This window comes from Balaenoptera ricei, chromosome 9 (assembly GCF_028023285.1).
Source record: "Balaenoptera ricei isolate mBalRic1 chromosome 9, mBalRic1.hap2, whole genome shotgun sequence".
In the NCBI taxonomy this organism is placed as follows: Eukaryota; Metazoa; Chordata; class Mammalia; order Artiodactyla; family Balaenopteridae; genus Balaenoptera; species Balaenoptera ricei.
The window spans coordinates 42463701-42607879 of NC_082647.1; the positions used below are offsets into that span (position 1 = coordinate 42463701).

The 144179-nt window shown below is 38.3% G+C and overlaps 1 protein-coding gene across 3 annotated transcripts; it reads right to left on the reverse strand.

Annotated features, from left to right (window-relative positions):
• Positions 1-36832: 36832 nt before the first annotated feature.
• SEPTIN7 (septin 7) lies at positions 36833-116480 on the reverse strand. 3 transcript variants are annotated; one of them, XM_059933617.1, is made up of 14 exons: positions 116434-116480; positions 115013-115115; positions 94787-94893; positions 82818-82918; positions 81543-81677; positions 72519-72636; positions 69345-69437; positions 68346-68442; positions 66864-66915; positions 62370-62495; positions 52225-52245; positions 49553-49688; positions 38900-39039; positions 36833-37891 (listed from the first exon to the last, which is right to left on the reverse strand). In XM_059933617.1, the coding sequence occupies exons 2-14, from the start codon at positions 115020-115022 to the stop codon at positions 37852-37854; spliced, it is 1176 nt and encodes a 391-aa protein (XP_059789600.1). In that variant the 5' UTR covers positions 115023-115115; positions 116434-116480; the 3' UTR covers positions 36833-37851. The 3 variants fall into 3 exon arrangements, with proteins under 3 accessions (XP_059789600.1, XP_059789598.1, XP_059789599.1); XM_059933615.1 differs by lacking the exon at positions 116434-116480 and adding an exon at positions 115878-115969; XM_059933616.1 differs by lacking the exons at positions 52225-52245; positions 116434-116480 and adding an exon at positions 115878-115968.
• Positions 116481-144179: the final 27699 nt, after the last annotated feature.

Below are 144179 nucleotides of genomic sequence, written 5' to 3' on the forward strand. Positions count from 1 at the left end.
AAACTTCAACTTGAACAAGAAACAAGAGAACCACCAAACTCTGCATCCCGTTCTAAAAACTCAACCAACATTTTGTTTGCAAATCATTTGTTGATCATCTACTACGTGCCTCAAATACCCAGGCCTTGAGACTGGAAGCTGGCGCCTGAGGACATGGAAATGAAAGGACACAGACTCTGACCTGAAGGAACGCCAGTCCCTGGGGCAGATGCTCGCATCAAGCAGCCAGCAAGTCCCACACCAGAGGCACGCCTGGGGAATCTGGGAAAAGAGGAAGTAATGATTACTCTTTCAGGAAAAGACTGCACAGAAGGAGTTGACTCAACCTAAGTCTTAAAAGATGAAGCTGGAGAGAAGGTTCCCAGCATAACAAAAGCCCACGGATGTGTGTTTTGCACCCTCACTGGAGGAGCAGTCAGTGCTCCAAGGTGGCTCTGCTGAAGGTTTTGACTTTTATCCACCCAAGCACCCCCACTGTGCCTTTTTAAGGACTCTTGCTTCCATTGGCTTTCTAAGGCAAACCCTGCTTATCTCCTTTCCGATTTGTAGAGACTCTTTATTGGACTCTTAGCCTCCAATCTCACCTACAGCTTAACAGCTACAGGCATACCTCAGAGATATTGTGGGTTCGGTTCCAGACCACTGAAATAAGAATACCGCAATAAAGCAAGTCACATGAATTTTTTCTTTCCTAGTGCATACAAAAGTTATGTTTACACTATACTGTAGTCAATTAAGTGTGAAATAGCACTGTGTCTTTACAAAAATACATACCTTAATTTAAAATACTTTATTGCTAAAAAAAAATACTTTATTGCTAAAAAGTGCCATCATCTGAGCTTTCAGTGAGTCATATAATCTTTTTGCCACACTAACAAAGATCACTGATCACAGAACACAATAATGAAAAAGTTTGAAATATTGTGAGAATTACGAAAATGTGACACAGACATGAAATGAACAAATGCTGTTGGAAAAATGGCTCTGATAGTCTTGCTCAATGCAGGGTTGCCACAAACTTTTAATTTGTAAAACCACAGTATCTGCGAAGCATGATACAGTGAAACAAATAAAACAAGGTGTGCCTCTACTATAAAATTCAGTGTTTTCAAACAACAATCATTTTATTACATCTTAAGATTGTGTTTGCATCTGAACAGGGTTCAGCTGGGTGAGTCTTCCGCTCCATGTGGGGTCCACTGAAGTCACCCGGGGGTTCATAGCTGGCAGATAGGCTGGTGTGGAGGGTCCAAGACAACTTCATCCACAGATATGGCATTGTGGTAGAGCTGGCTGGAAGCTGGAGGGCCTAGATGTAGGCTTTCTAGCATGGCAATCCCAAGAGTAGTCTGTCTTCCTACATGGCTCAGGGCTCCCAGAGAGAGTCCCAAGATTGAGGAGATAGAAGCTACCAGTATCCAAGCCCAGGTGTTACTCCCACCAAATCAGTCACAGAGCCTGCTCAGTGTCAAGAAAGATCTTATCTCTCTGGGAAAGGAATGTCCAGGAATGTATGGATATCTTTAGTCTGCCCCAGCCTTACACCCATTTCCAGATTAAGCTCCCCGATTTAACAGTCCTCGGTTACCCCAAAAACAGTTACAGTGGTTTCCCTTTGCCTACAGGATAAATTCCAAATTGCTTATTTTGGATCCATGGGCCTTCAACATTTGACACAAAACATCTTTCCAATGTTGGGAGATGCTTCTCCAAGGGTCTCTGGCACTCCTGCACATCTTGCCAAGGCCTTGGTCTCTCTTTAACTGGTCCCAGGCTGTTTCTCCTGGTTGCGTTTGCAGCAAGCACCCTTGTGGGATGAGATATTGTCTCTCTCTCTCAAAGAGCAGACTGCTGTAAGGTGGTGGGCTCTCAAGGCCCAGGATCCCTTTCCTGTGTGTCGCCCACCTGCATGGCCCCTGTGGGCCTTGGGGCTCAGAACTGATGTGACTGTGCCGACACTCTGGATCTTGCTATTGCTACAAGTAATAGAGTCCTTGGTCCCCAACTCAGGAGTTGTATGTCTTCTGTCAGCATCCACGCACTGGGGCAGGCGAACTCATCTGCTTGCAAGCAGGGAAAATCTCAACCCCTTCCCGGCCCTTGGCATCCAGCACGTCAGCACCACTTCCAGCTACCGCAGCCTACTTATCGCGCCCACAAACATGCAGAAAATTCCTACCTCAGACTCCTACTGCCACCCAGAATATCCATGGGTCTCTCCTCTGTCTCATTTCTTTCCACTGGCAAAGCCAAGTTGCACCTCATTACTTTTCACTCACGTCAGGTGTCTTCACAGCACTCCCTGCTCCCAGCCTCTGGCTGGTGGTTCCGGCAGCAAAGTCTACGAAGCTCTTTGTGATAAACCCTTTCAGCTGTTAGGGCCTCGTCTCTGAGCGCTCTCACCGCAACAAAACCCAACCTCTCTCTTTCCAGAGCACTTTCATGCTGTTCCTCTTGCCTGGAATTATCCTTCACTGTCTGTCTGACTCATTCTTCAAGGTCCAGTTCCAGAGACACTTCCCCCAGGAAGCATCCCCTGTGGTCTAGCTAGCTCATTTGGGGGTCCCTCCCCCTCCCCTGCCTGCTCCCCCTGCACAGGACACAGAGCAGCATTAACTAGTACCATAAGCGTTGGTACTGAGTCTGCTCTTCCAGTATCGTGAGCTCCTTGGAGGCAAGAACCGAATCTCGCTCACCCCGATATCAGTGCTTAGCTGGGGTGATGCTCAGAAATATTTCTTTTAAAAAGAATGAATGATGCCCACTCCCTACATAAACACTTTGCTTACCAACTCTGGCCAAAATAATCTCATTCCTCCAGATTCCCAGAGGACTGGTTTTCTTTATGACAGTATATATGGGGATGTCCCAGTGTTTCTCACGTGTACCCCTTGAAGGTCAAGATAATATCTCCTTGTTCAGATCAATCTTAGATCACTTTGGAGTTTTTCTAGCTTTCCATTTTGTAGATACATTATTTTAAACCCCCTAAAAACCTAACCCAAGGATAGCAAGAAGAGCTATGGAGTATGTTACATTTTATTTGGATCAATGGACAGATTTCCAACCAGCTCTGAGCACATGCTAATTTGCATTTTTATTTCTAATATAATAACCAAATCAATCTCCTAGGAGAAGAGAAGGGTACTTTTTCTCACCTCTGTCTATTCACCACCTCTGAGCAGGGGTGAATTTATTCAAGATTCAACAAATATTTATTGAGCGTCTAATAACATTCCCACCCCCCAGGCACCTGGCCAGTGTCCCAGGCAGTGCATTGGCAGGGAATGGAACTCTGCCTTTATTTATAGGTTGGAGATGGAGTAGAGTCGCCACTGCAGCATTGACATGCAAGCTTCCTAGCTGTTAATCAGAAAGATCTGAGAATCCAAAAAGATCGTGAACAAACATATGGAGTGATGGTCTTTGACAGCTATCCTTCAGATGTGGTTTGTCCTACTCTTTCTCCACTCTTCACAGCACATTTCTCCCAGAAGCAGTCTGGGACGTTCGGCAGCTCAGTTCAGAGAAGGGCTATCCACAGGCAGCACTGGAGGGTGGGGAGAGTGTAAACGGTCACTGGGCAGAGCTGCTCCCAAGCAACAAGGCAGAGGAAGAGTCCTGTGAGGAGAGGGCGGGGCTTTCTTGTCAAGTCACCTTGCATCTCTTTCCAGTTCTAGTTTAGTTTCTCGAGAAAGATAGATGTCTCTGCTATTGTGTCACACCCAGTGTATAAGATGGAAAATAGCAATATACTGAAGTTAGAATCCAGTCAATTTCACCGTGATCACTGTGAGGTTCTGTGGCCTGAGACCTAAGATCTGGATGTAGCTGGTAAAATCTGGAGAAAGTGGTGTTTCAGTTAAGAGCAGTAGTGTGGTTCAGGGTTAAAAATGTGGTCTTTCAAGTCGGAGAAGGACTCTAGTTCTACTTCTGCCACCTACCAACAGGGTGATCATGGGTGTGCAAGTTATAGTTCCTCTTTGAGCTAATTTTCCTCATCTGTAATCAGAAACGGTAAAACTACCTCTCAGAGTCATTATGCTTTCACCATGTGATGAACTCTACCCTCCTGAAATTCCTACTCTTCTTGACATAGCCCTCAAACACTAATGTGACTTTCCCTGATACACCCCCCAACCCCAAGAGGAGGTGTGCAGGCCTCTGATCTGCCTTGCTTTCGGGCTCCTTTATCAAACAAAGCAAGTACCTGATTCCTTTCATCGCTGTATGATGGAGGTACTGTGACCGAACCGTGATCGTTTTGCCTGATGTGCAGCAAGCCGAGATACTGAGACGCTGGCTGAGGTTTGCAGCAAAGAGAGAGTTTACGCTCAAGCCATGGGGTATTTATGAGACAAGGAATAAAACAGCAGGGCGGTCTGAGGCGTGGAGAGCGTGAGGAGAATAGGGAAAGGTGATTGAAAAAAGGTGCGGTAATTGTCACTCTGTACAGGTGTAACTAAGCTACAGGTTTCAGCACGTTCAAAATGGAGGCGCTTAGCACGATCTGAGGGTGGAGTTTTGGGCCCTCTGACGCCAAAAAGTCACTGAGCTGACACTCACGCATGCCCAGTTGGAGGGTTGGTGGTCTTAACCGGTGTTAACCAGCTCAGCTCGAACTAGACACAGCTGACTCCACATTCCTGGAAAACAGCCGAGGCAAATATCTTATTAGGCTATGTGCCACTTGGAGGACATGCAAGTCTTTTGTAGCAACAATTAAAACAACCTTGATTAGTGAAGGCAGGTTACAGGTGAAATGGATTTAACTAATGATTACCCAGGGTTTCAGTATGTTCTCTCTCTCCTCCCACCCCTAACCAGCTAAAGATAATTTTGTCTTTTCCTACTCAGATTTTCCCTCTTCCCTACTCCATAAAGAGTTTAGCCCCTGCTCACCACAACTAGAGAAAGCCCACTAGCAACAACGAAGACCCAAAGCAGCCAAAAATAAAATAAATTAAATTAAAAAAAAAAAAAAGAGGTTAGTCTTTACTAACCAAGTTATAAAATGTTTGTGTCAACCCTGGAAACAGGGGTAGAGAGAAACAGGCCCTGAACTGCAGGAGGAAACTAGGCATCAGAAAGAGCTCAAAGGGAATTTGACAAGTGAGGTGCTCTGGAGTATCTATTATCTGCTAGGAAATAGACAAAAGAGAATTTGGAAGGGTTTGAGGAGTTATGAATTTGTTCCCCATTAATATTCCTTAATTCCAGAGGTGGTCAGGGAGAGGCCTGGACCGGGTTCTGTGTGAGAGTCAGCTTCCCCCCGCTCTCCTGTCCCAGAGCTCCTGCCTTCTCAGCGAGGGTCCTGCACTCACCACATTTACGTGGCAAAAGAGGGAGAATTATTTTGGATATCAAAACAAATGGTGATCCCAGAAGGTTGCTGAATTTGGGGATAACTGGGACCCACAACTGTCTCCAGCAGTTTGTGCCCTGATATTCTCTCTTTCCTTAATATCTTCCCCTTTCCTCATTTCCATTTTTTATATCTTATGTCTTTATTTTCAAGGAAATGATATATTTCTTCTCAGCACAAACTTGGTCTCTGCTTTTTATTTTTCTCTTTCTTTTTCTGTTGTCTCTCAAGATGAACAAAGTAGCTGCCACCCCGTCCATCATTTCCCCAGAGGGAAGTGTCCTGGCCTGGACACTAATGCCAACCATGAAACAAACACCAAGGGAGCACCTACTTGGGGCATCCCTAGGCCAGGCACTGGGCATGAAGTAGTTGAAGATACACTTCAAGAGGCTGTCTAATAAATCATAGTTTTAACCTCCTCTTCGATCCAAAAGTTTTAGGTGAGGGGTGTGTGTGTGTGTGTGTGTGTATTTCATAGGACAACATAAGGAAGTGAAAAGACACCTCTGTGGTCTTCTTCAAAGTCCATAACCCAAATCTAATCATGAGAAAAACATCAGACAAACTCAAATTGAGGGATATCCTACAAAATACCTGACCAATACTCTTCGGAAGTACCAAGGTCATGAAAAGCAAGGAAAGACTGGTAAAATCCTAAAAAAAAAAAAAAAAACAAAACTGTAGTTTAGTTATTAGGATCGCACCAGTATGAATTTCTTATTTTTGACAAATATACCATGGTTATACAAGATGTTAACATGACGGTAAGCTGGATGAAGGGTATATGGGAACTCTCTGTACTATCTCTGCCACTTTTCTGTAAATCTAAAATTATGACAAAATTTTTAAAAATTAATAAGGAGAATGCATAAAAATGAATCAATAGTTAAGCAAATATTCAAGCTGGTATAATTCTATTTGGAGTTTATTTCCCCCTAATAATCAATAAAACAGATTGAAAACAAAGACTAGACACATCCATAGCAAAATGTTAATAGATGTTAGTGCAAGATAGTGATAGATAATTTTACTTTTGTTTCCTGCATTTCTCAATTTCCTTCCATGAATATATTTATTATTAACTTTGTAATAATTGTTTTAAAAATAAAACATTATTTTAAAAGTCATGTGGAGAAAAAGTGACCTATACTCTGTCTGTGGGCCCGAGAAGGCCCAGAGGCCAGAAGATGCACCCATTATTAATTCTGTGTGGAGCTGAGGAGAAATGAGACGAAGCCCTGGAGAGAAGGGAGGGAGCTTTCCAGGAAAGTGGAGCATTGGAATGCAAAGCTTGTTCAGGCTCTGACACGCTCAGGGGGACACAAAGGCCTTCAGCACTTTTGGCAGTAAGTGCTCTCCCTGCATGAGCAAGAAAAGCATCTCGGCTGGGTCAGTCACCTCTCTGGGTCCTCCCTGCCGACAGTCAGGATGCAGGAAATGTTTTCCAGGTTTGAGTGGCCTGTTGCCAATCACTGAAAGGGAAATAGCAGGAACGTGGTCTGGCGGCCTGGTGTGAACAGGGCAAATGCACATGTGGGTGGCGGGCAGGGCAAGATGGCTCTGTTCACCGGAGGTGATGACATGCCAGGTCCCAAAGTAAAGGTGAGCTTAGGGTGGTCCAGTGGCAAGTGTAGGAAGCACGGCTGCTCACACACAGCAATGAAAGGCTCGCTGGTGAGTTTAGAAGCGACCAGACTGAAAGGCATGTTCAGTCAGCAAAACAGATAGGTAATATTTCTCTTCCCCACCTTCCAAAGGTCTTGATGAGGCCATAGGACCAAGGGGAAACTTTTACACCACTAGTCAGTCTCTTTCGTTTGACTAACCAGGAACGCAGAGATTCAATTTCCTGGCAGTCACCCAGGAACTTAAGGAAGGGGATTTGGCAAAATGCAGCAGTTTCTGCAGGATTCCATCTCATAATCTTGATGAAAGTGATGTTGAGTCATTCCTTTATTCCCTTACCTTAATGCATTCATTCTTAAAACCAGTGTTTATTGAGCATCTATTTTGTACCAGATTACAACAATCCCAATGTGCCCTCCTTAGGTAAACTAAGAAACGGGTAGAGGTGGACTAAAGTGGGGGTCTGGAAGGAACAGAGCATTACAGCAAAAAGTGTGCTGAGCCCATGACTTAGAGAGGTCCCTAGGCCATCCAGCAGCATTGTATTTTACATGACATGGCCTTGGTTTTTCCAGATTCATTACACTCTTCTAAGAAAAAAAAAACTATAGCAAAAGAAGAGGTCTTTTCAGTGTCAAAAGGAAAACTCGGATGTCACTGTAGCTTCAGAAGCTTTCTCTAATTGCTACGGAATCATGGCCTAAGGGCAAAGGTCAAATGACAGATGCGTTTTTGACTATAATGACCGGCTAGGAAGTTTCAAAGAGCATTTCAAAAGAGTTTAGGTGGCAGAGCACCTGGATGTCATGAGACCTGGAGTCCTTTCCCAAATCCCCAGTTTCCTGTTTTATATGGGTGGTCCTGCTACCTACCTCATGGGGTCATTGCAAGGACGAAATTACGTATGTGACTCATTCAGCACTTGTCTGGCACATACCAAGACTCAACAGATGTTAGATATGAATTTAATACTGAAGTACCATGACATGTTGATATGTTAAATTCCATCACATAAACTAATTTTACCTAATGAAAATATGACCGTGTTCCAGGTATGCAGGAATTCTTTACCTCATTAAAAATACATAAGTTATTAAACACTTTCTTGAATGTTTAAAAATTTATACTCACTTAACACTTGTGTATTTGTTTATCTGCCAGCTGACAAGCAGGATCAGCTACCAAAGGTATATAAAAACTTGTTGGAAAAGAAACGGAACTTGAATCCATTCTATCCGCTGACTTATAATTTCCTTGTGACATGGGACACGGCCATCGTTATTCAATGCACTCCTTTGGGAATCTTCAGAAGTGTCCTTTGGAAGCAGAGTCTGAGAGCTGCTGGATTGGACAGCATATTTATAACCACTTGCTTTTAAAGAGAACCAGTTAGGATTTTTAATGAGGCCATGAAAATCGCCCTGCTTTGTGCCAACCTCTCTAAGAATTCAGTAAATCTGAGAAATCCTAGAACTCAAGGAAAACAGTGCAAATGCTCAGGCTGATGAGCTCGGCAGCAAGGCAAGATTCTGCTGCGTAGAGGACCTTATCATCTATCTTATTAAGTGACGGGACACTTTTGAGAGTGAAAGGGGCCCTATTAAAAATCATTCCAAGACAGCAGTTCTACACACACAGCTTGTCCCTGCAAACCAGGGCACATGGCCACCTCCTCCGCAGGCAGCTGAGCCCCTGAGATACTTCCGGGCAGCAGACAGTGCAGAGACTCAAGTGCTCACGCTTGCTGTCCAGCCTTCTCCACGTGGTCGGTGAGGGAAGGGGGGAGGCTGGGCGTCTCCACACCCATGGGGACAGCTCAGAGGCGGGAAATGGGTGAGCAGATCAATGCCCTCACTGCAACTGAAGAAACTGAATCTTCAGAACAAGCACTGAATTTTCCAAAAGAAAATTTGGGAGTAAATTTGAGAGGAGGCCTCCAAAGCCTTCTTCCCATAATTATCAAAATGATTCAATCCGGTCCATGAGCAGGTCTTTAAATGGCTTCCTGTGCCAGGTGCGGTGGCCAGCCGCTGGGGACCCAGAGGAGAACAGGAGCCATGAATGGGAGAGACGAAGCTTTCTGCCCATACATGCAGTTTAGAGCAACCGGTCCCAGACCAGAGGCAGCAGACAAGCCACGGGGCACAGAGGAGGGAAGGGAGGACTGCAGCTGAGGAGGCCAGGGATGCTTTGCTGAGGAGAGCACGCCTGCGCTGAGCCTGGAAGGCGGGGCAGGAGGCCAAGAGGCAGGCAAGGAGGGAACACTGCTGGTGGAAAGAACGGGGTACACAGGCTCAGGGACATGCAATGAGGGGCAATTTGGAGACCACAGTAAATGCAATCAAGGGAGGAGCTGAGTAGGAGAACCAAAACTGGGGGCATATGTCAGGCCTGCCCTCAGTAACTGTGGGAGTTGCAGCAAGAACACAAGTGAAGGTCTCTGGCCCCTGAGCCATCCTAACCCCCACCTCCCATCTCCTACCATAAAGGGCCTCTATGAGCATGCATGTATGTGGCCAGCTCAGCCCGGTCCCTCCGTACTAGCCTGCAGATAGCCACCCCTTGGCCATCCCTTGTGTGCATAACTAGGGAGAACAACTTGCTGTGAAGTCTCCCCCGGAGAAGACAGAACCAGGGAGGAGGCCCCACAGACCCAGAAGCAGGCTCAGCGCGTTTGGGCAGGTATTCCAGAATCCCAGGTAACTGGGGCATAGTCTCAAAAGGAGTGCACAGGCTCTGGGTAGGTAGATCCCTAAGCCCTGTGGACTCCTACGGGAGGGGTCCCTGGGGAGGGTCAGAGCAGGGTCTTCGAAAGCGCAGGGCCCAGGGCAGGGGCCGCCATTGCCCAGGATCAATGGCCATTCTTATCTGAATTTCACCCCACTCCCAAATCCTGACTCCCCTTTCATTCGCAAGGGATCTGGCCTTGCAGGCCTCCTCAATACCAGGAGTATGTTTACAAATGATCCTGCCAGACTTGAGGTCAGGGCCTCCTTGCTGGGCCTTTAAGAACACTCTAAGTTCCAGAAGCCTCCCTCAACATGTGAAAATCCTTAAAACCTCATCTGGAGGTCCCATCAGAGCTCTCGACTCTTACCTGGAAAAGACACCCATGCCCACCTGGCCCAGGAGGAGCCCAAGAGTCATAATTTGTTCAAGCTTCCAGGTTCTGCTGCGCATTCTGAGTTGACGATCTCCAGGACCCCCTCTGAGGTGAAGGGTCGCCACTTCTGCCTACAGTTAGCACATTTTTAAAACACCTATTTTGCCTTTTTTCGTTAGGATCTCATACTTTCTGTTCAGAAGTAGGACAATTTCTTGGAGACCTCCAGGAAATGCTCTGTTCCCAAACCTTCCTCCATACACTCTTTCTTGAGAGGAAATTCATGCAGCTCTCCATCTATTCATCACACACACAGGATCCCAGGCCTCATGCCACTGGGGATACAGGGGTGAACAAGACAGACACAGTCCCACCCTCAGGGAGCTTCCATTCTCATAGGGGGAGACATGTTAAACAAGCATGACAATACATTGCAATTATGATGGGTAATTTGAATCAAAGGAGGGTATATCTGGGCAACCTACCCTAATCATCAAGGGTCTTCCTTGGAGACCCGACATTGGAGCCAACCAGCAGGACAAGTGAGATTAACTGAGGGTGAGATTGGCCTGGGGAGGTGGGGGTGGCAGAGCGTCCCAGGAATGGAGTCTTGAGGGAAGAGACACCAAAACACCAATGTGGCTGGAGCGTGGAGAGAGGAGGGGGAGAGGGAGAGAGTGGGGCGGGATGGGGCTAGGGAGGCTGGCAGAGCTCAGACCTGGGGGAGGAGAGGACTAGAGAGTGTATCAGTTACCTACTGCTGCGTAATTAGTTACCCCAAAATTTAGCTGCTTAAAACTACAAAAACATATTACAACACAGAATTTCTGAGGGTCATAAACCCACAGCACCTTAGCTGAGTGGTCCAGCTCAGGGTCTCTCATGAGGCTGCAGTCCCTGACGGCTCCAAGGGATCTGTTTCCAGGGAGGCTCACGCACTTGGCTGTTGCCTGGAGTCCAGGTCCTCGCCTCCTGGGCCTCTGTACTAGGAGAGAACCCATGAAGTGGCAGCTGCTTCTCCCAGAGTGAGTAATCTGAGAGGGAGGGCACCAAAAATGGAAGCCACAGTCTTTTATGACCTAATCTCAGAAATGACAAGCCATCCTTTCTGCCCTATTTCATTGGTCAGAAGGTAGTCTAAATCCAGTCCACACCCAAGAGAGGGTGTTACATGAGGGTGAGAATACCAAGATGTGGGGACCATTTGGGGTCATCTTGGAAGCTGGCCTCACAGGGAGCATAATCAGATTCATATCAAAAAAATCATGCACCCATAAAGGAATTTTCTGGAGTGATGGAAATATTCTATATCATGATAGAGGTTACACAAATGTAAACCTTTGCCAAAATGCATTGAAGTGTAAATCTTAGATGCATTATTGTTTAAAAAGATCACCGCTTCTGGGAAGATGGAGTAGACATACTTTTCTCTGTTCTTCCTGTTGAGTACAAATAAAAATCCTGAACATTATATATATAAAATAAACATAAGAAGATTCTGAAAGGGGGAGAGAAGGTGCAGACCAGCTAGGCACCTGATGACAACATGGGTTTTCTTTTTGTCTCGTAGACCCCAGATTTGGAACTAAAGAAGGCAGCAATCTGAAACATCAACAAACACAGACCCAAAGAGTCCTAAGAGAAGCCCGCTTTCTCTAGTCAAAGGAACAGGAAAGGGGCATCCGCAAGATAGAAAACTTTTGGACAATGACCGCCCTACTCTAGCCAAACACCATAGAAAACCTGCGGCCACACAACCTGGGTGAATCTCCAAAGAACTATGCTGAGTGGAAAAAAAAAAAAAGCCAATCGCTAAAGGTTACACACTGTATGATTCCACTTGTATAACAATCTCGAAATGACAAATTTATACAAATGAAGGAAAGTTTAGTGTTAATCTAAGAACAGTTGGGGAGGGGGAAGGAGAGGGAAGACAGTGCAGCTATAAAGGGCAGCGTGAGGGATCCTCGTGGAGATGGCAGTGCTCTGTGTCCTAACTTTCCTTGTCAGCACCCTGGTGGTGACACTGTACTGCAGTTTTGTGACTGTTACCACTGGGAAAAACTGACTAAAGTGTGCAGGGTTCCCTCTGTATTGTTTCTCTCTGAGTGTATTACTTCTAACACTTGCACGTGAATCTACAATTATTTCAACATAAAAAAAATTTATTTTAAAAAAGCGCCACATATGTTATGATTTCACCTATATGGCATTCTGGGGCAAAACAAAAAAGGGGCAGAAGAAGATCTGTCTTGCAGGAGCTGAGTGTGAGCTTGACTTGCAGTTGACTCTAAAGGGGCAGCGGGAAACTTCCTGGAGTGACAGAAATGTTCTAGACCTTGATTGTGGTGGTGGTTCCCTGAGTATATGTGGTTATCAAAATTCAGAACTGTGCACTAAAAAGGATGAATTATACTGTATATAAATGATACCTCCATGTAGCTGTTTTTTTAAAAGAGCGTATGTCCGAAGAAGTGATTTTCCTCATCTCTTCGGCCTCTGAACCTTTTCTTCAAAGGAAATCTCACGTGGATTTTTTAACCTGTAAAACAGATAAAATTGGGAGTCTGCACTTGAATTGCGTAGGGGACGCCCTGTCCCCCATCATCACAGGTAGCCCCAATGCCTCAGGAAGAGTTGAAGAATGCTGTTCTAAGTCACAAGAAAAAGGCTTGTCAAATCCCTGGCTCTGTGAGTTGTGGGACCCAAGGGGTGACCTGAGGAAAACGGCTCCAATTCGTGAGCTGGGTTTCCTAGTCAGCAACTTGGAAACTCTGAAGGCAGTTCCATACTCCTGGGTGTCAGGTTGAGGCAGTGAATCTCCACTGTGAGCTGAGAGCAGCACTGACTGGTGCCCGAGAAGGGCCGGCGGGGAGTGGTGTTAATAAAAAGTGGTCGTGTTAGAAAGAGGCCCAAAGGGACTCAAGTGAAAATCAGCGGACTGCCTTGGTAGTGCTGGAGGGATGCAAGAGTCCCGAGAGAGCAAGCTGTGGTTGTTGCAAGTGGGACAGCCCCTGCCAGCTGCCCACACCCACTGGCTTTCTGTCTGTCCCTGCCCCAAATGGGAAACGTAGGGGAAATGGCTTACCTTACAATATCCTTAGAAGCAAGAGGCTCTCTTGAGGCACCTACATCTTTTTTTTTTTTGAGGCACCTACATCTTTTTTAGCTCCATCCTTGAAGAGAATCTCCCAAAAAAGGGATTCCGGCAGATGCTTCTGGAATTGGTTCTGTCAGCGCTGAGTCTGCACCTTCTGGATGACCCGGTGAATCCTGCATCCTCTGACTTACCCCAGATTCCCAGCTGTCACCTTTAGAGCCTCCTTCTCTTGGGTGCTTTTTTCCTGAACCAGTTTTAGGTGATGGAAATTTGTGAGTTTGGTGTTGACAAAGAGGGTCTCTCAAAATTGCCTCATACAGTCAAAGAGTAGAGCACAGGCCACTCAGATCTAAGAACCAGAGACTAGGGGATGAGACCCTCCTTTGCCAGACTCACAGCTTCACTGGCTCCCTTCAGTACCTGGTAGACATATGCTGCAAAGGAACGTGTTTGGAGACAGAAGTTGCCCGGTCACCATGGTGATGAAGATGTGCTACTTGCATCGTACAGGGCATCCTATATATTTAGCAACAGCAATTAGAAAGGCTGCAGTTGCATTCAGCTGGGGCACATGACTGGCTGGTCTGAGCATCTTGAACAAGATGCAGTCCCCACAGAAGGGCCTCGATGAGATTTTGGTGAGGTCTAACGACATCCCCGTGACATAGTCCAGTCTTTCTAATGAGCCTGATTTGGGGGAGGCAGCATGGTAGAGCAAGCCTGTGTGGCTAAGACACTAAACAAGGATGGAAGGAAGGTTGTGGATGCCAGAGATATTTAAACAGTGGAATAGTTTTCCAATTTCCAATTCCTGGAGCCACATTAATGAGACGAAAGACTCTCCAAGAACTACTAATTTTACTGCTAATTTTATGACCCAGGTTCCCATTTGTTCTCCTTGCAACAAGATGAAATGTTACTATCTTAGCAGTTGTATAGTGGGAAGGCCTCAGGAAAATTCTCTCCCTGGGCCCTGAGACTCCCTCATACTGCTTGCTATTTAATGATTTTTTTCTCTTATTTTGAAAACAGCTGAGATTAATAATCTTCTATGCTGGGTAGAGGGGGTGATGGGTAGTAATAATATTTTGATTATTTACTGTATACCAGGAAATACACAAAATGCTTTACATTTATTTATTTTAAAGGGTGAGATTCATGCAGCATACGATTAACCACTTTAAAATGTACAATTCAGGGGCATTTAGTGCATTCACAAATGTTGTACAACTATCACCTCTTTCTAGTTTCAAAACTTTTTCATCATCTCAGAAGAACATCCTGTACAATTAAGCAGTCACTGTCCATTGCCCCTCCCTCTGTCCCCTGGTAACCATTAATCTGTTTTCTGTTTCTGTGGATTTACCTATTCTGGATATATCTTAGAAAAGGAATCATATGATATGCAACATTTTTGTCTGACTTCTTTCGCTTAGTAGTGTAATGTTTTTGAGGGTCATTCAAGTTACAGCAGATGTCAGTACTGCATTCCTTTTTCATAGCTGAATAGTATTCCACTGTATGGATGTACTACAATTTGTTTATCCACTCCTCCACTGATGGCACATATATTATTAACTCATTTAATCCTCTCTACAGTCCTATGAGGATTTTTTGTTTGCTTTTTACAGGACAGGAAACTGAGGCACAGAGAAGTGAAGTGACTTGCCCAGAGTCATATGTATAGGACAAGGTAGCACAGGGATTGGAACCCAAGCAGTTTGGCTCCCTTCAGTGCTCTGCTTCCCCACAGAAATGCTGTTTCTGGGGTCAGAAAGTGAAACTCTAACAATACATGTAAAAAACAAACAAACAAAAAAAGTGAGTGAAGCTGTTGCAAATGTTAGTTATTTGTTCCTAAGAAGGAGGGGAAAAACAAAAAAGAGAGAAGAGGAAAGGAAAGGGAAGAGCAAGAGGAGTCAGCCAGAGAGAAGGAACAGGGGTACTGCGGGTGCTGCAGGAAGCGAGAATTTCTCAGGACGAACATGGATTTCAAATGGTTGCAGCCAAAGTTCTGGTACATGCAACCATTTGCTTTCATCGTCACATCAGAGGGACTGAGAAAACAGGAGGAAGTGCTGGGCCCCTGGTTTGGGTAGAGGGAACTGCAGAAATAGAGAACAGCCACAAGCTGCAGAGAGGAGAACAAAACTGGGCAAAGAAACGAATTTAGTGGGAAGTTGATCATGAAAAACTGTCAGGAATTCAGAGGAATCTTGCCAAGTCTGTGGACTTCTACAATCAATGGGAAAAGGTTAGAATTAAGCTTATCTAGATCTCGAGAGGTCCTGAGACCACAGTCGATATCTGGGTTATACTATATGAATTAAACATCTTTCCAATGAGGAGCTGCCTGGCGCAGCGTTTCATGAGGCACTAATGAGATGACATCTGCTTTCTCATAAATACATCATGTGTCGGGAAAAATGGAGGAGGTGGAAACATAGTTAAGTCTGTAAGGAAGCTGTGGAACTAAGGTTGACAGAGAAACTCTCACAACTCCCATTGGAGAGGTCACCAAAATCCACAGAGCCCGAAGAACCAAAGAGTAAATCCATTAGTCACGGAAGTCCAAACCAGTCACAAAAACAAGGTCCCAACTCAGCTCTCTGAAGGCAGAGTGTGGATCTAGGGGTCTCTGAGCCCCCTGGGAAGCACTGACAATGCAGAAGCAGGCCTGGGAACCCCTGCAACAGACATTTGTGTGTGAGCCGAGGACTCAGTTGGAGAATTGGCCACATTCAAACAGTCAAGCAACGATGAATGAATTATTAATTCAAGCCCAAACCAAAACTAAGTCATAATCATTAATATTGCAATAGGCTTAACTTCTGACTTGTTCACATGGACCATTAGCCATCCCTGGTGCATGCTGAGAGAAACATCATCCTTCCAGATTGCCAAGATGGAGACTGAAGCTACCTCAGTGTTTTCTGTCTGAATGGGGGCTCTGAACAATACAAATAATTGACATAGTTTCCAACGATGTCAATCTGCTAATCTTATATAACCCTCGCTGGAGGTAGTGCTCGTAACATGACATGATTTTTCATCTTTGCTCCCTTCCTCTACTTTGATGTATGTGTTAACTGAGAGAACTGGCTGAGAAAAGATGGAAGGAGGGTCGAAAAATAATCATCCGTAAACGGGATGACCAGCTGCCAAGTAACCAAGAGCCATCCGTCCTGTGTCAAGGATCCTTTACGCTTATTTCTAAACCATGTGCCATGATTTAAGCAGAGCATTACTGATATCAGACCCAGCAGTAACGGAACTCACATTCTTAAACTCCACTTCCAAAAGAGGCACACACTATTATTTTATTTATTTTTTGTACATATACTTCCATATATTACATTTATTTAATGTTTCCATTATAAAACTCTTAAAAGACATGGAAAACTATTAAATATCAATTTATCAACTGCAGCGTGGAACAGCCACTTCTGACATGACCTGCTGTAATAGAACAAGACAGAGTGTGACCTTTTGGAGCAGTCAGATTCCTTTACTGAACACCTGGAAGTTGGAGGGGGAAAGGGAATGTGCAGACAGATGCTGTTTCCTTCCATGTCTGCATCTCCTCCCACCACAATTTGATATAAAGCATCCCAAGCCCTGAGATGAAATCCCACGACGCTGGTAGGATCAGAACTGCGACTTAATATTTTCAATTTCATAACAGGAGCTTACTTCAGCAGCATCTTGAATCTGCCTGGAGTGTAGAACTGAAAGTTTACAAAATGGGGACAACTCAGAGCTTATTACTTATTTGATTTCACTGTCTGGTTTGATCTCTGCTTCATCCCTTAAGCAGGGAGATCTGGTACTGTTATCTCCCTTCTACAGAGGAGGTTGCTGAAGCTTATAACGGTTACAGTGATTAGTTCAAGTTCACAGATTAAATTCAGAACCATGATTTAAATCCAAGACTTGTGACTATTAGGCCACCATTATGCCCATGGCCCTTCTTCCTCATCATTTGCTATTGTCCCAAAAGAGGGCTACATGTGGCCACCCCCATCAGATATTGTCCATATTTTTTTTCCTGCTGCCCTGACCCTTGTTCTAACTATGAATTCCTCTGAGTCCTTTTTTTTAACCTATTTTTTAAATTATTTTAAATTGTGGTAAAATGTACATAACATAAAATTTACCATCTTAACCATTTTAAGTATACGGTTCAGGGGTATTAAGTACATTCCCATGTTGTGCCAGAGCACACACTATTCTTAATTGACCAATGGATTTTAAATAAAAACAACACAGAAATGCTGGGCTTTAGAGCTTTGTCATCTCTCCTGTTCCCAAAACAAATATTGGAAATAACTGCTTTTAATATGCATCAGGCAAAAATCTCTGATGTGGACTGTCCCCTCTGGACAGTTCCAGTGACCTCTGGACTGGCCTCCAGGGGCCACTGCCCCTGTCCAGGGTCCAGTCCCCACAGCCCTGGCTGAGGCATGCTGGTCCCTGTACCGGAAACTCTGATGGATCCTCACGCTCTATAGTGCAAGTCTATGCCCCTTAGGTTAGCATTCATAAATCTATCGAGTGCCTCTGATGTTGCTGCGGAACCACTACTAACTGTATTGCTTCTCTATCTGCTAATGACTGCTGCCATGTGTGAGCCCTTCCTATGTGCTCAACACCGTAGGAAGAGACTTGGTCACCTCATTTAATCCTCTCATCAAATTTAAGAGTTGTAGGTGTTGCTGAAATCATTTTACAGGTCAAGAAACTGAGATGCAGCCGAGTCAGGCACTTTACTCACGGCTTCATTACTGGTTACGTGGGCTCTTGTTCAGCCTCTTGTTCACCTTCCAGCTCCTGTCATAAAATGGGGTGGTCGTGTTTTTATCTGCCATAGCACCCCTCAATCTCAGGGGAGAAACTAGCTTCAAACCCAGACTTATTGGGAGAGAAAAAAAATTTTTAGCAGCCTACAGCAAATATAAATTGGTAAAGGAATCTGTGTTGATAAACAGAAAAGCTACATACATATTCTGTGACTCAGCCATTCTACAACTAGGAATAAATACATCCTGAGGAAATCAGAACCATGAGTACACGTTTGTCTGCAAGGATGCACACTGGAGCATTATTTATATTAGTGAAAACAACCCTCAAGTCCAATAATAAAGGGCTGATTAAATTATACATATAGTTTATACACATATCCATATTATAATAATTGTTAAGATATACTGAGTGCTTACCATGTGCCACTCATTGTTTCAAGGGCTTTATTGGTATTAACTCATTTAAACCATGTGGTGGATTACAGTATGATCCTTAAAATGAGATTGCACAGGAATACTTATGGCTTGAGAAAATGTTCATGATTTTTTTTTTTTGGCTGAGCCACGTGGCTTGAGGGATCTTAGTTCCCCGACTGACCAGGGGTTGAACCAGTGCTCCCTGCAATGGAAGCACGGAGTCTTAACCACCAGGGAAGTCCTGTTCATGATCTGTTGTTGAATGAAAGAAGCATATTAAAAAATTATGTTTAAAAACTATAAGTTTATAGCAGCTTTATTCATAATTGCCAAAATGTGGAAGCAACCAAGATGCCCTACAGTAGGTGAATGGATAAATAAACTGTGGTACATCCAGATAATGGAATGTTATTCAGTGCTAAAAAGTAATGAGATATTAAGCCATGAAATGACATAGAGGAAACTTAAATGCATATTTCTAAGTGAAAGAGGCCCATCTGAAAAGGCTACATACTGTATCATTCCAATTATATGACATTCTGGAAAAGGCAAAACTATAAAAACAGTAAAAAGGTCAGTGATTGCCAGGGGATGGGGGGTTGGTGGGGAGTGATACCAGGTGGAACACAGAGGTTTTTAGGGCAGTGAAAATACTCTAAATGATACCATAAGGATGGATACAGGTCACCATACGTTTGTCCAAACTCATAAAATATACGACGCCAAGAGTGAACCCCAAAGTAAACAAACTATGGACTTTGGGTGATAACAATATGTCAGCGTAAGCTCATCCATTATAACAGATGTCCCACTCTAGTGTAGGATGTTGACAACATGGGAAGCTGTGCATATGTTGGAGGCAGGGGGTATATGGGAAATCTGCACCTTCCCCTCAATTTTTCTGTGAACCTTAAACTGCTCTAAAAAAGTCTTAAAAAAAAAACAAACTACATAGTAGAAGTAAAATGATAGTAATTAGGTCTGAGAAATGGAATTACTGTTTTTTATTGTCTTCTTTGTAATTTGGAGAATATTCCACAATAAAAATCACTTATTACTTTTTAAAAAACTGATTTAAAAAAAAACACATAGTCAAGGTATTAGATGGCACCTGAGGACCTGATGGCCAGAGCATTAGGCAAGGTCACTGATAAACAAGAGAGTGAGCCCGGCTGGCACATTGGCCAGGGAGCCAATGACCCTAGGGCTGACCACAGGGGCCCTCAGCAAGGTGACCCAACAAGGGCCACTCTGTGCTGTGGGCCCCGCCTACTGCCCTATTTGCTCAGAAGTTCTGCTGCTGTGAGGCCCTGCCACTGGGTCACCAGGGAGGAATCCAGTCACTCTGGCCAGCACTAAAAACAGAGTTCAGGGCCTGACACACTCAGGACCAAGATCAAAGGTTTTATTCTAGCTGTGAGAGGACTTCGCTGTCTGGCTCCTGCTGATTTTTTGGACTCAGTTTTCCACGGCTCTGTTGTCACAGAACTTCACTCCAGAAAGACCATTTTCTCCTAACTTTCCCATGTACCCATCATGCACTTTCCTCCTCCTGCACGTTTTCCAAACTTTCCTTTCCTACCCTCTGCTCCAAAAATACCCTTTCTTTGTTTCAAGTCTATGGATGATGCTGATGAAACATGATAATGTTGATGCAAACTGCTCTAAACTTAGGTGTAATCACAATAATAACAGCTACAATTTATGTAGCAGTTAGTGTGTGTTCTTTAAATACACTGAATCCCACTTAATCTTTACAGCTCTTCCGTGGGCAGGTACCAGTGTTCTTCCTTACAGATAAGGTATTGACGACTCAATGAGGTGAGATCATTGTTTACTTGGGCATGGCAACTTATAGGCAATGTCCCAGGGGAGGCATCAGATGGCCCAGGAAAGCCCACGACTTTTGTCTGATTTCACCCCAGGACTGGGGTCTCAGCACACTGAGTGGCCCTGGGCTCAGCCAGGCCCCTATGGCCTGCTCAAGGCTTGGCAGAGAGGAAGAGTGATTCAAGAGTATGGACCCAACTTGAGGAGCTGCATTGAAAAGATCGCTAGAAATAGTTTCTTTACATACACACTAATTCCTGAAATCCTTTTCTTAGAGGATATGGCATTTTTCTTGGGAGATGGTATTTATGAAAGAGTATATGACTACACATTGTTTGTTTACTTTGGTTTTCATACGTAGGAGTTGACCAAATTCAGGAATCATCACCTTCACAGGTGCTCTGGATAGCGGATGAGTGAATTTAGTTCACACATGTATGCCACGCTCCTTATAACAATTCATGCATTAAATATGTGTGAATTGAGCCATATTTTAAAATGTGCCTATTAAGTCTGATAGTTAAGGGAATTCTGCTGTGAATTAGTTTTAAAGTAGGGACCTTTTTAAAGTAATTAGTCCCTAAGTTTTTTTTGGTAACAACTTTATTGAGATATAATTCACTTACCTTACAATTCACTCATTTAAAATGTAATTTCAACATAGTCATGCCACCATCACTACAATTAATTTTAGAACATTTTCATCACTTCAAAAAGAAACCTGTACATGTAAGCTATCACCCTCCACCTCATCTACTGCCCCCTAGCCACCTCCCAGTCCTCGGAAACCACTGATCTACTTTCTGTCTCTATAGATTTACCTCTCCTGGACATTTTGTATAAATAGAATCATGCAATATATGGTCTTTTGCAACTGACTTCTTTCATTTAGCATAATGTTTTCAAGTTCATCCATTGTTATAGCATGTAGCAGACGTCTTTCCTTTTTATAACAAATAGTGTTCCATTGTATGGCTACATAACATTTTGTTGTCCATCACTTGATGGACATTTGGGTTCTTTCCACCTTTGGCTACTATGAATAATACTGCTATTGAACAGTACTGCTATTGAATAATACTGCTATATGAACATTCGTGGTCAAGTTTTTTGTGTGAACATATGTTTTCAATTCTCTTAGGTATATACCTAGGAGTGAAATTGCTGGGTCAAATGGTAGCTCTATGTTTAACTTTTGGAGGAATTGCCAGCCTATTTTCCAAACTGGATGCACCATTTTACATTCCCACCAACAGTGTGTGAGGGTTTTTTTGCTTTTTCCACATCCTCACCAGCACTCGTTATTATCTGGCTTTTTATTAATAGCCATCCTACAGGGTATGAATTGGTATCTGGTTGTGGTTTTGATTGGCATTTCCCTGACAACTAGTGATGTTGAGCATTTTTCCTGTGCTTATGTATTTATATATCTTATGTGGACATACGTCTATTAACATCCTTTAATTGGCTTATTTGCCTTTTTATAATTAAGTTGTAAGACATAGGGAATATAGCCAATATTTTGTAATAACTGTAAATGGAAAGTAACCTTTAAAAATGTATAAAAAAATTTAAAAATAATTAAGTTGTAAGAGTTCTTTACATAGTCTAGATACAAGTCCCTTATCGGATACATGATTTGCAAATAGTTTCTTCCATTTTGTGGCGTATCGTTTTACTTCTGGATGGTACCCTTTTAAGCACAAAAGTTTTAATCTTGCTGAACTCTTATTTTTCCTTTTGTTACTCATACTTTTGGTGTAAGAAACCATTGTCAAATCCAAGGTCATAAAGATCTGTCCCTATGTTTCCTTCTAAGACTTTTCTAGGGACTTCCCTGGTGGCACAATGATTAAGAATCCGCCTGCCATTGCAGGGGACACCGTTTCGAGCCCTGGTCAGGGAAGATCCCACATGCCACGGAGCAACCACAACTACTGAGCCTGCCCTCTAGAGCCTGTGAGGCACAACTACTGAAGTCCACACGCCTAGAGCCCATGCTCTGCAACAAGAGAAGCCACTGCAGGGAGAAGCCCGCGCACCGCAAGGAAGAGTAGCCTCCCATTCGCCGCAGCTAGAGAAGACCCAGCGCAGCCAAAAATAAATAAAGAGTTTTAAAATTTTAGTTCTTACATTTAGGTCTTTGATCCATTTGAGTTAATTATAGGTCCAAGTTCATTCTTTTGCACGTGGATATCAATTTGTTGAAAAGTCTATTCTTTCCTCATTGAATTGTTTCCTCACTCTTGTAGTTCAATTGACTGTACTGTGAGAGTTTATTTCTGGATTCTCAGTTCTATTTCATTGCTCTATATGGCAATCCTTATGCAAGTACAGTCGCTCTCTCTCTTCTTGTTACCAAGTTCCTTTATTATTTCCAAAGGACACTTGGTGTTAGCTGGGAACAGAAATCGCCCTGGCTGAGCCGTTCAAGGAGCTTAGAAAGCATCTTTTTCCATTTGGTCAGTAATGTCACCAGCAAGGCCTCTTTCAGGTTACCTGTTGCGGTGCCTCCGACCTGGGATTCCTGTCGCAGAGATCAAGCCGGACTGAACCCTTCAATTGTGCGGGAGGAAAGCGGAGAAGCCCCGCGACCTAACAGAGCCGCCGGAGGGCGCTCCGCGCTTCCTGGTATCCTTCCTCCCGGGTGGAAATCAGGGTCGCGGGGGCCGCCTGGATTTCTTCGGCTTTTGCAAATGTCCAAGTACCCCAAACCCCTAGTTTTCCCGGTACTCTTTACCATAGGCTAGGGTCCCGAGACTGTGCTTGGGCAGGACCTTAGGACCTCGGCGTCAGGAGGCAGGAAGGCGCAGCCCCCATGAGCAGCCGGCTGGGGAAAAGCCGCGGTCCCCAGTGCGGGACCGCCCCCACGCCTCCCGAGACCCCAGATCACCCGGTGGTTTGCGGGGCCGAAGCTCTCCCGCTGCGCCTGCGACACGCTGGGCCCCAGCAATTGGGAAGTTTGTGATCCTGGGGCGATCTCTCCTGGTTCACGAGGTCTGAAAAAAGCAGGCCAATTAGCTATGGGATGGAAAACAGTTTTTTCTGCCAAAGAGTGTTATCCAGTAGATTCTTACGTGGCTTGTTTGTGCTTCTGCTCTTCTCTCTATTCAGCTGGCCTTCTGCCACAGAGGCATTGGCTAAGTAGTATTTGAACGGATGTGACATTAACATTTCCCCATGTCAGTAAGAATGGTTCAAAAGTAGCATTTTTATCCGTGCAAAATATTACATTGTCTGATTGTAACTGACGTTTAACCATGTCCTCCAGAAAGAGACTGGGACCTCTGTGGGGCACAGGCGCTCGGTTCCTAAGAGACCCCCTTGGATGAAGCTGTGTGTCACCGGCATTGGTGTACTGTCACCAGCACTACAGTCACGCCCCATCTCCCCAACTGGGACAATCCACAGGCAACTCCCATCACTTCAGGGTCAGTGGCCAGGTGTGGCCTGGCCCTCAGTTCGGGTTCTTCTGTAAAATCCGTGAAGCCTGATAGGCTTTGGGCTACAGAAGAAGACAGTTTTCCCAATGGGGTGTGTTAAGATTCTACACTTTAAGTGGACCAGTTTACTTTTAATGTCAATCCTGAAAGAAATTAAGTGGGAGGTTCCTGTTAGACACAGGCTGTTTACAGTGTTTATGGGAACCTGAGAAATTGCTGGGTGAGCCCGCATGAATCCACCCAGGTGCCAGGGTCTGGGTGAGTCAACGCTGGACACTCAACATGAACAGAAGGGCAGACACAGGCCTGGAAAGCTCCCTGTGTGCCCAGCAGATTCCCTGAAGCCTCATGGCATTGCCTGTAGGTTTGATGGAGTCTGTGGCAGGACCTCCACGGTTCATGCCCATCATTTTTGCCTGTCCCCCACCTCACCGGATGGCCCCTGTAGAGCTGCCCTAGTCACCCTCCCAGCCTCAGGACCCGTGCATCACTTGGCAGGGCAGGTAGCCCCCTCTTGACATCTTTTCTTTACCTATAGATTCCCTCTGAGCCCACACTCACCTCCCTTACCAGTGTGAGAGAGATCTTTGAATGTATGACACATGTGGTGCCACTGTGTGTTCACATGTATTTTAGATAATAGGAATGGTAGTGGGCTTTAGACCCTGTTCTGTTTCTTACCTTTCTTCCTCAGACCTGTGTTGTTGCTGTGTGTGTATGGTTTGTCGTTCCTCGGGTCTCTATCAGTCTGATGTCAAGAAAACCAAAACCACTAGATGAAAAACACACTTCAGCAGTTTTGTATGGTGCTGACTTGCTGAGATTCCAAGACCCAAACAAATGTTATCCATGTTATCTTTGCATTTCACTCACGAGGAATTATTCTCCTCGAGATGCACATAATGTCAGATTTTCTTCCCTCTGATTTATTATGAACCACCCACTAAGACCGGGGGTCATTTAAAATCAGTTTCCTCCTTTGGGTCTCACAAAGACTCTGGGTGGGGGTGGGGGGTCACACAGCCCCCGAGAGGTCCCCCAGGTGTCCAGATCAGGGTGGCTCCCCGCTCTGGGCAGTGCTGGGCCTCACCCCATAGCACACATGCACTGGCCTCCTGCCTCCATCTGGAAGGACCCTGCCAAGGAGGGGGCCTCCAGGGCAACCCCATGCCCTCCCTGCTGGGCCTGCCAGGGCCCTCGACACGGGCCCACCATGCCCTGCTGCCATCTCTCCCTCACAGGTCTGCGCAAGGCTGCTTCTTCCTGGCCCCTCAGAGAGAGAGGGCAGGCTCAGGCCACTGTCCGCTTTTCACACCTCCAAAACACAACACATGCATTCTGCCCCTTTGTGCCATGACAGGGCATCAGCCTTAAAACCACAAAGGTTTTCTGGATGTAAGGAGGGGTCTTAAGAATCTTGAGATCTTAAGGATACCTAAGTCTGGTTCTCTTCCTGGAAGAAGAAACATAGCTTTCGTTTTTTTCCTAATTAGTCATAAGTCGACTCTGCTCCCACCCCACAAGGATGAACAGAATTACTTAAACAAAACATCCACAAAACTAAACAACCAAAAATTCTCAACCTCTCACCCAGCATCCTGCTACACTGATATTTACCGAGCACTTGGCTGCGCTCTAGATGCTCTGCTAGGCACTTGATAGAAGCGAGCTCATTTTATCTTCACAACGATGCTGCAAGGAAGAGGTAACAGTCTCTGTTCTCCAAATGAGGAATGTGAGACTTAAAAAAAAAGTTGGGGAACTTCCTCAGCGTCGAGTAGTAGAGCCAGGACTGGCACCTACCTGATGCCTGTGGTTGAGATTTGTGTAAATATTCTGGGCTGAATGGTTATAACCCAATGCCTTTCATCAATAGAAAACTGCATACCATCTGCTAAGCCTTCCTTTGTCTAACGGTAAGGACAACTTGCTGGATTACGTAGTGCATTCCGCCTGCCCCTCCCAGGGCTCTGCCAAAGCTCCAGAAATTCATCCTGTTATGTCTTGTGCTGCCCTGGTCACTACCTTCCTGGGATGAGCAGGGCCAGGCTCTTTCAGAAAAGGTTGACAAGAAGTTCAGCCACAAGGAAATTGGTCTCCTACTTCTTCTCCCTCCCCTCACTTTCAGGGGGATTATGTTCAGTGATAGAACCAGACAGCAAAGGGAAGGCCCTGGAACTGGACGTCCAACAGCGGGTACCACAAATCACCCCTCCACAACATCCCCAAGAGACTCCAGTTGCTGTGAGGTCTCCACTGGCCAGGTTTGACCTTGACTTTGTGGGTTCTCACTTCTTTTGAGGCCAAACTAGTCTTTCACTCTGCCAGCCCACCCATAGCCCCTTGGCTGTGTCAACTTGTGGAAGCAGGAAGCATCACTCATCTGCTGCATGTTTCTAACTATGGAAAATTAATTCCAAAGGATGGACTCATGAATGCAATTGTAAAGGTGCTACACTGGCACATTTCTTCACTGTAGAAATGCCCATGACTACGGGCCAACTGCCTTAAACATGGGGAAATCACTTCCCATCAATTGCTCCTTTTAGTATAAGAATTCCTTAAGCTGTAGGTGAGGAAGAGATCACCCCAGTCAGACAGATGGAGAAACTGAGGCAAAGAGAGGATGAAGGGCTCGTTTCTCATCAGAGAGCTGGAGAGCAGAACCTGTCTCATGCTTTTTCCCTCAGACCAAGTTTTTCCACCTGATGCTATAAGGGCCCACACCAAGTTCATGGCCCTCAAAATGCCTTTTATTTCTTAAAATCCAAAAACATTAATATAGCCCCAGGAACTTAGTGCCACTACAGCTGCTGAGGCCAGGAAAGGTTACTCAGTGGAAGGAGCCTGATGCTGGGCCAGTGCTGCCCCCTGGTGCCCACTGGGAGTCGTGTTCCCAGCTCTCCCAAAGTGGGATCCTGGCACACACTTGCTCCCCACTTCATCTTCTCCAGAGAAGAGGGATGAGGACAGACCGGCTTCCACCCACACATCCATTCCTATAACTAGACCACCTGCCAGGCAAGGTCAGCAGGTTTTTCAAGTGGCCAAAATAATCCTGTGAGGGCCCACTGTGTGCTATCACAACCCCAGGAGAAGCACATGAGTGTGTGTCAAACCCCTTTTCCAGAGAGGTCCCCCATCCACCGAGGACATGGTAAGGTCACTGGGGACTCCTAGGCCAGGCTGATACTCAGGAAGAGGTCAGTGTCTCCCCCTTCCCAGCCACCAGAGAGCTGATGCCGTATTGTCCTTGACCACTGCCCAAAATGGGCACCACTAGGGTGATCATCCTGCCCTGACCCTAACTTCTCCCGGACCCAGTCCCACTACTCCTAAGCATTTCCACTGGGCACTCGGGCTGCTAGGGCAGCCCACCACATTGCAAAGAGAGCAAACTCCCCTGGTACAGGCTGAAGGTTCCTTCCACCTCCTTTCCTTCCACCTCCTGCTCTCCCAGCTCTTCTCAGATCTGGCCTCCTTGTGATGTTCAGGCCCCCATGAGAGTAAGCAAGAAGCAAGAAGGAGAAGAGCCACCACCAGGCAGGCTGGGCAGGGCAAGATCAAAATGCATAGAGGCTGTAAACCCTTAAAGACTAGCACCCTGCCCCCCATCCATCCAATTCAAAATAAAAACCAATTTAAAATTGTAAACAGTGCAAAAAAAATCCAGGATTCTGACAAAATCTTGGTTTCCCATGGAAAATAATGTGATGTCTCTTTAAAAAAATATCAACCTGCAAACTTTTCTCCTCCCAGTTTCTGGAGACATAAGCTGACGTTTGATTTGCCTGTTGGGCAATGCACACAGGGTTGGGGAGGGAGGGAGGTGAGGTAGAGTGTGGAGACTCTGAGGTAAGAACAGGAGTGGGTGGAGACAGTGATGGGATGGGGAGAGGGAGCTTGAGATTTCAGAAGGGCAGGGCATGCGGAGGGGGCTGCAGGAGAGGGGAAGGTCTCTGGAGATGAGGTGGCCATGGTAGCCCCAGCCATGGGGCCTAAGGAGGAGAGAGGAGCCTTGGGAGGCCACCAAGGCCTCCTGCCCATTATGCTAATCTGGGCTTTGAACCGGCTGCACTGGGTTCTAGAACAGTCATTGTCAGTCTCTGTCTTGGGGAAACTTGGAGCCAGTATGCTAAAGCCCAGACCAGGTCCGGGCCATGGTCAGTCCCCACTGGAAAACAAAGGGAGAAGAATGAAGCAGTGATGACTCACCAACTGGTGCTCCCAGGGAGATGCGAGGGTGTGGAAGGCACTTGACCATGGCTCCTGGATGCTTAGAGACAAGCTGTCCATAGTGATCTCGCATGGTTTGCAATCAGCTCAAATCCAATCCCTTCCATTTACATGACTTCAGGCTCCAGTTAAGTTACTTGACTGCTCCTGCCTCAGAGACGTAGAATGGTAGGTAGAGAGGTAAACTCAATGTTTTCTTTTCTCTTTCTTAACTATTTTTTTAATTATGGAAAATATATATAACATGAAATTTTCATTTTAACCGTTTTTAAGTGTACTATTCAGTGACATTAATTACACTGACAGTGTGCAGCCATCACCACCATTTTCAAAAATTTTCAACATTCCAAAGCAAAACTCTGTACCCATTAAGCAACAACTCCCCATTTCCCCTCCCCCAAGGGCCCGGTAACATCTGGTCTACTTTCTGTCCCTATAATTTTCCTATTCTAGATATTTCATATAAGTGGGATCATACATTTGTCCTTTTGTGTTTGGTGTCTTGTTTCTTTCACGTAGCATGTTCACCCATGTTGTAGCCTGTGTCAGAATTCCTTTTTATGGCTGATGAATATAGTCTACTGTATGTATACACCACATTCTGTTTATCCTTTCATCTGTCCATGGACACTTGGGTTGCTTCCACCTTTTGGCTATTGTGAATAATGCTGCTATGAACACAGATGTGCAAATATCTGCTCTAGTCCTTGCTTTTACTTCTTTTGGGTATATGCCCAGAAGTGGAATTTCTGGGTCATATGGTAATTCTATGTTTAACATTTTGAGGAACCTTTAAACTGTTATTGTTTTCTTTATGTTTGGTTGTAATGTTCTGTTTCAAGAGTCTAAGTTACTTTTTTTTTTCCTAAGTTACTTTTGTAACATTCTTAAAACTCTTCCCTAAATAAATAAAAATAATAAAAGGTCTTGAAGTGTTTCTGAAACAAAATAAAATCCAACAGTTGAGTGGCGTGGAATTCAGGGTTGGTGGGTGCCCTGGGAGCCCCCTGGAAAGCCACCTCCTGGCACAGGGTCACAGGGTGCGTGAGGATGCTGCCACCTTCTGTCCCAACAGCCACCATCCACCGCTGACGCTCGAATGGCGGCCCGTGGGAGTAAGGCAGGGGCTGTCTCCACAGATCCTAGTCCCCACTTGACCCCAAGAGATGGGAGGCCCGAGAGGGAAGTGGCTGGACAGGCGCAGGGCAGCCTCGCGAGCTACTTGCATGGGGAGCAAGGCCCTGCGTGGGCTTCTAGGCCGCCAGGGGGCAGCAGGGAGCCCGCCTTCCCCAGCACCGGTGGGGCCTGGCTGGGGCCACTACCTTCCGCTGCCTTAATTTTCGAAGCCCCCTTGAGGTGGCGGTGCATTTTTGTCTCACCGCGGAAGGTGGAACTCTTGGTGTGGGGCAGAGGACACCTGGCTGTCCCGTGCTCAGAGGTCAGATGGAGAGAATGAGAATGAACGAACGAATGAATGGATGGTAGAGAGAGAAGTGACACCTAGGCTCAGGTGTCAACCTGGCCACTGATCCCATCCAATCAACTCACAGGGTTTATTGGTGATGAAGAGGTCCAGGCCCAGGGATGCTAAGTTGATTCCCTTTAAATTTGAAGGGTACAAGTTCTGGCAAGTACAACAGCCAGAACTGGGAGCTTTGGGCCATAATGCAAAGTGCAGTGTACATAAATATGAACACACAAATACACAGTTGAAGATAAGAACACTCAAGCAGGTCCATGTAGCAAGGGACTGAGGTCTCCTGACATCAACTTGTCAGTGATCTGACAAAGAGGATCTATAAATGTTAAGTTTTATTAAAAGCTCATTAAATTTCATCAAGTTTTGATTATTATTCTATTATATGAGAATTTCCTTTTTTCTAGGAAATACACATCTAAGCATTTAATATAAAGGGCATCAGGCTTCAAATGACTGAAAAATGGTTCAGAAAATAGTACTTTTTGCCAATATTGAAAATCAGAAGGAAAAAAGTTCATTACAAATCTATAAATGGGGGGACTTCCCTGGTGTTCCAGTGGTTTAAGAATCCACCGTCCAATGCAAGGGACGCGGGTTTGATCCCTGGTCAGGAAACTAAGATCCCACATCCTGTGGGGCAACTAAGCCCACGCACTGCAACTACCAAGCCCGCGTGCCACAACTAAGACCTGACGCAGCCAAAAATAAATATAAATAAAATATATTTTTTAAAAAATCTATAAATGGGGAGGAGGTATTTGACAATCTGTTGTGGGTACCAACAGGAAGCCAGCCCTGTGAGGGGGGAAGTGCTGAGATGTGGGCTTTGGGTGCACCCATGATCCATGGAGTAGGGGCCAGTGTAAACCCTGGCCCAGGGTGGGCAGCAAGGAGGGAGGGAGAGAGGTGCAGTCTCATGCGGGCCAAGGTTCGGGGGCTGCCTGGGTGTAGGGAAGAAGGTTGTAGGCCAGGTGGAGCTCCACAATAGCCAACACACGCAAAGCCCGAGCTGGAATGTGGGGTGTGCATGGGGTGAACTGGTTCAAATGCCCAGGTTGGCTGCAGAATTGGTACCTCGTTTACCCATAATCCCTAGGGGGAGACAAGTTTGCAGGGAAGCAGGGGTACTGTTTGGCTCACAGTTGTTATTTCTGTGACCACGGCTTTGCCACCCACCCTACTGGGCCTGTTGTAGTTCTTCCCTGAGATTTTTCAAACTTTCGGGCAGGGGAAGAACTCCTGCTCTCTTCTCTGGTTGAAACTGTAAAGATGGAAGCCTGGAGTTAACTAGGGCCATGGGTTGGGCCTGTAGGGACATCTGATCTGAGTGGGGAGGAGGCAGTGGATAAAATATTCTGCGTAATGCCTCCAGAAACCTTGACAGAGGTTTATGAACCTAAAAGGCACAGACTTGCTGACTTTGTTGATGTTGATACATAAGCCTATAGAAACTCGCATATTTGGGCAAGAAGATGTGTACAGAAATGTTCACTGCAGCGTTATTTGTAAAAATGTTTATTAAACAAAATTCTTAAATAATTTTATTAAACAAAAATTTGAAAAACTATTTATTAAACAAAAAGATAAAATGTAGCAGTGGCCTCCTGGCACTCCAGCTTTTGTACAGCTGCCTCCCACACTGAACAGGGCTGAGCTGCATCAGCAATAAATAGCATATTGAAGAAAGGACATTGTGTGACTTCCAAAGCTAGGTCATAAAAGACATTGTGACTTAAACCTTGATCTCTCTTGGATCACTTGTTCTGGGAGAAAACCAGTCACCATGTCAGAAGGACGTTCAAGAAGCCCTATGGAGAGGTCCATGTAGTAAGGGACTGAGGGCTCCTGACATCAACTCGCCAGTGATCTGACAGAGCCATCTTGTAAGCAGGCCCTCCAGCCAACATCTTTAATGCCATCCCCCAGCCAGAACCACCCGGCTAATTCCTGATGTGCAAAAACTAAGAAAACAAATGTTATTATTAGTTTAAATGTTATCATTACTAAGGTTAGGGGGCAGTTGTTGCTTTACATACAGCAATGGATAACTAATACAAATATTATATAATTTTACAGTTAAAGTTTAGTCTTTTTTTTTTGCTTTTTTTTATTGAAGTATAGTTGATTTACAATGTTGTGTTAGTTTCAGGAGTACAGCTAAGTGATTCACCTTTATATATATATTTTTTTTTCAGATTCTTTTCCATTATAGGTTATTACAAGATATTGAATATGGTTCCCTGTGCTATACAGTAGGTCTGTGTTGTTTATCTATTTTATATACAGTAGTGTATCTGTTAATCACGAAGTCCTAATTTATCCATCCCCCTCCTTTCCCCTTTGGTAACCATAAGTTTGTTTTCTATGTCTGTGAGTCTGTTTCTGTTTTGTAAATAAATTCATTTGTATCATTTTTTTAGATTCCACATGTGATAGCATATGATATTTGTCTTTCTGACTTACTTCACTTAGTATGATAATCTCCAGGTCCATCTATGTTGCTGCAAATGGCATTATTTCATTCTTTTTAATGGCTGAGTACTATTCCATTGAATATATATACCACATCTTCTTTATCCATTCTAGTCTGCTTGTTATTAATGAGGGATTAAAATGGCCATGTCATAAAATTCTACTGATCTTTCACTGAGAATCTATGTGAACTCTGTATTTGGCACATAGCAGGTACTCAACAAACACTTGTTGCTTCGCTTTTCAATGATTTTGTTCCCTTGCCTCAATTTCCAAGTGAGCTTTCTCTCCTTTGATAAATAGGAATTCTTCCCAGTTCGAATACTGTCAAAATGTTCACATTTGGTAGGATGAGTTCCTCAGTCCTCATAGTACAAGTTGGAGAGAAAGCCCATCTCCTCTTCGGGACATGGGTTATACTTGGGTCAATCCCATCTGAATGAAGAGTTCACAGAAGTGAGCTTGCCTCAGTGGCCTCTACTCCATCTTCCAAGCATGACTACGAGGGATGAGGCCTAATTAAGCACTAATGAAGTAGAGGTTTGGGAGAGAAAATGCCAACTTGAGTTTCTTATACCTTTACCCAGCAACCCGAAGGTCTAAGGAAGATTTAATTTTGGTGTCTGAGTGAAAGAACTGTGTTCCTAAAATGTTAATTACAACACTGCTTTTTTTTTGGTTTGAAACGTAAACCACACTAAGCCATAGATTTGTATAATCAAGAGATTTATCCCTAGGGAAAAAATTGACAGCTACCCCCACTCCCAACCAGACAAAACATATATTCCTTTACTTCTGAAAACCAAGGGGGAAAAGCTCACATTAATTCTGGGGTCTGTGCCACGGCACCTATCACTTCACCCACCATTTGCCAAGTTGCTTAAATTACTAGCTTACCCCAAACACATGGAACTTTTCTGGGCTTGGAGCATACATTTAAATATGAAAGAGCCCAGTGAAATTCAAAGACAACAGAATTAAATGAGGGGGGGAAAAGTTGTAAGCCCCTGCTAGACCTAGTTCAGTACTGCACACTTGGATGAGAAGCAGACTCCTACTCGTGGGGCTTCTGTGGTCTGCTGTTTCCTTGTAAGTAGCCAGGGTGAAACACTGTTCCTTGCAACACACCTGTAAGCTAGGAAGCTAAGGACTCACTTTGAAGAAGAGAACCAAAAATAGACACTTGTTGGCAGCGTCTTACCATCTCCGCCAATTAGCCTCCCACCTTATGCCAAGTCCTCACAGATCTCTATTCTCAGAAGTGTCAACTACTACTCCCTCTCCCCATCCCAAAGGATTTCAGAAAGCCTGAATGGCATTAGGTTTCAGCAGGTCCACAAACACTGCATCTGGGTGGCCAGTGGGGTTTCAGGCTACCCTTTGAGAACCTGGCACAGAACAAGGTCTCCTTTCACTTGACCCTCCTTTGCTAATACAATGCTGTTTGGCTGGGCCCAGCACTCCATGGGGCAAATGTTCAGGCCAAGAATAGTCTTCATTCTTCCTGTGAAGCTTTGAAAGTCTTCTAAAGAACACAGGAAATTGTCAGTCCCTATTTTCTGTTGAAAACGGCTGACACTAAACTCTGAACATTCTATGGATTAATCCCAAATCATGAGAACCAAGTTTGCTGGAAAAGCAGCAATGTTTTCATAGATGAGATACTGATAAACCATCTCAGCATTACTTACAAAGAAGTTCAAGTTTTATAACTCCCATTACTAGCACTGCAGAAAACCTGCTCTTAACCAGAATTACCTTATTTCCATGATGTACCCTACTGTTGAAACATACCTCATTTAGTAACTCCAAAAGGCTGTGTACAAAGAAGCAGGTCTGGAGACTTATCATGGCACCATGCAAACTTCCCTAAAAGTGGGAAAAGACAATACTTTTGATTTGTCATGGCTCTGGCATCACCACACCCATCAACATTCTGGGAGAGGAGGGAGGTGTTGAACTGTTTTTGGTTTTGTGTTAATTGAATTTTCTTAAAATTCAAGGATAATCTCTCAAGGTCCAGACACCTTCACATGTGCAGTCACAATGTAATCTTCACCCTGAACCAGCAAGGGAGATATGGGCCCTACTTTATGGCTTAAGAATCAAATATTCAGAAAGGAAAGGTAACATAATTTATACAGAGATGGGATTTGAACCTAGATGATTAGTGTGTCCAGTGTTTTCTAGCACACACCAGGGGGTCATATGGCATAAGACTGAAGCACACAGGTCCTGGTGTTGCCAAGACCAGTTCAAACTCCAGCTCTGCCAGTTACCACCCGTCTTTTGGGTAAGTCACTAACCATCTCCAAAGCTGTTTCCACATCTGGAAAAGGATGACACTGGTATCTATTAAGGATTGAATGAAGATAACGCACATAAACCATTTAGCTGACTGTGTGGGGTAGGGTAAATATCCTAAATGAAGGACATGAACTTTTGTTTTCACTTGCAAGCTATTTATTAGAAAGGATTTCAATTTACTGGAGTGGCAGACAATAATCTTCCGTTTAACATCAAGTAGGATACCACAGCAGTATTCACTAGGACTTCCTTGGGGATTCAACAATAACTGAATATTAATCATCTACATACTACCTACAACCATACTAAATCAAGGGCTTCCAAAGTAGAGTGTATTAAATAATTCACTGGGCTTGGGAAGAGTGCTAAACTTTTTTTCAATTTTTAAAATTTTGTTTCATAATATTCACATTAACATAGTGCTACATGTATACAATTTACTATACAATTATAATCACAGATACATGCTCAAAAATATTTTCGTAAGGAAACAGGATCAGGTTTGGAAACAGTGATCTAGACGACTTGCTAAGTCAACACTTTGCTCTTGTTGCGTTATCAGACAACCTTCTTTCCTTCTTATTTTTTCTCACCTACTATACCCTGACCTCCACATTCCTAGGTCTTTCTCCAAGAGGATAAAAGGCACAAAAGGTGCAGAGTCAGAATCTGTAGGTTGTACTGTGACACTAAGCTAATGAGTCTGAAAAGCAGGAGTTTCTATCTCCTCAGCTTTCAAAATTACAACCTGAGCTACACAGAAATAAGCCATATGTCCAATTTATTATCAACTTCCCCAGTTACTGGTGAACTTGATAAAAACAATTAGATCTTACTTCCAGTAGGTGGCAGTAAAACTCTGCCATGTGGTGCCCAAGATGTTCACTGGGATTAGTGCATACTTGGTCAGTCTCACTTAATTAGAAAGATAGCATAGTGGTTAATGAGTGACTTCAATTATATAACGCCTCTGACAATGGAGACTAGGTATTGCCCGTTTTGCTGTTTACAAGCTGGCCTTTCCTTACGCCTTCCTGAATGTTATATGTATTGTGAATAATCATCTAACAGTTCTCAAAAATCCACAGGCCATGTAACAAAAAAGCCCTCAGTATGCTTGAAAAGCTTGGAGCCAACCATCAAAAGACCCAGTCAAGTTGTATGGGTCCTACATCAGATTCAGATAAAACCTTAGGCATGACATGGATAAAGACTATTGAAAGTTTTCACTAGGGAAGTAGAATAAAGGTGACTTTATAAAGTTATCACAATGTACAGAATTTTTAAATGGCACCTATGAGAACCTGTTTCTAGAAGCAGCAGTACTTACCAGTTAGGCAGGTGGTCAATATAAACTTCCTCATTTTGCAGTCTCCAAATTCAGTGGGTTATTCTTAACTTCCTAAAACCAAACTTTTCTGGTTAGGGGTGTTAACCCAATCTCTCTTAATATAAGAACCAAACCAAACAAAAAAAACCCCTGCACATTTACTTACAGTTATTCCTGAATATCTGATTCTGGTCTTGAAATAAAAGCCAATTTTTTTTTTTTTTTTGTAAGCCATTTGCAGGGCTTCCCTGGTGGCGCAGTGGTTAAGAATCCGCCTGCAAATGCAGGGGACACAGGTTCAAGCCCTGGTCCGGGAAGATCCCACAACTACCGACCCTGCGCTCTAGAGCCCGTGAGCCACAAATACCAAAGCCCGCACGCCTACAGCCAATGCTCCACAACAAGAGAAGTCACCGCAATGAGAAGCCCATGCACCGCAACGAAGAGGAGCCCCCACTTGCCACAACTAGAGAAAGCCCGCACACAGCAGCAAAGACCCAACGCAGCCAAAAGAAAAAGCCGTTTGCACTACAGTATATTCTCCAATAGCAGAAAGCATTTTTGGATTAACAAAAGTTTTCCAAGACAATCTTTAACTAGTGATGGCCATCAAATAAGGATAAGTATTTACTGCAGTATTCTTAAAATCATGTTTTTAATGCCCTATAAGATCTGCTTTAAAAATAGCACTCCAGGGTGAACTTATATGTAAAGTCAAGATTCTGTAAGGTGAATAATCTTCCTAATATGCTTTACACTTTATATCTATATATCTTTGAAAAGCAACAAGATCTTTCAAGCATACTGATTTGTTTAAACCCATCAGCCTCTGATGTAAACAAAAATATTGGCTAATCAGAAATATCAGTTACTTCCTTCTGCTTGGATCATTAATTTTAAAAAGTAACAGATACGGTGAAACTTTTTAAGGAAACAAACTGTGTTGCATTAATTATACTTAAAATATCATAAAGCATTTTGTTAAAATCTACATCATTTGACCTTATAGTGAAAAGAAATTATACCACCCTCCTTCCAGTTAAAAAATTTCAGTCCAAGGACTTGTGAGTTCACCTGGGGAGTTGAAATTCATTCTCAGAGAAATAACGTGTTAATAGGAGACAAAAATGAGTAGAGAGATACTATATCCCGTTAGTTAGAAAATCAGGGCATATGCACTCTAAATGAAACAAACATACAAGAGAAAAGGTAAGAGTTACAATCATGGAGGAGGCAAATTCAAGCTGAAAATCTTCTTCCCAAACACACTGTACACTCTTGTATATCAACTGGAGAATATTTAAGACCCCACGCTCAGTTACATCACAACATTGTTTATTATGTGAATTTTTTACAATACAAACAAAAAAATACAGAAATGCAATATATGAATACAGCTAAATGCAGAATGGTGACTTTTTTTCTTTTCAAGAGGCCATGATTCCCATTTCTAGTAAAATAAAGAGACTGCACATAGGTAGAAATAGGTTGGTTGTTAGCTTCACAATTTTGCCTAGAAATGATCTATAAATGCATTTTTTCCCCCTGCTACTTACCATAAAGTGTAAAAAGGGAATTAAAGGAAAGTTTCCTTGTTGGTTCCTACCATATGAAAGATGCTATATCCTATTTTAGCAGGGCCAATATATGGAAAATACCTAAATTAAATGTTATTACAAAAATGAAGCAGTAATGAGATTCTGGCTAAAGAGGGCACTAAATGAGAATAATATATATTTAAAGAATCCAAAACAAACAAACAAAAAAAGAGGTTGTTATAAAAAAGCTCTAGGTGCGCTGTAAGCATATAGGTTTTTTTTTTCCATGTGTATTTTTAAACAATGGAAGTGTCAAAAAATAGGGTCAACTGTGTTAGGCTAAATTACATTACTGTATATGTTGCACTGAATGAAACCTTTGTATTATAATTATCATAAAGAAGCATAGTTTGCATCATATTATGGCAATTTATCCTCAATGAAAACCTTCCAGAGTCCTTTTATTTTGGAATATCCTGTAAAAAATCAAACTACCAGAACATGATTGTACAACAGTAAAATGTTTTCTTGCATTAAATTGAAGACATCTGTTTAATAAAAAAAGAAAACATAGGAAAGGTACTTAGAGCTGTTAGTTTCTAAGTACACAAAACCCTAGACAATTAAAGGCATCTTAATCTCCGTCAAGAACAAAAAAAAATAATAATAATTTTTGTCATGCTGTTAAATCCATCATTAAGGATAAAACCGGTGCAAATTGGTCAAATGGATCCAACAAACACTGATGTCCAAGCTGGCATGTTGGCAACTAATATGTAACTGGTGGTCAAAAGAGGGTTTAAAAGATCTTCCCTTTCTTCTTGTTCTTTTCCAAGGTTCTAAATGATTAAAGGAAAATAATCAAAATGAGTGACCACTTTATAAACACAGATAACATATGGTAGCAATAGCTAAACCAACTACAACTGTGTTGGATTTTCAAACACTATGTTTTCATTTAAAAATTAGAAGATTTAAAGTTAACAATAAGGACAATGCTAGTCTATAATATTATTTTCTTGGACAAATATTTGACAAAATTCCAAGACAAACAGTAAAAAACATGACAAAAACCCATTTTTAATATACAAGCACAATTTTTCCTAAATGAAACAGTGCAAATCAAAAAAGATCAACTGACATCTACCAGGGTATCCTTTTCTCCTACTGCCATTTGTATTCTGAAATGCTTCGCTTTTACAAATATATTTTCTTCTTCCTTGGGGAAAAAGTTAATAGAAGGATAGTGCTGAAAATCTTGAAAATGTTTAGCAGTGAGGGTAAACTGTAGAATCCTTATAGGGATACAACTTTTCAGTTTTAAATGGGACTAATGAGGAAAAGAAGAAAACCAAAGTATAAATACTACTGATTTTTGTGTAAATTAAGAGTAACTAATTAGCTGCATTAGGAATTAGATATCCAAAATTTTATCTTAATGAAATAATTCAACACAATAAAGACATACCTCTAAATGTATAAAAGATCTTTGTAGCAGTGTTCTCTATGTTTGCCAAAAATTAAATACAACCATTATGTCCAACATTTGATGGGAAAAGGTAAGCAACTGATTACAGTGAGTCAACTGAAGAGAATATTATGAAGCTACTAAATTATAATTATGAAGATTGTTAAGTCATGGAAAATGTTTACAGTGAAAAAAATACTATTATAATAGACAGACTGCATCCATCTATATAAAAGATTCATCCATGAAAATTGTGCTTGGGATTTATGATAATGGATGATGTCTTTTTAAATGTTATTTTAATGTTTTTAAAATAAATAGGAAAATAATTCTTTAAAGCATTAATACACACATTTCTTGGGAATCTGATATTAGATACCTTGAAGAGTTCTGTTGCTCTAAAATACGTTGTTGGGCTTCCCAATTTGCTTTCTCATCTTCAAACTGACGACGTTTTTCCTCTAATTCTTTGTGCTGTGCTTCCAAATTCTTTTTCATTTGCTCATGGCGCCGTTGGAGCTAATTCAGAGCACAATATATAAAATAAAACTGTTTGAGAAATCAGGAGCAGAAGTACATTTCATCCAGGCATCCTAATGTTAACAGTATGAGCATTCAGTTCTTATGCTATAAATTCAAAGTACCACCTGGTTTTAGCACTGTCTAAAATTTTAGCACCATCTAAAATTCCTCTGCCTATAGGACTTACCACCCAAAAGGCCAGTGATCGAAGAGAATAATCTTGGTAAACAGGGAAAAAAAGAGTACAATAAGCTACAGTGTGTGGCACTTTATAATGGGCATACCCTATCTTATCATCTCATTTTTCCTTACTCACAAAACATGTAGGAAGCTGGGCAGGGAAGACACCACTGCTCCCACTTCATAGATGACCAAACAGTTGCAGAGTTTATGTCACTTGCCCAAAGTCATTAGTCAAAAAGTGGCAGAACCAGGATTCGAACCTGCCTCGTAATTCCAAGTTCACAAAGCTGAGACAAGTGAAAAGAAAGCAAATAGATGAGGATCTAAGAGTTACAAGATCATGGGATAAGGTCCCCGATTCTTATAAAGCAGTGGTTTTCAAATATCAGTCTTCGTACAAATCACCTGAATGCTTGTTAAAAATATAGAATCCTGGACCTCACAAAGACATACTGAATTAGAATCTCTGGGTTTTTGTTAAGTCTAGAAATCTACATTTTCAACAAGGTCCCGTGATTCTAAAGCAGGTGGTTCTTTCTACATTGAGAATTAATGCTATAAAGAATGCTGGCTGAAAGGTGGAAAACACTCATGTAAAGTAACTGCAGAAACAAAGAGCTTACCTAATAGTTCATTAAATAATTCATTTAGGTGCTAGTTAATCCATTTCTGAGGAAAACAGTCATAGAAAAAAAAAACTACAACGAATAACTAAGAACTATTAATATTAAAAACTTTCAGATGTCCAGGAACTATGTTTTATTAAAGACTGTATTACACCAATGAATTAACATCTTGAATTTGGATTGTAATTTCGCATACAACTTGTTTTCTTAATTACTTTGTAAACCCACAAAAAGTGACTTCATATTCATTCCCATTCCAAATTATTTCATGCAGTTCTTACAAAACAAAACCATCTAAGATATATTTAAGCAAACATGAATCAAATTTGAGGTAACATCTTCCTGATGATAGCAAACAAGTTACTAAGAAAATGTCAGAAAATAGGAACACAGGAAAATGCCTTTGGTTATTAAAAAAAAAAAATGCAAGGGAATTATATATACACAATTCAGAATAGTCACCTCTGAGAAGGAGAGAGAGGGATACAATAGGGGAGAGACACAAAGGGGCCTCAAATGAACTGATGATGCCTTATTTTTTTAAGCTGGACCATAGGTTCACCAGTGTTCATCATTCTTTACCTGTACATTTCTGTCACATATACGTATCTTTGTGTTAACTGCATGTAGGTTAAAAGTACAGGTCACAATCCCTCACTTCCTAGAAACCCTTGGGGTTAGATATGTTTCATAGTTCAAAATTTTTCAGATTTCAGAAAGCCAATACTACTTAGAAAGGTCTATATACTCTATTTACAAAACAACTCCTGGGACTGCGGGTGGCGGAGGGGGTAAGCTTCGGAGCCACGGAGGAGAGCGCAGCCACAGGGGTGCGAAGGGCAAAGCGGAGAGACTCCCGCACAGAGGATCGGTGCCGACCAGCACTCACCAGCCCGAGAGGCTTGTCTGCTCACCCGCCGGGGCGGGCGGGGGCTGGGAGCTGAGGCTCGGGCTTCGGTCGGATCGCAGGCAGAGGACTGGGGTTGGCGGCGTGAACACAGCCGGAAGGGGTTAGCGCACCACAGCTGGCTGGGAGGGAGTCCGGGAAAAAGTCTGCAGATGCCGAAGAAGCAAGAGACTTTTTCTTGCCTCTTTGTTTCGCGGCGCGCAACGAGAGGGGATTCAGAGCGCCGCCTAAACGAACTCCAGAGACGGGCGCGAGCCGTGGCGATCAGCGAGGACCCCAGAGACGGGCGTGAGACGCTAAGGCTGCTGCTGCCGCCACCAAAAAGCCTGTGTGCGAGCACAGGTCACTCTCCACACCGCCCCTCCTGGGAGCCGGTGCAGCCCGCCACGGCCAGGCTCCCGTGATCCGGGGACAACTTCCCCGGGAGAACGCACGGCGTGCCTCGGGCTGGTACAACGTCACGCCGGCCTCTGCCGCCGCAGGCTCGCCCCGCATCCGTATCCTTCCCTCCCCAGCCCGCCCGAGTGAGCCACAGCCCCCGAAGCAGCTGCTCCTTTAACCCCGTTCTGTTTGGGCGGGGAACAGACGCCCTCAGGCGACCTACACGCAGAGGCGGGTCCAAATCCAAAGCTGAACCCCGGGAGCTGTGCGAACAAAGAAGAGAAAGGGAAATCTCTCCCAGCAGCCTCAGAAGCAGTGGATTAAAACTCCACAAACAACTTGATGTGCCTGCATCTGTTGAATACCTGAATAGACAACGAATCATCCCAAATTCAGGAGGTGGACTTTGGGAGCAGGATATAGTAATTTTTCCCCTCTTCCTTTTTTTGTGAGTGTATATGTATATGCTTCTGGGTGAGATTTTGTCTGTATAGCTTTGCTTTATAATAGCTTTATTTTACTTCACTATATTTTATCCTCTTTCTTTCTTTCTTTCTATTTTTTCTCCCTTTTACTCTGAGCCGTGTGGATGAAAGGCTCTTGGTGCTCCAGCCAGGCATCAGGGCTGTGCCTCTGAGGTGGGAGAGCCAACGTCAGGACACTGGTCCACAAGAGACCTCCCAGCTCCACGTAATACCAAACGGCAAAAATCTCTCAGAGATCTCCATCTCAACATCAAGACCCAGCTTCACTCAACGACCAGCAAGCTACAGTGCTGGACACCCTATGCCAAACAACTAGCAAGACAGGAACACAGCCCCATCCATTAGCAGAGAGGCTGCCTAAAATCATAATAAGGCCACAGACACCCCAAAATACACCACCAGACGTGGACGTGCCCACCAGAAAGACAAGATCCAGCCTCATCCACCAGAACACAGGCACTAGTTCCCTCCACCAGGAAGCCTACACAACCCACTGAACCAACCTTAGCCACTGGGGACAGATACCAAAAACAACGGGAACTACGAACCAGCAGCCTGTGAAAAGGAGACCCCAAACACAGTAAGATAAGCAAAATGAGAAGACAGAAAAACACACAGCAGATGAAGGAGCAGGGTCAAAACACACCAGACCTAACAAATGAAGAGGAAATAGGTAGTCTACCTGAAAAAGAATTCAGAATAATGATAGTAAGGATGATCCAAAATCTTGGAAATAGAATAGACAAAATGCAAGAAACATTTAACAAGGACGTAGAAGAACTAAAGAGGAACCAAGCAACAATGAAAAACACAATAAATGAAATTAAAAATACTCTAGATGGGATCAATAACAGAATAACTGAGGCAAAAGAACGGATAAGTGACCTGGAAGATAAAATGGTGGAAATAACTACTGCAGAGGAGGATAAAGAGAAAAGAATGAAAAGAACTGAGGACAGTCTCAGAGACCTCTGGGACAACATTAAACACACCAACATTCGAATTATAGGGGTCCCAGAAAAAGAAGAGAAAAAGAAAGGGACTGAGAAAATATTTGAAGAGATTATAGTTGAAAACTTCCCTAATATGGGAAAGGAAATAGTTAATCAAGTCCAGGAAGCACAGAGAGTCCCATACAGGATAAACCCAAGGAGAAACACGCCAAGACACATATTAATCAAACTGTCAAAAATTAAATATAAAGAAAACATATTAAAAGCAGCAAGGGAAAAACAACAAATAACACACAAGGGAATCCCCATAAGGTTAACATCTGATCTTTCGGCAGAAACTCTGCAAGCCAGAAGGGAGTGGCAGGATATACTTAAAGTGATGAAGGAGAAGAACCTACAACCAAGATTACTCTACCCAGCAAGGATCTCATTCAGATGTGATGGAGAAATTAAAACCTTTACAGACAAGCAAAAGCTGAGAGAGTTCAGCACCACCAAACCAGCTTTACAACAAATGCTAAAGGAACTTCTCTAGGCAAGAAACACAAGAGAAGGAAAACACCTACAATAACAAACCCAAAACATTTAAGAAAATGGGAATAGGAACATACATATCGATAATTACCTTAAATGTAAATGGATTTAATGCTCCCACCAAAAGAAACTGACTGGCTGAATGGATACAAAAACAAGACCCATATATATGCTGTCTACAAGAGACCCACTTCAGACCTAGAGACACATACAGACTGAAAGTGAGGGGATGGAAAAAGATATTCCATGCAAATGGAAATCAAAAGAAAGCTGGTGTAGAAATTCTCATATCAGACAAAATAGACTTTAAAATAAAGACTATTACAAGAGACAAAGAAGGACACTATATAATGATCAAGGGATCGATCCAAGAGGAAGGTATAACAATTGTAAATATTTATGCACCCAACATAGGAGCACCTCAATACATAAGGCAAATACTAACAGCCATAAAAGGGGAAATCGACAGCAACACAATCATAGTAGGGGACTTTAACACCCCACCTTCACCAATGGACAGATCATCCAAAATGAAAATAAATAAGGAAACACAAGCTTTAAATGATACATTAAACAAGATGGACTTAATTGATATTTATAGGACATTCCACCCAAAAACAACAGAATACACATTTTTCTCAAGTGCTCATGGAACATTCTCCAGGATAGTTCATATCTTGGGTCACAAATCAAGCCTTGGTAAATTTAAGAAAATTGAAATCGTATCAAGTATCTTTTCCGACCACAACACTATGAGACTAGATATCAATTACAGGAAAAGATGTGTAAAAAATACAAACACATGGAGGCTACACAATACACTACTTAATAACGAAGTGATCACTGAAGAAATCAAAGGGGAAATCAAAAAATACCTAGAAACAAATGACAATGGAGACACGACGACCCAAAACCTATGGGACACAGCAAAAGCAGTGCTAAGAGGGAAGTTTATAGCAATACAAGCCTACCTCAAGAAACAGGAAACACCTCGAATAAACAACCTAACCTTGCACCTGAAGCAATCAGAGAAAGAAGAACAAAAAAACCCCAAAGCTAGCAGAAGGAAAGAAATCATAAAGATCAGATCAGAAATAAATGAAAAAGAAATGAAGGAAACAATAGCAAAAATCAATGAAACTAAAAGCTGGTTCTTTGAGAAGATAAACAAAATTGATAAACCATTAGCCAGACTCATCAAGAGAAAAAGGGAGAAGACTCAAATCAATAGAATTAGAAATGAAAAAGGAGAAGTAACCACTGACACTCCAGAAATACAAACGATCATGAGAGATTACTACAAGCAACTCTATGCCAATAAAATGGACAACCTGGAAGAAATGGACAGATTCTTAGAAATGCACAACCTGCCGAGACTGAACCAGGAAGAAATAGAAAATATGAACAGACCAATCACAAGCACTGAAATTGAGACTGTGATTAAAAATCTTCCAACAAACAAAAGCCCAGGACCAGATGGCTTCACAGGCGAATTCTATCAAACATTTAGAGAAGAGCTAACACCTATCCTTCTCAAACTCTTCCAAAATATTGCAGAGGGAAGAACACTCCCAAACTCATCCTACGAGGCCACCATCAGCCTGATACCAAAACCAGACAAAGATGTCACAAAGAAAGAAAACTACAGGTCAATATCACTGATGAACATAGATGCAAAAACCCTCAACAAAATACTAACAGAATCCAACAGCACATTAAAAGGATCATACACCATGATCAAGTGGGGTTTATCCCAGGAATGCAAGGATTCTTCAATATACGCAAATCAATCAACGTGATACACCATATTAACAAATTGAAGGAGAAAAACCATATGATCATCTCAATCGATGCAGAGAAAGCTTTCGACAAAATTCAACACCCATTTATGATAAAAGCCCTGCAGAAAGTAGGCATAGAGGGAACTTTCCTCAACATAATAAAGGCCATATATGACAAACCCACAGCCAACATTGTCCTCAATGGTGAAAAACTGAAACCATTTCCACTAAGATCAGGAATAAGACAAGGTTGCCCACTCTCACCACTATTATTCAACATAGTTTTGGAAGTCTTAGCCACAGAAATCAGAGAAGAAAAAGAAATAAAAGGAATCCAAATCAGAAAAGAAGAAGTAAAGCTGTCACTGTTTGCAGATGACATGATACTATACATAGAGAATCCTAAAACTGCCACCAGAAAACTCCTAGAGCTAATCAATGAATTTGGTAAAGTAGCACGATACAAAATTAATGCACAGAAATGTCTTGCATTTCTATACACTAGTGATGAAAAATCTGAAAGTGAAATTAAGAAAACACTCCCGTTTACCATTGCAACAAAAAGAATAAAATATCTAGGAATAAACCTACCTAAGGAGACAAAAGACCTGTATGCAGAAAACTATAAGACACTGATGAAAGAAATTAAAGATGATACAAACAGATGGAGAGATATATCATGTTCTTGGATTGGAAGAATCAACATTGTGAAAATGACTATACTAGCCAAAGCAATCTACAGATTCAATGCAATCCCTATAAAACTACCACTGGCATTTTTCACAGAACTAGAACAAATAATTTCACAATTTGTATGGAAACACAAAAGATCCCGAATAGCCAAAGCAATCTTGAGAACGAAAAATGGAGCTGGAGGAATCAGGCTCCCTGACTTTAGACTTTATTACAAAGCTACAGTAATCAAGACAGTTTGGTACTGGCCCAAAAACAGAAATATAGATCAATGGAACAGGATAGAAAGCCCAGAGGTAAACCCATGCACATATGGTCACCTTATCTTTGATAAAGGAGGCAAGCATATACAGTGGAGAAAAGACAGCCTCTTCAATAAGTGGTGCTGGGAAAATTGGACAGATACATGTAAAAGTATGAAATTAGAACACTCCCTGACACCATACACAAAAATAAACTCAAAATGGATTAAAGACCTAAGTGTAAGGCCAGACACTAGCAAACTCTTAGAGGAAAACATAGGCAGAACACTCTATGACATAAATCACAGCAAGATTCTTTTTGACCCACCTCCTAGAGAAATGGAAATAAAAACACAAACAAATGGGACCTAATGAAACTTAAAAGCTTTTGCACAGCAAAGGAAACCATAAACAAGACCAAAAGACAACCCTCAGAATGGGAGAAAATATTTGCAAATGAAGCAACTGACAAAGGATTAATCTCCAAGATTTACAAGCAGCTCATGAAGCTCAATAACAAAAAAATGAACAACCCAATCCAAAAATGGGCAGAAGACCTAAATAGACATTTCTCCAAAGAAGATATACAGATTGCCAACAGACACATGAAAGAATGCTCAACATCATTAATCATTAGAGAAATGCAAATCAAAACTACAATGAGATATCATCTCACACCGGTCAGAATGGCCATCATCAAAAAATCTAGAAACAATAAATGCTGGAGAGGGTGTGGAGGAAAGGGAACACTATTGCACTGTTGGTGGGAATGTAAATTGATACAGCCACTATGGAGAACAGTATGGAGGTTCCTTAAAAAACTACAAATAGAACTACCATACGACCCAGCAATCCCACTACTGGGCATATACCCTGAGAAAACCATAGTTCAAAAAGAGTCATGTACCAAAATGTTCATTGCAGCTCTATTTGCAATAGCCAGGACATGGAAGCAACCTAAGTGTCCATCATCGGATGAATGGATAAAGAAGATGTGGCACATATATACAATGGAATATTACTCAGCCATAAAAAGAAACGAAATGGAGGTATTTGTAATGAGGTGGATGGAGTTAGAGTCTGTCATACAGAGTGAAGTAAGTCAGAAAGAGAAAAACAAATAGAGTATGCTAACACATATATACGGAATCTAAGGAAAAAAAAAAAAAGGCCATGAAGAACCTAGTGGCAAGACGGGAATAAAGACACAGACCTACTAGAGAATGGACTTGAGGATATGGGGAGGGGGAGGGGTGAGATGTGACAGGGTGAGAGAGTGTCATGGACATATATACACTACCAAATGTAAAACAGATAGCTAGTGGGAAGCAGCCGCATAGCACAGGGAGATCAGCTCGGTGCTTTGTGACCACCTAGAGGGGTGTGATGGGGAGGGTGGGAGGGAGGGAGATGCAAGAGGGAAGAGATATGGGAACATATGTATATGTATAACTGATTCACTTTGTTATAAAGCAGAAACTAACACACCATTGTAAAGCAATTATACTTCAATAAAGATGTTAAAAAAAAAAAAAAAAAAAAACAACTCCTGGGCTGCCTAAGGTAGCACCTATAACCAAACACATTACTATTTTTTGCAGTGAAGTATATAAATATTCACATCAAGTGGGATAAAACTATTAGTTCTATGTCTGGTTTTGCAGTTTTCTGAAATTGTGGATACATGATTGTGGACTTGTCTAGCGATTAAGAACAAAGTTAAGTGTATTCAAATAATGGTTTACAGTTATGCAGCATAGGCCAAGTTAATTTATCTTTCCTCTCATGTAAAAAAGGGAAATGGACAATAATACCCATCTTGAAGGGCTGTGGTATGAATTAAATGACATAATCCATGAATGTGCCTGATACGCTGTGCTGCTGGATATTAGCAACTATGCCCCAAACAAATATTTCTAGCACTTGAGAAAAAACAGTATTAAACAAGGTTAAATAGGTTTCTTCACCTATATATTTACATACTTATATGGCTCACTGAATTAGGAGAAACTTGGTCCAGATCTGTTTACAGGTCCTTTTAATGTTAATAAAGATTCTATCCTTCAAAGAGCAGTTAAGGTTCGGAAAACTCTGTTTTCACCATTCACAGTAATCGTAAAAACTCTCAAAGGGTTCTATAACTACAGTTTTATAATTATTTGTTTATAACATTTACTCTTAGGAGCAGGCCCTAAAATATGTCTATACCAAATGTAAATTCAACTCCTTTTAGATTTTCATCATAATCTAAGTGTGGAGATAATGCAGACTGTTGATTACTCCTGTTTCTATTCACCTTCTGATAGGGATTTTCCAGATCATTTATTAATTAGTGAAGCAGTAGAGACTCGGATGGATAGATTTAATAAAAAGCTAATTAATAAAAAAGACTAAACTTAATCTCCTAAATGTCATCTTAATAACAGATGCCAGGGATGCTAGTTCTGCAGTGCTTGGTAGTCTTAGACCAGGAGGAGCTATTCTGTATCCCCACTGAATTAAGCATATGATAAATATAACAACAGTGAAAGTTTTTTTTAATAAGAGACTACATGAAAAGCCCAGTGATTTAAGAGAAATCTAATGTGGAATAAAAACATTTCCTCAAAATTACTGAATACTTTACTCCATGCATTCCATCTACTCAATGGATCAGAGTACTTTTGGTTATGTATTTAGTCAAAGGTTTATGTATTTTATGCAGTAATTCATTACAAAAGCAAACAGACCAACTGTAAGGATCTAACAGACTAGATCAGAGTCTCCTTTTAATATATTTAAACACAAATATTATTATATTAGTGGAGCCACATATAAACACAGGGATCTCACTGAATTTTATCATTAAAAGTAATTTTAAAAGTATTTCATATTAATGTCATCCCATATATTTAAAAGTAATTTTCAGCACAATGATAATAAATCTGTGCTGAGAAATTATACTGAAATTGTTGATTTATTTTGTGTTTACCTAGAGTTTCTTCTACTGCTCTTGGACATCAAGCCAACTACTTACTGTATAGGTGCTTGTGTTAGTGTGTTTTTTTCTCCATCTTTTATTTCTTATCACTTATTGAAGGACATGTCTTCATGATCTTTTTGATTAATAGGAACTAAATATATGCCTCAACCTCTAGAGAGATTCCAAGGTAGTATATCAGCTTGCTGGAATGCTTTGTCACTACCCTACCTGATTTTTGTAACAGTGGGAATTACGTTGACACTATATTACAAATAAGGCCCAACTCATTTATAAAAATCACATTTCTTCATTTCTTCCTGTGTCTGTAATTTACCCTGGCATGCCTATAGTTTAACTAAGGTTCTTTCTTTTTCATTCATATGCAAATAAGTCTGTTCTATTATTATTACCCTAACACTAGTTTTTATTCTTACATCCACCCAAAACTCTGATCTTTACTTTTCTTATATTGACTAGATGGAATGGCTTATAATTTCATTTCTTATTACTTGTTAATTATAGCTAATAAAATTTATTGGAAGTTTTCTACTGTGTCTTCCTACCAAGTATGCTTGTATTCCAGTACATATTAAAATATATATTATTGTAAACATAGTGCTTGCTTTTATTTTTCCATTTTATTATGTTAGCGTATTATATTTGAAAAAATCTGGAGAAAGGTTATATTATCTATGAATTTTATTAAAGATATTTTTTAAAGGAATACTGTGCCTATAAAAGGTGAAAATATTAGGTTGATTACCTCAGCTTCAGAGTCCTTCAGTTTTTGAACTTTTTCTTTGACCTTCATCTCAAACACCTGCTCCATCTCCATCTCCATCTTCTTCATCTTAGCTACATGCTCCCTTCTTTCTTCTTCCATTTGTGCAAGAGGGCTCCTGTGAACATTAAAGATAATCATTAAATGTCTAAAAATGAAAAGTGTAACACAAAACTCTGAAACAGTGATGAAAACAAATGAGCTGCTGTGTGCCATTACTAAATTCTCTGTTTTTTGAAAATAAGTTTCAAAATAATTTTTCAATTATTCTGACACCACCTTAAATGACATGGAACACAGATTTGAAGTTTTATATATGAACATGTTAAAAATTCTTTAGAAACTTTTAAAATTTATAAATATTTACAATTTAGAACTTCTTTCCATGAAGTTTCATAGCTAAACTTGAAAATCTCTAGTGAATAATTATTATGAAAATAGATCTACCAAAGGCAACTCTTAGCAGAATGTTTCTCTAAACCTAATGCATATCAAATCTAAAGATAACATATAAAATAAACTGTAGAAGGAAAATGGAAAGGACACATTCCCTAAATACATTCTTAGAAAGGAAAACTAGAAGAAAATTACTTAATTTTGTATTTTAAACAAAATTTTAATGTGAAAAAAGGTACTGAGTTAATGAAGTCAATACATGTAGAATATTTTTAGTTCTACAATTTTCCAAGTGTTATAATCTCTCCTTTTAGACGACTACTGACATCACAATAATTCAAACCTATTTTGGTTACTGAATTGATATGCTAGAAAAAACTACCAGGCAATACCTAGAACACTCTTCATTTAGGCAAGCAGAGTATTTCTAGGCCACTTAATGTAATTTTAATGCTCCTGAAAAATTCATTCCACCTATGTCAAATATTTTAGTGTCTTAAGTTTTAAAGATGGTCAGTGATCACACACACATGAGAGAGAGAGAGAGAGAGAGAGAGAGAGAGAGAGAGAGAGAGAGAGCAAAGAAGCAAATGAATATCTTGGCATTTCTGAAATGCCAAATAATAGACACCAGCACAGTTAAATAAAAGTAGTTCACTCTATTGACATTAAACTCCACAGACTCAAATTTCTGCACAATTTTGTTCAAAATTTTCATGTTGAAAAATACTACAAATGAGCTTTATGTGAAGGCTAGTATATTTACAGACACAAGAGAATGCCGAAGTATCAGTAACCTATTACAGCCCCAGAGAGGAAAGAAAGGTGGGCTCTGTGGCTTTCACGATCTCTAAAAACAATTCAATACACTGGGACAACTTAAAAGAGGGAGGCCCTTTTCTGACTTTATTGATAAAACATGTTTATTTTGCCTCCACAATAACAGGCTTTGACCATTTAATTGTACATATTAAATTGGTGAACTTTATCTCAATAAAGTGGTTAAAAAGTTAAATCATGGCTTAAAAACAAAGTCAGGCCTTGTATTTTATCCATAACTTCAAGGCTAGTCACTTTAATCCTGATTTGACACACTCTTGATTATGGTGACTTCTCTCCTTACAAGGCTGAGTATTTTGACCATTACAACACTGTTCTTCCCTCTCAAGGAGGAGGACAAGAGAGCAAGATGGAAAATATTAAATGAGCAACAGGACAGAAAGAACACTGGCTACTGATTTTTCTTAGCAAAAAGGAAGGACAAAGATGTGATGTACTGTTGTGACCAAAAGGATTTGTTTTTGCAGTTAGTGTAAGTTAGAACAAAACGTTACTTAACTAAAGGATATTCCTTCACCAAAAGAAAACTTACAAACCTTCAGTATGTCTTAACAATTAAACAATTAATCAGAAGTTCTGAAAATGAAAATAAACCAAACATTAACTTAGAAGAAGAATCAACATTCAAAAAGTGAGGTAAACTGAAATAAATTTTAAAGTGTAAATATCATTATTTCATTAAAAGCCAATAAGGCCCTTCATATTAATATATTTCTCATCTTTATGGCAGGTGTTTTTAATACAGGGGCCTCGGATCTCTTGGGCATTGTGTCAATGAATGCCCTGAAATGACATACCAAATAAATGTGTGTTTGTGTTGTGTATTCATGCAAGCATTATTCCAGTGAGAGGGTTCAAAGCTTTTGTTTGATTTCTGTAAAACTCACTTCTGCCACTCCCCAAAGCATTTTTAGGCTCTAGAAAAAAAAATACTCTAATAACGATTTATGAATTGGCAGTCTTAAATAACTGAAACTGTATGTTTAAGCAACTTAGATTATCCAACAATACTGCTGCAATTTGAAAACAAATAAATATATTGTAAACAAATTATAAAAAACTAGAAATTAAAAAAATAAATTCGAATTCACACAGAATTGAGATTTTAAATATATACTCTTACTTATAATAACCTATCTATAAAATGCTCATTTAATTTCAACCTTGGGAGGAATAAGGCAATCCATATAAATGTAAAGAATCTGCAGTATAATTTGCACATGAAAAGGCTACCACCCTACCAAGAGTAAACACTGTCATCTAGATTATTATTTAAATAACTCTTGGGGGAAAATAGAAGACTGCAGAGAAACATGCTATGATGTTTTGATATTTGCTTTTAAATTCAAAATTTAAATATTAAAAATCTTCACATACTAAAACTGCTTATGTCTTTGGAAAAACAAATAACCACTTACATGCCTTCAACTGTGTCATATCTAAAAGAACAAAAAATACAGAGACTTAGCACACTTAAAGTAAACCACACTAAAAGCAGCAACTAAAGGCAAATCCACAGATTTCACAATATAAGTATGTGCCCTAAAACAAAAGTTTATGGCCAAATTTGTTAAAGCTAGTTAATTTCTTTTCCAAATTCTGTCAGTAATCGCTATACCAAATCATTATGAAAATAAATAAGCTGTGCGATTATCTTCTGACAGCCTGCTCAAATTTCTAAACTTATTTAAATATGTATACTTTCAAAGAAATTTGCAATATTTCACATTTGAGATACTTCAAGCTTTTCAGCCTTGTAAAAATACTTGACTCCTTAACCAAATGAAGTGATATTCCAGTATTATAAGAAAATGGTTACATGTATCTAAAATGAATTTTTGGAAGCCTCTCACCAGTCAAAATGATGTTTCAAATCTAATTTTTAAATTAATTAGCACCCCAATTCTAGTCATTTTTATTAAAGTGATATTTAGAAAACTGTAACACAAAATTGTGCTTATAATGTAGAAAATACAGGAAAAAGGATCACTTTTTTAAAAATTAATTCTATTTTTTATACAGCAGGTTCTTATTAGTTATCTATTTTATACATATTAGTGTATATATGTCAATCCCAACCTCCCAATTCATCCCACCACCACCACCACCCCGCCACTTTCCCCCCTGGTGTCCATACGTTTGTTCTCTACATCTGTGTCTCTATTTCTGCCCTGCAAACTGGTTCATGTGCACCATTTTTCTAGGTTCCACATATATGCATTAATATACGATATTTGTTTTCCTCTTTCTGACTTACTTCACCCTGTACAACAGTCTCTAGATCCATCCACGTCTCTACAAATGACACAATTTCATTCCTTTTTATGGCTGAGTAATATTCCATTGTATATTTGTACCACATCTTCTTTATCCATTGGTCTGTCGATGGGAATTTAGGTTGTTTCCATGACCTGGCTACTGTAAATAGTGCTGCAATGAACTGCGGTGCATGTGTCTTTTTGCTTTATGGTTTTCTCTGGGTATATGCCCAGTAGTGGGATTGCTGGGTCATATGGTAATTTTATTTTTAGTTTTTTAAGGAACCTCCATACTGTTCTACATAGTGACTGTATCAATTTACATTCCCACCAACAGTGCAAGAGGGTTCCCTTTTCTCCACACCCTCTCCAGCATTTGTTGTTTGTAGATTTTCTGAGGATGCCCATTCTAACTGGTGTGAGGTGATACCTCACTGTAGTTCTGATTTGCATTTCTCTAATAATTAGTGATGTTGAGAAGCTTTTCATGTGCTTCTTGGCCATCTGAATGTCTTCTTTGGAGAAATGTCTATTTAGGTCTTCTGCCTATTTTTGGATTGAGTTTTTTTTTTATATTGAGCTGCATGAGTTGTTTATATATTTTGGAGATTAATCCTTTGTCTGTCGATTCGTTTGCAAATATTTTCTCCCATTCTGAGGGTTGTCTTTTTGTCTTGTTTGTAGTTTCCTTTGCTTTGCAAATGCTTTTTTTATTAGGTCCCATTTGTTTATTTTTGTTTTTATTTCCATTACTCTAGGAGGTGGATCAAAAAAGATCTTGCTGTGATTTATGTCAAAGAGTGTTCTTCCTATGTTTTCCTCTAAGAGTTTTAGTGTCCAGTCTTACATTTAGGTCTCTAATCCATTTTGAGTTTATTTTTGTGTATGGTGTTAAGGGAGTGTTCTACTTTCATTCTTTTACATGTAGCTGTACAGTTTTCCCAGCACCACTTATTGAAGAGACTGTCTTTTCTCCATTGTATATCCTTGCCTCCTTTGTCATAGATTAGTTGACCATAGGTGTGTGGGTTTATCTCTGGGTTTTCTATCCTGTTCCATTGATCTATATTTCTGTTTTTGTGCCAGCACCATATCGTCTTGATTACTGTAGCTTTGTAGTATAGTCTGAAGTCAGGGAGTCTGATTCCTCCAGCTCTGTTTTTTTTCCCTCAAGATTGCTTTGGCTATTCGGGGTCTTTTGTGTCTCCATACAAATTTTAAGATTTTTTGTTCTAGTTCTGTAAAAAATGCCATTGGTAATTTGATAGGGATTTTACTGAATCTGTAGATTGCTTTGGGTAGTATAGTCATCTTCACAATATTGATTCTTCCAATCTAAGAACATGGTATATCTCTCCATCTGTGTGTCATCTTCGATCACTTTCATCAGTGTCTTATAGTTTTCTGAGTACAGGTCTTTTACCTCCTTTTGTAGGTTTATTCCTAGGTATTTTATTCTTTTTGTTGCGATGGTGAACGGGATTGTTTCCTTAATTTCTCTTTCTGATCTTTCGTTGTTAGTGTATAGGAATGCAAGAAATTTCTGTGGGTTAATTTTGTATCCTGCAACTTTACCAAATTCATTGATTAGCTCTAGTAGTTTTCTGGTAGCATCCTTAGGATTCTCTATGTATAGTATCGTGTCATCTGCAAACAGTGACAGTTTTACTTCTTCTTTTCCAATTTGTATTCCTGTTATTTCTTTTTCTTCTCTGATTTCCGTGGCTAGGACTTCCAAAACTACGTTGAATGACAGTGGCGAGAGTGGACATCCTTGTCTTGTTCCTGATCTTAGAGGAAATGCTTTCAGTTTTTCACCATTGAGAATGTTTGCTGTGGGTTTGTCGTATACGGCCTTTATTATGTTGAGGTAGGGTCCCTCTCTCCCCACTTTCTGGAGAGTTTTTATCATAAATGGGTGTTGAATTTTGTCAAAGGCTTTTTCTGCATCTATTGAGATGATCATATGGTTTTTCTTCTTCAATTTGTTAATATGGTGTATCACATTGATTGATTTGTGTATATTGAAGAACCCTTTCATCCCTGGGATAAACCCCACTTGATCATGGTGTATGATCCTGGAAAAAGGATCACTTTTTGTCATCGCATTTTTCTTTTCAAATGAAAGTTTTTTTATTAGGTGACTAGAAAAACCATTTAAATTATATCATTACCTGCCTGCTTTTTAATGAAAACTCTTCTTCACACATGTAGATAAGCTAAAGCTTATAAACTTAAACTTGTCAGAGAAATTTAAAGTGACTCAGTCAAAAATATGAAAAGACCTGGTAAAAAATTTTTTTTTAAAAAGGCTACAATATAACCTGAACAGCACATTAAATCCCCAAAGATATAACTTAGCTCCTTTTAGAGATCTATTCAAGGGGTGACAGTTCCTGAAAGCCACCAGATGACTTACCCTTTTCATGTGACCAACAATAGAATCACAGCAAGGACCACACTTAAGGCTGACCCAGTAAGGCCCTACTGTGGTTGTCTTACATGACCCACATTTTGAGTGTAATGGAAAGACAACCACATTTCATTTAAATTACGTGTGATCTTTCCTGAAGAACTCATTAAGTACATTTACATATTTTTGCTTCAGTGGTGTGGTAGGTCACTATGTATACAGACATGTAGCAATTTTCATACAAAATTTTCCAAAGGAATTTCACTTAAAATAAGAATTTCAAAGAGCAACAAAAATTTCCAAACATTCTGGGAAACAATTGTTACCAGCATTTTATTTTGCCAAGTGAGAGTGTTAAAACTAAACGTAAATAAAACAATACTATCATTATATTTTCATGAAAGGACACACGAACAAGAGTAAAAGATATAACTGAATAAATTATTTTTTTTTGGAAAAACTTGGGACAAATTTCAGAAAATTGTCATGATATCTCTTTAGATCAATGAAAACTTTGTCATGTACCAAAAGAGTTCTGAGGATTAGCCTTTAGAAACCTGTGTTTTCAGTCATTAATAGGAATTCAGTTATCCATAGAGTTTTCCCAAGACTACAGATGGAGAAGGTTGTAGAAAACAAAAATAAAATTAATATATGGGAAAGAGGTAACTCCAACTTGACCACCTCAATAAAGCAGAACAGATATAGAAATAAAGTGAGTCACACAAGTGTTTTGGCTTCTCAGGGCATATAGAAGTTATGTTTACACTACACTGTAGTCTATTAGATGTGCAGCAGCATTATGTCTTAGAAAACAATGTATATACCTTAATTTAAAAATATGTTATTGCTGAAGAATGCTAACCGTCATCTAGCCTTAAGTGAGTCGTAGTAGGAACATCAAAGATCACTGATTACAGATCAACATAACAAATATAATAATAATAAAGTTTAAAACAGCAGTCCCCAACCTTTTCGGCACCAGGGACCGGTTTTGTGGAAGACAGTTTTTCCACAGACTTGGTGGTGGTTGGGGGGGGTTGTTCAGGTGGTAATGCGAGCAATGGGGAGCGATGGGGAGGAGCAGATGAAGCTTCGCTTGCCCGCCGCTCACCTCCTGCTGTGCGGCCTAGTTCCTAACAGGCCATGGACCAATACCAGTCCGCGGCCCGGGGGTTGGGGAACCCTGGTTTAAAACATTGAGAGAATTACCAATGTAACACAGAGACATGAAGAAAGCAAATGCCGGTGGGAAAATGGCAAAGATAGATTTGCTTGATGCAGTATGCCACAAACCTTCAATTTGTAAAAAACACATTATCTGCGAAGTGTAATACAGCAAAGTGCAATAAAACAAGGTATGCCTGTAAAAGATGTAAGGAAGACCACGAAGGAAGAAGCAAGTAAAACTTTAAAAAAAGCATGTTGAACAAAAAAGGATACCCCTCCCCTTATTGGGGATTACTTTAAGAGATCTGCAATCTTGACATGGTTAATTCTCCACTTTCCTTTACAATTTTGTTGAATCTCTTTTAATTTGGAACCTGACCTCCCTTTCTGTTACTTCTAACCATCCTCCACCCTCCGGACAGGGGTGGGCAACATATACTCTCCCTGAGGAAAACAGATGACTTGATATTTTTTTTGCCAGACACAAGTAATACCTGAACAGCTGCTAAGAATAGAGCTCACTTTTCCAGACTCCAGCCTTGAGACAAATCAGTATTTGATGAGACAAGCTCAGCTATGTTTCAGATTTTAACCATATAATCTAAATCTTGGGTTTTGTCCCCAGCTTTACTGAGATATAATTGACATATAATATTGTCTCAGTTTAAGGTACACAATGTGATGTCGAGGACCACTAACATAACAGAAAGGCACATTTTCAAACATATAAACCAAATACCAAATATTTTTATTTTTAACCCATGGTTCAGTACACTCTACAGTCCATCCAAAACTGGCTCCGAAAATTAAATATAAGATAAATTAATCTACTTTATGCTTAACATTAAAAAAAATTAACTTATATACTAAAACCAAGTGTAATTAGCACTCTATGGAGCGTACACTGCCAGACAAAGGTTAATATAACTATAAATATTAAATAGATGTATATCTGTATATGTATGTATATGTCTATATATTATATAAGAACAATTAAAAAACACAGGTCTGGGCTTCCCTGGTGGCACAGAGGTTAAGAATCTGCCTGCCAGGCTTCCCTGGTGGCGCAGTGGTTGAGAATCTGCCTGCCAATGCAGGGGACACGGGTTCGAGCCCTGGTCTGGGAAGATCCCATATGCCACAGAGCAACTAGGCCCGTGAGCCACAACTACTGAGCCTGCGCTTCGCAATAAGAGAGGCCACGATAGTGAGAGGCCCGTGCACCGCGATGAAGAGTGGCCCCCGCTTGCCGCAACTAGAGAAAGCCCTAGCACAGAAACGAAGACCCAACATAGCAACCAATCAATCAATTAAAAAAATAAATAAATCTTAAAAGCAGAAACCTACCATTAAAAAAAAAAAAAAAAAAAAAAGAATCTGCCTGCCAATGCAGGGGACAAGGGTTCGAGCCCTGGTCCAGGAAGATCCCACATGCCATGGAGCAACTAAGCCCGTGTGCCACAACTACTGAGCCCGCGTGCCACAACTACTGAAGCCTGCGTGCCTACAGCCCGTGCTCCGCAACAAGAGAAGCCACCGCAATGAGAAGTCCACACACACCGCAACGAAGAGTAGCCCCCACTCGCCGCAACTAGAGAAAGCCTGTGCCCAGCAATGAAGACCCAACGCAGCCAAAAATAATAAATAAATAAATTAAAAAAAAAAAAAGGAAACACAGGTCCATCAGCAATCAGGTGAATAAATGACCTTATTCTCAAGTTTATTTCTTTCTCAAATTCCCTGCAGATGCTGTTTAGAGACCATACGAAGTAATAAAGAAAGTGATAAAATGACCACTTTTTTTTTTTTAAAGGACCAAAGTTCAGTGGTCTTCAAACTGAGGTCTCTATTTATATGAAGAGAGTTACTTGAGTCTGTGCAGTTTTTTTTTTTTTAATTTATTGTATTTATTTATTTATGGCTGTGTTGTGTCCTCGTTTCTGTGTGAGGGCTTTCTCTAGTTGTGGCAAGCGGGGGCCACTCTTCATCGTGGTGCGCGGGCCTCTCACCACCGCGGCTTCACTTGTTGCGGAGCACAGGCTCCAGACGCGCAGGCTCAGTAACTGTGGCTCACGGGCCTAGTTGCTCCGCGGCATGTGGGATCCTCCCAGACCAGGGCTCGAACCCGTGTCCCCTGCATTGGCAGGCAGACTCTCAACCACTGCGCCACCAGGGAAGCCCAAGTCTGTGCAGTTTTAAGAGAATCAATTTCCAGATCCTCAACTTCCATACAAAGTTTTGCCTAAAGTGATCTATCTGAAAATTTCCAAGTTAACAGATAGTCCGTTTCTCACATTACAGAAGAAAGACCTACTCCTTCTTACTTATCCCTTACTAAGGTACACTGTACCTGAAGGTATGAAAACCTCCAGGTGACAAGAGAGAAGTCTCTTTCAATGATTAATCAAACACTATAACATAAACCTGTAAGAGTGTATCTCCAAGTATTAAACATGTTTCTATTAAGGGCATGGTGTGGGGTTAGGTGTTAGAAACATGGTATTTGGGTCCCTGTCAGGATGCTCTGAATTAAGATATATAGCAAAGGGAGGTGGCTGGAGAACTGGCAATTTCTGTTTAATGACTCTACCTTTTCCACTCTGAGCTCCCTGAAACCTCAATCTCTCCGTGCCACCATTATCAAAGGATGCATTGCTAGGGAGAAAAAAGTCCCATGGGAGCAATACAAATAGAACATCAATAAGAAGCCCAGACTCACATTTGCTTACTTTACGTATTTAAATATTAGCCATTCTTTTCAGTTATCTGTGGATGGGTCCATAGCTATAAAGAAAGGCACCTTACATTGGCTAAAGCACCATAAATTGCTGGTACCGATTTTTTTTTTCCCAAAAATTCAACTGGAATGAACAGCTAACATTTTCAAGACAATATGATACAATCAAAGGATAAAAATTCCAAGTGACTTCTTTCAGATTCAGTATGTATCATTCAATAAAGTAGTAAAAACCTAATTTAACAAATCATATATCAATACCTGTTCTAATTACAACCATTCCCCAGTTGGTTCAATCTTCAAAAATATTTATTTTTCTATTACTTAAAGTAAAATTAAATAATATACTAACTCCTGGGGCAATCTGCTTTTTAGCAGTACAAACTTTTTTATTATTTTCATAGGCAAAGTTTAGACATGATTCATCTCATTAAGAAATACATTTCCAATAGAATCCTACTTTTCATGTTTTCACCTGGGTTATAGTTTAACTCAAGTAATCCACACTAGAATTCTGTATATGCAGAAGAATTTTTAACAACACTATAAGGTTCACTATTTTTCTCTGAATTACCTTACCTGCATCCAACAGTAAAAAATATCCCAATAGCACTATTTTAAAAGCCTTAAATTCAAACTATGGAAAAAAAAATTCCTTATTTCTAGCACATTAACAAATGTTTAAAAGAAAAAAATCGAACATTAAGTGCATACACTTAATGTATGCATTTAATGAAAGATATGTACTGACAGTACATTTTGCTTTAACATATTATAAAATTACCAGTGGCTTTAATTGTGTATGTTTTTCTTTTAAACAGTTAAAAAGTCCATAAACTAGTGAAATGCATTTAAAATGGATTCAATTTTATGAACAGTATTCACTATGATGGATCTTTATATTTCTGTGCTAAATAATAGTTGTTTGATACAAATTCTGCTAAAAAGAAATAGATTAAAAACGTTGCCTTTTTTCATGCACTGAACCTTACCTCAAGTAGAATCTTGTATTTTAAATATTAAAAAAAATCAATTTTTAAAATAGCAGTAGTAAATTCCTAGAAGTCAGTGTTTTGCAAAGCACGCGTTACTCATCACCTATATCGAAACCATCAAGGCTTAAAAAAAAAAAAAGGACGGGGGGGGGGGGGGTGGATTCCCTGGCGGCCCAGTGGTTAGGACTCCACACTTCCACTGCAGGGGGCATGGGTTCAATCCCTGGCTGGGGAACTAAGATCCCATGTGCTGTGCGGCATGGCCAAAAAAAACCCCCAAAAAAACAAAAAATCATCTAGGGTGCTCATTAAAAATACAAACTCTCAGGCCCATCCCACATGTACTGAATCAGAATCTCTTGCTAATGACTAAGTCTAGAAATTTACCTTTTTACCAATTACTCTGGGACTTCCCTGGTGGCACAGTGGTTAAGAATCCGCCTGCCAATGCAGGGGACTCGGGTTCAAGCCCTGGTCCGGGAAGATCTCACATGCCGTGGAGCAACTAAGCCCGTGCACCACAACTACTGAGCCTGCGCTCTAGAGCCCGCGCGCCACAACTACTGAGCCTGCGCTCTAGAGCCCGTGCACCACAACTACTGAGCCTGCACTAGAGAGCTCATGCTCTGCAATGAGAAGCCCACCCACTGCAACGAAGAGCAGCCCCCACTCTCTGCAACTAGAGAAAGTCAGAGTGCAGCAACAAAGACCCAACGCAGCCAAAAATAAATAAATAAATTAAAAAAAAAAAAAAAAGCAATTGCTCTCGGGAGATCTCTAAAGCCAGAAAATCTAGAAACTGATCAATAAAGTTCCTCAAATAAGCACGCTAATAATAGTGTAAGAAGAAATTAAAAATTAAGAAAGAGATTAGGGGCTATAACCCAAATATCATGAAGAAAATAAACACAGAGTTAGGTCCAAGATCAGTTTTAAACGAGAACTGCTTGTGACTCTGCCAATGATTATTAATGCTTTGTGCACTTTCTTATGGAATTTAGGGCCACTGCGGAGACATAACTAAAAAAGCAAAAAGGAACATTTTTCTCTTCCATTATAAGGAATGCTGACCACTATAACACAGTATTGCTACTTTGAGAACTTGCTTCCCTTATTATTTATTATGCAGAAGATCCTTCAGGATTATCCTCTAATAGCATCAATACATAACACCTGGCTAAAAATGTGCATACATTGTTAAAATGGTTTTTGTAATACTTACGGTCTTCAACAACCCCAAATAAAGGAAAAACAGGGCACAGACATGGTTACCAAGTCTATACCAGCTAACTCACCAGCTTCCTCACACATCTCTTTTCCCTACACCATCATAAAACCACATCTTGAAGATACTAGCTCGGGTGGGTGAAGCTATACACTCAGGAGTCACTCACACCACTCTAACAACCAACAGAAGAAATCCAAACTCCAGCTAATTTACTCCCTGGAAATACACAATAGGAATACAAAAGGTAACCAAGACTACAATAATTAAATGTTCCTTTTGTTTGGTCCTGTCCCTTATTTCTATATAATCTTCTAGTAAATACTCTGCTTCCAAAATGGTTTATTTTAAAAAGACATAATAAAAGGTAGAAGCTCTATGTTTAGTCTCCTTAAAGAGACTATGGGATGTTTATCTTAAGAGTAAAATGGGTTTAAGGGTTACTTGGTAGAAACTGTTCTCTTCCCTTAAAAAAAAAAATGCTGAAGGAGCTATTTGATTTCTAATTGGGGATCTATTAAATGTGTTACGTAGATTATTAAGATGATGGCAAAGACCAGAAGAAAATGCATGGCTCTTTCACTTAAGGAACAAGGTTATAAAACTACACTTCCTCCAGCAAAGCTTGACAATATAAATTTGGCTGTTGTACCTAAAGAACATTATCCCAATTTTCTATTGAGTAGCCAAGAGGAATGTGATGAAACAATACGATTATTTACTACATAAATAATACCTTTTCTGGAGGAAACAATGTATACTTACTTAGTAAGCTGCCCTTTATTCTTGTTATTATCAACTCCATTATAAGTCACAGCTGCCAGTTTTCTGCTCCGGTAGTTCTCATAGTGTACATTATTAGTGACATCTTTCAAGTCCTGCATGTGTGTTCTGTCATAAATAAATGAACATCAAGAGTTTGTTTCTATTAAGAAAGCTTTGGTGTAAATTCAAAATTTTAGCAAAACAAAAATTTCAGACTTAAAATGAGCAAAAGACTATTCTTAAGGAAGATGGTATTCATCTGTCTTCATTCACATGTAAGGCAGAGTAAGACACAATGAGCTAACTTGACACCAATGGAAAATTAGGTTCCAAATGAAAGTTTAGGAGCATAAATCTTCTCAAAGCAGTTACTAAAGAATGACATTTCTAGAGAAGAGTATTTACCTTTTTAGTATATATTTTATTTTACTAGAGAAGGAAAAGTAGATTAGCTCCTACTAAAGTTCACAAATCAAAAGAAATTGCTTTCCTTTTAGCAATATTATTAATATTTGAGTTTTTATTCAGGTAATACATAGGGACACTTTAGATCACATATCAAGTTGGATGCAAACGGGAGAATTTTAATTTTGAGTAAATTTCTGTTTATTCAAATTGTCCAGTAAATGCGGTATTTTGGTTAAATGAATGTCTTCTTATAGCATATCTATCATACATAAAGTCAATCCATAGGAGACAACTATACAATACATGAGACATTTCATCATTCCTTAATGTTTCAAGATGCTAAAAGACTCCCTGAGCTGCTCTACGGTATCCTTTACCAATGCAGCAGTGTTTTTGGATATACGTGGTGTGGGAGTACTCTGTATCATTTGATCTTCCTTTTTCTCATCATCCATTCCTGCACCTGCAATCCCCCATCTTTCATCTCCACCACTTTACCAAAATCCCCTTATGGGAGACAAACATAAAGGTGTTACTCTGTATTTATTCTTCCTGATATCCAGGAAACAGTTACTACTACCTTCCCTTTTGTAAACAGAATGTGATGTTCAATTACTCTGATTCACCTAGTATTGGACATTTCCATGCAGTTTTCTGATAGTTTAACTCCTCCTATTTCTAAGACTGGGTTTTCCACAAGCCTCATCTCCCTTTATACTCTGTCCCTTGATGAATATATCCTCTCTATGGCCACTAGAGTTACACCTAAAGCTCTATCCTTCTGTACTTCAGTCAAGTCAGACAGTTCCTTACTCCTAGCGTATCCAATGACTGGGACTGAATAGTTCATGCTAATTTGTCACTGACTCTCAAACTTCAGAATTCTACTGCTTTGGGAGCTCTCTTTGCAGTCTCGAAGTCAAACCACTCTAACCCAGGACAACTTTCTCCTTGGCTGTCAGTCATTTTTTTGGTACCAGTATATGTTATAGGTGACACCACATAACGTTTTCAACTATATTGTAAACACCCCCTTTTACAAAAAACATGCCATCACCTTTTGTACTCTTGCCACAGATAGCACATAATGGGCCCTTTAAAAAGAACTGATTTGAAGCTGAGTTATGATAAACACTGTTGACTTTCTAGAATTACTGTTATCAGTTTCTCTAAGCAGAGAATAATAACTGTGCCAATATGAAACAATCTTCTTGTAATTTTTAAATATTATATATTATCTCATCAATGAATCACTGAAAAATAACTAAAGGACCTGAGGTAAAGTACTTTAGTAGCTGAAATACAAGATGTATAAAATAAAAATAAGGTGGACTTATTAACTAGTTGTTAAACTATTTTTGTTAATGTCATCAACATTTTAGATAGTGAAATATTTTTCCCTTTCACTAAAATAACTTTCTTTATGATTACCTGCTTCTGGTATTTTTCAGGATATAAAAGTGTCTATTTGCACTTACTTAAATATTTTACTTTATCCTTTTAAAAATCAACCCGTTCCTCCACTCTGAAAATAATTAGTAATATAGTTTTCTCCACAGTTTCCAGAATTTATTCATCTTTTCCACATCCTATTGCTGGTAACAAAGCACTCTCTTCTCTCCTTTTGTTTTCCTTCTCTATTTGATTTCTGCACTGTCCATTGCCACACCCTGAAACTATTTTTATCAAGTTTTCCTCTTTCCATTGTCTTCCTTGGTTTGCCTGCAACAGCTAGTTCTCTTAATTAGCAAAGTGACACAGCTTTGAACTTGAATCTTTCTTAGAAGCAACCACTACTCCTAAATTTAACCTGCAGGATTTCAATTACTTGGAACTTACAGACATATGGAACACTGGCATTGATATTTCCTTCATGTATTTATTAAACATCCACTAGGTGCCTTTATCATAAAGACATGAGCTACATAATACATACATCTTTCTCATCTCTCCTCCGAACTTAAAAGGAAAAGCAATAAAGTAAAATATTCCTAAGCTTACCATTTTCAAAGCATACTTATCAAGGATGTTTTACACGTCTCAAAGACTATAAATGAAAAATTGTGTTAAGAAGCCAAATGAACATCTAGCTTAAGTGAACATTTATGCCTTAGGAAAGAAAAACAAGTGTGCTAAATCAAATTTAACAAATAAATGAATTTTTTATTAAGCAAAATTGCCTAATCATCTACCTCAAGGAGCTGAAGCCAATATCTTCATCCTACTTGTTAAAAATGTTAAGCAGGACCACTCCCAATCCCACAAATAAACATTTAAGGACTGTATTTATCCTAATCCATCTTAAGGCATCTATTTCCATGAATCTCTTCCTATCTGATCCACTCCATGATAACATACCACTTACCACTTACTCTGAGTTTCTTTAATACATGTAAGCAACCTCATCACAGCACACATCTACTTATATATTACATAATTTTAGAATTTTTTATATATTCATACATGTATGATTGTCCTGTTGCTTGCCTGTACTAAATCTTCCTGCAGGAATGGTCCTTCCTGCTTATAATGCTTCCATACTAGTGAGTCCCACTCACCAGATGTCACTGTGTACCTTCAAATGTTCAAAGTCTAGCTTCTGACTCAGTAACTAGCTTTCCTTTCTATAGTATTTTAGGTATATAGGCAATTATTGATTGCATATTTAAAAAACACATAAGACAAAGTTATAGAATATCATTGTGTCAGGCACTAGGCAAGTAGCATAGATTTAAAATTGAAGAAAAGAATAAAATCAGAGGGAATGTACTGGCAATTAATACTTATGAAACATTCCTTACATATATAATGTCATAAGAGATTATTAGTTCTTCTGAAGTCACATCTTAAAAATGGAAGTGAAAGGAAAGAGTTCGTAACAGAACCTGAAGTGTTGTATTCTCAAAACCAAGAGATGACCACCCTTTCATATGCATTTGCTCTTCTCCCACTGTGTGAGGCATGGCAACCCCAATGGCTGAATTAACTCCGTCATCCACTTTCTACCAAAACACCTTGTCGTGAGCTCTTTTGAGAAAAACCAATTACATGGTAATCTCTTTGATTTCAAAATTCACTTTCACCTCTTGTATATTTCTTGAGGTAGCAGTTTGACTCATATTTTCCCCCATTTTTAAGAATGATCTTATTCTTGTTCCATGATTTCCAATTATCATCAATATGCATGTTACTACTTCAACATAGCTAAAGAGATTCCTGTGTTTTGGGAAAGTGGATAGTATGAAAATGAAAAGACACCAACTTAAGATGGCCATCCAAAACTGGAGGTTGAAGAGAATAGTACATAGTGAGGGTCTGGAGAAGCAAGCAACATGAGAGAGGAGAGAAGTAGCAAAAGGGTATGCAATGGCATGAGAAAGGGATTTATCTCAGCATGAAAACACTGAGGTTCATTCTGATCCCCTTTCTGTTCCTTTCCCACTTATGTCTCTGGTTCTTTTCAATTTTTTCTTCAGGATTTCCTCTCTGCTATTGATTTTCTAATTCAGGTCCTGGTCCTCTAATCAGAAAAATCTCAATGTTCTGTTCTCACATGCTTTCCTTCTCTTTCATCAGCTGCACAAGGTACAATTTAGGAGTAATGTTTTCCCTCCTGGGAGGAAGATCAGTTTTGTTCACAGTGTTCCAGTAACAAAAACGCTCCACTCACCAGCTACCAAGCTATGTATTTTTAAATATTCAAAGTCAAGTTTTTGACCCAAAACTTAGCCTTCCCTTCCACAGTTTTCACATTAAAGAAGAGCAAAAGCCTGTTCCTTTCCACTTTCCATAGCTCTTTCAGTATTAAACCTTAACACAAAGTATAATGATCAAGAGACCCATTTTCCTATACATCCCTAGCCACACAGCCTATTTTGTATTTTTGCTCTTAACTTCAAAACCTTGGCAAAATAACCCAAGCTGTCTCCATGCAGTGCTTACTGCAGTACTTACTTCAGTGCGAGAATTAAGATACCACTTTAAATTAGCTAAATTTATAGAAGACAAAAAGTTAAATCTGTCTGACTCTTATTTTATTTAGGGAAAGAAAAAACTTATGTTATTTTCATCATTACTCACACTTACCTTATCAACATATTTCTTAGAATTGTAAAATCACAATGTTCACCATTTTCAACTATAAAAAAAAAAAATAGATCACATACATTATTTCCACTAAACCCAGTCTTTTCAAAGGAAATTGGGTGTTAACAACAATGAGAGAATATGCAAAATAGCTTAGATCAATTTTTCATTAAGATTTAACACTGTAACATAGTACTTAATTTAAGGGCACATCAGAGGACTGTACTATATTACTTTATTGTAGTTTAATGCTCAATGATAAAATATAAACCTAACAAATGAGCTCTCCAAAAGCAAACAATTTTGACATTTTGAAAGAGGACATCATGTATTTCTCTTTATCGGTTGAAAATATATTTATTCCATAATAAAACGCATTTAAAAAGTTCAGTGTTGGGGGTGAGCAGGGGATCACTTTAGAAAAACATCCCTAAGGTAACCAAAATGAAAACTTGAGCCAAGAACATTAAGGTTCTTTATTTTTTAAAAACGTATCACTAAAAGAACACTCTTTGGTGGGGGAGGTACCTAAAACTAAAGATACAAAGCAATTTCTTCTGTGCGTATTTCTAAGGGCTGTACTAGTTCTAAAGCCTCAGCTCAGCAACTGAAGGTTACATGGCGATGACAGAGCTGGGAATGAGCAGAGTATCACTGGTCGGGAAAGTCACTGATAACAACAGTAACTTGGAAAATATTCTAAAAATTACAGAATTTTTCAAAGTAATACCAACAAATACAACAATCATGACTCAAATCTTGATTCCAAGTTACTATAACACAGAAGATTAAATATTAGTAAAACCAGTATAATAAACACAAATTTGGGGAAACATGTCTATTGCCAAGAAGGCTTGTTGAGAATTGATGCTATAACTAAGATTTTATTGTTGTTTAACACTCCTTAAAAAATTAGTAGAGGATCACTTAATAATGAAATTTTTTTGCTCTAAAGATGTGATGCCAAAAAAGGTGACTTCTGTCCTGAGGAAAAGAAACTGTGAATGTTTTAATTGAGCTTCTGACGGTTGTTCTCATGCTTGAGGGTCCCAGGCCCATCTGAGACTCAGATAAAAGTGACAGGCCTTTTCTCCAAAATTGTTCTCAATTTCAGAAGGTTTATTAGATCCCTTGGAAGCAATCTTTGGTCCCCACGTAAAGAACTCCTGCATTATAAGAGTTTTCAAACAAAAAAACAGGAATAGACTAAATGGTGAGGCAGAGGTGGGAGGGTGGGTACTGACAAGTGGCTTCTAAAGTACTACACCTTTAAGATTTAACACATACTTGCCTGACTTAGTAGGACACAAGGTCTGAGAAACTTGAGGAAATGAGACTCAATGAAACTGAATTCAGAACTATCTTTGAAAATCTAGACTATATCAATGCAGTATGCATATCATACTACTTACTATAAATACAAATATTTTTAATCACATTTGTGAGATCTTATAGAAAGCCATTCACTGAAGAAAACCTTACCTTCAGCAACACCCCAAGGATACTGCCTTCCTCTGACCCTTTTGCCATTAACTTCAATGATAGTATTACTACCTACCACAGCAAGAGGTAAACGGTCCTATAAAACAAAGTACTCTTGTTCAAATATATCTCTGTAGTCCTCACAAATTCAAGAATAAAGAAGTTACATTACTCAACAGATTAGCAAAAAAAATTATTACCCCGACAGTTTCTGCATTCATTTTTATAGGCCATTCAATTACTATTTAGTAAGATGCCATTATATAGCATTGCCACCAATGTAAACAATAAATATTTTCACTGAAAATTTAAGAATACTAAGGCATATGCTGATCAAATTATTTGTTAAAACATCATTCCAAAAAGAAGCTGCCCCCTATTGGAAAAATTAAAAAGGATAAAAAATATATTAGCAGTTAGAGGAAAAAAATGAGGCTTGTGGCTAGCTTGCCTACCTGATCACAAACCAACCCTAACAGCCCTGGAGGCAGAGAATGCCATTAATCAGTACATCATTTTTAGGTCCAGGGTACTTAGGAAACCACTATAATTTAAAAATACAGAAAATTATGTCGGTATGGATTTTTGGTTGATTCTTATGAAAGGACAAAAGAAAACATATTTTTGGCTCTTAAAACAAAGATTAAGCATAACAGTGCTTAAGAACAAATCCTTTCCCTTCTTATCACGCCCCCCTTTTCTTTCCCATTACCTGTTTTCGGGGGGGGGGGGGAATTATAAAATATGAAATCAGTTAACTGAAAACCACATGAAGACAAGAATTACGTTATTCATCTCTCTATTCCATATAATGCTTTATGATACGTAACAGCCAAACAACAAAGTTAATCATAAAGTTGAATTCAATATTGAATAATCGCTCTATTTATTTTGTAAGTCAACTGTTTAAAAACACTGATATTTTTGGTCTTTCCAGGAGCTATTATAGTATTTTTAAGTCCCTAAAACATTTTAGTATATGTATGGGAATGAACCTACCTTTATCTTTTTAACAAGCTTATTTTCTTCTTCATCATCTGTCTCTGGGAATTCATATATTTTAATTTTATGTTCTTGGATTTCTTTCATTATCTAAAATGAAAGAGGAAGTCAGCAAAAGAGCATCACACATAATTTTAGTACATTAGCCTTATTACTCTTCTTAAATTCCTGAGTCCTCAGTTCCAGTTCCTTTACTGTTTTTCAATGATGCAAAATGTAATCTAAGGGCTTCCCTGGTGGCGCAGTGGTTGAGAGTCTGCCTGCTAATGCAGGGGACACGGGTTCGAGCCCTGCTCTGGGAGGATCCCACATGCCGCGGAGCGACTGGGCCCGTGAGCCACAATTACTGAGCCTGCGCGTCTGGAGCCTGTGCTCCGCAACAAGAGGGGCCACGATAATGAGAGGCCCGCGCACCGCGATGAAGAGTGGCCCCCGCTCACCGCAGCTGGAGAAAGCCCTCGCACAGAAACAAGGACCCAACACAGCCAAAAATAAATAAATTAAAAAAAAAAAAAAAATGTAATCTAAAACCAAAGTACTATGCTAGTCCTTTTTTAACATAAAGTTGATATATAAAGGTACCATTCTCAAAATCCAATTACTTCAGAAGTGTTAAAGTCATATGGTTATAATACCAAAAGAGTTCTAAAAATGATGTAAGAACCCAGAAAGGGCTTTCTCTAGCTGATTTCTACTCTAATGGCTTTAGGTCATTTATTTATAATGACTGAGATACTTCCTCTAGATAAACTCTTACCAACTGTTTTATTCATCTGAATCAACAAAGCTTAAACTCACCTAAAATTTTTAGTAGAATTTAGCAAAGGTAAGTAAAATTAAGTATAGCATTGGCTCCAGGAAAAAAAAAAGTGCACACTTATCAGAAAATATCCTTGCATGTACATGTGCATACACACAAATCAAGGAGCAACACATATAAGATCAAGCAAGCATACAGGGAGAAAACATGCCCTGGAAATTAAGAAGCTAATGAGTTTATAATAATAATCAATGAGAGTGCAGAAAAAAGAAAGACAACTTATTAATAACATCAGAATGACCTAGTTCAAATTAAATTAACTTGTCCAAAATCACTCCAAATTCTAATAAGAATACAGACATCCAAATAATGTTGAATACCTACCCTATTCAAACTCATAACAAACTGATGGCTAATATACCTATAGCTAGCTCCCTGCCTGTACTGGTAGTTCAGCACTACTCTCACTGCCGGGGTCCCCAGCAGCAGTAAAGGGAACCTAAGCAAAATGTGCGACACAGTTACTAAAGCAGACAGAAGTAAAACTGCCACTGAGAAAAATAGGACCACATATCTTTTACAATTGAGTTATATATGTCTATATACAAAAAAACCCAAGAAGATAAATGATGAGATGTCAAATACATGACTAGAAGAAAAAAGGAACACTAGCAGCTAGCTCTAGGAGCAGTGGTTCTTAGTCAGAGGTTGTATATTAAAATGGCCTGAGTGAGCATCTTCAAAATAATGAATACAAAAGCCCTATCTTAACTTACAGAACAAATTGGTAGAGATATGGTCCAGTAACTCATTTTGAAAAAGTTCTCTAGATGACTCTGATAAACACCCTTGGTTAGAAACGTTTCTAAGGGCTTCCTTGGTGGTGCAGTGGTTAAGAATCCGCCTGCCAATGCAGGGGACACGGGTTTGAGCCCTGGTTCAGGAAGATCCCACATGCCGCGGAGCAACTAAGCCCGTGCGCCGCAACTACTGAGCCTGCACTCTAGAGCCCGCGAGCCACAACTACTGAGCCCGCATGCCCTAGAGCCCGTGCTCTGCAACAAGAGAAGCCACCGCAATGAGAAGCCCGTGCACTGCAACGAAGAGTAGCCCCCGCTTGCCGCAACTAGAGAAAGCCCGTGTGCAGCAACGAAGACCCAACACAGCCAAAAGTAAATAAATAAAACAAATAAATTTATTTTAAAAAAACAAACAAAAAAAACCGTTTTTTAGAAGCATAAATGAAGAAAAAGAAAATTGTACAACCCTACAATGTGACCAATCCGGAAGTAGAGATCATTGCTTATTCGTCTTTATCTCTTAGTTCTTAGAACAAATACAAATCAATGTACATACAAATCAAGACAGAAGAGGAGAAATGTTATTATATGATTAGTATCTGAACTTAGAAACAGCACATTACAAAATAAAAATGAAGTGAATAAACATAAAATAAAAACATATACTCCTGGTAGAAATACCAGATATATGTAGTAAAAATGATACAATAAAACATTCTCAAAATTTATACAGATTTAACACAATTTCGAAGCAAACTTCCACAGGTTTTTGTTTTTGTAATAGGTTTCAAATTATTCTAAAATTCATACTGAAAAAGGTGAAAAACCAAAGTACCTTGTTACAAAGGGGACTATAAGGACAATAAGAGATAATTAACTCTAAGATCTATTTAAAAATATTATGCAACATAGCCGCAGTTTAAAAGACATAAAACTGGCCTAAAATTTAAAAATAGGAAATTGGAATAGGAAAGTGGAATAGGAAAGTATAATAGTTCCAGAAACTGACCCTACATTTCATAAAATGTAATATATAATAAACCAAACACAACAATGAGGGAAAAATAAACCCCTGCTTTAAAGTGTTCAGATTTTCTGGAAAATTAAATTAAATCAAATTAGGTACCACTTTATTCCAAAAAAGTTTTAAAAATAAAAATGACAAACAATGCTGGCAAGACATTGGAACAAATATACCCGTTATAAAACGAATTTGATTGTTTTATTGGGAAAGCACCATGACAAAATGGGTAGGTGGGGGAGGGAGATAAAATAATCATACCCTTTCAAAAAGAAATCCTATTCCTGGGAATTCAGTCTAGGAAAGTAATTCTAAAGGGTGTGGGAGGGGTGCTGGTGGAAGCTATACGGAAACATCTAAAATAGCCTATTTAAATTGAAAGGATAAGGGCATATGATAATACTTATGGGCTCCTAGGAGAAAACTAAAGCAGAAGACTATTTTCAAGAGTTATTTTTAATACAGTGTAAACAACCATATAGTAAAGTAGAAAGAGGAATACACTGTAACACATTATACTGAAAATATGAAAAACTGCAAAGTACATGAATGATATTAGAAACCCAAGAGTTCAAACTCATTCTACTTACCTGTTTCTTAAACTGTTGGCACTCCTCTGGTGTGAGTGTGTCTGCTTTGGCAATAAGTGGAATGATATTCACTTTTTCATGCAAACGCTTCATAAACTCAATATCCAATGGTTTAAGTCTGAAATACACAATATTAAATATGACTGGATTGATCAGTTTGGGAGAATAGATTCTTCACATCCCAATGTTAAATTACATACATTGGAACTACTTTACTTACTCATCAGAAACACTCGCTGAAGGTGTATTGGGCCAGCAACAGTTAGGAAGAACAGGATTTCAAGAAGCATTGGAGTGGCTAAGAAGGGTTTGACTCCTGCCCTTTAACACCCTGGTTATAGGGTTTGGGCCCTAAAGAAGAATTAGAAAAACCAGAAAGGCTCCTAATAGGCTTTCCTACAGTAGTCTCTACATTTACTACTCAAAACTTGGGAAATCTTTGTTTTGTTTTTAAATGAAAAATTTAGTCCTCCGTCACTTCTTGCTACCAACTATATTTCTCAGAGAAGAGGCTCAAAAGAGAATCTTCTTCTTCATCCCTTTTACCTATTACACTCTAACTGCCGCCTCCACTTTGCCATTATACTTTCAAGAAGGTCAACAAATACTACCATGCTGCAAATTAATTAGCAGCAGCCAACTCATAAATACTGTGGTGTGTACCAGTATTTTTTAATTTGCCCACTATGCAGCATTGACATTACTCCCTCACAAGCTGTTCACTTAGGGTAATTTTCAGGATCCTCTTTGTAAGCTAGTCTCCTTAATAGGTATGTTCCTCAGAATTCTCTAGAAGGTCTTCTCTTCCCACTCTGCATTCCGTAAGCTTATCATTAACTACAATGACTTCTATTATCCTCTATGGGTCAATGACCCCCGAGTCTTTATACCCAGCTCAGATCTCACTCCTGTGTTCCAGGCTTGTGTCCACCCAGTGGAAATACTACTCGGACATCCCATTTTGGCGCCTCAAAATCAAAAGCTCATCTGAGCCCCCAAGTTTTCCCTCCCCTTCTGTGCTTTCTATCTCAGTGAACAGCACTACAATCCACCCAATTACTCAAGTCTGAAACCTAGAATTCCTCCTTCCTCTAATCCTCAATTCCAAAGATTCCCCAGGACCTGCTGAACAAATAAAGATATTTATATATTTATTTCCATTTCCATTACTTTGGTTCAGGCCACCAAAGTATACTTTTGGTATGGATAATGACAAGAATCTATCTCTCCAAACCATGCACACTGCAGTCAGAATGGTTTTTCTAAAATCCAAATCTGATCATCAGGCCATTCCTTGACTAAAAACCTTACTAAAGCTAGATTCCTTAGCTAGTGTGGCCTACAAGGCCTGTGAAAACATAGCCTCTCCAGCTGTCCTCATCTCTTAGCAGCCCTTAGCATTTTTGCTACCTCCTACTTCCAATGTGCCAGCCTTTTTGAACTTCTCACAACTCCTTGAAAGCACCATACTTTGATCTCTGGTCATAGGCTACTACTGCTTTTGCCTGGAACACACTCCATTCCCATCCCCCTTCTACTTGGCTTGCCTAATTCCTAGTCATCCTTTAGGACCTAGCTTACTATTCTCATTTCCTCTGGGAATTCTTCTCTAACCTAAGACTAGGCATCTTTCTAAGGGATCACGACACTTAATTTGCCACATAGTAACTGCTTACTTATGTATTTGTTTTTCCCATCTTCTCACTAGAAGATCCTCAAAAGCAAGGCCTTTGTCTCATTCATCTGTATCTCTTATATCTAATACAGTGTCAATACTTGAGAAGGTATCCAATATCTGTTGACTAAAAAAGTAAGTTGCTGTGATTTTCCTTACATCTTTGAATAACTTTAAATAAAAACCAGCTATTCCTCACATCTAGAACACACTGTAGACTAAAAATTAATATTCTACAAAAATAAATGAAGGTAACAGCAATATTTTGCACAGAAATGCGGTATTCCTTAACTTTTATAAAACATGAGGAAAATGGAATAAAGATCTAATTTCATTATAAATTTTATTGACTAATATTTTAAAATAAAGAGAAAGCCCTTCTTAGGGTTCTCTTAGAGTACTATAGTTTAATATATATACGATGTTGGGCATATTGGGGGTCCAGAGACTAATGAGGTATTCCTTTTTACTAACAAATAATACTATACTTCTTTGTGGTAGTGACGCTGACTGGCAGAAAGATGGGGTAAGGAGGCAGGAAGGCAGATACAGAGAAATAAGATAGCTACCTCCAATTCTAATTCTCATCTTAAATCCTCTGAATTTTGATATTGGCATTCAGAGAACACTACAGAAAAAACTTCAGAAAAGAGTTGTGGCTGAAATAACACTATATTTATCTGTAAATAGCACCCTTACCTCACTAGTGCTAACTGAAAAACCTTTCAATTTTTGAGAAAAAATTTAAGTTTTGCTTGTTTTCATCAATCATTATATCACAACACTAAATATAAAAGCCATGGCCCAGTCAATCAATCTCAGATGTGTAAATTTTTAGGGTTCACCTTCCAGATTATACTCATGACAAATTTAAATTATCACCACTACCACCTCATTAAACTGGTGACAGAATCAGTTAATCTAAAATTTTAATAAATCATAAGAGCATTTAATATAAAATATTAAAATCAAAATCCAAGTTAACAAGATTTTACACTTAAAACAACATTTGCAGAACATTTATTTTATTATTTCAACTTTTAAAGAGAAAGATGTTTCAATGAAACTAAAAGCTGGTTCTTTGAGAAGATAAACAAAATTGATAAACCATTAGCCAGACTCATCAAGAGAAAAAGGGAGAAGACTCAGATCAATAGAATTAGAAATGAAAAAGGAGAAGTAACCACTGACAACTGCAGAAATACAAAAGATCATGAGAGATTACTACAAGCAACTCTATGCCAATAAAATGGACAACCTGGAAGAAATGGACAGATTCTTAGAAATGCACAAACTGCCGAGACTGAACCAGGAAGAAATAGAAAATATGAACAGACCAATCACAAGCACTGAAATTGAAACTGTGATTAAAAACCTTCCAACAAACAAAAGCCCAGGACCAGATGGCTTCACAGGTGAATTCTATCAAACATTTAGAGAAGAGCTAACACCTATCCTTCTCAAACTCTTCCAAAATATTGCAGAGGGAGGAACACTCCCAAACTCATTCTACGAGGCCACCATCACCCTGATACCAAAACCAGACAAAGATGTCACAAAGAAAGAAAACTACAGGCCAATATCACTGATGAACATAGATGCAAAATTCCTCAACAAAATACTAGCAAACAGAATCCAACAGCACATTAAAAGGATCATACACCATGATCAAGTGGGGTTTATCCCAGGAATGCAAGGATTCTTCAATATACGCAAATCAATCAACGTGATACACCATATTAACAAATTGAAGGAGAAAAACCACATGATCATCTCAATAGATGCAGGGAAAGCTTTCGACAAAATTCAACACCCATTTATGATAAAAGCCCTGCAGAAAGTAGGCATAGAGGGAACTTTCCTCAACATAATCAAGGCCATATATGACAAACCCACAGCCAACATTGTCCTCAATGGTGAAAAACTGAAACCATTTCCACTAAGATCAGGAATAAGACAAGGTTGCCCACTCTCACCACTATTATTCAACATAGTTTTGGAAGTGTTAGCCACAGCAATCAGAGAAGACAAAGAAATAAAAGGAATCCAAATCGGAAAAGAAGAAGTAAAGCTGTCCCTATTTGCAGATGACATGATACTATACATAGAGAATCCTAAAGATGCTACCAGAAAACTCCTAGAGCTAATCAATGAATTTGGTAAAGTAGCAGGATACAAAATTAATGCACAGAAATCTCTTGCATTTCTATACACTAATGACGAAAAATCTGAAAGTGAAATTAAGAAAACACTCCCATTTACCATTGCAACAAAAAGAATAAAATATCTAGGAATAAACCTACCTAAGGAGACAAAAGACCTGTATGCAGAAAATTATAAGACACTGATGAAAGAAATTAAAGATGATACAAATAGATGGAGAGATATACCATGTTCCTGGATTGGAAGAATCAACATTGTGAAAATGACTCTACTACCCAAAGCAATCTACAGATTCAATGCAATCCCTATCAAACTACCACTGGCATTTTTCACAGAACTAGAACAAAAAATTTCACAATTTGTATGGAAACACAAAAGACCCCGAATAGCCAAAGCAATCTTGAGAATGAAAAATGGAGCTGGGGGAATCAGGCTCCCTGACTTCAGACTATATTACAAAGCTACAGTAATCGAGACAGTTTGGTACTGGCACAAAAACAGAAATATAGATCAATGGAACAGGATAGAAAGCCCAGAGATAAACCCACACACATATGGTCACCTTATCTTTGATAAAGGAGGCAAGAATATACAGTGGAGAAAAGACAGCCTCTTCAATAAGTGGTGCTGGGAAAATTGGACAGCTACATGTAAAAGTATGAAATTAGAACACTCCCTGACACCATGCACAAAAATAAACTCAAAATGGATTAAAGACCTAAATGTAAGGCAAGACACTATCAAACTCTTAGAGGAAAACATAGGCAGAACACTCTATGACATACATCACAGCAAGATTCTTTTTGACCCAGCTCCCAGAGAAATGGAAATAAGAACACAAATAAACAAATGGGACCTAATGAAACTTAAAAGCTTTTGCACAGCAAAGGAAACCATAAACAAGACCAAAAGACAACCCTCAGAATGGGAGAAAATATTTGCAAATGAAGCAACTGACAAAGGATTAATCTCCAAGATTTACAAGCAGCTCATGCAGCTCAATAACAAAAAAACGAACAACCCAATCCAAAAATGGGCAGAAGACCTAAATAGACATTTCTCCAAAGAAGATATACAGATTGCCAACAGACACATGAAAGAATGCTCAACATCATTAATCATTAGAGAAATGCAAATCAAAACTACAATGAGATATCATCTCACACCGATCAGAATGGCCATCATCAAAAAATCTAGAAACAATAAATGCTGGAGAGGGTATGGAGGAAAGGGAACACTCTTGCACTGTTGGTGGGAATGTAAATTGATACAGCCAGTACGGAGAACAGTATGGAGGTTCCTTAAAAAACTACAAATAGAACTACCATACGACCCAGCAATCCCACTACTGGGCATATACCCTGAGAAAACCATAGTTCAAAAAGAGTCATGTACCAAAATGTTCATTGCAGCTCTATTTGCAATAGCCAGGACATGGAAGCAACCTAAGTGTCCATCATCGGATGAATGGATAAAGAAGATGTGGCACATATATACAATGGAATATTACTCAGCCATAAAAAGAAATGAAATGGAGGTATTTGTAATGAGGTGGATGGAGTTAGAGTCTGTCATACAGAGTGAAGTAAGTCAGAAAGAGAAAAACAAATACAGTATGCTAACACATATATACGGAATCTAAGGAAAAAAAAAAAAAAAGCCATGAAGAACCTAGTGGCAAGACAGGAATAAAGACACAGACCTACTAGAGAATGGACTTGAGGATATGGGGAGGGGGTGGGGTGAGATGTGACAGGGTAAGAGAGTGTCATGGACATATATACACCACCAAATGTAAAATAGATAGCTAGTGGGAAGCAGCCACATGGCACAGGGAGATCAGCTCGGTGCTTTGTGACCACCTAGAGGGGTGGGATGGAGAGGGTGGGAGGGAGGGAGATGCAAGAGAGAAGAGATATGGGAACATATTGTATGTGTATAACTGATTCACTTTGTTATAAAGCAGAAGCTAACACACCATTGTAAGGCAATTATACTTCAATAAAGATGTTTAAAAAAAAAAAAAAAAAAGAGAAAGATGTTTGAAAATAGCCATGACAAGGAAATTGGGGAAGTCAGCTTCTCAAATATAAAACAACAGGGCTGAAGTACATTTAAATCAGTTAAAAAAAAAACAAACTTTAAATGTAACCTTTATTAAAGCCCCGATAAAATCTTTCCGCCCTTTTAAATTAGAGTACAAATTTCAGAAGCATACAAAATGTCAACAGCAGAAAACACTTATTTCACAGTAGATTACATTCTGGTTGAAATTTTTCCTCTGTCCATTTAGTTTTATTTCAGGTCATCTTTTCCAACAAATTTAGTTTTTAAATGTTTTTTTTACACAATGGGAAGTCCTTTTTAGAATTTCTAAAAGATAAACCCAAATTAGAGGGAAAAGACTACTTAACCTCAAAGCCTACAGCAAAATAAGTAAAATGACTAGAGGGCAAATGACAAGTATTTATTAAATATACATACATATATATATTTCTAAGGGAAAAAAAAACCTATATAAAACTCACTGAGTGACACTGTTTTTTCAAAGTGGCAATCAACATTCAAAAGGTTTGTAAAAACACCATTTAAAAATTCAAGTTCGGGGGCTCCCCTGGTGGCGCAGGGGATAAGACTCTGTGCTCCCAATGCAGGGGGCCCAGGTTCAATCCCTGGTCAGGGAACTAGATCCCACATGCATGCCACAACTAAGAGTTCACATGCTGCAACTAAGGAGCTGGAAAGCCACAACTGAGGAGCCGGCAAGCCGCAACTGAGGAGCTGGCGAGCCGCAGCTAAGTAGCCCACCTGCCACAACTAAGACCTGGCACAACCAAATAAATTAAAAACAAAACAAAACAAAATTCAAGTTCCAAGTCAGTTACCAATCACTGAACAAAGAAAATGAAGCAACAACAGCTGAAATCATAAATTAACCCTTTGTTCAGTGACTACAATTGGTGGGGTGAGATGGGGGACACCGAAAATATGCTGTTGCACCAATTTATATTTACTCCAAAAACAGAATGTCTAAAAAGGGAATCCAGGGATTACCCAGATAAGACAGAAAGGTCCTAATTCATCTATTATGTTGCCTGGAATTTCACTATGTAGTGAGCAGGGAATTTGGAACTCTCTACGGAAAATTCAGTGTCATATTCTTTCACTTAATCCATAGCAGCACATACCAATGGGCAAAACTTTGTTCCATTTCTAAAAATAGTTAAGCTGAGAAACTACTCAACATCACATTTTTATATATAAGAAATTAAAATTTGGAACTCTCATTCCTTGTGACAAACAAGAAATGGCCCAAAGCCACAACACATAATTTCAAAATTTTTTCTTTAAATAAAAAAATCGTATTTCCCATGCAATTTTAAGAAATATATTTTCCCGCAGGGAATAAGAGAAATGTGATTTCATGAGAATTACTAAATCTTGGTGAGAATCCAAAAGATCTAAAATAATAAAACTGGATATAAACTGACAAATTTCTATTGACTTAACTTCAGGTTAAGATTTTACCCTGTTGGCTTCCAGGAAAAAGCCTTAACAAGTTAAACTAGAATGATAAAATATGTATATATATAAATTCAGGAAGAAGCTAACAAGGACACAGAAAAAGCTATACAGTGTGGTATTTCTGAGAATTTTTTTTTTGAGCCTTTTAAGTAGATGAGTCAATTTTGTGCTTTAAATATGTAAATTTCTGAGAATACTGTAGAATAATATTAGAAATAAAAGAAGAAACATTTGCACCACTACAGTCAGACAGTGCAAAAATGGTAAACTAAATAATTAAGGCTTTCTGCTCAACCAAGATGGTGATAGTGGGCACTAGCCTATCTAGGCAAAAGGTGAAAAAAGCAAAAAACAGAAGAGAAAGGTACTCTTTTGAAGGGACTGGCTTACACTACTGTAATTTGTGTGTTAGATGACTTAATGCTATTTAGTCTGATGCTATAAAACAGTCCAGTTCCTTCTGGTGGAGAGATGGTGGAGTTACAATCATCAGGTGGCGGAGTTATGCTGAGTCATTTATCCAAAGATGAAAGAAGAGTAATTACGAACATCTGCAGTTGACAATAACCCACATATCTACTCAAAATGACAAAGAAATACAAACAACAAAACAAGAAGTATAGGCTGGCCGTACTAACAAACAGAACAATCAGATCAGATAAATGTCTAGATACTCAGATCTTAATTTTAACTCCCAATAAGTAGAAGGTTAGTACTGATGATATGATACTTAAACAATTTGACTGTGACAGCTAAGGTGAAACAAGAAGACAAGTAGATTTAGTGAAGAAAGAAATGGCACATGAGAACCTTGGTATTTAAGTTTTTTTTGTAGCCTTCTCTACCAGATCTATAGTAAATAACATCTTTGGAGTTTCTTAGAATATGTCTAGCTAATTTTTATGGCTGTTTCTCCTTATTTGATCGTTCAATTAGTGGCAGATTGGTCAAAAAGAAAGCTAAATTAGCCACACTGAGACACCAAACATGATGGAAACAATATTCCTTTCCATGAAGCAGGTAAAGTCTTATGCATGACAAACTAAGAAGTAAAATCATTGTTAGCTTGTCTAGGACTTAAAAAAAGGCTTCCGGGCTTCCCTGGTGGCGCAGTGGTTGAGAATCTGCCTGCCAATGCAGGGGAGGCGGGTACGAGCCCTGGTCTGGGAAGATCCCACATGCCGCGGAGCAACTCGGCCCGTGAGCCACAATTACTGAGCCTGCGCATCTGGAGCCTGTGCTCCGCAACAAGAGAGGCCGCGATAGTGAGAGGCCCGCGCACCGCGATGAAGAGTGGCCCCCGCTTGCCACAACTAGAGAAAGCCCTCGCACAGAAACGAAGACCCAACACACCCATACATACATACATACATGCATACATAAATAAAAAGAATGTAAGCAGACAAGAATAGCACTAAAAAAAAAAAAATTAAAAAAAAAATTGCTTTCTTAAAAAACTAATTGTAATTCTGGAAGCAAATAGTAAAAAAAAAAAAAAAAAGGCTTCCTATAAGCCATTTTTATATGGAATTTGGAACTTCACAACTGGTAAAGTTAAATGTACTCCATAGAGATGAGGGTTACTAAAATACGCACCCAAAGATGAGTAATAATAAAACAACAACAACAAAAAAGGTTATCAGAAGCATCAAGGTACTGACCCATGTCCTGAAGGAGCAATGAAGTATAAACAACACTGCACTCTGTTATCAGGCATCTGACGTCTGTTCACCCTAGATTCTGCATTCAGGTAGTCCTCAAACTTACTATCAATGTAGTCGATAACAGGCTGCCAGCTGTAGAATGCAGATAAATAAAATAATTAAGTTGTAATTCTACATATGAACATAAAACTGATGACTCTGTTAAAGGGCAATAATCAATATTTTTAAATACACAAAACCAATGTAACCAATGGAAGACATCTCAAATTATTCTACATATACTGATTCAAAAACAGATATAAATTACATTGAATAAATCCTGATTCATTATTTCTAAACTTTCCAAACAGAAGAAAACTGTTTAGAGTCAAACACAACTAAATTATTATATTATTTGCATTAATAAGTATATCAATGCTAAGACACTTTACAATACGAAAAATTATATTCAAAGAGTTTTATATTTCAAATGAAAAGATTAAACAATACAGAAACCTCATAATGAACTGTTACTTAGGTGTTTCAAAAGTTGACAGAAATTTACTTCAAAAAACAATGTGGAACTTGGGACTTCCCTGGTGGTCCAGTGGTTAAGAATCCACCTTCCAGTGCAGGGGAAGTAGGTTCGATCCCTGGTCGGGGAACTAAGATCCCACATGCCGTGGGGCAACTAAGCCTGCTCACTCTAGAGCCTGCTCGCCGCAACTAGAGAGAAGCCCACGTGCCCCAACGAAGATCCCGCGTGCCCGAACAAAGACCCAACGCAGCCAAATAAATAAATAAATAAATAAATAAATAAATAAAACAGTGTGGAACTCAAAGAAAAATTAAAATATTTTTTATAAGCTACTAAGATATTGTTTCCAATTAGAAAGCCATGGATGTTTTCTTCACTTACGACTTATGGAAAAACTGAAGGTCTAAAATCAGGTTTAAATTAGGATGTGATAGAAAATGGATAAAATTATAGTAAAGAATGAAAAGTTTCAAGTTTCTTATAATAATGAGAATTCTTTTATCTATGTTTTAGAATCTGTCTTCAAAATACTTCTATGAAAGGTGTTATCTTCATTTTATAGAAGAGGAAATCAGTTCAAAGAAGTTAAGCAACATGACAAGTAAGTGGCAAAGTTGATATATGAACCCAAGTCATATTACATAAAGTTCAGTGACCTTCGCTAAGATGAGAAGTTTTAAAATGTTAAGGTCAAAAAATCTAACCACCCCCATTCCCAAATGCAGTGGAAAGCAGCAGTGACAAGCCATTCTTACCAATTACTATTATCCACTGCATCTCCAAATCCTGGGGTATCAACTATTGTGAGCAGCAACTGAACACCACCTTCTTTGATTAAAACTTTGGATTGTTCCACCTGTAAAAGTCATTGATACAGATATTAATACCATACATTATATCCTTGGTTTCCTACAACGTAAGAGGTAGGGAGATGAGTGTTAATCAAAACCAAATGCGAAGCTTTTTGCAAACTAAATCTACTCACCCACACACTTTCTTTAGAATCAATTACTGCTAGAAGTCTTGGTTACTTAAAAGAAAAGCACATATGTAAATAGTGGGTTTACGGCTCACTGTTGGTACAGGGAAGGAACACAGGAACTGATAAAATAATATTAATTACTAAAGCCATACAATACGTATGTAACCTAAATGCACATCTAATAATACAAATAAACAATGTGCTTGAATGATTAAGTAATTCATAGAGATCAAATGTAATTAATCAGACAAGTACATTTAATTTACCATTTGCAGTAAACGTTTTCCTGGACTATCTCCATCTAGTTTAGTCCAAACCAATTACTCAAGTGAACTTATTACCATTTGCAAACCTTTCTCAGCATGGCTGTAATTATTTACACTGTGTTTACATTACGGCTAAGATACAATTCTCTTCTCAAATGTGTTACTGTACACCAGGCCAAAGCAATCAGCAAAGGTCAAGGCATTGAAAAAAAATGTATTCTGGTAGGGTAAAACCCTACTAACTCTGATTAAAATCTTCAGTTCTCTTTAGAATTTGTAAAAACGTTCTATTTGAGAAAAGGTATTGGACTTAAAAACAATAACAACATTTCCTCCTACAGTCTAAGATATTTTTGTAACCCCAAACTGTTTTAGAATGTAAAAATCATTCATCTTGGGCATACCCTGCTGCTACATAAAGCAAACACTGATTCAAACAGAAAAGGGGAATCATTCTCCTAGAAAAAGATAGGCTTTCATTCAATTTATATCAAGTGTTTATTAAAACTAGAGGTTTCAGTTATGCTGATAAGCTAACTTAAGAGGCAAGAATTATACTCAAACTTTGAGTGCTACAAGCCATAAGATGGTACAAATTATTGTACCAATAAGTACTATTAGACTTAAGAGGGAAAGGGGGCTTCCCTGGTGGCGCAGTGGTTGAGAGTCTGCCTGCTAATGCAGGGGACACGGGTTTGAGCCCTGGTCTGGGAAGATCCCACATGCCGCGGAGCAACTGGGCCCGTGAGCCACAACTACTGAGCCTGCGCGTCTGGAGCCTGTGCTCCGCAACAAGAGAGGCCACGATAGTGAGAGGCCCGCGCACTGCGATGAAGAGTGGCCCCCGCTTGCCACAACTAGAGAAAGCCCTCGCACAGAAATGAAGACCCAACACAGCCATAAATAAATAAATAAATAAATTTTTTTTTAAAAAGAGGGAAAGGTAATCACATGAAAAGCAACTTCAACTATTTATGTTGGTTAACAGTGTTTGGAAAGGAGCAACTAATTTCTGGGTAGAAAAAGTTTGGTTCACATTTAGAGATTACAGAAATGATGATGTCTTTCCATTTCCCTTTGACATTTTCTTACAGATGTTAGCTGATGGATGAGGAGTTGAGAGTAAGACTGCTGAGCAAGAAAGTGTATAGCAGCATTGTCCAACAGAACTTTCTGAAATGATGGAAATGTTCTTTGTCTACACTATCCAATATGGCAGCTGCTTGTCCATGTGGCTACTTATCCCTTGAAATGTGACTAGAGCGACTGAGGAGCTGAATGTTTAATTTTATTTAACTTGAATTAACTTAAATTCAAATAACTTCATGTGGCTTAGTGACTACTGAATTGGACAGTGAAGGCTGATAGCAATCAAAAATTATTTTGTTAAGAGTATTATCAAAAAAAAAAACTTGCTGAAACCGAAAATACTGCCTGAGATTTGGACATGCATGTCCATGGCGAGGCTTCCAATCTTTTAGACAAATAAGGGACAAAGCTCTTATCTTTTAGACCAATGGTCTTCAGACTGCTTTGATCCTAGTGTAAACTATCAGTGAAAATTTTAAACATCCCAAATATAAGTATGTTTATTTACCTACCAAACATACACAATTGGCAATCTGAACATTAAATATTAGTGTCAATTTCTCGTAAATTAAAAAAGTAAACATCAATAAATAAGGGTTCTAATATTTTCTGGTCACCTTCAATATCAACAATGGTTGCAACACTGCTTGGGAGACCACTGTTTCACACCACATAGCTAAGATAATACAGTTTGTCTGATATCAGCTTACTGTGATAACATGAGGGAAACCAAATAACTGCAGAAATAATCAGACTCATCAAGGCACATTATGAAAACTAAAAAAAATTAAGTGATATTACTTCATGTGGCTTAGGAAGTTCACATTCTATATATCTGGTAGTCCTCTATAGTTAAAAAGGACAATCTGGTTATATGTCAATTATATCTCCATTTAAAAAAAAAAAAGGAAAACGGATAATCTATTCAAATCTAACATGTCAATATATATCTAATTCTCCTCCATCTCCTTCAATAAAAACAGGTTATTCGGGCTTCCCTGGTGGCGCAGTGGTTGAGAGTCTGCCTGCCAATGCGGGGGACATGGGTTCGAGCCCTGGTCTGGGAAGATCCCACATGCCGCGGAGCAACTAGGCCCGTGCGCCACAACTACTGAGCCTGCATGTCTGGAGCCTGTGCTCCACAACAGGAGAGGCCACGATGGTGAGAGGCCCGTGCACCGCGATGAGGAGGGGTCCCCGCTTGCCGCTGCTAGAGGAAGCCCTCGCACAGAAATGAAGACCCAACACAGCCAAGAAATAAATAAATAAATGAATAAATAAATAAAATTAAAAATATATATATTAAAAAAAAAAACAGGTTATTCATTTATGGTAACTGTCATTGAAGCAGAAATATCCAAAGTAATCATACCAGGCCTTCACCTAACAATTCTTTTAAATGACACAGTACCGTATATTAGAACTGATGCAAAAATGTAATTGTTCTACATGAATCATCTCCTGATTTTACTCCAAACCATTCCTGTTTCCCTTATTACCAAACAAAGCCCATTTCTACCTTCAGTACTAGGTTGTATACTAATCACACACCATAACAGCTTAAATTTTAAGATTTTTGTTTCCTTGTTTAAAAAAAAATTAGTTGAACAACTTAATTGTTTATTGAAATGACAAGAAAAATGAAGATCTGTATTTTATATGCTTTAAAGAGTCTGTTTATAAAGCTTCTTTTCTTCTCTGGCCTATGAAATTCTGTGTATCCATACATGGTCAAATACAAAGAAGACAGCAACATATGGAAGAAATCCAGAAAACATAACTGTAAACTAGTGCCATTCACAGGATCCAACTGTATCCTATCATCTGGTTTTGCAAGTATCCTCATGGGATCCATGGAAAACAAATTAGTTCAAGTCCAGGAATTTCAAACTTTTCTTAAGAAATCTATTCCAAATGGCCACTTTCCCATGCACTTTACTTAAGCAGGTCACATCAGCATATTTTATGGCATCACTCAGAGTTCCAAAAGAATGAATCAAGGGCACTTTCAACTGAGTTTCTCTCTGAAAAATAAAACTAAAGCCTATTTTATTGTCTATGTATAATTAATTAATTAAGGGCTCTTTTGGATTCCTAGATTCCAGAAACCCACACTTTTTTCTAGTATTTTCAGTTTTTCAATCTGAGAGAAAGAAAAAGTCAAACTTTCACTGTTTATACAGCTTCAGTTCTTCCATTTTCGAACGACTATTAAATACACTACACTTTTCTAACTTAATGTTTGAGTCATTTTTTAAAGATAAATAAAAAGTGTTACTTAATTAACTATATTAAAATTTGAGGAGAGGGTTAAAATTTTCTGTCAGGAGTTTACCTCCAACTATACTTGCTCAGGATGTGGCATTATAGCCATAACTCTGCAGAGACTTGACTAGTAGATACTTGAACAGCCTGTGATATTCCACTTAGCTCAAACACAAAACCTATTTTGATTATTTAATAACTCAAAAGACAAACATCATCTTAAACACTTCATTATGTTCAACAAGAAACTTAAAGAGGCAATGACCAACAGAATAGTTATGCTTAAAGACTACTTCCCTCTCATCAAGACCCAGAACTAGCTGAAAAGACACTTGATCTGAAGATTCTAATTCTGCCTTCCACTCTCTGAACCACTATACCTCATTCCCTTGTCTCCTTACACTGAGATCTTAATCCCCTTGTCCCTTTCATTTTCTATTAGCAACTCCCCTCCTAAATCCTTTCTTTTCCTTTCCAGCTCAGATACCTTTCCATAAAATTCATAAACTTCAACTTTGACAGGAATTTCCATGCCATATGATGATCCTTTTACTTGTTCCTTCATCTCATGCCTCTCACAGTATGGCTTTTATTTGCTCCTTCAACTCATGTCCCTCCCAGTATGGCTCTTCCCAAGCTCTACCTTACAATCTCTGCCACCATGCTCAGCAAAGCACTTGATCTCCACTGGAAGAGGAGAGCACCACCAATTTGTTGTTGCTATTTATTATTTAATCTTTAAAAATTGAAGTATAGTTGATTTACATTGTTTCAGGTGTATAGCAAAGTATGTATGTATGTATATATGTGTGTGTGTGTGTGTATATATATATTCAGATTCTTTTCCATTATAGGTTATTACAAGATATTGAATATAGTTCCCTGTGCTATACAGTAGGTCCCTGTTGTTTATCTATTTTATGTATAGTGGTGTGTATATGTTAATCCCAAATTCCTAATTAATCCCCCCCCTTCCCCCTTGGTAACTATAAGTTTGTTTTCTAAGTCTGTGAGTCTGCTTCTGTTTTGTAAACAAATTCATTTGTATCATTTTTTTAGATTCCACATAAGTGATATCATATGGTATTTGTCTTTCTCTTTCTGACTTACTTCACTTCGTATAATAATCTCTAGGTCCGTCCATGTTGCTGCAATGGCATTATTTCATTCTTTTTTATGGCTGAGTAATATTCCATTGTGTGTGTGGGGGGTGTGTGTGTGTATACACCACATCTTGTTTATCCATTCATCTGTCAGCAGACATTTAGGTTGCTTCCATGTCTTAGATAGTGCTGCTGTGAACGCTGGGGTGCATGTATCTTTTCGAATTAGAGTTCTCTCCAGATATATGCCCAGGAGTGGGATTGCTGGGTCATATGGTACCTCTATTTTTAGCTTTTTAAGGAACCTCCATACTGTTCTCCATAGTGGCTTCACCAATTCACATTCCCACCAACAGTGTAGCAGGGTTCCCAACAGCATCCCCAATTTGTTTGAAGCAACACTGAATCTTCCCTCCTGTTCAGTGGAATAGATCCCTTTTTTTCCTAAGGCTAATTTCTCAATCTATGCTGGGGATCTGACCAATTTCCATTTTAGAGTCATTTTGACAACTATTTAGACTATTTCCCCTGTATCTTCAATCTCTTATCTCTTAGGGAATGATTCCCCATAGGATATAAACAGTCTCAGGTCTTTTTTGGAAATAAAAACCAAACCACTGTCTCTGTCCCCTACACTCAACCTCTAGGTATTCCCTCTCATCCCTTCCTTCATAGCTCTACCCCCATCTTCACTGCCTCACAAATCACTTCTCAACCCACTGTCATATTCCCCTCTATTCCTACTATTTCACTAAAATATACTTTGCCAAGGTCACCTATACCACCCTATAGCAGCACCTTTCTCACTAAATCATAATTGTTTGCTATATCCTTCATATGACTGTGACATCCTTGAGAACTCTGTGTCCATCATCCTTGAAGCCCTCAAACCTGGTAAAAGACAAGCATTCAATCATCTGTTCTGTGTATGACTGGTTCAAAAAACTATCAAAACTGGACCAACATCAACAGGAGAGTTTCCTAATTGGACTCTGTAAAAATGTTTCAAGGAGTCATAAGATGTTATCTTAGGGACAGGATTCACTGTTTTCACTTCTTCTCACCTCCAAAATTTTTGTACCCATTTAATCTAAAATAGTGATTTATTGGACTTCACAGACCAAGAAAAAAAGTTTTAAAGGGGACCAACATAAGGCTACCAACAAAGAACTTGAAAAAAAAAACTACCACTGTCATTTCACAAAAGAAACTGAAATGGATTTAGTCTCAGAATAAAGGACAGTCTTTCCCTAGGAGACAGCTGGCAACCTTTTGCTGACATGAAATAAGATATATTTTCAAATATAACAAAATTATAAAATTTGCTACCATATATACAACATTGTAATATTTTTCTTAAAATTTTTGTTAATCTGAGCACCTATATTTGAGATTGGAATATGAAGTAGAGCTCAAGTGTTCAATTTTTTCTATCACTTTATTTTAATCAGTCTATTGGAAAAATATATATATGAATGAAAGTGAAAGTAACATGGTGCCATTTCATTCAATTTGAAATATTCTGAAAGAACTAAGGAAAAACAGTTCACTCTCTTTCTTCCCCCAGAGATAGGATGAAACCAGTCTGCAGCAGGCCAGAAACACTACAGAGGAGTGGTCCACAAAGTATAGTACCCAGACTGGCAGCTGCATAGTTTGGGAACTTACTGGAAATGCAAATTCTTTGGGCCCTGCCTCAAACCTACTAAACAGAAAACTCTGGGGAGGGGGACTCAAGAATCTGTTTGAGCAAGGCTTCCAAGTGATTGTGATACACATTGAACTTTGAGAACCACTGGTATAAAGAACTACAGGACTAGAATGTCAGCTCACATTTGGAACTGCACAGCTCAGGTACCTAAGGCCAAAGATAGGAGGCTGGGAATTAATCTCAGAAGATTTCTATCTATCTCTGAAAGTTCACTCAAATCAGAACCACTGATATACCGGAAACTCAGAATCATTTCTCTGCTCAGAGTAGATGGTTTCTCCTTCCTTCCAAGACTGTGAATGTGAAGGAATTTCTTCTTTAAGATATAAGCCTCTTGTAAATAAACAATGCTCAGGGAAGAGATTATGAAATTGTGGTCTTTATTAAAATTTCACTCCTTATTTGGCCACATCACAGATGTTTCTTCTCTTCTTCTTCTTTTTGACAGTTGGAAGTGTTCCAGAAAGGCTTCAGGTCAGGGAAATTGCAGACATTTGCCTTTTGAAACTCAGGATTGTATGTTTTTCCTGGTCTAATATGTCTGGGCTGAGATGTAATACTCCTGATCACTCTTCACTAAAAGAATTTAAGAGCTTCTAAGAGCAGATCATCTGCTAGATTATCGAGCTTGGTGAAAAGCCAGTCAACTGTAAAAGAAAACTACATTCTATTCTCTAACTACACTGAACGACTAGGCACATGTCATGTTCTCTCCTGGGTAAGTGAAGAAAACAGTTCAGATGATCTTCATCTTGTTTCCAGTTATCAAGGAATACCTCCATGGTATAGTCAGGAAAGAGGACTTCTCTGGGATTCTAATCAGGATCAACCCAGTTCTCAAATGTTAATGTCTCACTTTTGGTAAAGGGGGGAGATTTAACAGTGGTACACAAGCCTTTGTCTTAAAAATCTTACTAGAGATACCCTTAGTCCTAATTACTCCTTTGTTTTCAAAACAGGGAGAACTAGGAAGATATTCACAATAGAAGAGGACACTTGGGTTATCTTAAAAAGGAAGGCAAAGTGAGTTTAGACAGGATTATTTTGGAGACAGACCAATGTAAACAGAATTCTTACAAACTGATTCTCCCACCACCTTTAACAGATGCCAGCCTGGGAGAAATTATCTGCAATGACTGAAATGTAAGGGACCATTACCTAGATAAGACACTTCTCCAAATTAAGAAGGAAAAGATAGGAAATATTAAGATGGTCAAAGCACTTCAATGAAATCTGAACAATTAATGAGTATAAAACATACGTTCAATCTCATAAGAAATCAAAGAAAATAAACTGAAATGATGAAATGTCTTTATGCACACACATGCACAACAGAAATGAGTACTTATGTCCACCAAAAGATATATACAAGAATATTTATGTTAGTCAAAAAGTGAAAGCCCAAATGCTTATCTGCAACAGAGGGGATACACTGTGATATATTCATGCAGTGGAATATTATGCAACAATGAAAAGAACTACAGCTACACAACATGAATAAATACCACAGACATAATCTCCAGTGAAAGAAATCAGACAGGAATATATCTAAATGAAGTTCAAGAACAGACAACATTAATCTATGGAGATAGAAGTCAGAAAGGTGTTTAATTTGGGGGTGGGTATAATACTGAGTGAGAGGAGGCATAAGGAAGCCTTCCAGGGTCCTAGAAACATACTATATCTTAATCTGGGTGTGGTTAACTGGATATATGAATACATATATAAAAACTCATCAAGTTCTATGCTTAAATTTGTGCCCTTTTAGTACACAAATTACACATCAATTTAAAAATTAAATTAAAAAAATTCTGCTCAAGACAAAATAAAAATAATCAACAAAACTTCATAAAAGATAATCAAATTTAAAATTATTCCACTTAATCTATGATAGTGTTTTATAAAACTTCACAGACCCAAAGAAAGATAAACAAAACTTCAAAGACCCTCAAAGTTTGAAATATCCCAACTAAACACTAAGTCTTATAAATTTTTAAAACTTGTTTGTTCAGTCATTCAACAAATATGGGATGCTAACGTATAACAGATGCAGTTCTAGGAACTTAGCTTGCAGCAGTGAATAAAGTGAAGTTCCTACCCTTATAGAGGTTACACATTTAGAGCCTGGGGTGGGAATTAGAAGGAGTTTATAGGGTGGTCAGGAAAGGCCTCCTTAAGAAAGCAACTTTTAAGCAGAGAACTGATGAAAATTATGAAGCAAGCCATGAGGATATCTCAGGGAAAACCACTGCAAGCAGAGAAACAGAAGTGGAAGGCCCCTGTGGTGGAAGTAGGATTAGCCTGTTCAAAGAACAGCAAGGAGGTTGGTTTGGTCAGAGCAGAATAAGCCAAAAGTGGACAAGTGTAAGAACTAGGTTGGGGGGAGGGGGAGTAAAACAATCTCTCATTGTTTGAGCAAATACTTTGTTGCAGAGCATGTTAAACTAGATTTCTATATGATGAATTCCTTAGATTGCATGTGCCAATACTTTCACCTGTTCAGACACTAGCAAAAATCACTGCATTGGGTGAATCAAGAGAGCTAGAAATATTGTCCATTTGCCTTTATTAAACAAAGTAAAATAAAACTTGGTAAGGTACAAAACTTTTATGAGTTAATTGGCTCCCATCATCCACCAAGCAGTTTACTGGAATTTCAAGCCTAGTCCTACAGTCAGTCAATACCCTCCAGGGTCCAGCTGGAAAATTCAAATCTAATAAGCAACACCAAACATTACGTGTGCACCATTTGATATTTTAAAAATAAAACAAACAAACAAAAAAACACTTCTCTTAAGTATTCCTTACTTGCCAGCATCAGATAGATCAGCCTTATGACCTAATTTTCTGGGTTTTTTTTTTTTAAACTAAACTTTCATATATTACATAACTATGAAGTGATGACTTCACCGATCAAATCATTTTGTCTAAATTGCCTAACTGGGATTAGACAAAATATCTCCAAATTTAAGATTTTTAAAGGCAAAGGCAATATAAATCAAAGAAAATTGACAACTTGTTGGACCAAACATTATTAAAAAGTAAAGAAAAGCTAATCCACTTATTAAGAAATGGTTAATCTGTTAAACTAACACTTATTAAATATCTACAGTATAAAGATAGTACAGTTGATACACTACAGACTAAACCAGATTTGCTTAGATTTGTATCCTAGTTCTGGTACTCTAACTACATGATCTTGGCATATCACCATCTCTGTGCCTCAATTTCCACATCTGTAAAATGGGGATAAGAATACCACTTACCTCATAAAGTTACTGAAAGAATTAAATAAGTAAATGCATCTAAAGTGTTTGGAATAGTACCTGGAAGATGTTAATGACTCACGGAGTGTGGTTTTATTATTAATCTAGACCTGGCGTTATGCTATGTGCTAAAACTACAAAGAGGACTCAGAAAATTTCCTCACCAGCACTAGTCACCAAGAACACCACTGGTAGATACATGACCATTAATATTTAACAGATATTTTACAGTAAATATTCCTGAATTTAGGAATCTACACTGTGGGGTTCCCTTAACATTTCTACATACCTAGTTACTAATCCTGGATTTAAATACTTAAGTTAAGAAAGCTAAAAGTATATCTTCTTGCTTAGGGTTAAAATAGTCAATACATCACAAAATAAGCAATGCAGTATAGTATCAAGTTTTTATCAACAGAACACATATTTGCAGGTAATTTGAAATCTCAAGCTCCATGAAGGATATTTTTTAAATTCCTGGGCGTCTCTGGTGGCACAGTGGTTAAGAATCCACCTGCCAATGCAGCGGACACGGGTTCGAGCCCTGGCCTGGGAAGATCCCACAGGCCGCGGAGCAACTAAGCCCGCGCACCGCAACTACTGAGTGTGCACTTTAGGGCCCGCGAGCCGCAACTACTGAGCCCGTGTGCCACAACTACTGAAGCTCGTGTGCCTACTGCAACGAAGAGTAGGACCCGCTCGCCACAACTAGAGAAAGCCCATGCGCAGCAACGAAGACCCAACGCAGCCAAAAATAAATAAAATAAATAAATGTAAAAAAAAATTTTTTTTTAATTCCTAAAACAGAGAAAACTTTAAAAAGGAGAAATAAAATATCCAGCTCCAGAGTCATTGCCTCAATAAAACATGCTCCTGCCAGAACTGTTTTCTCCACTTCTCTTCTGCTTCTGTGCTGTGTATTACCACATCAATCCACCAACAATTTTTTCAATCAACAGTTTAGAGCAGTGCTGCCCAACAAAAATGTAATGTGGGCCACATAATTTTAAAATTTTCAGTAGCCACTTGAGAAAGTAGTAACAGGTGAAATTAATGTATTTTATTTAACCCAATATAACCAATTATCATTACTGCAAAATGTAATCAATAGAAAAATTTATTAATGAAATAACATTCTTTTTTTTTTTACAAACTAAGTCTTCAAAATCTGGGGTGTATTTTATACTTGCATAACATCTCAATTTGGACTACCCACATTTTAAGAGCTCAACAGTCACATGTGGTTACCAGCTACTGTACTGGACAATGCAGAGCTAGAGAGTCTAGCACTTCGCTATATGGGCCAGCAACATGAGCATCACCTTGGATTTTGTTAGAAATACTGAATCTCAGCCCACCTCAGACCTACTAGAACAGGAACTAAATTTAACAAGCTCCCCAGGTGATCTGAATATACATTAAAGATCAAGAAGTACTAAATTAGACCACACATAGCTTGTAAGACTTAACAAATTGCTATTGCCATTCAACTACCATGTGGTATCATGCCATTCACTAATACAGAACACTGTATTTAAATAATAATGGCTTCCACACGAATCATGTTTTCTCTACGCTGTCCAACAGAATTTTCTGCAATGGTGGAAACATATCTGTGCTGCCCCAAATGGTAGCCACTTGCCACATATGACTACGGAGCATTTGAAATGTGACTGGTGCAACTGAGAAAGTGAATTTTTAGTTTTATTGACTTTTAACTCATGCAAACTTAAATAGCTACTACATATGACAAGTAGCTACCATAATGCAGCATAACTCCAGCTGTTACTACATCCCAGTATACTCTCTAGGAGGTTCCTCAAGACAAATTTATAAGGTTCTAATCAAGAAAATTCCTCTAATTACCTGCACTTCTCTCAATAAATCAATCTCTCTTTTTTATCAGCAACCATGTTTACCACTTTACATTGGCTAAGGCCAAACTTGAAATCTACCTCTATGGAAATATAATACAAGTTATAGAATGTGTTTTGTATCTGTTAACATTACCCCACCTTATCATCAGTTAACAATATACATACCTGTACAGTCTTTTTTATTCTATGGGAAGGACCTGGATACTCTGGAGAATACAAATCTGTGAGGAATAATGAGTTGATTAATGTTGACTTTCCCAGTCCAGATTCACCTAAAAGAAATAGAGGTGGAAATCTGTTAAACTCAGCTACCTTAACAAGCTTAAATATTCAACCAATGCTATAATCAAACTTGCTTTTATGCAAGTACTTCTTAGTGGGACAAGGAAGTGACATTAGAAAATATACTATAAAGACTCTCTATTAGAATAAATTCTTTGCCCTCATTTTCTTATCTATCAAATTAGACTCATGTTTCCAAGGATTTTTACCTTTATAATTCTACCATCTGTGTTCTTTAAAAGTAATGTATCTGTAGTCACCATTTTTAACAGTAATGTATTCCTAGAGAAGAAAGTTAGCCATGAAGGAAACATCCCAGTTGGATTATATATTGCTGCTTCAGTGAAATAAAAAATAAAAGAAGTATAAACGTTTATTACAGACAATGAATGACCAAGGCAACAAATCATGCAGCTATAAAAAGTAGAAATCTGCTGATAAAAAGAAGAAAAATTAATCACAATGCATCTTAGTACAAAAGTGAACCACAAAAAAATACTTCCAATTTACCCATATACCAATCAGCTTAAGTATAAAGGGTACTTCTCTATAAACCAGACTCCAAAAAATCATGGGTAATTACTTTTTATAAAAATGCTCCTGCTTGAAGTAGGAAAGGAGGGAGGTAAGACACAATTTCCACTAAGATTCACAAACCCTTCATGTCAAGTCTAGTACAGCATACCAAATGTACAGATATTTTTTTACTAAAATATAAACACCTTCAGGATATACATAATACAAAGTTAAAATAGATTAAAAGTCATATAATAATTATCAATTAATATGGCACCAGATTAAAGAATCTAGTTATTGTTAATAGTTCAGTGAGTTTAATAGGCATCTGTAGCCTAAATAACTGATATCACAATATTAACCTTACTATTTCTATTTCTAGGTTGAGTTCTTTTGATATTGGCTCCCAAGAAAGGTAAGAACCGGGTGACTTCCTTGGTGGCACAGTGGTTAAGAATCCGCCTGCCAATGCACGGGACACAGGTTTGATTCCCTGGCCCGAGAAGATCCCACATGCCGCGGAGCAACTAAGCCCGTGTGCCACAACTACTGAGCCTGCGCTCTAGAGCCTGTGAGCCTCAACTACTGAGCCCATGCGCCACAACTACTGAAGCCCGTGCGCCTAGAGCCCATGCTCTGCAACGAAGAGTAGCCCCCGCCCGCTGCAACTAGAGAAAGCCCATGGGCAGCAATGAAGCCCCAACGCAGCCAAAAATAAATAAATAAATAAATAAAATTTAAAAAAAAAAAGAAAGAAAGAAAGGTAAGAACCATTGTAGGTGGTCTGGGCTTACTCCCTTTGAATGAGGGAGAATACCCTTTTTTCTAGACATAGAAATTTCTAAGTCACAGGAAAATAAGTTATAGGTTCCCCATACCTGCTTCTTTCTAAACTCTTAAACCTTGAATAAAGGAGGAAAGACTAGAATAAAACCCAAGTACTTGGGGATAATCAGAAGTATCTACAATATTTTCATTTAGAAGCAACCCTGCCCTTGAACCATTGCTATAAAACTCCTCACCAAATCCTCCTGGGTTGGGACACACAGTTTTCAAGGCATAAGGCCGCTGTGTCCCCCTTTGCTTGGCAAAGCAATAAAGCTATTACTTTCTACTTCACCCAAAAGTCTGTCTCCAAGATTCGATTCGGCACCAGTGCACAGAGGCTGAGTTTTCAGCGTCATTCCCTCAAACAAGAAGGAACAGAGCAGACTTTACTCAGATAAAACATTCTAACCTCTTTGGGGCTGTCAGAAGGACTAGTGTTGCCTAACTGGGATTTCAGGTTGGAGAAGCACGGGGCATCGCTGGTTAAAGTGCAGGAGGACTACAGATGCCTGAAGCAAAAAATTATGGGTGGAGAGACACAACAGAGCACCTAAGGCCCTGAGGAGACTTTGAGGTAAAACTCCTTGGAGAATTAAGACATTCAAAAGAAACCATGTATGCAGGGGGAACTGAGAAAGCCACATAGAGGCTCAAGCAATAAACATGCTCAGAAAAGTTGTGAAAAGGCATTAAACTTTCACTTTAGGCTGGATCTCTAGGCTCAGAGCATGCCCAGCTAATCATCAGACATCTGCCCTGACATATGACCAAGTCTGCAAACACAGGGCAGGGTGAGGTTTTTCAAATGCATATTTTTCAACAACAAATCACAAGGCATTCAAAGAAACAGAAAACATAGCCCATAGAAAGGAACAAAACAAAATCCCAGAAACCATCCCTGAAGCAGCATAGATAGTGGACTTGCTAGACGAGGACTTTAAAATTGCTGTCTTAGAGAAAGACAAATATCATATCTCTTATATGTGGAATCTAAAAAAAACGGGGGTACAAATGAATTTATTTACAAAACAGAGATAGAGTTCTGTAGAAACAAAGTAGAAAACAAACTTATGGTTACGGGGGTTGGGGGGATAAATGAGAAGATTGGGATTTACGTATATACACTACTATATATAAAATACATAACTAATAAGGACCTACTGTATAGCTCAGGGAACTTTACTCAATACTCTGTAATGGCCTATATGGGAAAAGAATCCAAAGAAGAGTGGATATATGCATAACTGATTCACTTTGCTGTACATCTGAAACTAACACAAAACTGTAAATCAACTATACTCCAATAAAAATTTTTTTTAAATAAATAAATATAAGGACTTCCCTGGTGGTCCAGCGGTTAAGACTCTGCGCTCCCAATGCAGGCGGCCTGGGTTCAATCCCTGGTCAGGAAACTAGATCCTGCATGCTGCAACTAAGAGCCCACATAACACAACTAAAGACCTGGTGCAGCCAAATAAATAAGTAAATAAATTTAAATAGCAAAAAAATAATAATAATAAATTAAACAAAATAGCTGTCTTAAATATGTCCAAAGAGCTAAAGAAAACAATGAACAATTGATGGAAATCAGGAAAACGACGTAAGAACAAAACCAGAATTTAACAAAGAAATAGAAATTGTGTAAAAAAACCAAACCAAAAACAAAACAGAAAAACAAAAATTCTGGAGCTGAAAAACACAATTGAAAAAATTCACTAGAGAGGTTCAAAAGCAACTGAGCATGTCTAAAAAAGAATCAGCAAACTTGGAAGACAGGACAATTAAAATTATTGAGTCTAAGGAGAAAAAAGAATGAAGAAAAGTAAACACAGCCTAAGGGATCTATGTGGGACACCATTTATTGAACTATTATATACAGTATGAGTTTTAGAAGGAAAAAGGGAAAGGGTCAAATAGATTATTTGAAGGAAAAAAAAATGACCAAATTTTTTCCCAATTTGATGACAGAGATGAATCTACAAATCCAAGAATCTCACTGAACTAGTAGGATAAACCCAGGAACCCACACTGAGACACATCATGATAAAACTGATAAAAAACAAAGACAAAAAGAGAATCTTGAAAGCAGCAAGAGAGAAGCAACATATCACATAGAAGGTATCATCAATAAGATTAGCAGCTGATTTCTCAGCAGAAACTTTGGAGACCAGAAGACAATGTGATGATACAACTGTCAAATGAGAATTCTATATCTGGCAAAATCATGCCGAAAAGCTGAGGTAGAAATTAAGATATTTCCAGATAAACAAAAACTGAGGGAATTCATTATCACTACACATCCTCCACAAGGAATGCTGAAGGGAGTCCTTCATTTGAAATGAAAGAACCCTGGACAATAATTCAAAGCCACATAAACATCCCCAGTAAAGGTAAATACATGGACAAATATAAAAACTGGTATTATTGTAATTTCAGTTTCTAACTCCACTTTACATTTTCTGTAAGACTTGAAAGACGAATGAATAAGAAATAATTAGAAGTCTGTGTTATTGAGTATAGAATGTTTAAAGATACAATTTGTGACATCAATAATAAAAAAAAAGTATGTGCGGGCTGTATATGAGTAGTTTGTATATGTAATTAAAATTAAATTGGTATAAATTCAAGTTAGGTTATTGTAATTTAAGATTTTATATATAATCTCTATGATAACTACAAAGAAAGCATCTACAGAATATACAAATAAGAAAATGAGAAAGGGAATCAAAACATGATGCTACAAAACATCAACTAAACACAAAAGAAGGCAGTAAAGGAGAAAATTATATATTCAAAAGCTGTAAGACATACAGAAAACAACAAAATGACAAAACTAAGTTCTCTGTTACCAGTAATTACTTTACATGTACATGGATTAAATGCCTTAATCAAAGGCACAGACTGCCAGAATGGCTAAAATAACCCGATCCAACTGTATGCTACCTGTAAAATCTAAAGACTTTAGATCTAAGGACACACACAAGTTGAAAGTAAAAGGATAAAAAAGATATTCCATGTAAGCAGTAATCAAAAGAGGTGAGATGGTTATACTTGTATCAGACAAAAGAGACTTAAGTAAAAAATTGTTACAAGATACAAATTAGGATTTATTATCAATAAAAGGGTCAATTCATGATGTGGATATTATTACAGAATTATAAACATATATACACCAAACATCAGAGCCCCAAAATATATAAAGGAAACACTGACAAAATTTTGAAGGGGAAAATAGACAGTTTTACAATACTAATTGGAGAGTTCAATATTCCACTTTAAATAATGGATAGAAGAACCAGACAGAAAATAAATTAGAAAACAGAGGACTTGAACAACACTATAAACCAACTGGACCTAATAAACATAGACAAAATACTCCATTCAACACCACCAAAATACACATTTTTCTCACGTGCACAGGGAGTATTTTTCAAGACTGACCATAAAACCAAGTACGTCTTGATAAACTTTAAAAGATTTAAATCATCTTTTCCTATCACAAGGAAATGAGACTCGAGATCAATAACAGAAAGAAAATGAAAAAATTAACACATATAAGGAAATTAAACAATACACTCAAACAAAAAAAAATCAGAAAGTGTGGGTCAGAAAGTGTGGATATTACTCCCAATTTTACAGAAATAAAAAAAATTATAAGAGTACTATTAATAACTGTATGTCAATAAACTGGATAACATAAATGAAAAGGACAAATTCCATTAGACAAAAACTTAGGAACAATGAGGAATTAAGAGAACATATACAGTGAAAGGCAAACAGACTTCTCAGATACTGATAAAGTGATTAAAAAATGGAAATGATCTAAATAATTAATATGGCTGATTCTCAAAAATATACAAAAATTCCTACCCAGAGAATAAAACATATTTTTCAAATACCTATGAAGCACTTACATAATCAGATCATGTTTTGGCTATAAAGAAAATCAATCAGTACTGAAAAACACAGAAATCTACAGATCATATTCTCTGACTACAATGCAGTGAAATTATAAATTAACAACAAAATAACACAACCCATTTGCCCACTTTGACATAAAACAGTATCTCCCCTCAACTCTTCTTATCTGAAAAACTACTCAAATACAAACAAAATGAGTAATATATACAAAAACCTAAGAGATATGACTAAAGTGGTGTTCAGAGAAAAACCTGTCTAATTAAGCCTAAAGAAAATAGATCAACCTTCAGAGTGGCTCTTGGAACTGTAAACCGGTATCGCTTTTCTTTTTTTTTTTTGAGGCAAGGAGTAACGACTTTATTCAAAAAGCCGGCAGATCGAGAAGATGGCAGACAAGGGTCCCCAAAAAACCACATTATTTTGATCTGAATGCCAGTTTCTTTTATAGAACAGAGAGGGGGAGGAGGTGAGCAAGTAAAGTAAAAAGGCCATAAGCCTTGCAAATATCTCCTAGAATGGCCAGCCTCGGGGAGGGGATGTGTTAATTTCCTCTTTTCTGCAGCAACTCACAGGTAGACAGGGTCAGGATGTTTCCCTGAACAAAGGCACTTTGGTTTAACATCCAGACAGAGGGTCAGGGTCCCGAGGCAGGCCATTATATATGATTATAATAACAAAAGCAACAAAAAGCAAAGGTTAAACTCAAAGAAACAGATCCAACAAGGAGTCCAATTTAGCTCTTCCCTGGTATGTAAACTCAAGGAAGGGGGTCACTGGAAGCTCCGACTTCACAGCTGGTGGGTCAGAAAGACCTGGACTTGTGACTGGTGTCTGAAGTGGTGACTGGTGTCTGAAGTGGCAACTGGGGGAAGGGGGCAGTCTTATAGGACTGAGCCTTTAACTTGTAGAATCTGATGCTATCTCCAGGTAGATAGTTTCAGAATTGAGTTGATTGTAGGAAACTCAGATGGTGTCCGAGAATTGCTTGGTGGTGTGTGGACTCCTGCCCCCATGTTACTGAACTCAGGTTTGACTGCTCGCTGCTCAAAAGCTAATACTTTTGAGAGACAAGTACTGGTAGGAATGGAAAGGTTGCTTTATGCAAGAGACTGGCAACTTGTGTCCAAAAACCAACTCCAAAGATTCTGCTCAACCATTAAAGTTTTTAAAGGGAGACTCATTAGCGGAGGGGGTCAGGGGCCTTATTATCGTCCACTGTGTGCAGACTTTCTTCTGACTGGTTGGTGGTGAGGTAACAGGGTGACATTCCAGGAATCCTGTGCTCAGCCTGAAGTTACCATCTTCCACCTGGGTGGGAGCCTTAGTTCCACAGAAGAACTCAAAGGTATTGCTGTGTATATTCCTTGAGGAGGAAGCAGGACCTCGCCCCATCGCTGCACTATTGCTTTTTTAATTTTTTTTTTATTCAAACAGAAAGTCACAAAAATTATAATCATCCTCATCAGTTCACTCAGTCCCATGTAATTAATTTTTTTTTCATCTTGATCTTTTGTTAGCACTTTTCCATTAGGGTTCTGAAAATGCTTATTCATTCAGTTCAGCAGTATAGTCAGTTACCAGAAACATGTACTTGTCAGAGTCTTTTCCATGAATTCCTTGAAGATGAAACCTTTTTATAGGAACATTTTTGCAAAAGCATCAGAGTACACCCGGAACTGTCTGTAAATGACAAAAGACTTAAAAATGACCATGGTTAAAGATTTGATGAAAGTTCATAATAATGCAACTGACAAGGAAATTTAGTTATTTCTGAGATATACATTTTAAAGTAATGACTAGAATTATGACTTACAACATTATACCAGAACATATAAGATTTTTAGAAATTTTATGTAATGTCTGAAACATTTATATTAACATATTTCCATACAAATAACCCAAAAAAAGTTTAGTATTAGTTTTTTTGTTTGTTTGTTTTGCAGGTTCTTATTAGTCATCAATTTTATACACATCAGTGTATACAAGTCAATCCCAATCGCCCAACTCAGCACACCACCATCCCCACCCCACCGCAGTTTTCCCCCCTCGGTGTCCATACGTTTGTTCTCTACATCTGTGTCTCAACTTCTGCCCTGAAAACCGGTTCATCTGTACCATTTTTCTAGGTCCCACATACATGCGTTAATATACGATATTTGTTTTTCTCTTTCTGACTTACTTCACTTTGTATGACAGTCTCTAGATCCATCCACTTCTCAACAAATGACTCAATTTCGTTCCTTTTTATGGCTGAGTAATATTCCATTGTATATACGTACCACATCTTCTTTTTCCATTCGTCTGTCGATGGGAATTTAGGTTGTTTCCATGACCTGGCTATTGTAAATAGTGCTGCAATGAACATTGGGGTGCACGTATATTTTTGAATTATGGTTTTCTCTGGGTATATGCCCAGTAGTGGGATTGCTGGATCATATGGTAATTCTATTTTTAGTTTTTTAAGGAACCTCCATACTGTTCTACATAGTAGCTGTATCAATTTACACTCCCACCAACAGTGCAAGAGGGTTCCCTTTTCTCCACACCCTCTCCAGCATTTGTTGTTTGTAGATTTTCTGATGATGCCCATTCTAACTGGTGTGAGGTGATACCTCACTGTAGTTTTGATTTGCATTTCTCTGATAATTAGTGATGTTGAGCAGCTTTTCATGTGCTTCTTGGCCATCTGAATGTCTTCTTTGGAGAAATGTCTATTTAGGTCTTCTGCCCATTTTTGGATTGGGTTGTTTGTTTAATATTGAGCTGCATGAGTTGTCTATATATTTTGGAGATTAATCCTTTGTCCGTTGATTCGTTTGCAAATATTTTCTCCCATTCTGAGGGTTGTCTTTTCGTCTTGTTTATGGTTTCCTTTGCTGTGTAAAAGCTTTGAAGTTTCATTAGGTCCCATTTGTTTATTTTTGTTTTTATTTCCATTACTCTAGGAGGTGGATCAAAAAAGATCTTGCTGTGATTTATGTCAAAGAGTGTTCTTCCTATGTTTTCCTCTAAGAGTTTTATAGTGTCCGGTCTTACATTTAGGTCTCGAATCCATTTTGAGTTTATTTTTGTGTATGGTGTTAGGGAGTGTTCTACTTTCATTCTTTTACATGTAGCTGTCCAATTTTCTCAGCACCACTTATTGAAGAGACTGTCTTTTCCCCATTGTATATCTTTGCCTCCTTTGTCATAGATCAGTTGACCATAGGTTCGTGGGTTTATCTCTGGGCTTTCTATCTTGTTCCATTGATCTATGTTTCTGTTTTTGTGCCATGGTATCACTTTTCTGAGGAACAATTTGGCAGTCTATCACAACTTAAATGCACATGCCTTTTGACCCAGCAATTTCACTTTTAGAAATGTACATTATACAAGCATTTATACGTGTGCCTAAAAATTCAAGGAAATTAAGCATTGTTTAATTGTCCATCAACAGTAGACTGTATAAATCATGATAATCACACAGTATGGAATACCCCATGCTCTGAAGAATGAGTTACTTTATGTACAGACATGAATATTAAGTATAATATATTAAATGATAGGGAAAAAAACATTCACAGAACAGTATTTACAGCACAGTACCATTTATATAAAAAAGAAATCTACATGGGAATGACTAGTGTATATAAAATTATAGAAAAATGCCAGAAAACTTGTAACAACTTAATAATGCTTGTCACTACAGAAGGGACTGGAACTGAAGGAGGGAGAAAAAGGGACTTCACCTTACTAAATGTCTTTAGAATTTACACCTTTTAGAAAATAAAAATGTTTATATTTATAAACTTTTCTTTTTTGGGGGGAATAAACATGTGAGACATTTGAGAACAGAGTAGAAAGGTAAGGTTGACAACATAATGATTCTAACAGGTACTAGCCTCAAAATAAATAAAAAGAAATGTTGACTGCAGGGAAGTTATGCCTGAGTTTGGACATTAAATTATTAATTCCTACCTATCTTTAGTAGAGTGATATTTACTTCCAAACCAAAATGTCAGATATCCTATAATCATAATACAAAATATAGTAGCTTTGTCCTAATACTCTCAAGGTGACATAACTACAATAGATTCTTGCTCACCGGCTTTACTAAAGGGAAAGCAATAGCGTTGCTAATGCAAAATAATTGAGAGTTACATTAGTTCCATCAACTCCAACTCTACTTAAAGAATCTGTGGAAAGAACCTCAATCAAGTTATTTATCATTATTATTTAGGAAACATTTAAGAATAACAAAATTCAGAATCACATATCCTAGCTTAAGAAAACAAAATTATTCAATAAATATAAACAGAATACCTATCCATAACATTTTCTATTTCTTTATAATTAACATAATATTTTAAGATCTGTTAAATAATCCAAATTAACGACACATTTATTTTACTTTGAAATGCACTATAAACGTTCTGCAACAAAGTCATTATCATTCCCTTATTTTACTGACTTTAGAAGGAAATAACTGGAATTAAACTTTTTTCTGTCCTCATTAAAACAAAATATTGTTAACCAATTTAAGATGTTAAATACTTTATGAAAATTATAAAATAAGAGTAATTAACTAGAGTCTAATATTATACCTGTAGTTTAACATTATCAGCAGGTTAAAATAACCCATGTCCTCTTTATCTTTGAAGTCTAGCCCATGAAACCCATGCCATCATCATTCAAGAATATTACACTTCAAGCCTAAGAATGAAACATTAATGAAATGTTTGTTCCTAAGGTTTTGAAAAAAGTTAGATCAATAATTTTTTATAATAAAGTCACGTTCCTTTAGGTCCTTGGGATTATAAGGGGTCTGAGATGTCCTACAATTAAAGAAACTGCTTATCTTTGTTTTACCCAGCACCTCCTCAATTCTACAGCCTTAGATCATTTCCACCAACCCCTTGAAATATTTATTAATATCTGATACATGAAACACACTGAGACATTATACCATATAATTCTTTGGTAAATTATTTTTCCTTAACCACATATAGTTATAGCAACTGATATAAATAATACTGTATTACTGTATTAGTTAAGTAGAAAATTCATAGGCAGCTTAAACCTTGAGGATTTTTCCTTTGTATATTGCACATAAACACTTAACCACAGACGCTCCTCCTCAGTTCTATCATTAGCAGCTTGGGAAAACCCATTTCATTACACAAACTGTGTAATGAACACATACAATGTGTTCTACATCATCTTGCTAAATTATGTAGAGTTTCAGAACATTAGAACTTAGAGATACCAGAACAGCAGTGTTCTAACTCCTAGTCCTCAATTCTGCTCTTCATGTAAATCTGCTTCTAAACAAATTCTCTTGATATTCTCTACCGGACTCTCCCACTGGGCAGTGGCTTTCCAACTTACTTTACCACAGTTTACAGTTAAAAACAAACAAACAAAAAAACCCCAAACACACATTTTGCATCAAAACGCAGTATACACAAATATATAGGTATAATTATCTGTATTGTATAAATGTATGTGTACAAATTTAAAACCTTCATGAAACAATACTCTTGCTAAGCAAAATGCAGTCTATTTTCTAATCATTTCTATTTTTCATTTTTTAAAATGATTCACTAAATTGATTTAATGATCCAGCTTGAAAAAAAAAAAACCTGCCAAGGAGCAAAAAGGTTTAACTCAGATGAATAATCTCATCCCAACATCCTATAGCTTTTCCATTCCAACAGCTATGCTCTGATGGACTATTACAATTGATAAAAAGCAAAGACATAAATTCATTTTATTATTTATTGAACAGCTGCTAAATGCTAGAACTGGGGACATTTTGCCTTCAAATAGTGTAATTTTGTTGAGAAACAAGCTATAGTTACAGTTAAACAAAAAATATAGTAGGAATACATAAAGAACACCTAAGTACAGTTTGAAGGAAATCAAGGATGGCTTCACAGAGCAAGCAAGCAAGCAGCATTTCACTGAGACATCCATAGGAACTAATCAAGCAAACCAATGAGCACTTAAGTAATGCTAAAATGTGCAACAGTTCTTTTAAAAAGATGAAATCTTCAACCTCTCTCTGGTTTAGAATTTGAATGAAAAGGAAAGAAAATACAGGAGGATAAATAAGCTTAGAAGTAAGAAATAAAATAATTAGTATTAGAGAAGTAAAAGGCATCTAGTAAGAGCTAATAGGTAACTGAATATAGATTTAACTGGAGAAAAAACTATTAAAAAAAAAGAAGTCTACATAGACTGTTTCACAGAATCAAGGTTTTTCACTTCTCTTAAAAAAATGAAACTAGGGCCTCCCTGGTGGCTCAGTGGTTAAGAATCCGCCTGCCAAGGCAGGGGACATGGGTTTGAGCCCTGGTCCGGGAAGATCCCATATGCCGCCAAGCAACTGAGCCCGTGCGCCACAACTACTGAGCCTGCACTCTACAGCCCGCGAGCCACAACTACTGAGCCCACGTGCTGCAACTAATGAAGTCCGTGCGCCTAGAGCCTGTGCTCCACAACAAGAGAAGCCACCACAATGAGAAGCCAGCGCACCGCAACGAAGAGTAGCCCCCGCTCGCCACAACTAGAGAAAGCCCACGCACAGCAAGGAAGACCCAACACAGCCAAAAATAAAATAAATAATTTAAAAAAAAATTTTTTTAATTAAAAATTAAAAAAATAATAATCAGAGATGTCACATAAGTAACTTCAGCAAAATACTTAAACATCATGTCTTTATTGAAATGTGCATAATAGCAAATACAAAAATCAATTTTGTTAACAAGAATGCAAGCTACCCAGCTAAACCTTATTTATAATGAGAAAAGAACAAGTTCTCAACCATGTTTCAAATTAGCTAAATCTCTTGCCATATCATTCTCAACCATCCCTGATCTTTCTCTTCTCTTCATCCCTGGTATTTAGATCTTAAAACTAAGTCGTAAAAATGCACTAACAAATATTTGCTTAAAATTAACATTTTATTTAGTTTACAGATTTACTAGGTACATTTTATATATATATAGTATATGTACAATGTACATTTATATACACAATTATCTCAAGCCCTCTGTGAGGAAGAGGTGGTTACAAATAGCAGACAGTATTATTGTCCAAGTGTCTCCACTCTACCCCCATCCCATACACTCAGGTTCTTAGAGGGCATGGCTTTTTTGTTTGTTTGTTTTAAATCTCAGTGGTTTAGAAAGACCAGGTAAATGTCTGTTGTGATAAGGAAATTGAGATTCAAAATGACCATTTGTGGCAGAAATTGGAGTTTGAAGCTAGATTAAGCACAATATTCTTTTTAATTTAACAGTTGCTGTACTTAGTATTATAAGGTAGATTTAAGTTAGTTTAAATATAGAAGCTGATTTTCATGGTATGCTAAAAACAAAATAACAAGCATAAGAATAAATAACTCTTTTACAAAATTTCCAAACTAAATAATGCATTTGAAATGCAAGCACAATATGAGTTACTGGCTTCAGGACTCTATCCTTTCAGACAAATAAGATGTTTTCCCCATTAAGCCCATATAATAACTCCCCTCTTTACATGGCATGTTAAATGTACACTACTGAAACATTTATTAAATTAAATTGTAATTAGTAGTGTGTGTTTCCCTGGAAATACCTTTGAGAATTGAAGTGGTCTTTTCCATTTTTATATCATTAGCTTAGTCTATAACTCTTAGCACTTTACTGCTGATGAGTGTGTGTCACTTGAATTACTGACCATTCAGTTAAAATCTATTCTCAGGACCATGACAGGAATTCTATGGAACTATTATTATGTTATTACTATAAATATTACCACTTGTAACATAATAAATAATTCATAGTCTTCTATCATAAAAACTTGAGTTAGTTAAGAATGAACCACAAGTTATCCTACACATTTGATTTCTTGATATGCACAATTACCTTGTGTTTATCATCTACTTGCTTGAGAGTTCTAGGCAGTGTAAGAACAGAGCCCCAAAGTCGAAAGCTTTCTTCCTTCTAAATATTAACCTATTTGTCTCAGCTATTAATAAATTTGGAGGTCATACAAAAGTTTTACAAACTCAGTTTGTCAAAACATATGTAAATGTAACCAATGGTATCTCTACAACACTATACACACCTGCAAATAACTTTCATTTCCAGGCTAAATTTTTCCAGAGTTTTATCTCCATTTAGTCATTTTTTTTCTATGGTAGCCCCAAACTACAATTTTATCTTTTTTTTTTACTTTTTTTAACATAAGAATAAAAAAATCAAATTAGTTCTTCTATTCATATGCCAGTTAACTCTATAATACAGTTAAATGTTAGTTTTTAAACCCTTCAAAATTATTTCAGCTCTTTCTCTTCCACTTTCCTGCCTGAAAATTCAGTCCAGAAATCATTATCTGAGGCTGAGAATGGCAGGTGAACATGCTGGAAGGAGAGCCACAGTGGCCCAGAGCAGGGTGTCAGAGTCTGCAAGATAAGGACAGGTTCCAAGGGGGTCTGGGAGAAGGCCTGAACCCAAAAAAGGATGAGGAGAGCATCTGCATGAGAAGAGTGGCCTGCCACAGGGTGTCACAGCACTTGAGAGGGGTGAGTAGGGATAGGGAAACTCCATCAGAGAGAGGAAGAGAAAAGCCTGGGGGACATGGCAGGAAATTAGTTAACATACAGGGGAACTGATCAAATAAGTAAACATATTAAGTTAAATATTGTGAGCCACTATATTGTATACCTGTAACTTATATAATATTGTACCGCAACTATACTTCAATTTAAAAAAAAGTAAACGTATTAAGGATAATGATTTCTCACCATCAGAAGGATGTTACAACTAGAGAAAAGATGAAAAGTAGAATGACCACTGTGGTGATGAACTGAAATTGGAGATATCAGTGTGAACTTAATGATTTTCAACATACATAATAGATGCAGATGAACTATAGATATAAAAGTATATATGTGGGTGTGTGTCTATATATACGTGTGCATGTATACAAACATACATTTGCTATTTTCTGATTTTGATGGTACATTAATGGTTATGTCCAAGAAGATCCTTGAGGAAGAGAAATACACAAGTATTTAGGGGGCAATGATGGATCACGCATTTCAAATGTTTCAGGGGAAAAAAAGCTGTATACTGTAATTGTAACTTTTGTGTTTAGAAATGTTACAAAATTAATTAAAACATTATTTCAGCACAAGAATCAATAAATCAATGCCACATACTTCCAATTACATAAAATACTTTGTACCTATAGTTCTCAATTTTTAGGTGAATAACCACCCCTCTGAGAATCTAAATATGCAATCTCTCCCCAGAAAATAAATACATGATAAAAATCTCAATGACATTTCAGGAAATTCAGTCACTGAACCCATTTAGTCACCCTGTTTCCCCTAAAAAATCAGGTCCATAGTCTTCAGTATCTTAGGCACTGCTTTAAATTATTACTCCTATATAGTAAAATATGTCAAAAGGACTCATGTAAATGCATGAAAATTATATACTTAAAATATGTTTCTGTTTATTGAAAAATAAAATTGGGGTAAAATTAACAACGTCAACAATTTCAACCACCTTTGCAAGGCCTTTCATGGGAGGCAGGTTATAACCTTTCGACCTTTAAAATAATTCTGAGGTTCTGTATAACACTGGTGAAACAAGTATGATATATTGGCCTAAAACTATCTTGCCAACAAAATCCACCAGCTGGGCACCCAAAAAAGTAATGATAGAAAACTTCCTGCTTTGGGACAGAGTAAACTTGGTTCCTAACACAGAAAAAAACTCAGTCTACAAATGCTTTGGAGAGTGGACTTGTTTTGGTGGACTAAGAGTATGAAGGGGAAATTCTGACTTCCTGTGGTACTGGGCTGTCTGTAGTCACAGCTAGGAAGAAGAGACAGTAAGACAATTTCATATTTAAAACTGTATTTCAGAGACATGTGATAGAACTACCTAGGAAAAGGATGGACCAATTTGACCAACAATAGTATTTGATCTCCATGCCTTAGATTAAAGAAGATTTAGAAACTGCCCCTTAAGGATCAAGAAAAAGCAGTCTGCCAAACCAAGAGGAAAACCACACAATAATCTCCTGTGTGAAAATTCTATTTCTATCTGTAAAGAAGTTGCTCCCTAGTCTTTAAAGTCCTAAGCACCTTTCTTTGCATACAGTGCCCAGTCTTTTTAGACTATGTAACCTTCTCATATTTGTACCTAAGTCTAGCTAATGAAAATCAACAAATGTTTCCTAACTTTTATTTCAGTTCACCTTCACAATGAATCTTGAGTATATTCAATATCAAGAGGACAATTTTCTTATGGCAAAAAAATATCAGCATTCTCACCCTCTCTTCCTTAATTTAGCCCACATACTATGGAGTTCATCTGAAGGCTCTCAGAAAGGCTGTTAAAAGGGTGGCTGTGTTTTTCAACATTAGAGTATTTTAAATGGTCTATTTTCAAAGATAGAATATGAATGAAAAGCAAAAATAGATTAAAAATTATAATTCAAGGATTAACCTATATATATTATTAAAATCACATTGAGGGGGCTTCCCTGGTGGCGCAGTGGTTGAGAATCTGCCTGCCAATGCAGGGGACACGGGTTCGAGCCCTGGTCTGGGAAGATCCCACATGCCGCGGAGCAACTGGGCCCGTGAGCCACAACCACTGAGCCTGCGCATCTGGAGCCTGTGCTCCGCAACAAGAGAGGCCGCGATAGTGAGAGGCCCGCGCACCGCGATGAAGAGTGGCCCCCACTTGCCGCAACTAGAGAAAGCCCTCGCACAGAAACGAAGACCCAACACAGCCATAAATAAATAAATAAATAAATAAATAAATAAATAAATAAATAAATAAATAAATAAATAAATAAATAAATAAGATTTAAAAAAAAAAAAGACTGTGCTCCGACGAGTGCAGGGGTGTGGGTTCAATCCCTGGTTGCTGCACGGTGCAGCCAAAAAATAAATTAATTAATTAAAAAAAAATTAGCAAAGCTTAATATTATAAAAATGATTGAACTGTGAATTTTATCTTCAAAGAATCCAAAATAATAGACTTAATGCCACTTGTTTTTCAAAACATTTTCTGGTCAGATAAAGCAGTCTACAATCTTTCTGAGTTCTACCTCTTTGAAAGATTCTAGTAAAATCAAGATTTTACAATTAATATTTTATTCTCAGAGCAAAAATTAAGAAGCACACAAACGATTTTCAAGTTCCAAGCCCGAATAGGTTTGACACTTGCTGAATTAGAGACCTAACTGTCTTCATTATCTGATATGTCTGACACTGGGTTTTAAAGTAAATTTTCAAATAAAGAGTCAAAATCAAGAATTCCAATCTCTTTATCCTGGAGGCAATGAAGGTCTTCAAAATTTAGGCTAGCCTACCCTTCCAGCCTTATTTCCAACTATTATAAAGTTACCACTTCGGGGTCAGATCCTAAAATCAACATGCAGTGCAAATTAATATTGAACTGCCCCCCAATATATCATCCATAATGCACAATTACATATAAACTGACAACTTGTTTTTCTTCCTGCACTAAAGCAGATACCTGTTTCTTTGAGCACATAAGAAGTAACTAAGTTTATATTAAGGCACCTAGACTAACTCAGCAAGGTGAGATGCTCACACTATAAAAGTATGTGGAAGCTGAAAATGACTGGGGGAACAGAGAATTCACCTCTCCCACCATGCCTACCCTAGGACAGGCACTCATTCCAGTAGAGTGGCAGAAAAAATTGCTTGCACTCTTTTTCTCTAAAATTCTCATTCATTTCCTCTTTCTCTCTCTGTCTGTCCCTCTGCCTCTTTTAATTTTTTTAGGGAAAACAATATCTAATTGGAATCATACAAGTTCAAGGCATACTGGACGCACTCTACTGAACTCTGCACTATATCCAGTATTCCCAAATGAGCCTCTGCATAGTGCCTAAGAACACACCAGACTGAGAAACAGACCGGGTTTGGTTCTGGCATCTGCTAGCAGTGTGACCATGGGCAAGTAACCTAACATCTCCATGCTTCAGTTTCTTCATCTCTAAAAAGGATATAACAGTAATATAATACTTATATCATAGGGTTACTGTTAAGGACTGTATGAGTTACATACATAAAGTATCAGTACTTTATGTACTTGAAATATTCCCTGGCACATAATAAGTTATGTAGGGGTTGGTTATTGTTTTCCCAACTGGACTGCCCGCTCAATGTCTATCCCAATTCTATTCTTCAAAAATCTGTCCTAATACCTCCTTCTCAAGTAAGGCAATAATAATTCCAACCAGGGAACCAGGGAAAAGCTCTCCTATACCTTTAAACATCTATGGCTCTTAATTTTTGTATGACTCTACTGACTTGTATTTACTTACTAAAAATGTTACTTATCTTTTTATGTATACTTTACATTGTCATAAAAATTATTAGCTCCTTTAGGGAAGAAAATATGGGAAAACAAATTATGCCTCTTTTATACAAAAAAGTCACTCAAGTAAATACTAAATATTGCTTATGAAGCAAGGTTACTGGATAAAGGTTTCCCAACAAAGGACAAAGAGATAAAGAAATCAACTGTTAAATATAGATTCTCAGTTTGTATCAATGTATAAGTCTCAAACCAAGAACTGTTATAAGAGCCAAAGCTGCTCTGAGCATATATCTCAGAAATGAGGACTTAGCTCATAAAGAATAGCTTGCAGTCTCTAAGTCAAGAATATTAAAGTATGGCAAGTCTTAGCTTTCTGTGATTTACAAACAATGTTGTTAGATTTGGCCTGAAGTCTGAAAAACAATGTATTAAATACTTACTTAAAAGGTGACTTTTTAAAGAATATTTATTTATTAACATATATTTATTTTGGCTGCGCTGGGTCCTAGTTGCAGCATGCAGGATCTTTTAGCTGCAGCACGTGGACTTCTTAGTTGCGGCATGCGAAGTCTTAGTCGTGACATGCATGGGGGATCTAGTTCCCCGACGGGGGATCTAGTTCCCCGACGAGGGATTGAACCTGGGCCCCCTGCATTGGGAGCACAGAGTCTTACCCACTGGACCACCAGGGAAGTTCCAAAAGGTGACTTTTATGTGTTATACACTGCAACTATGTAGATGAAAAGATTTAGACCCTGCACTCAACAAGTCTATACAAAGATAGCTAATTAAACAGTAATGTTCAAGGTATAGTGGGGATAACAGAATAACAATATTAACACCCATTCTTCTTTATCCGCAGCTGAAGTCTTATCAAAGAAGAGAAAAACAAAAGCTGTAGTTGACAAAAGGACTGACCAGAAAAACAAATAAGTAACATTCAGAGATTGTGTATTTACTCTAAATACAGCTGGTTATTAACTATTTCATCTGGACAAATGTCACAGAGATTTCAAACCAAATATCTGGCCTGGACCCCCAGATATTACTCTACTAAGTATACATTCAAGAAGTTATTCTTTAAATTTTAATATTAAAATTTTTTTGGAAATTGCCATGGTTCTCCTAATGCACATAGCAAGTTTTCTACAAATTAAAAAATGATCTTATATTTGTCTACGGTTTGTCATTTAAGATCACTAACATTACATAGTAACGGTAAGATGTAGTATTTCTTCACATATAATGATTATGTTACCAATCTATGGAAGAAAAGGTATGTCCTGCATATTTTATCCACCTATTTAGACCCACACCTCTGCTCTACACCAGCAGCTTGCAAGCTAGGTATACTATGCTTCTTACTCAACCAGAGACAGACAAATTAACCAACTCTACGAAGTATCAAGTTTGCAGACTTTGTACCACCATGTTTTAACTATGAACTATTACAATGCAGATATTTCCAAACAGCCACAAACCTACCCTCAGGTAAAATACTCTGGTCAGTTGATAAAATATTCTTCCCTTCAATGAAGGGGTATTTCATACCTAATTCAATTAATCTAATTCAACACCAAAATAAAAATACCAGGAGTTGAATGTAATTAGCAAAATTTAATGCACAGTACATAAAGGTCCAGCATCAACTCAATTTTCTCTGTCATGGATAGTCAATCCACTATTCTGCCTTTTACCTTCATAAAACAAATAGAGAAATACAACAAAATTGCATCAAACTGAGGAGCTAGGTTATAAAGTCAGTCTATATGAGGTGAAAATATTATAAAGTCATTTAAGATTGTCATTTAAGATAACTAATCTTATACATGGTAAAGTGTTTTTGCATATATAATGATTATGTTACCAACCTACAGTCAAAATAACCCTTGACAATCTCTTAAAATGGAATACAGGCAGGGAAAGGTGCTCATAGGATAAAACACACTCATAAGAAAAATGAGAGTGAACTAAAGAACAAGGAGAGTCATCATATTTCACTAATTCCAGGGCTTATACTTAATGAATGAATTCCCAGGGTAATCATCTGCATGATTATGATCCTCTACGCCATCCTTCTTTTTCAAATTCAGAGAACATATGTTTAAGTTAAACACTCATGTGATATGGCTTCACTACACTATCTGAGCCAAAGAATAAAATTATCCTGGAGTAATAAGTAACCACAAGATGCTATTTCCTTTTGTAGCACCATCGATTGAAGAGAACTTCTCCAGAGTTCTACTCAACCACTACACCCTCCACCCCTCTTCTCAACTTTTACTGAGTTTCCAAAACTGTGCCAAATACAAGAAAGAGGCAAGAAAATAATGAAATCCCTTTACACCGTCAAGTTAAATTTTAAAACGTATTTGCATAACAAAAGAAAATATAACACATGGTCCCTGAAGTTATTTGGGCTATTGTTTTCTCAAATCATTCAGAGTTCATTAATAGTTGGAAACATATCAAAACTCAATTTTAGTGAGAAATCATATCTTACCCACAACCATAAGTGTGAATTCAAACCCTCTCTTCACTGATTTTCTGTATACTTGATTTGGGAGATTTGCAAATCCCACATAGCCTTCAAGGTTCTTCTGTTGCTGAGAAAAGCAAAAGGAGTCCGGTTATTCATATATCAACAAATCACTTCTGTCACACATTTCAAATTCCCTTCATTAACCTATTTTTAGAAAACTATATAAACTATTATTCATGGTGAATCAAACTGATTTTATAGTGTTAGCAATAAAAGTATTAGTTAATTGCAGAAATGGACAAAATGAATTGAGCACAAAGTTGACTGACAACAGACAATTATAAAAACCCAAGGGAATAAAATAAAAATTAAAGAAACCTGCCTCAGAGCAAAGATTTCAATTTATAGTAAGTTACTAATAATAAGATTCTGACCAATCAACTAAAAAAAAACAAAGGATTTTTCACAATACAAAATTCAAATCCCCTTAAAATTATATTAAGGACTCTTTTAATCATCCCCTTTGCTCATACTAATTACCAGAGGCAGGAGTTTCTTGAAATTTATCTTCTTATTCATGAAGTAAAATCAAAACATGGACTTTAAAATTTTTCATGAACTCTTAAAAGCTCTCATGATCAATGTCAATCAGTAACATTATCTTTCAAGCTGTTATACTAGGTCCAATTATGTCACTTCAAGGTTTTTACATGAGCCTGCTGCCTCTATCATCAGGGACATCAGATTTATCCAGGTTTTAAAGTAAATTTCAATTCGGTTTTCTGTGTGGTTTTTGATTCTTTGATGACCTCAGTAAGTTTCATGAGTAATTCAAAGAAATCTACTTCTAAATTGGCATAGTAAATCAGTCTGATTTTCAACTTACCCATTGGTGAGAAACACTGTCCATAGTTCAGACCATCTGAGTGAGTAGAGTCTTACTGATTAATTTACTTAGGGGTAGGTCTTACTCATTCATTAAAATATAATGGCAAAATATTCCTAAGAGGTACACATTTTTCTTAAAGATTTTTGCTACATTTAAATTCTCATCCAAAAAAACTCATATGGGATCAAAGTACTAATTCAATACATTTGGATTTAACAAAGAACAGCAATCTGCATTCCTTACTAGCATCACATATGTAACTAAATATTCCATCCATAATATTTTTACCTTTTTTAAAATTCATATAAACTAATTTTTAAGACAAATATTGAGAAGATAAGTAAGCCAATTAAATTGAAAGGCTAATTTTAAATATACTAGTTAGGATACTGATCAGAATATTTTAAAGTCAAATATTTGAAAGCCTACTATGTGCAGAGCTAAGAATATGCATTAAATTTAAGGCTTCCTTGGTTCATATTTCATCCAACTGTAACTGAAATTTAACTTAGACCAGAAAAAAGGCTCTCTATAAATTATGTAGCATACTCACAGCTACTTTGTAAAGAACACATTTCCATCATTCCAGTGTTCCAGATTCCAACAGACAGATCCACAGAGGAACAGTAAACGAGGAATTCCAAGAATCATACACGGCACATTCAGTCGAACAGGAGAGAAATCCATTGGAACATAGTAAAAGATAGAGGGAAAAAAATGAAAGTTACTTACATGTAACTCAACAAATTAGAGGTAAATTACAAATAAACTGAAGGCAGACTTTTTTCTACTCACGTCAAGGTAATATTTTTTGTCGGATATAAGGCCCAGTGAGTTTTAATCCATTTCAGCAGCTCTCCTGATCAAACACAGAATCAGAGGCCTCCTATCTATCTTTTTATAAGGAACAATTACTATGCCCTGTACCTGAAGTCTTACAAGAAATGGTGAAAAAAGTGTAAAGTATGATGTTTCAAGAAGATATACAGGGGCCAAATTTAAATCTCAAGAAGAAAAGAATGTAAATTTCATACAATTTTGCTTTGTCAGTCACTGGATTAAGACAGCTCACTTCAGATAAATGTCAATGTTTTAGTTAAAATATTTATACAGTGCTATATTTCAAGTAATTAAAATAAAGTTAAGAACTGGAAGAAATGCAAACTTGTAGATACAGGAAAGGGAAGGAAGCTAAAGATGGCAAGCAGTAACAAATGGAAAGATGAAGTAAATGTGACCCGTAAAAACTGAAAGGCAAATAATAGAGCATAGAGAAGAAAACAGACTATCCTTGGACAAAATGTCTTTAAAAAGGGTATGTCTTTATTCTATGTTGAAGAAATCTATGAGTTATATCACAACCTAGAACAGATGATGATGATTATTCAAATGTCACCTTCAAAGAGAGGACTGCCCTGACCACCCTTATCTAAAATTACAACCCATTCCTCATCTCAGCACTTTGCTGCTTTATGTTTTTCTCTTTAGCACTTACCACCATTTAACGTACATTTTACAAATCTTGTTTATTGTGATCTCCACCCACCCTACCTCCAACTAAAATGTAAGCTCCATCAAGGTACAGATTAAATGAATTACGTAAGTTGTGGCATCAAAAAGAGGAAGACATCTGGGAGAGCTGAAGAAGTTTCAGAGAAAATATTTTAGGTTACATATTCAAGGAACCCACCACACAAAAAGGTGTAAGAAAAACACCTCCATCTACCCCTGTGTCTTATTTATTGCTTTATCCTCAACTCCTAGAACAGTCTCAGGCACAACTAGGAGACTGAATTAAGAAAAGGGAGAAAAGCATTCTAGGGCAAAGGAATGGGCCCTAAAGTGGGGATGAACTTGGTACTTTCAGGAACAAAAAGAAGGTACATGAACTACAATGAGGTGAGGTAGTGGACCAGGGAATAAGTGATAAAAAATGAGGTCAGGGAGGCAGGCAGGGGCCAGATCATGTGGTACCCAGCCAAAGTAAGAAATATGGATGTTATTTTAGGCATGATGGGAAGCCACTGGAGGGTTTCACACAGGCAAGTGACCTGACCTGATTTGTGTTTTAAAGATAGCTCTTACTGCTAAGAGAAGAAATGGAAATAAGAAAACTAGTAAGGAGCCTACTGCAATAGTCCAAGAAAGAAAGGGTATACTGAATTTAGATGGTATGGATGCAAAGAGAGATGAAGATTCAGAATATGTTTTGAAAGAAGAATTGTCAGGACATTGCCGGTGGGTTAGATGTGACTGGCAAAAGAAAAAGAGACAAAAAATAAAGAGACAAAAGATAACTCCTAAGTACTTGGCTTGAACAACTCAATGGCTAGTGATATCTCCAGGGAAACAGGGTACAAAGGGGAGGAAAAGAGTGGGCGGTGAGGGCCAAAATCACCAGAATCAAAAATAGCTTTGAACATGTTAAGTGGAGGTGTCTGTTACATATTCAAGAAGAGATGGCCGGTAGGCAGTTAAACATATGAATTCAGAAATTCCAGGGTTGGTTGGTGCTGAAAATATAGATTTAGGAAACATAAGCATATAGATACATATAGATAGTATTGGGAAAGGATCAGATTCCCAGAGAGAGATTATAGATAAAAGGGGGTCTAGACAGTGTCCTGGAGCACTCCAACATTGAGATGTTAGGCAGAGAAAAGAATGAGAAAGATTGATCAGTCAGTGAAGAGAAAGGAAAACTAGGACTGGCTCAAGGTCACTCACTTGTGTTAAATGCTACTGAAAAGTCAAATGAAATACCAGAGATGTGAACATAAAATTTGGAAATAAGATTACTGGTAGTTTTGCACAAAAGCAGTCTCAGTAACAGTGAGTAAGAAGAGTGACTAGGTTGAGAGTAGATAATTCTCTGTATATAACTACTATAACATTTTAAATAATTTCATGTTTTAAATTAAATTATTTTAAAATTAAACATGTTACTTGCCAGTTTCCCTACACAACTGATTCCCCAGGAGAGAATCATGTCATATTCATCTCTACATTCCTAACAGAGTGCTGATACACAGGAGTTATTAAAAAAGATAAATGACAAAAACATACTTTCAGGAAAATTTCTTCTGTGGAAGAAACTGTGTCTCAACACAAAAGACAGACTTAGGAAATACACCAATAATATAACACTGGTTGACTAAAACACACAGACTTTTCACATTTCATAAGAATCTTTCCTTACCCCAAATTCTAAAATCAACCACAGTCTATAATTCAGAAGACCTACACTGATTCTTTTTCTGCACAAATATAATGTTCACAGTGCCAGTGTGAAATATAACCTCTGGATAAAGAAATATAGACCTGAGTGATATAACTGTTACATTTATAAGCATGCGAATGTAGATAAAAGTATATTCACCCAAAATACCTTTAGGTCTTAAGAGTATTACTTGATTTCAAACATCAGTTACATAAGAAGAAACAGTTATCAAATCACCTTTTCTAAAAGAGTATGTTTACAAAATCTTTTGGTTACTATCTAAAAGATATGCCAAATCTCTATGCCAAAATTCACATTTAAGAAAATCAAGCTACAATTCCACTGCTTGCTATTTCACTACCCGCGGAAAAATCAACTTAAATACAATATCCAGTAATTTCAGTGTTTAACTTATTTAAACTTACTTCTAGAAATCAATTATATTCAAAGAACAAGATACCTCAAAAAGGTTTCAATTGACAGATTATTGGAACCCTTGAGATTTGTTTATATTCTCTTGCCATTTGTTCTTATTCCAAAGAATAAAGTTATCAAAATCTTGGCATGTGAAAATCCATTATCATTTTAAAGGTTTGAATATTAGTATCTATAAATATTAATATGTATAAATTAATATATATTTTCCAAAGGAGAAAAGCAGCAACTTGTTTTGAAAACTGCTAAATATGCTTTTCAGTAACAACAAAGAAATTGAGTTGTGACAAGCTGGAAGTGACAAAAGTTGGAATTTGAGGAAAATTAAAGCATTTTTGGTAGGATCTACTATAAACCTTCAGCTCTCCCCATCTTTACAAAAAGAGATATTCAGCCCCGAATTACATAAATATGACCAGGATTCTATTTCTCCCCTTAGTAATTACAATTAAAACAAACAAACAAACAAACAAAAAAAACAGACTGCGAAGATCCAAGGAAGGTTTACATCAGTAACTTAAAGTTTCAAAGGTAACATTTGATCTTTCCTAAATAATTTCAAGTTCAAGCTGTACCACTTTGGATTTTAAAACATAGACAAACTGTATGCTGTTTCACATACTGACAAATACAATTAAATTTCTTTCTCCTAAAGTTTACGTAATTCTAAATACAAAAAACAACTACTCACTACAAAAGAAAAAAGATACATAAATTTACTTGTCTACTCATTATTACTAACAAAAGTCTTACATCATACACATAGATGAAACTGTCTAGCACTCAAATTCCTCCCATCTCTTACATAATTCAAGGGGAAAATTAAAGAACTTCACTATTTAAATGTCTTACATATTTTAAATATAACTGGTGTAAAAATACCTAGATTCTAGATTTAATATAACAAGAACACTAAGATGTTACAAGATAACATAAGCTTGTCCTAAATGTTAACTTTGATGTTCCCTCCCCAATTTTCTCTAAAGATCATATCTTAGTTTGCATGCCCCCAGCTCCTCCCTTTTTACTGAGATGAACAATTGTGTACAAATGGAACCAACTTTTACTTTCTTAATCTTATTCTGGATTCTTGGTTAATCTACTTAAAAGATTTTAATATTTAATTGTATGAATACATATAAGAATGAGATAACTTAAAAGTTTAAATACATTTTTTTCTTTGCTCTGAACTTGGAATTTAAATCTCTACTCACAGAATTACTGGCCACACTCATTCAATCAACAGTTACTGGACCCTTACAATGTGTGTATTAGTAATTAGGGATGTAAAAGCTAATAAAAACAAGGTCCCTGCTTATAAAACTAAGAATCTGAGGTCAGGTAAGTTAGAAGACAATTATATTAACACAGTGATAAACACTATAATGGAGGCAAGCACAGAAAGACGGCTATGAGAATGAAAAAAAGGGTGCTTTCTCCTATCCTGGAGTCAAATCCTTCAGATCCTGAAGGACTAGTAGGCCTTAGTCTGATGAGAAATGTGGGTAGGCGCTAGAGAATATGAGCAGGCTAACTGGTAACTGTAAAGGTCCAAAAGCAAGAGGAGAGAACACAGTTCTTTATGGTAACTACAAATAGTTCAATACAACTCATTATCAGGGTCCAGGAGACACAGGGTAGGAAAGTTAAGCAAAAGCCAAATTATAAAGGACTTTGTTGGCCACACTAAAGAACTTAGATTAGGCTTCATCTTGAAAACTTATGAACAGCATTAAAGGATCTGAAGCAGAAAATTGCACAATCACATTAATTCACATGCCAAGTCACATTCATATTTTAGAAAATTACCACTAACAATAATATTGAGGATGAACTGCAGGAGATAATGGTAGCAATCCCAAGATCTGTTGCAGTAGCCCAGGGAAGACAGAAGCAGTGGGGATGAAGAGAAATTAAGTTAGAATGCTACTGTCCATAACAGTAGCCACTAGCTACATGTGGCTATCGAGCACTTGAAATTTAGCTAGTCTGAATTGATATATGCTCTAAGTATAAAATACAAACCAGGTTTTGAAGACCAATTATGAAAAAAAAAATAAAGCATGTCAATTTTTATACTGATTACAGGTTGAAATAAAATTTTAGCTATACTGGGCTACATAAAATCTGATACTAAAGTTACACTCACGTGTTCCTTTTTACTTTTTAAATGTAGCTACTAGAAAAGTTTAAATTACATATGTGGCTTGCATTAACGTCTAATGGACAGTGCTGGGTGAGATATTAATGACATGAACTGACAAGTCTTTGTAACTTGTGGGGGGAGTGGTAAGACTCAAATTTATGAATTTAGGTTGAGCAACTGGATTAATGGTTGTTGCAATCATTAAAAGCAAAATTCATTTGAGTTTAAGGTGCTAAATTGGCTTTAGGGAGACAAATATCTAGTAGGCAGCTACATATATAAAAGAAGTTCTAGAAATGTCTAGGTTAGGCAGATATTAACATTTTAAGTCAACAACATTTAAACGGTATGAAGGCCATGGGTATGGATCCAATTACAGTATACAAAGTAGGAAGCAGGTCAGAACCAACACCAACATCCCACTACCACCACCACTATCACCTACACAAACCTAGGAAAAGGGGAGAGAGAAGAAGAATGAGGAAAGTAGTTCTTAGAAGCAGTTCAAGGAGGTCAACTGTAGTGGCCTCCTTCAAGAAGTGGTCAACTGTACCAAATGCTCTGGAGTGGTCAATATAGAGACATAGAAGAATCTATATATCATTATCAGGGACCACTGTCAGAGCAGTGGAAAGATAGGGGAAAGACAGATGAAGGCAGATTGGAATTAAATAAGCAGTGAATAACTAACTGCAGGCAGCGAGGGTAAACAATTCTTTCTGAATGCTTATCTGTGAATAGAAGAGCAATAAGGTAGAAGCTAGAGGACAATAAAGGGTTATGCAAGTTTTAGGAATTAAAAAAAAAAAGGATAGCTGCATGTTTAAATGCTAATAAATGCTGCGAGTTTGGTGTTAGTAGATGCAAATTATTACATATAGAATGGATAAACAACAAGGTCCTACTGTATAGCACAGGGAGCTATATTCAATATCCTGGGATAAACCACAAGGGAAAAGAATATAAAAAAGAATGTATATATATGTGTATAACTGAGTCACTCTGCTGTACAGCAGAAATTAACACAACACTGTAAATCAACTATACTCCAATAAATAAATTTTTAAAAAATGCTTTAAAAAGTAAAAAACAAGTTTAAAAAAAAAAAAGATTACCTAGACAGGGACTTCCCTGGTGGCACAGTGGTTAAGAATCTGCCTGCCAATGCAGGGGACACGGGTTCAATCCCTGGTCTGGGAGGATCCCACATGCCGCGGAGCAACTAAGCCCGCACACTGCAACTACTGAGCCCGCGTGATGCAACTACTGAAGCCCACGAACCAAGAGCCCATGCTCTGCAACAAGAGAAGCCACCGCAATGAGAAGCCTGTACCCCTCAATGAAGAGTAGCCCCCGCTCACTGCAACTATAGACAGCTCACACACAGCAACAAAGACCCAACACAGCCAAGTAAATAAATAAATAAAATTAATTAAGTAAAAAAAAAAAAAAGATGACCTACACAAGCAGCTGAAGAAAGGAAGGTAAATCAGGATACAGATAACATTCTGGAATGATGGACAGGATTTTCTCTAAACTCCAGAAAAAAAAATCACCTGCTAATCCTAAAAGAGGAGGGATGGACCAGGGAACTTTAAGAGAGAAAGATTTGAATCAGCAACCACCAAAACAAAAAGAAGGGCTAGGAATACACAGCAGGCAGCCAAGGAATTCTGTCCACTAGTTTAGACTGAAGATCTGTGTGAATGTATCCCTGAAGCCACGAGGTCTTTTACTCCAACAGCAATCTGTAACTTGAATGTAAGCCAATAGGCTGTTATTTGAAGCTGTTAGTTTGCAGAAAGGGTACACAAAACTACAAAGGATCAAGGGAGCTGACAAGTATGGCTGAAGTGATTTAGTGAACAAAATGGAGAGAGTCGAGGATCCAAGGTATGAAGTAAGGAAATGAGATAGCTAAGAATATGAAATTGTGAATAGAATGAGCCATACAATTAAGATTGCAGAGGTGGAACAGAAGTTCCAGATGATGATCACATGGAGCCATTAAAATGATGGCTCAACCATAATCCAGATACTGTGAAGCTAAATTATTGAACAAGTTTTACACATGGGCACTAAAAACGCCCCAGAGGGCTTCCCTGGTGGCGCAATGGTTGAGAATCTGCCTGCTAATGCAGGGGACACGGGTTCGAGCCCTGGTCTGGGAAGATCCCACATGCCACGGAGCAGCTGGGCCCGTGAGCCACAACTACTGAGCCTGCGCGTCTGGAGCCTGTGCCCCGCGACGGGAGGGGCCGCGATAGTGAAAGGCCCGCGCACCGCGATGAAGAGCGGTCCCTGCGCCGCGATGAAGAGTGGCCCCCACTTGCCTCAACTAGAGAAAGCCCTCGCATGAACCGAAGACCCAACACAGCCAAAAATAAAATTAAATAAATAAATAAAGTAGCTATAAAAAAAAAAAAGAAAAGTGCTTTAAAAAAAAAAAAAAAAAAAAACGCCCCAGAATGGTAAAAGAGCTTGGGGTAGAAAGAAAAACTGAGTGTTTGGTGACATCTTTAACAAATAAGGAGAAAACAGGGATGTGGTAACTGACAAATTTAAGAAGGGTGAGAAAATACTGTTGTTAAATAGCATAAGCTTTAAAGAAGCAGGGCTTTTTTTAAAGGAAGAATGGTCTAGAGTCTAGACAAGCACTATCTGATAGAAATGTAAGATGAATGACATATGTAATTATAAATATTCTAGCAGACACATTATGGAAGTAAGAGTAAAAAGGTGAAATTAACTTTAATATCATTTTATTTCACCCAATGTATATACAATATTATCATTTCAATATGCAATCAATATAAAAAGTAATTATGACTCATTTTACACTATTCATTACTCTACTTTCTTTTCCTTTGTAATAATCTTTGAAATATAGCATGACTTATTTAGGACTAGCCACATTTCAAGTGCTCAAGAGCCACATGTGGTTAGCGGCTACCCTACTAGCTACAGAAATAGAAATTTCATAGATACAGGACATTTTCATCATTACCAAAAGATCTACTAGAGAGCACAAAACTAAATGAATAGCAGTACCCAGTAGTAAGTGAGGATGTGGGAAAATAGGCACTTTCATACATGACTGGTAGAATATAAACTGAAACCACTTCCCTGAAGATCAATTTGGCCATGTGCATCAAAAACTTAAGTTTTCATGCTCTCACACTCAACAAATTCCACTTTCATGAATTTATAATCTTACAAATTTATAAGATTTAGATAAAAGAACATTCAACAAAACAATTAATGATAATGAAAAATCATAAAAACCAAAGTTTCAAAAACAAGTGAAACAAATAATACATTATGGTACTCCCATGTGTTAAAACACCATGCAGCCATTAAAATTAAAGTTTTAGAAGAACAGACATGACAGATAACAACATACTGAATAGAAAAACTATTATTAGACGGTTGATGCAGTAATATTTACCTTTAAACATTCTCTTATGTATACACTGGGGAAAAAAAGGATATAGACTAGTGACATTAATAAAATTAGCAGAACAAAGACTTCAGAAAATTCTCTCCTTCATTAAAAGCAAGAGAAAATTTCTTCCGAGCTCTGGAAATTAACAAAAGGCTTGCAGCAATCCAAAGAGCACTTATTCAAGAAAAAGGGCTGAATCTCAGTAAAAATTGCAGCACTTGTTGCATTTTACCTCGCCTATTCTTATCTTCCCTCATCAGCTCTACAGTAGCCTTGAAAACCCACAGCAGGCAATCATGGCAAAAATTAGCACCCTGTCAGCAACTGGAATAGGCAGAATAGGCTCCTTCAGAGCCCCATTCCCAAAGAACATTATGTGACCTGTTTGATGATTCCCTGCAAGACCCCACAAATAACCACTAGGATAACCAGAGGCTTCAGTGACAACACATGACAAAGAAAATAGACTTTACAGAACTAGTTCCCCAAAAGTCATTAAACAAGCAAACAGCAAACAGCAATAATAAATAAACACTGAGGGGTGGAGGAGAAAGGGGAGAGGGAGAATCTGACCACTGGTGTCACGCTGTATTGTTTAAAATGTCCAGTTTTCAACAAAAAATTATCAGACATGCAAAAAAACCCCAAGAAAGCATAACCCATATTCGGGGTGGGGGGAAAGAAATCAATAGAAACTAACCCTAAGAAAACTCAGACATCAGACAGAGACGTTAAATCTGCTACTTAAAATATGTTCAAATAACTAAAGGAAATCATGCCAAAAAAACTAAAAGTATAAGAACTACATTCACCAAATAGAGAAAATTAATAAAGAGATAGAAATTATTAAAAAGAACCAAATAAAAATTCTCAAGTTGAAAAGCAGAATAACTGAAATGAAACTTCACTAGAGAGAGAGGATCAAAAACAGATGTGAGCTAGCAGAAGAATTAGCAAACTTGAAGATAGATCAAATAACATTTACCAGTCTAAGGAACAGAAACAAAAAAAGAGTGAAGAAAAAACTGAACAGAGCCAGAGACTGTGGAACAAAATCAAGCATACCAACCTACACATAACGGGAGTCCCTGAAGTAGTGGAAAGGAGGAGGGAGGGAGAGAGGGAAAGAGACAGGGGGAGAAAGGGAGTAAGAGGCAAAAAGTATGTTTGAAGAAACAAAGGCAGACAACATCCCAAATCTGAAGAAAAATATGTTTACACATTAAAAGCTCAGCAACTCCAAACTGGAAAAAAGCAAAGAGATCCACACCTAGACACATCAAAATCAAACTGCCAAAAAACAGAGACAAAAAATCAGGAAGGCAGCAAGAGAGACTTTAAATGACCATATACAGGGGATTCTTAAAATGAATAATGACTAACATGTCATCGGAAACCACAGAGGCCAGAAAGTAGATGGATGACATATTCAAGATGTTAAAATAAAAAAACTGTCAACCAAGAATTCAGTATCTACCAAAGGTATCTTTCAAAAATGAAGATGAAATTAAGACATTCTCTGATAAGCAAAAACTGAAAGAATTCCTCACAATCAGATATGCCCTACAAGAAATACTACATAAAAGACAGTACAAATATAATTTTTATTTGCAACTCTCTTCTACCTGATTTAAAGGAACACTTCATGAAGCAATAATTATTAAATTGTATTCTTGGGTGTATAAAGTAGAAAGAAGTAATTTGTATGACACTAAGAGCACAAAGGAGGGAAGAGGAAATGAAAGTATACAGGAGCAAAATTACTGTATTCTATTGAAACTAAGTTGGTAATAACCCAAATTACAATGTTATCAGCTATTAATTGTAATCACCAGGGCAATAAATAGATAAATAACCTAATTAAATATTGGGCACAGCACTTTAACAGACATTCCCTCAACGAAGATATACAAATTGACAATAAGCACATGAAAAGATGTTTAACATCATTAGCCATTAGGGAAATGCAAATTAGAACCACAATGATACCACCTCACTCCTACTACTAAAGTTTAAAGGGACAGACAATAACAAATGTGGACATGGATGTGGAGAAATTGAAACCTTCACACATTGCTGGTGGGAATGTAAAATGCTACAGCTGCTTTGGCAAACAGTTTGGTAGTTCCTCAGAAAGTTAAACATAGTTACCCTATGATCCAGCAATTCCATCCCAAGGTATAGATCCAAGAGAATTGAAAACATAAGTCCACATAAAAACTGTTACTTAAATGTTCTTGGCACCATTACTCACAATAGCCAAAACATAGAAATAACTCACATGCCCATCAACTGATGAATGGATAAACAAAATTATGTGGTATTATCTATGCAACAGAATATAATTCAGTAATAAAAAGGTGCAAAGTACTGATGCATGCTATCAATACAATATAGATGAACCTTGAAAACATCATGCTAAGTGAAAGAAGCTAGTTGCAAAAAAATATTGAATGATTTCATTTATATGAAATGCCCAGAATAGGAAAACTCTATAGAGATGGAAAGTAGATTAGAGGTTGCCTAGACCTGGGAATAGGAGAGAATGGGAGTAATTGTTAATAAGTACAGGGTTTCTTTTTGGGCTGATGAAAATGTCCTCAAATTAGATAGTGATGATGGCTGCACAACTCTGTGAATATACTAAAAATGACAGAACTGAATTTTATGGCATGTAAATTGTATCTCAGTAAAGCTGTTATAGAATTAAGTATGTAGTGTCTATAATATACTACCTTACATATATAATTTTTAAATCTCCTTTCCTACATGTATCTTCTCATTTGTGTAAAAAGATAGGAAGAAACTAAAAACTAAGCAAGAAATTATTAAGATTGGTTACCCATATGGATGGGTGGTTAAATGGCAGAAAAGGAAAATGAGAATAGGGTAAAAGATATGAGAGGTGGAAGGGATACTTCCAGACATACAGTTTTACAGAATTGACTATTAACACCACAATAATGTTTCACATATTCCAATGAAAAAAATAACCAAAATCAGCCAGGATGTGAGAAGAGCTCAAAATGGACTAAAAACAGTAACAAATAAAACTAACTGTATTTCAAATGAGTAACATAACACCAATGAACAAGGTGGGTAAGAAAAGAACATAACTCTGGAAAACAGTATGTTGACTGTATAGTATAAGACTAAAGACAGGGGCTTCCCTGGTGGCGCAGTGGTTGAGAATCTGCCTGCCAATGCAGGGGACACGGGTTCGAGCCCTGGTCTGGGAAGATCCCACATGCCACGGAGCAACTAGGCCCGTGAGCCACAATTACTGAGCCTGCGCGTCTGGAGCCTATGCTCCGCAACAAGAGAGGCCACGATAGTGAGAGGCCCGCGCACCGCAATGAAGAGTGGTCCCCGCTTGCCACAACTAGAGAAAGCCCTCGCACAGAAACGAAGACCCAACACAGCCATTGAAAAAAAAAAAAAAAAGACTAAAGACAAAAAGAAGTGTACGCAATACTACACTCTAGTAAGTAAGTATATTTATAACAGCAATTCTGAAACTACACTTATGTGTATACCAGAACTGAATAAATAAGTACATAAATTGTAGATGAGAGTCAGGTTTTCCACTGTTGGAGAAAGGAGTTACAAATAAGAAAAGAGAAAGGCTAGACTGAATCTTGTGTTAGTAGATTAGAATTGGTGTATTAGTATGAATTCATGGTTTTTAATATACATAAACATATATATTTATGTTAACATATATATTATATATATTATCTATACATACACATAGATATGTATAGAAATGCAGATGTGTGAATGTACACAAAAATATAACTTCCTAGATCTATGTTCAAAACACCTAGAAGCAAAGACACCCCAGGAGTAATGAGCACTTTTAATGCTGAGACCTTGGCTTCTAAATACTATTCTGAAATAAAAGGAACCTGAACTCCTTGGAAAATGATCAATTTCAGGGCTTAAGGAAGAAAAAATAAAAGACGAACCAGAAAATAAGGAAGTGCTCCAAAAAAAAATGATGAGGCATGTTGAAAGATGAATAGGAGCTAATGGGAAAGCGCTCCCAATGGTCAAATTCAGGACAATTGGAGCAATAAGCAATAATAAAATTAATATTCATGTGTCCTAATATTAATAAATAATTGAATGAATGAATGCACGAAATAGAACAATTCTTCCTTACAAAAGAATTCCCATTAAAAAATGTAGCATTGGGAATTCCCTGGCAGTCCAGTGGTTAGGACTTGGCACTTTCACTACCATGTACTGGGTTCAATCCCTCATCTGGGAACTAAGATCCTGCAAGTCACAAGGAGTGGCCACAAAAAAAAAAAAAAAAAATTGGAAACAGAAAATCACTACTAAGATAAACAGCACAGTAATAATTGTGACAGACAAGAATTATTGACAGATAGTAGATTTCTCTTATTGAGAAATAAGTTATTTGCATAGTTCAACAAAGGACTAATATCTAAAATATACAACTCAATTAGACAACAAGCACAACTTAAAAATGGACCAAAGATTTCAACAGATCACCAAAGACATACAGATGGCAATAAGCACATGATAAGATCCTCAACATCAGTCGTTAGGAAAATGCAAATTATGATCACAATGAGGTATCTCTACAATTCCACTAGAATGGCTGAAATTAGTAAGAGTCGCCATCCCAGGTGTTGGTGAATATGTGAACCAACTAGAATTTTTATGCACTGTTAATGGGAACATAAATGTTAACATCTATGTGGGAAAATGGTTTGGCAATTTCTTAAAAAGTTAAATGTACACCTACCTATAACTTAGCCTAAGTATTAACCCAAGAAAAATGTAATCATATGCCACCATCATTAAAGTTTTTAGAAGTTTACAAAGAAAAAAGTCAAAGAGAAAATACATCCAAATGTTAACAATGGTTGTATTTTGCTAACTGGATTTGGAGATAATTCACTTTTATACTATTTTCTATTTTCCAAGTTATTATTAAGGAATCTGAAGCATTTCCATCCAAAAAAAAAAAAAAACACATAGAAAGAAAATGAAGTCATATTCACAAGTCACTACAGGTTTTCTTTTTGATAAATCAGATCTTCTTTATTTTCCATTTCTGACATGTTCATTAGACTGCAAAGGAAGAAATTATACAGATAATTCTGACAAGACTTCAACCACGATGTGAATATGGGCAAGGTAGAGAAATAAAGGTTGGAGTACAAATAAAATAAGATGGATTAATAGCTGATTAGCTGTATATCAATTTCAACAGAATTATACACCACAAGGATCCAACCCTAATTAAGCCCAGATAACATCATATAATATTTTGAGGGCTTCCCTGGTGGCACAGTGATTAAGAATCCACCTGCCAATGCAGGGCACACGGGTTCAAGCCCTGGTCTGGGAAGATCCCACATGCCGCGGAGCAACTAGGCCCGTGCACCACCACTACTGAGCCTGTGCCCTAGAGCCCGCGAACCACAACTACTGAAGCCAGCACCCCTAGAGCCCGTGCTCCACAACAAGAGAAGCCAATGCCATGAGAAGCCCGTGCACCACAACAAAGAGTAGCCCCTGCTCGCTGCAACTAGAGAAAGCAAAAGACCCAATGCAGCCAAAAAGAAATTAAAAAATAAATAAAATAAAATTTATTAAAAAATAATAATAATTAAATATTTTGATAGAAACATAAAAGATATACTTTAAGTGTGCACATAATAAAAGCTGAAAAAGTAACAAATACTTTATATGACACAGTCAGAACACAAATGAAATTCCGTATGGAAATATGTGGATCCAAACCTTGTCCTTTTCTCCACGCTCAAACCAGAATCTGAAAGATAAAGTTTCAGTTAAGGGCAGAACTACAAAATGTGACTGCAAACAGTAAGGAGGAGGTGGTGGAACACATTTCACCCACTCAATCAAGAAGTTCCTCTAGTTTAAAAAAAAAAAAAAAGTGTTGAAGAAGCAAGATGAAACAATAGCAGCACAAGTGGAAAAGGTAGAGACACCTTAGTTGACACTATGCTCCATGTGTCAGTAAGGAAATAAAGTTACCCTAAAAGATAACTTAACTTTAGGCCTCGTTAATAGATTTATATAGCACGTAGACAGACACAAAAGACAGATTTATTCAAAACTGCAATTTAAAATCACAAGATATTCATTTCAGTTCAAGGTGTCAGCAGGGATATGTACCAAATGAAGAAAGTTCAGAGGGGAGTAACAATGGTTGGACGGATATAACCACCTGCCACATAACATTTTCCTTGTTAAAAGAAATGGAAAGACTAAAAGTTGGCACAAAAGATTCAGAGAGAGAACTGTCTTCAAACTATTAAATAATAATATTAAAGGCAGAAATCAGATATCTTTTTGGTGTTAAGGAGTAAATGAGTACATCTGAATACAAATATCAAAGACAGATACATATAAAAATAGGAAGAGGGTTCAAGAGGACAGAGCAGAAGGATGTGCACTCACTCCCTCTTGCAAGAGCACCGGAATCACAACTAAGTGCTGAATAGTTATTGAGAGGAAGACACTGGAACTCACCAAAAAAGATACCTCACATCCAAAGAAAAAGGAGAAGCCACAATGAGACGGTAGCAGGGGTGCAATCACAATAAAATCAAATCCTGTAATTGCTGGGTGGGTGAGTCACAAATTGGAGAACACTAATACCACAGAAGTTCACCCACTGGAGTGAAGGTTCTGAGCCCCACGTCAGGCTTCCCAAGCTGGGGGTCCAGCAACAGGAGGAGGAATTCCTAGAGAATCAGACTTTGAAGGCTAGCGGGATTTGATTGCAGGACTTCGACAGGACTAGGGGAAACAGAGACTCCACTCTTGGAAGGCACACACAAAGTAGTGTGCGCACCGGGACCCAGGGGAAGGAGCAGTGACCCCATAGGAGACTGAACCAGACCTACCTGCTAGTGTTGGAAGGCCTCCAGCAGAGGTGGAGGGTGGCTGTGGCTCACCGTGAGGAAAAGGACATGGGCAGCAGAAGTTCTGGGAAGTACTCCTTGGCGAAAGCCCTCCCAGAGTCCTCCAACAGCCCCACCAAAGAGCCAGGTGGGCTCCAGTGTTGGGTCGCCTCGGGCCGAACAACTAACAGGGAGGGAACCCAGCCCCACCCATCGGCAGACAATCGGATTAAACTTTTACTGAGCTCTGCCCACAAGAGCAACACCCAGCTCTACCCACCATCAGTCCCTCCCATCAGGAAACTTGCACAAGCCTCTCAGATAGTCTCATCCACCAGAGGGCAGACAGCAAAAGCAAGAAGAACTACAAGCCTGCAGCCTGTGGAACAAAAACTACAGTCACAGAAAGACAGACAAGATGAAAAGGCAGAGGGCTAGGTAACAGATGAAGTAACAAGATAAAACCCCCAAAAAACAACTAAATGAAGTGGAGATTGGCAACCTTTCAGAAAAAGAATTCAGAATAATGATAGTGAAGATGATCCAGGACCTCGGTAAAAGAATGGAGGCAAAGATCGAGAAGAAGTAAGAAATGTTTAACAAAGACCTAGAAGAATTAAAGAAAAAACACCTAGAAGAATCAAAGAACAAACAGAGATGAACAATACAATGAAATGAAAAATACACTAGAAGGAATCAGTAGGAGAATAACTGAGGCAGAAGAATGGATAAGTGACCTGGAAGACAGAATGGTGGAATTCACTGCCATGGAACAGAATAAAGAAAAAATAATGAAAAGAAATGAAGACAGCCTAAGAGACCTCTGGGACAACATTAAACACAACAACATTCGCATTATAGGGGTCCCAGAAACAGAAAAGAGAGAGAAAGGACCCGAGAAAATATTTGAAGAGATTATAGTCGAAAACTTCCCTAACATGGGAAAAGAAATAGCCACCCAGTCCAGGAAGTGCAGAGAGTTCCAGGCAGGATAAACCCAAGGAGAAGCATGCCAAGACACACAGTAATCAAACTGACAAAAACTAAAGACAAGGAAAAATTATTGAAAGCAGCAAGGGAAAAATGACAAACAACATACAAGGGAACTCCCATAAAGTAAACAGCTGATTTCTCAGCAGAAACTCTACAAGACAGAAAGGAGTGGCATGATATATTTAAAGTGATGAAACGGAAGAACCTACAACGAAGATTACTCTACACGGCAAGGATCTCAATTCAGATTCGATGGAGAAATCAAAAGCTTTACAGACAAGCAAAAGCTAAGAGAATTCAGCACCACTAAACCAGCTCTACAACAACTGCTAAAGGAACTTCTCTAAATGGGAAACACAGAGAAGAAAAGGACCCACAAAAATAAACCCATAACAATTCAGAAAATGGAAATAGGAACATACATATCGATAATTACCTTAAACGTGACTGGATTAAATGCTCCAACCAAAAGACATAGACTGGCTGAACGGATACCAAAACAAGACCCATACATATGCTGTCTACCACCGACCCACTTCAGACCTAGGGACACATACAGATTGAAAGTGAGGGGATGGAAAAAGATATTCCATGCAAATGGAAATCAAAAGAAAGCTGCAGTAGCAATACTCATATCAGATAAAATACACTTTAAAATAAAGAATGTTACAAGAGACAAGGAAGGACACTACATAATGATCAAGGGATCAGTCCAAGAACACATAAGAATTATAAATATATATGCACCCAACATAGGAGCACCTCAATACATAAGGCAACTGCTAACAGCTATAAAAGAGGAAATCAACAGTAACACAATAATAGTGGGGAACTTTAACACCTCACTTACACCAATGCACAGATTATCCAGACAGAAAATTACTAAGGAAACACAAGCTTTAAATGACACAATAGACCTGATAGAATTAATTGATATTTATAGGACATTCCAACCAAAAACAGCAGATTACACTTTCTTCTCAAGTGTGCACGGAACATTCTCCAGGACAGATCACATCTTGGGCCACAAATCAAGCCTCAGTAAATTTAAGAAAACTGAAATCATATCAAGCATCTTTTCCAACCACAACACTAGGAGATTAGAAATCAATTACAGGGAAAAAAATGTAAAAAACACAAACACATGGAGGCTAGACAATACACTACTAAATAACCAAGAGATCACTGAAGAAATCAAAGAGGAAATCAAAAAATACCTAGAGACAAATGACAATGAAAACACGACGATCCAAAACCTATGGGATGCAGCAAAAGCAGTTCTAAGAGGGAATTTTATACCAATACAAGCCTACCTCAAGAAACAAAAAAATCTCAAATAAACAATCTAACCTTACACCTAAAGGAACTAGAGAAAGAACAAACAAAACCCACAGTTAGTAGAAGGAAAGAAATCATAAAGATCAGAGCAGAAATAAATGAAATAGAAACAAAAAAAAAAAAAACAGCAAAGATCAATAAAACTCAAAGCTCATTCTTTGAGTAGATAAACAAAATTGATAAACGTTTAGACAGTCACACCAAGAAAAAGAGGGAGAGAACTCAAATCAATAAAATTAGAAATGAAAAAAAGAAGAGTTACAACGGACACCGCAGAAATACAAAGCATGATAAGAGACTACTACAGGGCTTCCCTGGTGGCACAGCAGTTAAGAAAACGCCTGCCAATGCAGGGGTCACAGGTTTGATCCCTGGTCCAGGAAGATCCCACATGCCGTGGAGCAACTAAGCCCATGTGCCACAACTACTGAGCCTGCGCTCTAGAGCCCGCGAGCCACAACTACTGAGCCCGTGTGCCACAACTACTGAAGCCCGTGCGCCTAGAACCCGTGCTCTACAACAAGAGAAGTCACCGCAATGAGAAGCCCGCGCACCACAACAAAGAGCAGCCCCCACTCACCGCAACTAGAGAAAGCATGCGTGCAGCAACAAAGACCCAACGCAGCCAAAAATAAATAAACAAATAAAGAGACTACTACAAGCAACTCTATGCCAATAAAATGGACAACCTGGAAGAAAGGGAGAAATTCTTAGAAAGGTATAACCTTCCAAGACTGAACCAGGAAGAAATAGAAAATATGAACAGACCAATCACAAGTAACGAAATTGAAACTGTGATTAAAAATCTTCCAACAAACAAAAGTCCAGGACCAGATGGCTTCACAGGTGAATACTATCAAACATTTAGAGAAGAGCTAAGACCCATCCTTCTCAAACTCTTCCAAAAAACTGCAGAGGAAGGAACACTCCTAAACTCATTCTATGAGGCCACCATCACCCTGATGCCAAACCCAGACAAAAATACTACAAAAAAAGAAAACTACAGACCAACATCACTGATGAATATAGATGCAAAAATCCTCAATAAAATACTAGCAAACAGAATCCAACAACACATTAAAAGGATCATACACCATGATCAAGTGGGATTTATCCCAGGGATGCAAGGATTCTTCAAAATACGCAAATCAATCAATGTGATACACCATTAACAAACTGAAGAAGAAAAACCATACGATCATCTCAATAGATACAGAAAAAGCTTTTGACAAAATTCAACACCCATTTATGGTAAACACTCTCCAGAAAGTGGGCATAGAGGAACCTACCTCAACATAATAAAGGCCATATATGACAAATCCACAGCCAATATCATTCTCAAAGGTGAAAAACTGAAAGCATTTCCTCTAAGATCAGGAACGAGACAAGGATGTCCACTCTCTCCACTATTATTCAACATAGTTTTGGAAGTCCTAGCCACGGCAACCAGAGAAGAAAAAGAAATAACAGGAATACAAATTGGAAAAGAAGAAGTAAAACTGTCACTGTTTGCAGATGACATGGTACTATACATAGAGAATCCTAAAGATGCCACCAGAAAACTACTAGAGCTGATCAATGAATTTGGTAAAGTTGCAGGATACAAAATTAATGCACAGAAATCTCTTGCATTCCTATACACTAATGATGGAAAATCTGAAAGAGAAATTTAAAAACACTCCCATTTACCATTACAACAAAAAGAATAAAATACCTAGGAATACACCTACCTAGGGAGACAAAAGACCTGTATGCAGAAAACTATAAGACACTAATGAAAGAAATTAAAGATGACACAAACAGATGGAGAGATATACCATGTTCTTGGATTGGAAGAATCAATACTGTGAAAATGACTCTACTACCCAAAGCAATCTACAGATTCAATGCAATCCCTATCAAATTACCAATGGCATTTTTTACAGAACTAGAACAAAAAATCTTAAAATTTGTATGGAGACACAAAAGACCCCGAATAGCCAAAGCAATCTTGAGGGAAAAAAAACAGAGCTGGAGGAATCAGACTCCCTGACTTCAGACTATACTACAAAGCTACAGTAATCAAGACGATATGGTGCTGGCACAAAAACAGAAATATAGATCAATGGAAGTATAGAAAGCTCAGAGATAAACCCACGCACTTATGGTCAACTAATCTATGACAAAGAGGGAAGGATACACAATGGAGAAAAGACAGCCACTTCGATAAGTGGTGCTGGGAAAACTGGACAGCTACATGTATAAGAATGAAATTAGAACACTCCCTAACACCATACACAAATATAAACTCAAAATGAACTAGAAACCTAAATGTAAGACCAGATACTGTAAAACTCTGAGGAGAACATAGGAAGAACACTCTTTGACATAAATCACAGCAAGATCTTTTTCGATCCACCTCCTAGATAATGGAAATAAAAACAAAAACAAACAAATGGGACCTAATGAAACTTAAAAGCTTCTGCAAAGCCAAGGAAACTACAAAGAAGATGAAGAGACAACCCTCAGAATGGGAGAAAATATTTGCAAATGAATCAACGGACAAAGGATTAATCTCCAAAATATATAAACAGTTCATGCAGCTCAATATTAAAAAAACAAACAACCCAATCAAAAATTGGGCAGACCTAAATAGACATTTCTCCAAAGAAGACATACAGATGGCCAAGAAGCACATGAAAAGCTGCTCAACATCACTAATCATTAGAGAAATGCAAACCAAAACTACAATGAGGTATCACCTCATACCAGTTAGAATGGGCATCAACAGAAAATCTACAAACAACATATGCTGGAGAGGGTGTGGAGAAAAGGGAACCCTCCTGCACTGTTGGTGGGAATGTAAATTGATACAGTCACTACGGAGAACAGTATGGAGGTTCCTTAAAAAACTAAAACTAGAATTAACATATGACCCAGCAATCCCACCACTGGGCATATACCCAGAGAAAACCATAATTCAAAAAGACACAGGCACCCCAATGTTCACTGCAGCACTATTTACAATAGCCAGGTCATGGAAGCAACCTAAATGCCCATCGACAGACGAATGGATAAAGAAGATGTGGTCCATATATACAATGGAATATTACTCAGCCATAAAAAGAAACAAAATTGGGTCATTTGTAGAGACGTGGATGGATCTAGAGACTGTCATACAGAGTGAAGTAAGTCTGAAAGAGAAAAACAAATATCGTATATTAACGCATGTATGTGGAACCTAGAAAAATGGTACAGATGAACCAGTTGGCAGGACACAAATAGAGACACAGATGTAGAAAACAAACGTACAGACACCAAGGGGGGAAAGTGGCGGGTGGGGGGGGGGGATGAATTGGGAGATTGGGATTGACATATATACACTAATACATATAAAATGGATAACTAACAAGAACCTGCTGTATAAAAAAATAAAAAAAATAAAATTTAAAAATAGTAAGAAAAAAATTAACAGTGACAGCTATTCAAAGATGAATGTGCTATCTCAGAAGACAGTGAGTTTCTAACAGACTAAATCAGCACTGTTTGTTAGAAATATAACACAAGTCATACATGTAATTTTAAATTTTCTAGAGACCATATTTAAAAAAGCAAAAATAAACAAGTAGGGCTTCCCTGGTGGCACAGTGGTTAGGAATCCACCTGCCAATGCAGGGAACACGGGTTTGAGCCCTGGGCTGGGAAGATCCCACATACCGCAGAGTAACTAAACCCGCGTGCCACAACTACTGAGCCTGTGCTCTAGAGGCTGCGAGCCACAACTACTGAAGCCCGCAGGCCTAGAGCCCGTGCTCCGCAACAAGAGAAGCCACCGCAATGAGAAGCCTGCGCACCTCAATGAAGAGTAGACCCCACTCACCGCAACTAGAGAAAGCCTGCATGCAGCAGCAAAGACCCAATGCAGCCAAATAAACACATAAGTAAATAAATTTATTTTTAAAAAAAAGAAAAGAAATATCAAGAACATACTAAAAATTTTTAAAGGATTAACTTTAGTCCATTTTAATCAGTCACTACTGTATCTTGTGCACTGATGACATATATGCATTCTGTATACAACACAGCAGTTTTGTCAAAGAATTCAAATTATTTCCAGTATATACCTCTCAAAGTAGCTTCTTAAAGACATAAAAGCCATTTCTTGTCAGAATATTGAATCCCATGACTCACAAAATGTTTGACTGATATTCAGCTTAGCATTACTTGCCTAATAAAAAGAAATGTAGGTAGAAATAAAGTATTCATTATTACCTGTTTTTTAAAAATTTTTCTATAGCTTACCTACATTACAACACCATACAGGAAAACAGAAATTCAATTCCTGTTATGGACTGAATTGTGTACCCCAAAAATTTTTATGATGAAGCCCTAACCCCAATGTAACTATATTTGGGAGACAGGGCCTTTAAGAAGGTAACTGAGGTTAAAGGAGGTCATAAGAGTGGGGTCCATCATATGGGACTGGTATCTTACAAGAGAAAGAGACACTAGAGATACCTCTTTCTCCCTCCATGAGTGCACAAAGGCCATGTGAGGACACAGTGAGAAGGTGGCCATATGCAATCCAGGAAGACCCTTCACCAGAAACCAAACCTGCTGGCACCTTGATCCTGAACTTTCCTGTGAGAAAACAAATGTCTGTTATTCAAGCCAGGGGTCCCCAACCCCCAGGCCGTGGACCGGTAGCGGTCAGCAGCCTGTTAGGAACCGGGCTGCACAGCAGGAGGTGAGCGAGTAAGCAAAGCTTCATCTGCCGCTCCCCATCACTCGCATTACCACCTGAACCATCCCCAACCCCTCCCCCACCGCCACCGGTCCATAGAAAAATTGTACTCCATGAAACCAGTCCCTGGTGCCAAAAAGGTTGGGGACCACTGGTTTAAGCCACCTCATCTGTGGTATTCTATTATGGCAGCCCTAGCAGACTAATAAAGTTCCTAAGAAAATACTTGTAAAAAATTGCATTGCAAAGTAAATTATTACTGTTGAAATTATTAATAGACTGTGATAAATGTTTCTGTATGTTTATAAATTTACTCTACAACGAAAGATTTGAAAAGCCTGCCTTGTTGAGCTACTGAAGCAACCAAAGTAATCTGATACCTCAAAACAGCAAATTCTACTTTTTTCCATAACCAAGGTCTTTAACATATTTCATTATAAAAACAACATTCTACTCAAGATCAGTACTATATATAGTAAAGCTAAAGATCAGTGGAAGGCTCAAAAAAGCATGCCACCCATCACAAAACTGCAACACTACCCCAACAATATTTGTAATATTAAACATAAATAACTGATAATACATTTTTAAAAATTGACAATGCTGTTACCTACTAAGAGAGTAGTCAAAGGAGTTCAAGGCAAGGAAAGGATCAAAGACTCAGTTGGGTAAAGTTTCCCGAATGAGTAGTTTTGAGCTGGGCCTTCATTAATGGATGAATGCAACTTCAAGGTAGGTAAAAACAGCATAAGCAAAGCAAGAATATAAAACATAATTTGATCTGAATGGAAGAAAAAGCCAAACAGAGACCCTAAAATGACTTCCTAAGTTTTTAATGAAAAAACATATTAGAGAATCATAGGGCAGTACAGTAGTCCCCCTTTACCTCAAGTTTTGCTTTCCGAGGTTTCAGTTACCAGCTGTCAACTGCGGTCCAAAAATATTAACTGGAAAATTCCAGAAAGAAGTAATTCATCAGTTTTAAACTGTGTGCAGTTCTGAGTACTATGATGAAATCTCACACCTTCCGGTGCTGTCCTGCTCCGTCCAGCCCATGACATGATTCATCCTTTTGTCCAGTGTATCCTGCCTGTTAGTCACTTAGTAGCCTTCTCAGTTAATCAGATCGCCTGTTGTGGTATTGCCGTGCTTGTGTTCAAGGAACCCTTACTTCATAATTTTACTTAATAATGGCCCCAAAGCGCAAGAGTTGCGATGCTGGCAATTCAGATATGCCAAAGAGAAGATGTAAAGTACTTCCTTTAAGTGAAAAGGTGAACGTCTTGATTTAATAAGGGAAAAAAAAAATTGTATGCTGAGGTTGCTAAGATCTATGGTAAGAAGAAATCTTCTATCCGTGAAATAGAGAAGGAAAAAGAAATTTGTGCTAGTTTTGCTGATGCACCTCAAACTGCAAAGTTACAGCCACAGTGTATAATAAATGCTTAGTTAGGATGGAAAAGGCATTAAAATAGTGGGTGAAAGACATCAACATAAAGTGTGTTCCAACTGAGGGCAACATGTCGCGCCAGAAAGCACAGAGCCTATATGAAAACTTAGCAAGCAAGAGATCCCCTAAAACGAGTGACACCAAGCCATTTACTACATATACGAGATGGTTACACAGATTCAAGAATAGATTTGGACTGAAAAATATAAAAATTACTGGAGAGGCCGAGTCTGCCAATGAAGAAGCCACTGCCACATTTCTGGCAGAGTTGAAGAAGTTGATTAAGAGAAACACCACATTTTTATAACTTTTATTACAGTATATTGTTACAAGTGTTCTTTATTATTAGCTATTGTTGACCATCTCTTACTGTGCCTAACTTATAAATTAAACTCTATTATAGGTATGTATATATAGGAAAAACCAGTATATATAGGTTTTGGTACTATCTGTGGTTTCAAGCATCCACTGGGGATCTTGGAATGTATCCTCCACAGATAAGGGGGGACCACTGTATAAATATAGTTAGAAATCTGAATTCTAGCACCTGCTGTAACTTAAAGCTATGCTCTGTGTAGATAAGCTACATAACCTTTCTGAGCCTTAGACTGGGATAACATATTTATAAGGTTATTACAAGATATATATGAAATATTTGGCACTTCAGATACAATAAGCACAATAAACGACAATTGTGGGACTTCCCTGGTGGCGCAGTGGTTAGGAATCCACCGGCCAATGCAGGTGGCGTGGGTTCAATCCCTGGTCCGGGAGGATCCCACATGCTGCAGAGCAACTAAGCCCATGCACCACAACTACTGAGCCTGCCCTCTAAAGCCCATGAGCCACAACTACTGAGCCCACATGCCACAACTACTGAAGCCCGCGCACCTAGAGCCTGTGCTCCACAACAAGAGAAGCCACTGCAACGAGAAGCCCGTGCACTGCAACAGAGAGTAGCCCCCACTTGCTGCAACTAGAGAAAGCCCACGTGCAGCAACGAAGACCCAACGCAGCCAAAAATAAATAAATAATTAAAATGTTATTTCCCCCCCTTAAAAAAAAAAAAAAAAAAAGACAGTTGTTATAGTGGTTGTGCAATAGACAACAGCTATTATTAAGGCCTCTAGGCTTTTATCTTGCAGTTAAATGATTTCCAAACCTGGCTATAATCGGAAGCATCTGGGAAGCTTGATAAAAACAAATACCTGGGCCCTAGCCTAGAAGCAGGGAATTAGAATGTTGCTGGTAGGGCCCAAGAAATAAGGTTTTGGTTTGTTTTGTTTTTTTAACAAAAACCCTAGAAGCCTGTACTATAACTGAAAGATGTTTAAAGTTCTACAATAGGCCAATTACTTTATGAAAGTAGTGTTTTAGCACAATAATCTTACAAAGATTCATTAAATGAAGTGAGAAGAGTCTGAAAGCAGTAAGACCAATGAGGAAACTACTCATTAGGAAAGAAAGTCTTGTTCACCCTAGTTAGATTCTAATTTGTTAAATGGAATCCACTAGTGAATAAGAACAACATCCTGGAACTTCCCTGGTGGCGCAGTGGTTAAGAATCCACCTGCCAATGCAGGGGACACGGGTTCAAGCCCTGGTTTGGGAAGATCCCACATGCCGCAGAGCAACTAAGCCCGTGTGCCATAACTACTGAGCCTGTGTTCTAGAGCCCGTGAGCCCAAGTGCCTTAGGGCCTGTGTGCCGCAACTACTGAGCCCCGTGCTGCAACTACTTAAGTTCACGTGCCTATAGCCCATGCTCTGCAACAAGCCACCGCGATGAGAAGCCCGCGCACCACAACAAAGAGTAGCCCCCACTTGCCGCAATTAGAAAAAGACTGCATACAGCGACCAAGACCCAACACAGCCATAAATAAATAAACAAACAAACAACAAACAGCATCCATCCTTCAATTAAAAAGCAACGGCATCTCCCAGCCCTATCCAGAAACCTTCAACACAGTTTTAAATAAAAGATGTCTCCATCAAGCATAAAACTTCTTCTTCCCTTGCTCCTGGCTAGTACTAATGATGGTGCATTTATCTCATAATAACACACTGTATGTGCATGTTTTTGGTATTACTTCTGCACTTCCTCCATGTTCACCAAATATTTAACTTTCAAAAAGATAGGGGCTACAACTATTCAGCCAGTCTACAATTATTCAAAAATTTCAAAAAAGTAAAAAAAAAAAAAAAAAAAAGGAACTACATCTATATAATTATCTTTTTAACAGCACAGCACCATGGTCAAACACAAACAAGTATTTTTGGTTTGCCAGGTTAGTTATTCTAGTTATCTTTAAGGCTCACAGTTGAATTAATCACCTGGTTAAGTAACTCCTACTTTTCTGTATTAGATCAATTTTGATATTCTAATACAAAACACAAGACAGGACTGACTACAGTTCTATCTAAGATCACTAATTTAATCCTTTCATGCCAAGTTCTCATGTCTACTCAATTTGCCCTTCTCAGTAATCAGAAAACAGACTACAAGTTGTACTCAGAGCAACTGTGGTTTTGCAAATTATACAATGAATACATATTTTGGTTTTCATGGTTTTCTATTTGCACATTATTTTATACATCCATAAAACAGGAATCATTTCTACTTAATTTCCTTTTCACTCAGCATGTTAGAATATATTGTACAGAATATAGCTGGGAATTAGAAATGGAAATCTAACCCAATACTTAACAGATAGCAGACCTTCAGTAAAGAAATGAACCAGGGGCTTCCCTGGTAGCGCAGTGGTTAGGAATCCACCTGCCAATGCAGGGGACATGGGTTTGAGCCCTGGTCCGGGAAGATGCCACATGCTGTGGAGCAACTAAGCCCGTGTGCCACAACTATTGAGCCTGTGCTCTAGAGCCCATGAGCCACAACTGCTGAGCCCGCGTGCCGCAACTACTGAAACCCACGCGCCTACAGCCCATGCTCCGCAACAAAGAGAAGCCACCGCAATGAGAAGCCCGCGCACCGCAAAGAAGAGTAGCCCCCACTTACCGCAACTAGAGAAAGCCCGTGCGCAGCAACGAAGACCCAACACAGCCAAAAATCAATTAATTAATTAATTTTTTAAAAAGAAATGAACCAGGAAATAAAGACTGAGCAGCTAAAACACAAAGATTTGTAACAGCAAACTGGATAGCTACAAACTTCAAGGACAGAAGAAGGTAGGTACATCATGAGAGGAGAAAAATGTGAAAAACTATGTATAATTTAAAAACAAAAACGACTCTCATACTGCATTATTTAACAGCCCCATATTATAAGTCACAGCACAAAACCAAATAGTCCTGATAGTGCCTTTAACAAGTTCAGTATATTCAAATGAAAGTAGGGAAGCTAACTAGATTATACATAACAAAAATCTCTCTCCAGTAATATAAGAAATATAAATTAAAAACAAATTTAAGATACTAAACTAACAAATGACCTGGGAAAATAACTAGGGAAAGCAGAAGAGGTTTAAAGATACTTCTTAAGTCGGGAATAAAGACACAGACCTACTAGAGAATGGACTTGAGGATATGGGGAGGGGGAAGGGTAAGTTGTGACAAAGTGAGAGAGTGGCATGGACATATATACACTACCAAACGTAAAATAGATAGCTAGCGGGAAGCAGC

What these genes read in the sequence shown, in the direction of transcription:
- SEPTIN7 (XM_059933615.1), bottom strand. Translation starts at nt 115,901, where the DNA reads ATGGACAGTGTTTCTCACCAATGG. An exon ending in AGCTTGTTAAAAAGATAAAG is followed by an intron (nt 68,443 to 69,344) that starts GTAGGTTCATTC and finishes TTTGTTTTATAG; the next exon opens with GACCGTTTACCTCTTGCTGT. An exon ending in TGAAGGACTCTGAAGCTGAG is followed by an intron (nt 39,040 to 49,552) that starts GTAATCAACCTA and finishes GCTCTGAATTAG; the next exon opens with CTCCAACGGCGCCATGAGCA.